Source organism: Bos mutus, chromosome 24 (genome assembly GCF_027580195.1).
Source record: "Bos mutus isolate GX-2022 chromosome 24, NWIPB_WYAK_1.1, whole genome shotgun sequence".
Lineage (NCBI taxonomy): Eukaryota > Metazoa > Chordata > Mammalia > Artiodactyla > Bovidae > Bos > Bos mutus.
The window spans coordinates 25137204-25281382 of NC_091640.1; the positions used below are offsets into that span (position 1 = coordinate 25137204).

General features: G+C 39.4%; 2 protein-coding genes across 6 annotated transcripts; both read right to left on the bottom strand.

Moving 5' to 3' along the window:
• Positions 1–20679: 20679 nt before the first annotated feature.
• RNF138 (ring finger protein 138) lies at positions 20680–60494 on the bottom strand. 4 transcript variants are annotated; one of them, XM_070361605.1, is made up of 8 exons: positions 60306–60438; positions 59571–59754; positions 35396–35561; positions 33541–33656; positions 26925–26981; positions 24146–24257; positions 22440–22547; positions 20680–20889 (listed from the first exon to the last, which is right to left on the bottom strand). In XM_070361605.1, exons 2-8 carry the CDS (start codon positions 59678–59680, stop codon positions 20821–20823), a joined length of 738 nt encoding a protein of 245 aa, XP_070217706.1. In that variant the 5' UTR covers positions 59681–59754; positions 60306–60438; the 3' UTR covers positions 20680–20820. The 4 variants fall into 4 exon arrangements, with proteins under 4 accessions (XP_070217706.1, XP_070217707.1, XP_070217709.1 ...); XM_070361606.1 differs by lacking the exon at positions 22440–22547 and having other exon boundaries at positions 60306–60448; XM_070361608.1 differs by lacking the exons at positions 59571–59754; positions 60306–60438 and adding an exon at positions 54119–54255.
• Positions 60495–82094: 21600 nt separating this feature from the next.
• Positions 82095–129902, bottom strand: RNF125 (ring finger protein 125). Of its 2 annotated transcripts, XM_005901049.3 has the most exons (6): positions 129249–129896; positions 109109–109262; positions 105715–105809; positions 102315–102405; positions 90998–91105; positions 82095–86367 (listed from the first exon to the last, which is right to left on the bottom strand). In XM_005901049.3, the coding sequence occupies exons 1-6, from the start codon at positions 129410–129412 to the stop codon at positions 86281–86283; spliced, it is 699 nt and encodes a 232-aa protein (XP_005901111.1). In that variant the 5' UTR covers positions 129413–129896; the 3' UTR covers positions 82095–86280. The 2 variants fall into 2 exon arrangements, with proteins under 2 accessions (XP_005901111.1, XP_070217613.1); XM_070361512.1 differs by lacking the exon at positions 90998–91105 and having other exon boundaries at positions 129249–129902.
• Positions 129903–144179: the final 14277 nt, after the last annotated feature.

The following is a 144179-nucleotide window of genomic DNA, read 5'->3' on the forward strand; positions in this document are numbered from 1 at the left end:
TGGTGGTTCCTGGAAAGGGTATTCTATTAATAATAATGTAAATATAAACTGATCCCAATGAGGAAGGGAAGGTAGAAATACTTAAAATCAAACTGCATGTTAGAAAGACACCAAAATTTTTTAATGGAATCAGTCTTGTAAATGGGATGTGTGTGCATGTGTGCATGCTCAACTCTCTAAGTCATGTCCAACTCTTTGAGATTCCACAGCCTGTAGCCTGCCAGGCTCCTCTGTCCCTGGGATTCTCCAGGCAAGAATACTGGAGTGTGCTGCTATTTTCTCCTCCAGGGGCTCTTCCCAACCCAGTGATCAAACCTGCATCTCCTGTGTCTCCTGCATTGGCAGGCGGGTTCTTTACCACTGAGCCACCTGGAAAGTCCAGGTTAGTAACTGCTTTCCTTTAAATGCCTTTATATACAGAATAAATAGCAGTGATGGCCTAAACCTGTCAAGGATCATTTTAAGGTTAGTGCACAGGATATCTATAACTCTTGAAAAATTCTGAAGATTAAAAAAATTTTTTTTTGAGATATGTTTTTAAAAAGAGGGAAAAAACAGAGGTTTTATTTGGGGGAGAATGTACAACTTATTCCAGTGGTTCTTAAACTTTGGGTACATGAGAACTGGGCTTCCGTGGTGGCTCAGACGGTAAAGAATCTGCCTGCAATGCAGGAGAACAGGGTTCGATACCTGAGGCCGACAGATTGCTGACCCCATTTGCAGAGTTCTGGACCAAAGGTCTGGGGCACGGCCTATGAATTTTTTTCTAACAGATTCCCAAATGATGCCTATGCCTCCAGTCAGGCACCTCACTCTTGAGACACTCTCTGGTTTAGTGCATGTCTTGCTTTGGCTTCCACAAGTAGATCCTAAGAAAAGGATTCCGTGTAAGTTGTGTAATTGGAGGGACTTGTGTAGGGAAAACAGGCAATGAGTGTTCTAGGAGCTTTTAGCAAAACCTGGCCAGTATGGGATCCCCAGGACTGCCTTGAACAAATAAGGTGAGAAGTGAACTCTCAGATGAATAGATCACACATATCTAGATGGGGAAGGGCACGTATCTAGATGAGGGTAGGGGTGCCCTCTGTTGAGAAGACAGTAAGTATGAAGACTCTATGGTGATAAAACTGGAAGGAAGGAGGCAGGGATCAAACTTTAAAAGAATGACATAGCCTGAGGACATGATATAAACTGATTAGAATCAAATAAGTCCAAGATGGCAGAACAGTCACCTTCCACTAGAACTTGAGCCTCAGTAGATGCTCATCATAATGATCCAGCAAGGTAAATGACACATCCACCAGTGCCGTGACACTTCTGAGACCAACCATCAAAGGCCAAAAAGTGGGAGGTGGCCTAATTCCTGAAAATCCCCAAAATAGTTGGAATAATTCTCCCACTTATTTGCCTATGAAATTAGCCCATAAAAACTAACCATGCCGTATTTCAAGGTCGCTCCCTCCTTCTGAGATGGTCTACACTCTGTCTGTGGAGTGTTTGTCTCTAAATCCACTTATCTATCACTTTGCCTTTCACTGAATTCTTCCTGCAATGAGACATTCAGAAATTGAGCTTCCTTAAGTCCTGAAACTGGATGTGGGATCTCAGAACACCATGGGTTCAAGTCCCAATCTGAGTCACATGGTTTCAGTGGGAATGTGTTTGGCAACTTTGAAGGAACGGAATCTATGACTACAACGCCCTGGTCTCTAGTAAGGAGAGTAGTGTAGGTGCAGCTGGGAAGGCTAAGCAAGAAGGAAACCATGTAGGATTGTAGGCCAACTAAAAACTTACACTCTGTTTCCTTCTTGTGTGAGAACAATGGAAGTTATTGGATGATTTTAACAACAAAGAGATGGGAATACCAGACCACCTGACCTGCCTCTTGAGAAACCTGTATGCACGTCAGGAAGCAACAGTTAGAACTGGACATGGAACAACAGACAGGTTCCAAATAGGAAAAGGAGTACGTCAAGGCTGCATATTGTCACCCTGCTTATTTAACTTATATACAGAGTACATCATGAGAAACCCTGGGCTGCAGGAAGCACAAGCTGGAATCAAGATTGCTGGGAGAAATATCAATAACCTCAGATACGCAGAGGACACCACCCTTATGGCAGAAAGTGAAGAAAAACTAAAGAGCCTCTTGATGAAAGTGAAAGAGGAGAGTGAAAAAACTGACTTAAAGCTCAACATTCAGAAAACTAAGATCATGGTATCCAGTCCCATCACTTCATGGCAAGTAGATGGGGAAACAGTGGAAACAGTGGCTGACTTTACTTTTTTGGGCTCCAAAATCACTGCAGATGGTGATTGCAGCCATGAAATTAATACACTTACTCCTTGGAAGGAAAGTTATAACCAACCTAGATAGCATATTAAAAAGCAGAGACATTACTTTGCCAACAAAGGTCCATCTAGTCAAGGCTATGGTTTTTCCAGTGGTCATGTATGGATGTGAGAGTTGGACTATAAAGAAAGGTGAGTGCTGAAGAATTGATGGTTTTGAACTGTGATGTTGGAGAAGACTCTTGAGAGTCCCTTGGACTGCAAGGAGATCCAACCAGTGCATTTTAAAGATCAGTCCTGGGTGTTCATTGGAAGGACTGATTTTGAAGCTGAAACTCCAATACTTTGGCCACCTGATGCGAAGAGCTGACTCAATGGAAAAGACCCTGATGCCAGGAAAGATTGAGGGCAGGAGGAGAAGGGGACGACAGAGGATGAGATGGCTGGATGGCATCACCGACTTGATGGACATGGGTTTGGGTGGACTCCAGGAGTTGGTGATGGACAGGGAGGCCTAGTGTGCTGCGGTTCATGGGGTCACAAAGAGTTGGACACAACTGAGCAACTGAACTGAACTGAACCAGAAAATGATGAGAATGTACACTAAGTTCGAGGATATACACTAAGGGGAACAAAAGCAGATGCAGGAAGTCTGGTAGCACCCCTCAAGTAGGGGTGAAATCTTTGGGTATTGGGATGACAGTGAATAGGAAGAAATGTAAAGACATTTTAGAGATATTTTGATGTCATTGTTCAGTCACTAAGTCGTGTTCCACTCTTTGCGACCCCATGGACTACAGCACACCAGGCTTTCCTGTCCTTCACTATCTCCCAGAGTTTACTCAAACTCATGTCCATCGATTTAGTGATGCCATCCAACCATCTCATTCTTTGTCACTCCATTCCCTTTTTCCCCTTAATCTTTTGATCAGGGTGTTTTCCAATGAGTCGGTTCTTTGCATCAGGTGGCCAAAGTACTGGACCTGCAGTATCAGTCCTTCCAATGAGTATTCAGGGTTGATTTCCTTTAGGACTGACTGGTTTGATCTCCTTGCTATCCAAGGGACTCTCAAGAGAATTCATCAGCACCACAGTTCAAAAGCATCGTTTGGTGCTCAGCTTCTTTATGGTCCAACTTTCACATGTGTACGTGACTACTGGAAAAATCAGAGCTTTGACTATACAGACCTTTGTTGGCAAAGTGATATCTCTGCTTTTTAGGAAATAAAACAGGATTTGATAAGACTTGTCTATGTAAGGTAAGGAAAGAGAAGTGCCAAGAACGACTCCTAGGCTTTTTTAGCCTAAAGAAGTACTGGAAGCTACTATGATTCTGAGTTTTAGAGCACAGAGAACTAGGAATGAGGAGAAGGTAAGTGTGATCTATCACGAATTTGAGATGCCTGGGAGACCATCAGAGATGCTAAGGAAATAGCTGGATACACAGCTCTGGTACTAGAGGACAGATGCAGATGAAAACTTGAGATTGGTTTACATGAAGATGGTATTTGAAACCTGTATGAATGTGATCACCAATGTACAATGAAGGATGAAAATCCTTGATCAGGGACAAAGAACACTGTGAGAAAGAGGAATGGTTAGGACTGAGCCCTGAAAAATTCTATTCAAATGCCTGGTCAAAGACGATCAACCCACAAGGAGTGTAATCTAAGGAGAACCAGGAAAGTAGAGTGCCATATATATATGCCTAGAAAAACAAATATCTCAATACAGTAAGATAAAACAAGTACTAACTAGCTATGAGACTTCCATCAAGGAAATAAGGGACTTCTCAGCACTAAGGTTCTAGTGACTTCCATCTTTTCTACTGAGGAAACTATTAGGAAGAGTGGTAGAAACAATAGGAGAGATTAAAGCTCAATATACATGAATAAGAGTAAACAGCTGCTTCAGATGAATTCACACCTTTAGGTCTAGATTAATAACATCCCAGAATGATAAAGAGTGAGACAACTCCATGACAACGGTGATAATGACAGCTGTTTGCTGAGCACCTTCCACATTAAAACTTCATATTCAATCTGCAGGTTAACACGAAAATAACATAAAGGACGCCTATCTTCCATGGATCTACTTCTACTGGGGATTGCCTGAACCCAACACACACCCTAGAATACTCTTATCTGACCTCTTCTCTTCCTGCTGGTCACTACAGTTTCTCTCTTCCTTCTTGGCCTAGTGATTTTGAACCGGTCACACATTAACTGACCTATAGTTTTACCTCAGGATTCTGATTTTGGGGCCCAGACTCACAGATAACTCAGGACATACAGACCAGGAGGACCCAGCCTTGTCATGTTCTCAAGGTGGGCTGAGTATCAATCTCTGATAATTATGACAATAATCCCTTTACATTTTTTGATGTTATAAATAATCTTCAAGTAATGATAAGGGTTAAAGAAGAGTAGATATATGTGTAACTGATTCACTTTGCTGTATAGCAGAAACCAACACTGAGAATCAACTATACTCCAATAAAAATTAATTTTAAAAAATAAAGATTAATTTAAAAAAGGCAAGACAAGAGACAAGTAAACCAGGAAGTCCCAGGTTTAGAATAAAAAGGACATAGTCTACAGTGGCTTCATGTGTACATTTCCATCTTTGGATTAAATGATGTAATGGCTCAAACCAACTCAAAATTTGTTATACAATTAACATGACGCCCTTTCCAGTATTATAATTTTCACAAACTTCAGATCTACTTGCCTCTTTATTACCCTATTTTCCGACATCACATAATAAGCAGCAGAGCCGAAAACAGAATTTCCACTTCTATTTATTAATAGACATGTTTGTATTGAAGAACCTCATACTCACGATATCATAGACCTTTATCTGGATCAACTCCTGATTTTTGGTACAAGAAACATTTGTTTAGAACCAGAATGTCCTCTCTAATATCCATGGCCTAAACAAACAATGGCAGAGAAGGCAATGGCAAGCCACTCCAGTACTCTTGCCTAGAAAATCCCATGGATGGAGGAGCCTGGTGGGCTGCATTCCATGGGGTCGCTACGAGTCGGTCGCAACAGAGTGACTTCACTTTCACTTTTCACTTTCACGCAATGGAGAAGGAAATGGCAACCCACTCCAGTGTTCTTGCCTGGAGAATCCCAGGGATGGCAGAGCCTGGTGGGCTGCTGTCTATGGGGTCGCACAGACTCAGACACGACTGAAGCGACTTAGCAGCAGCAGCAAACAAACAATGGAGGAAGAAAAAACTTCTAACTTGACTGAAACAATCACACCTTTCACCAGTGAAGACAATACAACATCTCACATATAGTCCCTCATTAAGCACCCCTAAGAGAACTTATGTTCCAAGGACATAAAAAGTGTACTTTGGAAATTACCAATGAGAATGTTACTTGACAAAATTCTAGAACTGCTGGCTTGTAAGTAATTAGAAAATAGTAATTAGAGGATGTATTGTATATTCAATAAGTCACACCGAACTAAAAATATTTCATATTTTAATGCATTTAATAGACCATGGAAACTTACATTACCATATGTAAAATAGATAGCCAACAGGAATTTGCTGTATGGCTAAGGAAACTCAAATAGAGGCTCTGTATCAACCTAGAGAGGTGGGATGGGGAGGGTGATGGGAGGGAGGTTCAAGAGGGAGGGGATATATGTATACCTATGGCTGATTCATGTAGAGGTTTGACATAAAACAACAAAATTCTGTAAAGCAATTATCCTTCAATTAAAAAATAAATAAAAGAGTTGTTAGCCTCATGAACAAAATGCAAGAGCTGGAGACTAGGATGTTTAGGCATATTTGTAAGCAGTTTAATAACCATACTCAAAGATTATTGTTTATTAGTTGGAGCCTGTCTAAAGCAGTCTTTAGTAGTTTGCTCCTGAGTTAGCCTTGGTCCTAAATAGTAAGGCCAAAGTCTGCTTACCAAATTTGCAAATTAATCTCGGGATGATTAATATGAATGCCAAAATCAAAATTCAAAACATGTGAGTGGCAAAAGGGGCAAAACTAAAAAGGTAAAATCCAATAGTCATAAATATAAGGTCCTAAATTATAAAAAATATTTTATAGGTTATAATTGACATAGACTGCCATCAATGCTCATGCACACCTCGGGAATTTTGATAAAAATGTGGTTTCTAAAACAATGTACATAGTGGTACCAAATTATCCTGCAATGATCAGAAGAAATTTTAAAGCACTGTATTGTGATCAGAGAACCAACAACTGAAAGCATTAACTTTTTTATTTTTGATCAGACTAAAGTACAGAATGATGAAGCTATCTTATGGAAGATAACTTCAATGGGATACCATCATGCCTAACAGTCTGAAAATATTCTGGAAAAGCTCAGTACCTTGGAAAGTATACCTCTCAGCTCCATGATACTAGAATCACAGACTTAATCACTTCTTGCTAAGCCATCATCTCTGCTCAGCTTAATCTCTGTAAACTGCTGGAGTTCTGCAGCTTGTCAAGTCACAAATTATGTTTTTCTTCCCACTAAAAAACATTAACTGCTGTATTTAAAACGAATAACCAACAAGGACCAACTGTATAGCACATGGAACTCTGCTAAATGTTATGTGGCAGCCTGGATGGGAGGGGAGTTTGGGGTAGAACGACTGTATGCATATGTATGGCAGAGTTCCTTCGCTATTCACCTAAAAATGTCCTAACACTGTTAATCGGCTATACCACAACATAAATAAGAAGTTAAAATATATACACAATGGATTATTACTCAGCCATTAAAAAGAATACATTGGAATCAGTTCTAAAGAGGTGGATGAAACTGGAGCCTATTATACAGAGTGAAGTAAGCCAGAAAGAAAAACACCAATACAGTATACTAACACATATATATGGAATTTAGAAAGATGGTAACAATAACCCTGTATACGAGACTGCAAAAGAGACACTGATATATAGAACAGTCTTTTGGACTCTGTGGGAGAGGGAGAGGGTGGATGATTTGGGAGAATGGCATTGAAACATGTATAATATCATGTATGAAATGAGTCGCCAGTCCAGGTTTGATGCACGATACTGGATGCTTGGGGCTGGTGCACTGGGACGACCCAGAGGATGGTATGGGAAGGGAGGAGGGAGGAGGGTTCAGGATGGGGAACACGTGTATACCTGTGGTGGATTTATGTTGATATATGGCAAAACCAGTACAATATTATAAAGTTTAAAAAAAAAAAGTTAAAATAAAAACTTTGTTTAAAAAAAAGAATACACTTTGGTTTATTTTGAAAAAAGTTCAAACATACAGAAAATTTACAAGACTATTACAGTAAGTTCTCATATACCTTTCTTCTATTGTCTTTAGGTGTTAATGTGGTGGTTTAGTCAGTAAGTCATGTCTGACTCTTGTGATCCCATGGACTGTAGCCTGCCAGGCTCCTCTGTTAGGTGTTAATATTTTGTCACATTTATCTATGTGTCTTTCCTTTTAGCCTAACCATTCAAGAGCAAATTGCAACTATGATGACCTAATAGTTCTGATGTATCTTTTAAGAACAAAGACAGTCTCTTACATATCTACTTTACATATTGGTGAAGGGATAAACACAGAGACCAACGGAACAGAACAGAGAACCCCCAAAAAGATCCACACAAGTACACTCAAGTGATTTTTGTTTTTTCCAAAAAACGATGAAAAAGCAAACTCCATGCAGGATTGCAGTCTTTTCAACAAATGGTGCTGAAGCAACTGGACATCCATAAGCAAATTACAAATAAATAAAAAGGAACCCCAGCTTAAACCTCATACTTTACACAACAATTAATGGATTATAGGTTTAAAGGTAAAACAGAAAATTATAAAACTTTCAGAAGAAAACATAGGAAAAAAATTTGTAGGACATAGGGCTAGTAAAGAGTTCTTATGTATGTAGAATAATTCATATAAGAAAAATCAATAAATTGTACTTCATCAAAATTTAAAGGGTCTTCCCTGGTGGCTCAGTGGTAAAGAATCCATCTACCAACCTGGAGACATGGGTCTGATCCCTGGGTCAGGAAGATCCCCTGAGGGGATGGCAACCCACTCCAGTCTTTTTGCCTGGGAAATTCCATGGAAAGAGGAGCCAGGCAGGCTACAGTTCATGGGGGTGGCAAAGAGTCAAACACGACTTAGCAACTAAACAACAACAAAAAAATGTAGAACTTTAAACCTTTTTAAGAAGAAAGAAAGAGAAGCCAAGACTGGGATAAAATATCTGCAAACCTTATATGTGACAAAAGACTTGGACATAGAATATATAAAGAATTTTTTAAACTCAATAGTAGAGAAACAAATAATCCAGTTGGAAAATGGGCAAAAGATATAAACAGAGGTTTCACTAAAGAGGACATACAGATGGTAAATAAACACATTAAAAGATGCAACATCATTAGCCATTAGGAAAACATGAATTAAAACCACAATGAGATATCATCATATACCTATTTGAATGCCTAAAATTAAAAAAAATATATATTCAAAATACCAAATGCTGGTGACGATGTATAGAAACTGAATCCCTCATACATGGTTGGTAAAAAGGTATAGCTGAACTTGGCAGTTTCTCATAAAACTATGTATACACATCCACAATACAACACCAAACTCAGGAAATGTTAAAATATTATATTACCGAATACATGGTCAATATACAGAGTTCACCAGTTGTCCCAGTTACTATTCTTTATAAAGGCAATTTTCCCCATGGTGGATCCATGCGTTCTTAACCATTTAGAAACAAGTGGTCATTATCATGGACACAGGGTACATTTTAAGTTGTATTTTATTTTGTTTTTAGATATTTTCATAACTATACCACAAAAATGAATAATAGGTAAAGGTATTTATAAAAGCTGAAATATTGGGCCAAAGCTTTTCAACTTCTCAGGAGAAAAGAAATAAAAGTAGATTAAAAAGGGCTGAAATGGAGTGCTTACTACATATCAAGCACTGTCTTAATCTTCACCATGACTCTCTGAGGCAGGGCACTGTTATTTCACAGATAGGAAACTGAGATTGTAATTATACAGATTAAATGACTTACCCAAGGTGACAGTTAATATATGATGGGACTTAATTTCAAACCCAAGGTTTTCTCAAGAGTATAGGCTTCTAGGTCATTCATTCACTATTAGACTGGCTTCTTCTGTTTAAAGGGATCATGAGAAAGATTTTCTGAAGCACACTTCAGGCTCTAAAGGTAAATCTTTTAGAGGAAGATGGAAGATCTCTGGGAAGTTAACTGGGTTGTAAAGCAAGGCAAAGTCATTCATTAAAGAGGAAATAAAACTAGAAGAAATAATTATTGAGCACAGAAAGTCAATCAAGTTTTCCTTTAAACTGAATTATTATTAATTTATTTAGTATTTGGGGGAAGTAGATGAACATCTTATCCTTTGGAGTGAAAACTACAAAAGGTAAATTAATGAGCAAATGATCAATAGTAGATTAGACCATAGATTTATAAGAAATCATACTCAAATTAATGTAAGATGTATATATATTTTTAAAAATAGGCACAAATGGGGCATAATTACTTAGTGATATTAAAAATGAGAAAAAAATATGAGGAATCAGGTTAAGAAAATAGAATTGATTAAAAATGCAAAATTCAAACCTGTATTGGTGCAAATGCACACCACAAGACTGAGGGTGGGGGGGTTCACTCAGATGTTCATCCCACCAAGTGAATTAACTTGGAAATCTTCAGGAAATCTTTATTTTACCAAGAAGGAATGAGCTAAAAGTGAGCTATTTTTAAAAAGCATTTGAATATTGATTAACATAACAACGTTCAAATGTTGTAAAAATATTACATTTTCAAGGCAAAACATTATGCCAACACAAGCAAAAAATGGATTTACTGCAAACTTAAATCTGACTAATGTTGAATAAAATACTTGCCTTTTTGAAGAATCCTGAAAGCAACTTTTTGAAGTAAATTTTTAAAAACCACCAGCTAGCACACAAAAATGTAGTTTCCAACAACAAACAAGTCGGTAGACAGAGGACTGATACACTTATGGATGAACAACCAACAGAAAGCCTTCTACTTCAAATATACAAGTTTTTAAAAGAAATTGCATATGATGTTGCTTAAGGATGTTATCTTTGTAGGATGGTAGTTTTAAGGAATAAATTTATGTTAGGAAACAGTACAGTATCTTACTTATACTCCAGATAAGCAACAAGCAATCATAAGTAGAAAGTGTCAGTTCTCCAACAGTACTTTCTATGAATATTTTTGTTAATAAAATCCAACTATGTAAATATTCAGAAAACTAGTGTTTTCTTATATTCAAGATTATATACTATGACAAAAAGTTTTTTTACACCATACTACATTCAATATGGGTTCATTAAATGTTAAGATTGATTTTTAAGGGAGTTTCTACATTTAAGAATGTACCACATTTTTGAAGGGTAAAAGTAGTATTATCATCTCAATTAAATGCAGAGAACCATTTGACAAAATTCAGTACCCATTAATGATAAAAACTCTCAACAAAGTGGGTATAGAGGGAACATACCTTAACAAAATCAAAGACATTTATCACAAACTCACAGCTAACATATTCAACAGTGAAAAGCTGAAAGCTTTTCCTCTACAATTAGGAACAAGCCAAGAATACCCACTCTTCCCACTCGTATTCAACACAGAATTGGAGGGAATTCTCTGGCAGTGCAGTGGTTTAGGACTCTGTACTTTCACTGCTAAGGACACAGGTTCAATCCCTGGTCAGGGGCAAGCTGCACAGTGCAGCCAAAAAGAAACAATATAGTGTTAGAAGTGCTAGCACAGCACTTAAGCAAGAAAGAGAAAAGGTATTCAAGTTGTAAACAAAGAAGTAAAACTGTCACAATTTGCACGACACGATATTACTTACAGAAAACCCTAAAAACTACCAAAAACCTGTTGGAAATACACAAAATCAGTAAACTCGAAGGATACAAAATTAATATATAGAAACATGTGATATTTATATATATTAGTGACAAAGTATCAGAAAGAAATTAAGGAAAATCCCATTTACAATTGTATAGAAACGAACAAAATACTTGGGAATAAGGTTAACCAAGAAGGTAAAAGACTTGCACATTGAACACTGTATGACGAGACTTCCCTGGCAGTCCAATGGTTAAGACTCTGTACTTCCACTGCAGGGGGTGTGGGTTTAATCCCTAGTTGGAGAACTAAGATCCCTCACGTCATGTCATGCTTGTGCAGTATGCCACCCCTCCCCAAAAAAGTGTAAGACATGATTAAAGAAATTAAAGAAGACAGAAATGGAAAGATATTCTGAGGTCATGGGTTGGAAGAATATTGTTAAAGTGTCCAGACTACCTAAGGCAGTTTACAGATTCAATGCAATTCTTTTAAAAATTTCAGTGAGTTTTTAATAGAATTAGAACAAATTCTAAAATTTGTATGGAACCGCAGAGACCCTGAATAGCCAAAGCAATCTTGAGAAAGTAGAACGGAGCTGGAAGGATCATGATTCTTGATTTCAAACTATACTATAAAACTATAGTAATCAAGACAATATGGGATGAGTATAAAAACAGACACACTAATCAATGGAAGTGAACAGAGTACAGAAATAAACCCATACATATATGGACAACTGATTTATGACAAAGAAGCCAAGAACATACAATGGGAGAGAGGTCAGTCTGTTCAATAAATGGTATTGAAAAACTGGGCAGCCATATGCAAAAGAATGAAACTAGACCACTAATCTTACACCATACAAAAAAATTTCACACAAATCGAATTAAAGATTTGAAGATAAGACCTGAAACCATAAAATTCCTAAAAGAAACAGAGGCAGTAACCTCCTTGGCATGTTTTAGCAATTTTTTTTTTTTTAGATCTGACTCCAAAGGCAAAGGAAACAAGCAAAATAAATAAGACTACATCAAACTAAAGGCTTCTTCACAGAAAAGGAAACTAACAACAAAATGACAAGGTAATCTATGGAATGAGAGAAGATAATAACAACTGATATATGATAAGAGGTTAATATCGAAAATATACAAATAACTTATACTACAACAACAAATACAAAGCAAGTATATAAAAAATAGGTAGAGAATCTGAATAGATATTTCCAAAGAAAGATAAACAGATGGCCAAGAGGTACATTAAAGGATGTTCAACATCACTATCAGGAAAATGAAAATTAAAAGTCATAATGAGGTATCATCTCAAAATTGTTAAGACTGGCTATAATCAAAAAGACAAGAAACAACAAGTGTTGGAGAGAAGGTGGAGAAAAGGATATCCCCATAGACTACTGGTGGTAATGTTAAATTGGTGCAGCCACCATGGAAGACAGTTTGGAGGCTCCTCAAAAAGTAACACTGCCATATAATCCAGTTATTCCACTTCTGGGTATTTATCTGAAGAATATGAAAACAAACTAGAAAAGATATATGCACTCCTATATCCATGGAAGCTTTATTTATTTAACCCAAGATATCCAAGTGTCCATCAAGTAAACAGATAAAGAAGATGAGTTACATATACACAATGTACAAAAGATTTCAATGCAATATTGTAGCAATGGAATACTACATGTCCAAAAGACATGACATCTAAAACACAGGTGGACTTTGAGGGTATTTTGTGAAGTGAAACACAAATACCCTATGATTTCACTTATATGTGGAATCTAAAAAAATCATGTGAAACAAAACATATACAAATCATTGGCAGAGAACAGACTAGTGCTCACCAGAAGGCAAGGGAAATGGCAGAGAGGGTGAAATGGGTGAATGAGATCAAGTGCATGGTGATGAATGATAATCAGACTTATGGTGATTAGTTTTGTAGCATATACAAATATCAATTTACAAAACGTTGTATATCTGGAACTTATATGGTGTCATATACCAATCTTACCTCAATAAATATAAAAAGAATGTACCATACTTCTTGCAGACACCAACAAATAGATACTAAAATGTACGTGGAAATGCAAAAGACCTGTAATGAACAAAACAGTTTTGACAAAGAACAAAGTTGGAGGACTTTCTTATGGACTCCAATACTCACCATAAAGTTAACAATTATCAAGACAGTGTAGTACTGGCATAACGACAGACATAGATGTACAGCAAAGAACGCAGAGTCCTAAAATAAATCCTGTTACTATGGTCAACAGATTGTTATCAAAGGTGCCAAGAGAATTTGTTGGTGAAAAGCAAAGTCATGTACTGGCTATCTACATGCAAGAACCATACTTCACGTCATACAATAATCAACTTTAAAGAGATCACAGACTTAAATGGAAGAGCAAAAACAGTAAAACTTAAAAAGAAAACATTAAATAAAAAATCTGACACCCTGGGTTAGGCAAAGATTTCTTATATAAGACACCAAAGACACAGAACCATGAAAGGAAGAAAAAAACGATCAAACTGAACTCACCAAAATTCAAAATTTTTTACTTCACACCATTAAGAAAATGTAAAGAATGTGCTAAAACAATTTTAACTTACAAAACAAAACATGTTCTCTATCAAAAGGGTGGTACGTGAACCCCTGGGAAGGGGAAATGGTTTCTGAACATGAACACCTCCAAGGGTCTATAAGATCAAAAATATTTTCATAAAAACACTGACATTTTTAATTGCCTTAGTGTGTTGTTCGCAGTGTTAGTGCCTTATATGAATCAAGGCAGTGGCACCAAACACACTAGTTTTTACATCATGTGTTCATGATGGGATTACATGGACTTCCCTGGTGGCTCAGACAGTAAAGAATCTGCCTGCAATGCAGCAGACCCAGGTTTGATCCCTAGGTATGGAAGAGCCCCTGCAGAAGGGAATGGCTACCCATTCCAGTATTCTTGCCTGGAGATTCTCAAGGACAGAGGTGCCTAATTGGCTACAGTCCATGGGGTCACAAAGAGTCAGACATGACTGAGCTACTAACACCCAAGTGCAGAGTCTTTGATTACGTAAGATATTAAGAGAGATCTGTAAAGATGCCAAACAACGCCACTCCTCTCAATGAAACATTTCTTAAGTTATTTTCCATTAAAAATATTAACGTTAATGTAATGAGCTTAATATTCTATCTGGAAACAGAAAACTGTTGGTGTAAAGTAATGCTAAACAAACATTCATGAACTTTTCAAAAAGGTCAGAAAAACAATTTAAAACCTTAAAGGTTAGGGATTTCCTTGGCAGTCCAGTGACTTAAGACATCACCTTTCAATGCAGGGGTTATGGGATCCCTGGTCAGGGAGCCTAAGATGCCTCGTGGCCAAAAAACCAAAACATAAAACAGGAGCAATATTGCAACAAATTCAATAAAGACTTTAAAAACGGTCCACATCAAAAAAACTTACCAAAAACAAGAGGGGGTGGGGTCTTAAAGAGACAACCGAATAACCTAGGCAATCATATAAAAGCTATTCATCTGCTAATATTACAAATATTGTACTTTTTTCTTCTCAACAGGATGACAATCAGCTGATTATTCTTTATAAAGATTATTTTTAAAGATATTTTTTATATAAAATTTCTTTTTCTGGATAATTTGTAATTCTTGGAGACAAAGACAACCCTCAGAATGGGAGAAAATAATAGCAAATGACATAACTGACAGAGGATTAATTTCCAAAATATATAAGCAGCTGATACAACTCAATACTAGAAAAACAAACAACCCAATCAAAAAGTGGGGAAAAGACCTAAACAGACCTTTCTCCAAAGACATACAAATGACTAACAAACACATGAAAAGATGCTCAACATAGTTCATTCAGTTCAATTCAGCCGCTCAGTCGTGTCCGATTTTTGCAACCCCATGAATCGCAGCACGCCAGGCCTCCCCGTCCATCACCAACTCCCAGACTTCATACAAACTCACGTCCGAGTCAGTGATGCCATCCAGCCATCTCATCCTCTGTCGTCCCCTTCTCCTCCTGCCCCCAATCCCTCCCAGCATCAGAGTCTTTTCCAATGAGTCAACTCTTCACATGAGGTGGCCAAAGTACTGGAGTTTCAGCTTTAGCATCATTCCTTCCAATGAACACCCAGGACTGATCTCCTTTAGAATGGACTGGTTGGATCTCCTTGCAGTCCAAGGGACTCTCAAGAGTCTTCTCCAAAACCACAGTTCAAAAGCATCAATTCTTCGGCGATCAGCCTTCACAGTCCAACTCTCACATCCATACATGACCACTGGAAAAACCATAGCCTTGACTAGATGGACCTTTGTTGACAAAGTAATGTCTCTGCTTTTTAATATGCTATCTAGGTTGGTCATAACTTTCCTTCAAAGGAGTAAGCGTCTTTTAATTTCATGGCTGCAGTCACCATCTGCAGTGATTTTGGAGCCCCAAAAAATAAAGTCTGACACTGTTTCCACTGTTTCCCCATCTATTTCCCATGAACTGATGGGACCGGATGCCATGATCTTAATTTTCTGAATGTTGAGCTTTAAGTTAGCTTTTTCACTCTCCTCTTTCACTTTCATCAAGAGGCTTTTTAATTCCTCTTAACTTTCTGCCATAAGGGTGGTGTCATCTGCATATCTGAGGTTATTGATATTTCTCCCAGCAATCTTGATTCCAGCTTGTGCTTCTTCCAGCCCAGTGTTTCTCATGATGTACTCTGCATAGAAGTTAAATAAGCAGGGTGACAACATACAGCCTTGACGTACTCCTTTTCCTATTTGGAACCAGTCTGTTGTTCCATGTCCAGTTCTGTTGTTTCCTGACCTGCATATAGGTTTCTCAAGAGGCAGGTCAGGTGGTCTGGTATTCTCATTTCTTTCAGAATTTTCCACAGTTTATTGTGATCCACACAGTCAAAGGCTTTGGCATAGTCAATAAAGCAGAAATAGATGTTTTTCTGGAACTCTCTTGCTTTTTCGATGATCCAGCTCATTAGAGAAATGCAAATCAAAACTACAATGAGACACCACCTCACACCAGTCAGAATGGTCATCATCAAAAAGTCTACAAAGAATAAGTGCTGGAGAGGGTGTGGAGAAAAGGGAATGCTCTTGCACTGTTGGTGGGAATGTAAATTGATACAGCCACTATGGAAAATGGTATGGAGATTCCTTAAAAAACTAGAAATAAAACCATCATATGACCCACCAATCCCACTCCTAGGCATATACCCTGAGGAAACCAAAATTGGAAAAGACACACATATCCCATTGTTCACTGCAGCACTATTTATGATAGCTAGAACATGGAAGCAACCTACATGTCTGTCGACAGATGAATGGATAAAGAAGTTGTGGTACATACACATAATGGAATATTACTCAGCCATAAAAAGGGACACCTTTGAGTCAGTTCTAATGAGGTGGATGAACCTAGAACCTATTACACAGAGTGAAGTGAGTCAGAAAGAGAAAAATAAATATTGTATTCTAATGCATATATACGGAATTTAGAAAAACGGTACTGAAGAATTTACTTACAGGGCAGCAGTGGAGAAACAGAGAATAGACTTGTGGACGTGGGGAGAGGGGAGGAGAGGGTGAGATGCATGGGGAGAGTACCATGGAAACTCACATTACCATAGGTAAGATAGATAGCCAACAGGAATTTTCTATATGGCTAAGGAAACTCAAAACAGGGGCTCTGTGTCAACCTAAAGGGGTGGGATGAGGACGGAGATGGGAGGAAAGTTCAAAAGGGAGGGGATATATATATATACCTATGGCTGATTCATGTTGAGGTTTAACAGAAAACAACAAAATTCTGTAAAGCAATTATTCTTCAATAAAAAAATAAATAAATCTTTAAAAAATTGCAAAAAAAAAAAAAAAAATCAAGATTTTCCAAACAAAATTGTATAGAAATTGAAGAGATCTTCCAGATGTAAACATAACTGTTAAATTTGTACTGAATACACAGTAAAGACAACAGGCTCTACTTCAAAAACTCTGCATATTAACTCCTCATCTCCACAGTGCATAGGTCAGAGGCTACACAATTTGTTCCAAACCACAGGAAGGGTATCAACTTGCAGAACCATCAAAACCAGGCTATGTAGTCCAAGAAGCTAGGCTTGGTTGTTTTAAGAGCTTTTAGTACCCCATGAAGATACATTTACTCCCTTCTTCTGTATCAACTGCAGCAGCCCTTTTTAAGCTTCTACTGGTAGTGTTACACACTACTGCCGGAAAATACAGTCCTGACATATTTATTAAAATCTTGTTCCTAACAAAATGCCCTTGAAAACAGTATGAGAAAGGTCAGTTTCTTACCTGGTTTCAGTGGAGAACCATTTAGTTATACTCTTCACCTGTTTTCCAGTTATTACAAGAGGAATTCCAGTCAGTTTTCAGGTTTTATCTAGACTCGGAACCACTAGGAGTCAACATACATGAAAAAAGAACCACTTGTAATTCACTTAATTTTCACACACAAATATTTAAAAGCAGCTTTAGAAGCAACTTTTTAGCTTTACTGTTTTGGAAAAGAGACAAGTTATTATAGACAGCTGCAGACTAAAAACTGATCTACAAATTTCAAAACACTATTGAACAAAAGTTAATAACTATTAATCAAAAAGATATAATCTTTACTGAGTGCTTCCACCTGTAAGAGTATAAAAACAGGGAAAACAATTTGTGATTTTAGTGTTGAGTTGGCAATCAAACAAGAGGACTTATGGGATTCTCTGTATCCTTTTAATCTCTTGATAAAACTCATTTCTATTCCCCATCTTCTTCAGAACTATACTGCCTAACTAGAAAATTACATTGTAAACTAAGTGGTATCACAGAATGAGTTTTTAATTCATATTACTATTAGTTTTATACTATATGTATTCACATGTATTCTAGGCCACACCTTTTCTACAAATATCACCACCTCCAGAGAGGGTTTATTCTTTGAGTAGCAGCCCTAAAGGGGTTCCTATTAAGTTATGATTCACTGAAGATTGTAATACTCACTAAGCATGCAACAGGTATATGACATTGTGCTTGGCAATACATTCTTATAACCCTGATACCTTATTTAAGGGTAACTTTTCCATTTAAAAATGTCTGTTAACCAGTTAACTAGCTTTCTGCCTGGTTGCTATTAAATTGCAGGGCTTGAAAACCCTGCTGTGTGAACAGTTGATAAAATAGTTTTATAAGTTGATTAACATTTGAAATAAAGATAAAATAGGTTTGTAAAGTTATTCCCAACATACAGCATCAGCATGTGGTAGCTTTCTCCTATCCACGTTTTTAAATGCAAAATAATGGGTTATCTCCCACGTGTCTTCCTGGGTGAGTTATGAGATTTAAATGCTTTCATGTTTGCCTCTAGACAAAATTTTAATTAGACACACAAGTAGGAGAAAACCATGTTTAATTGAAAAATAAAGCAATGTATCTCAAATAAGACTCTGCTTAACAACATAAACTTTTGAGGCCTGTTAAGTGGTACTGTGAAATTTAGGTGTAAAGCATCAACAGTTTCCTCCCTATTCCTAAACCACTGATCAAAGGACGGGAGGTTTTCAACAAGTATTTCCATATTGAGGAGTTCCCAGGTAACAGCAAGTAAAAGTTGGTATTTTCCTTATGAAAAAACTTTTATGAAAGACACCAAAACAATAAAATGATATTTAACTAATCCACAAACTTCAAAACAGTTTCATCAAGATGATCTCTACAATTTTCCTTTAAAGAAGTTCTCAAATCTCAGAATGGTTTTACTTGACATACTGGAAGTACTAAGTTCTGAAACAAAGTACTAAAGTTATTGCTTTAAACTGGAAAAATCTATGGTCAAAAGTGTTTTAAAAAGGGTTCATTAAACAGCTATTCTTATAATTACACTCATGTAACTGTGGAGAAACGTTCAACCACATAGTAAACATCACTCTTTAGGGTGACAGAAACAAGGCGTATGTTAAGATGTATGGTTTTTTTGGTGATTGCTATTACTACCCATAAATAAAGTCATTACTGTTTGAAAAAGGTTTTTACAAAACTCCGTTTCAAAATTAACATTTTTATTAAATCAAGTTAAAAAAACATTCACTGTAGAAAAGTCAACAAGGGTTTTAACAAAACCAAAATATACCTTTTTATACAACATATGTATATATTAGCAGCAAACTACTTCTGAGATTTTATGTTCTTTTAGTTATTTATTTTAAAGAAAGCATAAACAATTATATTAGTATGGAATGTCAGCTAATCCACTCTTCAGCTTTATTCTGTGATTTGGGCCTTCTAGTACAAGTTATTTTATGATTTTTATTAATGAATACGAAGAATGAACTCAATTTTGACTAAAATGTAGTGAAATAGAGTGGCTGGTAGGATCCATCTCACTACTATAGTCCCGCATTATCTTTCAGATAACAAATGAGCACCATATAAACATGTAATTGTGTAGGTGTGTAAACTCAATTTTTAAGGTGTCATAGTAGCCAAGTAGACAACTTAGCATTTGACTGTTACTTTAAAAATTTGGTAACATACAAAATTTTAATCAACTCAGATGAACACATCAACCCCATATTATTAGTTTCTTTTAAAAATCTTAATAGAAATTCTGCGTATAACCAGACAAATTGCATGCTTATATGTGTATATACACATACAAAAGTGCATGTATATATACATACACATCTTTAGCTTTGAACAAATTTCTAAACTGAGATGAAGTCAAACCTCTCATTTAAATATATAGAGAGAATGTAATATCACCAACTGCAAGTTTCTAATACAAGTTTCATTGTAGCTAACCAGCAATTCTGTTACTAAAAATTCTGAGGCCAAAGAGCTGTAATTCAGCTTACTGTACTTTAGGCTTACATATTAGTCAGCCAAACAAACAAGATTTGACATTACCAACTTGTCCACCAAAGAAATCAATTTTTCTCTAGATATTTCCTTCTAACAGCAAAAAGGAAATACCTATACAATGAGCTTTTGCTTTTTGAAGAGTTAAAATTATTAAAGAAATCTCACTAGTCTTCAAAAATACTAAACATTATATAAATACAATTTCCTTATAGTTGAATTCTTCAGCTAGAATCTGTATTTAAAAAAGTTTCCTTTGGATTGTTTCATTTAGCACTTCAAGTCTCCATTTGCAACTCAAATAACTGGCTCAGTTTTGTTAGTTTATATTAATCACATCATTCAGAATTTGCACGGTGTTACCTGTGTACAATAATGTCAATGGGAGGAACTGCACCAAATTTCAAAAGCAAGGAAAATTCAAGAATATGTAATGCAAAAAAGGTAAGTACATTAGGGATTCTCTTTTCACCATTAATGAAGTATAATCCTTTTAATGTTTATAAAGATAATGTCCTAAGCTTTATCTTTTAACTTATCAAAAGAATTAAGTTTTTACATGGCCCACCTTTATTTTTCAATTAAAAAACTAAAACAATAGACTGAATTACTTTTATTAATATACACATCAAGTTATTGAAATGGTGACTTCCTGTAGTTTTCTCCTTAAAGATGGCACTTGCAGGTACAAAGATGCAGAGGTGTCTACAGCCTTCAAATGTTTACTTGAAAAGATTCTTCAACCGCAGTTTGATACTGGGTTTCCTCATCTAGCTGAAGATTCTAAAAATGTAACATTAACATGTCAATAGGAAAAACATATTCAATTACTCAATACTTTGCCCAATACATTACACATCTTGATACACATTACATATACTTGAAACTGTTTATAACATAAACTTTAAGAACTAAAATTTAAAAATTCAGTTATAACTATTTATAAATAACTAATAAACAAGAGAGGATCAGCACAGAATGAAATTTGAGAGTTACAATGCCTGATGCTAACCTGAATTAACAGCATCTTAATCATAATATAAAGATTACAACTAAAGTCCACTCAATCTGATTATACTATTACTTCTTAACTTAAACAATTCTATTTCTTTTCAATTATGGTCCATGGATGCTTTAAAATAGGCCTCCTCTTTTACAATCTCAAATAATTAAAATTAAATGTTCTTCTGTGGCAAGGTAAAACAATCTGACAATCAGATCAAAAGTGGTTCACAAAATATATTTTTGTTTTTCCAAACGTAATTCTCCAGATGCAGTAACCTTTCTTACATTGAGAATTCAGAATAATCTATAATTACACCATAAAAATGCTAAAATTATCAGACTACACCTGAATTCTACATATAGTTGACTATTTTTATACAGTATCGCTAAAAAGTACAAATTACACAAAATAAAAATATATATCAAGAATAATGTAATTTCAACACTGGAGGGGCAGAGGAAATGTAAATTCTGTTCCTGCCAATCTCAGAAATGCCCATGCCTGTGCTCACCTAAACATGAAAACAAGTATGTACCATTTCTTATCAGGCTGAATCTTAATAAGACTTTTAATTCACTGAAGATGAATAAAATGCAAATTCATAATTAATAAAAGTCATCTAATTTTTTTAAACTATCAAGACACATTTTGGAAGTAAAAAATTAAATTCATTCTTTGCTCTGGAGATCCATTTTTATATAACTTCCCTCACGTATTCTGTTAAAGCAGTGAACTAAGGCCAGAATCTGCTATTCAGCCTGGCTTTACCCTGGGTCAGGAAGATCCCCTAGAGAAGGGACCCACTTCACTAGTCTTGCCTGGACAATTGCATAGACAGAGGAGTCTGGTGGGCTACAGTCCATGGGGTTGCAGAGTCGGACACAACTGAGTGACTAACACTCTCACTTTCATTACTTAATAAATAAGCTCTGCATTTTTAAAAAGAATGTCTTTCACATGTAGATATTATGAGTTTATAAGCTACTTACACTACACAAGAAATACATCCTCTAGCTGTCATACCAACTTTACTTTTCTAGCATGTATAATTTTTCTTAAATCTAGATAATATTCATATAAATCAGCATCTTGTTAATCCAGGGGTTTGCTCATCCTCTATTAATAACCTCTCTAGTATAGGAGGTGGACAATAAATTCACCACTTAAACAAACCAAAGTTCACCTATGTTATTATAAAATCAACAGAACTTGCTCTTTATCAATCCAACATGATACAGTATTTCACCTCAAAACTCATCCAGACTGAAAGGTTAATGTGACTTCAATATTTAAAAAGTATTTTCTTAATATTGAAAAATTCACTTACCACAAATTCTCCATAATCAAACTGATGTCTTTGATTTAGATGACTAACAAAATTTCTAGTAACCTGGCTAGGATCTCCCCAAGGAAGAGACACACAAATAGGACACGTCTATAAGAAACAGAATATTTCAAATAAAAAATAATGAAAATAACTCAACATTATTATTGAAAGTATTAAAACAACATGTTACCAAAAAATTTTATATGAAGCACTTCTAAGGGCCAAATTTCATGACTAGATTATTTCTAGACCAAATTACCTTAGATAAATTATACTAATCTGACACAACACAATAAAAAGAGAGATATTATATATTCTATTACTTAAATCTGATTATTCTACTTTTTAACAAAAACACCACATCCAGCCTTAACCAACTGTAATGACAATTATCATTAATCAGTATGTAATCTCTGTTCAAGGGGCTCTCAAAGCAAGAACACTTAAGTAGTTTGCCATTCCCACCATGGACCACATTTTGTCAGAACTCACCACCATGACCAATCTGTCTTGGGTGGCCCTGTACCGCATGGCTCATGATTTCATTGAGTTACACAAGGCTGTGATCCATGTGATCATTTTGGTTAGCTTTCTGTGATTGTGGTTTAAGAAATGCAAAAAGGCAAAATGGTTATCTAAGGAGGCCTTACAAACAGCTGAGAAAAGAAGAAAAGCAAAAAGCAATGGAGAAAGGGAAAAATATACCCAACTGAATGAAGAGTTCCAAGGAACAACAAACAGACGTAAGAAAACTTTCTTAGGTGAACAATGCAAAGAAACAGAGGAAAACAATAGAATGGGAAAGACTAGAGATTTCTTCAAGAAAATAAGAGATACCAAGGTAACATTTCATACAAAGATGGGCACAATCAAGGACAGAAAAGGCAAGGACCTAACAGAAGCAGAAGAGATTAAGAAGACGTGGCAAGAATACTCAGAATTGTACAAAAAAGATCTTAATGATCTGGATAACCATTATGGAATGGTCACTCACCTAAAGTGACCCTATGGACTGTATCCTGCCAGGCTCCTCTACCCATGGGACTCTCTAGGCAAGAATACTGGAGTAGGCTGCCATTTCCTTCTCCAGGGGAATCTTCCTGACCTAGGGATCAAACCCACGTCTCTAACGTCTCCTGCATTGGTAGGCGGGTTCTTTACCACTAGAACCACCATTCTGCAAAGATACAATTTACAAAGCTACCCCTCAGTAATGAGTCCTCAGTTCACCTTTCCTTACTTTGCTCTTTTCCTTACTTTGCTCTTCTCTTACTTTACCCTCACAATAAGCCTCTCTCTTCTTATAAGTTAGTTACTGGGATTTTTTTTAAATAAGATTTTTTTGTTTTGATGTGGACAATTTTTAGTCTTTACTGAATTTATTACAATATGCTTCTGTTTTATGTTTTGGTTTCTTGGCCATAAGGTATGTGGGATCTCAGAGACCCCAGACCAGGGATCGAACCCCTACCCACCTCACACTGGAAGGTGAGTCTTAACCACTGGACTGCCAGGGAAGTTTCTAGTTACTAGAATTTTAAGTATCTCATTTTGCTTCATAGTTATCAATCTTTTGATGACAAAATATACCTTACTGATAATGTCCCATCCAAATTTAAATTAACCACTGTCCCTTGTACACACGAAGGGAAATAAATAGAACAGCATTCCTTAAACAGAAGACTGTCGTAAACACACATACTTACCACAGGAACTATCTGAAATAGGTGATTACTGTTACAATGATCCAGTAAACGCTGTCTGGTAAAATTTGATTCTTGACACAAGGGACACTTAAAAGTAGGATGCCCAGAAGAACTAAAAAACAATTTTAAAGTAAGCATACTGAATTTGAAATTGTAATGTAAGAATGATGTACTCCTATTTTTTGATCAATTATTATTTCTTTCTTTAAAAGTTACAATTATTAAACTAAATCTTTGATCAAATCAAAGATTCTCTCATTTTTTGAAAACTATGTTTTCAATAAATAACCTACAAGAGATATTCCCAAACAATCTCAGTTTACAGTTCTCTTATTGTCTAGGAAACTTTTTCATGGTGCCTCTAAAATAGGCCTTAACAAAAAGAAAAACAAACCCAGTTGTCCCATTTATTAAGGAGATCTGAACAACTTAATTCAGTCATTAATGTAACCAGTATATATCACTGTATATCCCTTGAAAATTTTAAATATTCCATGGTGTCCCAGTATGGAAACACCATATCTAGGAAATTAAAATTTTTTAAAGACTTCCATAAATATGGTATATAACTTTAATTTATCCTAGTTTCTAAGAATATACACACAAAATTCACAGAAAAATGAAAACATCAATTATCAGAATGATCAACATTTCAAAATATTTTGAGGATCATACATCAATACCTTTTAATCCCTTAATTTCAGCAAGGGACAGTTCAATATCGACAACTTTGCATAAATTATGCATGGAAGAAACCTGACCACAGTGACACAGAAAAGCTAACTACTTCCAATTTAATTGGATCCGTAAAGCAACTGATGCCTTTCTAAACTGCTAAATACCAGCATTATGTCTCAAGACTTAACAATTTAAAATTTTTAATTTAAAAATCCATCATTGGAGAAATGTCTGTTTAGTTCTTTGGCCCATTTTTTGATTGGGTCATTTATTTTTCTGGAATTGAGCTGCAGGAGTTGCTTTTATATTTTTGAGATTAATTCTTTGTCAGTTTCTTCATTTGCTATTATTTTCTCCCATTCTGAAGGCTGTCTTTTCACCTTGCCTATAGTTTCCTTCATAGTGCAAAAGCTTAAATTAGGTCCCATTTGTTTATTTTTGCTTTTATTTACATTACTCTGGGAGGTGGGTCATAGAGGATCCTGTTATGGTTTACGTCAGAGTGTTTTGCCTATGTTTTCCTCTAGGAGTTTTATGGTTTCTGGTCTTACATTTTGATCTTCAATCCATTTTGAGTTTATTTTTGTATATGGTGTTAGAAAGTATTCTAGTTTCATTCTTTTATAAGTGGTTGACCAGTTTTCCCAGCACCACTTGTTAAAGAGACTGTCTTTTCTCCATTGTATATTCTTGCTTCCTTTGTCAAATATAAGGTGTCCATAGATGTGTGGATTTATTTCTGGGCTTTCTATTTTGTTCCACTGATCTATATTTCTGTCTTTGTGCCAGTACCATACTGGTCTTGATGGCTGTAGCTTTGTAGTATAGCCTGAAGTCAGGCAGGTTGATTTCTCCAGTTCCATTCTTCTTTCTCAAGACTGCTTTGGCTATTCGAGGTTTTTTTGTATTTCCATACAAAGTGTGAAATTATTTGTCCTAGTTCTCTGAAAAATACCGTTGGTAGCTTGATAGGGACTGCATTGAGTCTATAGATTGCTTTGGGTAGTATACTCATTTTCACTATATTGATTCTTTCAATTCATGAACATGGTAGATTTCTCCATCTATTTGTGTCATCTTTGATTTCTTTCATCAGTGTTTAATAGTTTTCTATACATAGGTCTTTTGTTTCTTTAGGTAGCTTTACTTCTAAGTATTTTATTCTTTTTGGTGCAATGGTGAATGGAATTGTTTCCTTAATTTCTCTTTCTGTTTTCTCATTGTTAGTGTATAGGAATACAACGGGTTTCTGTGTTAATTTTGTATCCTGCAACTTTACTACATTCATTGATTAGCTCTAGTAATTTTCTGGTGGAGTCTTTAGGGTTTTCTACGTAGAGGATCATGTCATCTGCAAACAGTGAGAGTTTTACTTCTTTTCCTATCTGGATTCCTTTTATTTCTTTTTCTTCTCTGATTGCTGTGGCTAAAACTTCCAAAACTATGTTGAATAGTAGTGGTGAGAGTGGGCATCCTTGTCTTGTTCCTGACTTTAGGGGAATTGATTTCGACAAACAGATAAGAAAGCTGTGGTACATATATACAGTAGAATATTACTCAGCTATTAAAAAGAATGCATTTGAATCAGTTCTAATGAGGTGGATGAAACTGGAGCCTATTATACAGAGCGAAACACCAATACAGTATATTAACGCATATATATGGAATTTAGAAAGATGGTAACGATGATCCTATATGCGAGACAGCAAAAGAGACACAGATATAAAGAGATTTTTGGACTCTGTGGGAGAAGGCAAGGGTGGGATGATTTGAGAGAATAGCATTTAAACATGTATATTATCATATGTGAAACAGATTGCCAGTCTAGGTTTGACGCATGAAACAGGGTGCTCAGGGCTGGTGCACTGGGATGACCCTGAGGGACAGAATGGGGAGGGAGGTGGGAGGGGGGTTCAGGATGGGGACACATGTGATTCATGTGAATGTATGGCAAAAACTACCACAGTGTTGTAGAGTAATTAGCCTCCAACTAAAATAAATAATTTTTTAATTAAAATAAAAATAAATTAAAAAATAAAAATCCATCAGTACAAAGTGATAGGTATTATTTACTAAAGTAATAGAAATTTCCAAAGCTTACCCTGTATTCTCTTGGTAAGTTTCTATGTTATCAGATGCAGATGTTTCACTCCTGTTACTAAAGAATAATTGGTGGGGGGTGGGGGAGGGAAGACAAGTTAATACCTCAAGTAATAAAGCACGATACAGATTCATTACGTGCTAATGAAGACAACTAGTCTGAATTTGTTTGAAAAGCCTGAACTTCAAATAGTTTGAACTATGATATAATTATGGCATTAATTATTTTTTAAATAAATTCTGGTAAGAAGACTGCTTATGATGTCCTTATCATATCCTCTAAAACTTAACTTAGATATAGTTACAAAAGTATAGAGAATACAGAATTCTGCAGAATTATATTAAATCCACAGCATGAATATTTCCCCAGGTCCTTTAGACTTTCAAATTAAGAGACTCTACCTCTACCTGGACTAGTAAGTTTTTGAATGCTGGGGCAGGATCAAGAATTTGTGAACTTTCTGGCTTGTAACTAGCACATAGCTTAGGGTTGCAGCATACAAAATGGAGCAGGTTAAGAAAATATTTGAATGTTCACTGTTTATATTTTCCAAAAAGGAACTAGGCTTTCTGACATTTAACATAGAGAATAACTTGATGTCCTCACTCGGACCCCATGCCAGTGTCATGTGTCACTTGCAGTATTAGAGAAAATCCTGAGAAAGGTGGGCATGCTATGGGGATTGTCACCTATGCATTACAGAATTTCATCAATGTAGTCAATTTTATAAAAACAAGACCTTTCAATAGCAGAAACATTAAAATAAAAATGAGATAGGCAGTGGACCAAAAAACTGTACCACACAAGAGCTTTGCTTACATCTGAGTATGAGTTAAAGAGTTGTAAAGCTTAGAAAACTGATTATTCATTTTTCTTTTAACAGAATGACAAGCAATACTGTATCATCTACCTAACAGATGTTCTCCAATGACAGTCATTTCCCTTCTGGGAAAATACTGTTGTTGTGTCTCCACACATATTCTCCACAAGGAAGCTTCCCTGATTTCAGAAGCTTTTTAGAAGACTACTAACCATTATTTTGTATCTTTTTAGCAGTTATTAATCTGTTTCTGCAGCTAAAGGTAGAAACTAAAAACTGCTTTTAAAATAAATTTAAACTATGGAGATTACATTCATTAAAAGGATGTTATGACTTTAGCAAAAACAGGATGTCACTTGTTTTTTTAAGTCTCATATCTATACTTGGTAACAGATTTTTAAACTGTTTTCAAATCTTCCAAATAAATATAATCATTGGGTTTTGAACATACCCTTATAAAACATTATAAAAACTTCCAAATGGTTTGTAAGAACTATAACATCAAAAAAGATAAAAATTTCAACAAAAGCCCTTCTGAGATTTATCAAACAGGATTTAAAAATACAGGAATCTCAACCTATGACATATTTCTTCCATTTGGATCTGTTATTTTGTGTGTTGTAGCTATCTTTTTCAGCCATGATAGTCATCAAGACCAAGTATCAATAATCTAAAGATTTGGATCTAAATCCAAATCTTTAAATTATTGTCACTGTATTAAATCAAGATTTTAAGAAATTTTAGAAATCAGAGTCAGCAATATTGTTTTCAATAAAAACAGTATTAAAACTTTAAGAATGAAAATATTTTATACCATTAAACAAAGCAAACATTTTTTAATTGGTGGAAAATTGCTTAAAAATTTTGTGATGGTTTCTGCTGTGCAAACTTCTCTTTAAAGTACCTTTTTCATCTTAAGCATTTGCATGTTTTATAAAATAAAGTATCAATCAGTACTATAAAATACATGCTTAACCTTAAACACACATATACTGGGAGTATATTCTCAATTTTTTTCACTGGTAGGATACGCATCACAAAACTTCCAATTTGAAGCACTTTAATATCAAAGTTAATGCCCTTTTAAAATGCTTTTCCCCTCTACCTCCTCTTACAGTTTCTCTACTTTCCATTATTACTTAGTTATCATCATCGTTCTAGCCCTTCCTGACTATATCATGCCTACACTACTACTGGTTGCCTACTCATATATTCTAGAAACGTACAAATGAGCTCAACAACAGAATATCTATTACTGGAAACCATATATCAATTTTTAAAAAACAATCATTTTATCTGATACAGAAAAACCATTCAATAAAATTCAACCTCCATAAATGGAAACAAAAGCAAAAAACCCTCTGATCACCCACAATGCTTTTAAAAATACAATGCCTAAACTTAAATAGCAGACTATCTGGGAATGGAGCCAGACACATATACTTTTATAATCACATTAAAGATTCTAATTTGAGTAAGAACTATTCAATGGAGAAATCTTAAAATTCAGGATGACAGAAACCACAGAACAGATGAAGAATATCTATGTTAAAAAACTATAGTAGTTCATTAAGTAGTAAACTATACTTAATAATAAAATTTTAGACACATTCCCACTAAAATCAAGAATTTTTAAAAGGTACCTGTTATTTAATACTGATAAAGATCCTATTTAATGCAATAAATCAAGTATGAAATAAAGCAGTAAGAAACAAAATTGCACTGACAAACTAAATAAGTTTCTATGTAATAAATCCAAAAGAATACACAGGAAAATTATTTAGAACTATTACAACTAGTCACCAAGGTTTCTAAATACAAAATTACATAAAAATCCTTAATATTCCTATTCACTAGTAATAGCCATTTAGATTACAAAACAAGAAAAAAAGATCTATTTGTACAGCAACAAAAACTAAAGGCTTTCCTAGCAACTAACATTTTCACTGTCACTACTACTAGGAAAAGATGTGTGTGTGTGTGCGCTCAGTTGTGTCTAACTCTTTGCCATCCCTCAAGGACTCCAGCCCACCAGGCTCCTCTGTCCATGGGATTCTCCAGGAAAGAACACTGGAGTGGGTTGACATTTCCTTCTCCAGGGGGTCTTCCCAACACAGGCATTGAACCCATGTCTCTTGAGTCTCCTGCACTGGCAGGCAGGTTCTTTACCACTAGCACGACCTGGGAAGCCAGGAAACGATATACTAGAACATATTCATGTGTGCTCTAAATTGACTTCTTTTAGTGCATTTTTTTAAATGGAGAGACAAACAGATGGGAAACGGTGGGAAAAATAAGTATCATATGATGCCAGTTCTCTCCAAATTAATATACAATTTCAGTAAATTCAAACAATGCTGCCAATTAAAATCTCTACAGAGATTTTTTGGAAGCTCAAAAGTCTGATCCTAAAATTCATGTGGAATAGCAAAGAGCTAAAAATAAGAGAAACAATTTAATAAGTACAATAAGGAGAACTTTCCCTAGCTGATCTGATATTAAAACCTATTGTTGAAGCCACAATAATTAATGTAACATGGTTCTTGAGGAATAAATGAAGCAACACAACAGAACAGAGATGTATAGGACCAAAATGGCATCAGAAATCAGTGGGAGTGCAATGGGTAAGCCTCGCCCTGGGAAAACCACCTTCGTGATCATGGTATCTCCCCTGCCAGGTAAGTATAAGACACTGATGTATAGATCAGTCTTATGGACTCTGTGGGAGAGGGAGAGGGTGGGGAGATTTGGGAGAATAGCAATGAAACATGTATAATATCATGTATGAAACGAGTCGCCAGTCCAGGTTCGATGCACGATACTGGATGCTTGGGGATGGTGCACTGGGACGACCCAGAGGGAGGGTATGAGGAGGGAGGAGGGAGGAGGGTTCAGGATGGGGAACACAGGTATACCTGTGGTAGATTCATTTCGATATTTGGCAAAACTAATACAATATTGTAAAGTTTAAAAATAAAATAAAATAAAATAAATAAATAAATAAAATATGTGGTACCTAGCAGACGCACAGTGAAAAAAAAAAGAAAGAAATCAGTGGGAAACAATGGACTCCTCAATGAATGGTACTAGGACAAATGGTTATCACCTGGGGAAAACTTTTCCTACCTCACATTATACATCCAAAACAAATGCACAGGATATAAACATCATGAATAAGACTAGGAAGCCCATTCTATTAATACTAGATTAAAAAAAGACAGACAAGTAAACAAGAAAGACTTCAGAGTAACTAACACTTGGTCTAAGTTTTCTAAGAGAAGAAAAAGTCCACTAGCTGACAAAGTGTATGGGTTAGAATGGTGGCGAAAGTGTGGAGGTGAGGCAATGACGATGATTATGATGATGATGATAATTTAAAACTAATATTTAGGAAACTCTCTGGAGGTCCAGTGGTTAGGGGGCCTCCCTTGTGGCTCAGTTGGTAAAGAATCTGTCTGCAATGTGGGAAACCTGGGTTTGATTCCTGGGTTGGGAAGATCCCCTGGAGAAGGGAAAGGATACCCACTCCAGTATTCTGGCCTGGAGAATTCCAGGGACTAAGCCCATGGGGTCGCAGAGCGTCAGACACGACTGAGAAACTTTCAAAACTAGTGGTTAGGACTCTGGGACTTTCACTGCTGAGACTGCAGGTTCAATCCCTGGTCAAGGAACTAAGATTCCACAAGCTGCGTGGTGTGACCAAAACAGAAAACAAGAAAGAAAAAAAAAAAAGCTTAACATTCATTGTTTTACTTGTATTGACCTATTTATTGACTCCCAATCCAATAAGGTGTTTAGTAGTATCATCACTACCCCTTTCTCTTTCAACCAAATGAGAAAACTGAGGTATACTTTCTTGCCAAACTCATACAATTAGTAAAGGAAAGAGTCTGGTACCCAGGCAGTCTGGTTCCAAGCCTTCATATTTAACAACTAAGTTATTCTGTTTCTCAAGAATGGAAAGGATATGGTGGGAATAATTCAACATAGCTAAGGCATATGATGCAGTAATGAGTAACCAAGAAGGACAAAGACTAAAAAAGAAATGTGAGTGCAAATAAGAAAGGGCTTTAGAATAAGGGATTTTGTCTTATTAAGCTAGTTGCTGAATTAGATCATTGAACTCCTTGAGAATTTTGATATTCTCTCTCCAGAAAAATGCACACATAGTACATACACACACAATGGCAGTTTAGGTAGTTCACGGAATTCAGGATGAGGAACACTGCTATGGGGCATGGGAAGTCATTGACAAGGTACAGAGGGAAGCTACAAAGAGAAAAAGGTCAGAGCTACACTTCTGAAATACACTTTGACAACAGCATGCAGAACAGACTAGTGGAGGACCACCAAGTAAAAGAATACTCTGTTGTTCAAGCGAGAGATGATGGAGACTTGATGGGGAAGAGACAGTAGGGCAGAAGAAGAATACAGATAAAGAATACTGCTATTACCTATGACCAGCGGGATCTGGGGAATAAGAGGGAAGAAGGCAAGTCTCATGAGAAGAAAACTGAGTTATTTAACAAGTAATGACTACCCAAATCATACACTAGGAACTTTGCTAAGAGACAGAGACATGATTGTTGAACAAGACAAAGATAATCCCTGCACTTAAGAATAATCTACTGAGTTAATAAAAAATTGTTGAGTAATTCCAATACAGCAGAAGTATAACTTAAAAAAAAAAAAAATCAGAAGGAATGAACCTAAGGGGATAAAAAGAAAAAAAATCACAAAATAGGAGTGACCAATTTCATCCAATGACACTGAGCCAAGTAAAATGAAAAGACTAGTAATCTAAAAAACAAGTAACCAAAAAATTATTAAAAACCTTTACCAGAACAGTTTTAACTAAGGAGTTGAGAAGAAGCTTTATTATACTATGAGCGCTTAAGAGTGGTTAAATAACTGAAAATTAGCAACATGTAAAATGAAATGCTACTAAAATAAAATCTTAAAGACTTTGCTTAACATATCGTCTCCTGGGAGTCTTTCTATAAAACTGCCAATACTGCCTTTCTTTACACAATTGTGTGTGCTTGCTGTTGATTTTTTAAAAAATTAAACATCTCATTTAGAGATACACGCATGGGTGATAATACCATAAAGAAAACAAAAGAATGAATAACCCGAAAAAGAGGATAGTGGTTATCTCTGGGAGTATGGGGTTCAAATGAGTTCAAATGAGTTCAAGGAGACTCTAAGGGGCTGGAAAATGCTATATAATTTTTGATTTGGGTTAGTGAATAACCAGGGATTTGCTTTGCAACTAACTTTTAAACCACACGTGTGCATTCTGGCCATTCTTATGCATAAATACATTTCATAAAAATGTTTAATATACATAAACCTGATACAATAAGATACATATCAAACCAAAACCTAGCTTTAAAAGAATTGAGACTAACATAGAACTAATAATAGTACCAAGTCTCACTTTTACATGACATGTTTTACCAAAATAAAGATTTCAAACAACTAGTAAAAAGATTCTAGTTTGCAAACACATTACTGAAAAGGGATTTCCTCTAGTTTTCAAGTAATTTCAGCTGCAAAAGACAACACCTTCAATTCACAAATCTGTTTTTCACTCAGACATGTAAATTTTCTTAAAATAATTTTTACTTAAGCTTAAGATGAGCACAAAGTCAATTTCCCAGATTCAATTTAACATGTGTCAAACTTATGAAGACAGGCAATTTAAAAACATAAACACACATAAATAAAACAAAAAATATCTTACATAGCCTCCCCCAAATTTTCATTTTAACTATAAAAATAAATATTGCTTACCTGTTTCCTACTGAATCTTGAGAGATCTGAAAGTTTGGAATGATAGAAGAAACACCATATTCATCTTGATACTTCTTACAAGATTTGTAATGATGTCTCATGCGATAGAATTTAATCTGTAAATTATTGATTAAAAAAGCAATGTGACTTTCAAAAGAACAAACATTATATGATGCCATTTATATAAGGCAGAAGAGAATTCAGAGATATAATGTAGAACATAGGTTACTAGATGGGGTGGGGAAGATGGAAGGGCAGGGGAACAGCAAGTTACAAGTTAACAGGTACAGATTTTCTGTTTGGGATGATGAAAAAATTCTGGAAATAGATAGTGGTGACTGTTACACAATGCAGTGAATGTACTTAATACCACTGTACTGTACACTTAAAAATGGTGTGTTTTCTACATTACCATTCATAATACTGCACTAATTGTTCACTTGATGCCTCATTAAATTGTGTATATATGTGTGTACATATATATAATACATATATATCATATACATATCATGTTTTCTTAGCAAATGGAAGTATATGTAGATGTTTATTATATAAAAAATAAGGTTTACCATGATCTTTCACTTATTAAAAAAAAACTAAGAAAAGGCTATTTTACATTATGCATTTTCACCATATTAAAAAAAAATTTAAAAATCTTTAACGTATTGTGACTTTTAGTTTAAAAGAGAATTCATTAAGATTTGAGACACTGCCAACAAGAGGAAAAAAATAAGACAAAAACAGGTAAGTAAATAATCCATTTAAACAAGAGATTTTTTTTTTAAGTAAATTAACTCTAAAAATAAGTTTCTGTCCATTAGATGCAGAGAAAATGTAGATGAGTCCAACAGTCCATAAACAAAATTAATAAATAATTTTATACTTCTAAAAATACTATTAATAGACACAAAATAATATTAAAAGTATTAAGAAGTTGCCTCATGGCACTAGGCATATTTTTCTTTCTTTAACTACTGTAACCTGGCAGAGTTAGAAAATGCTTTAAAAAACCAAGTTCCCAAATTAACACTTGGAACATTTTTCAGTTTCTCTCTAAGGAGCAGAGCCAGAAATCTCAAGTATATTTTCCAACTTCACTTCATTGCCTTGTCAGTTAACACCTCCCTCAAAGAGATGGAAAATCAGGTATGTCTTGTGTGAATGCATAAAACAGCAATTGGTTTTGCTCAAAGACTTTATTTGCTGTTTGAGAAAGTGGCTGTGATAAATCTATAAATAAACCAATATACTCAAAGCCTAACTACCTCTCACCATTTCACTCCGTCTCCAAAAGACAAAATAAAATCCAGATTGGAGAATTAATGTCGGTTATTTGCCAATACCTGATTTTTCCCATCTGTTCCTTAAAAAGTAAGGAGTTTTCTGCCAAATACTTAGTGATTTTTTTAGATAAACACATAAATATCCAAGGAGAGTGGGCAGTTAGAGAGTTCCCCTTGACTACATAATCCATTTGGCCCATTTCTACAGGCAAAATGACAGTAATAATGCTACCAGAAAAACTACTTACGAGCTCAAAGTGTACCAGAAACGGGGTTTAAGGGAGTTAAATGGCAGTTTGTTCATTCAGTTCATTTAGTAGGTAAATCAAGAGTGATTACTTTGAAAAAATGCCATGCTAAACATTATGGCAAATTCAAGGACATATCTTCTGGTCTCTGTTCTCAGTAAGTTTATTATCTAGAAAGATCTACAGCCATAACTTTTCTGGCCTTTTTTACCCTGTTCCCAACCTAAATAATTTTTCTTCAGAACAGTACACACCAAGATAATTCAATCAGAAATCTCAAAACAGAAGTTTGACTTTCAAAGAACTACATCACATTTACTCTACCTGTTTTGCACAGCATCTGCAGCTACCAGAAAATTTCCTCATGATATTTTCAAGGTCTAAGGCCCGTTCAGGACATGCTCTCTCTCTTCTAGTCACATTTCCACGACAGAGGGGACAATGTATTCCGCTTTCTCTCATTGCAGTCAGGAAACACTTTCTACAAAAACTAAACCAAACATATGTGACACGTTACTATAGGAAAAAGTACTCTTTTCATTTTGATGATTAAAGACAGCAGTTATGAATACGTAATAATGCTAGGGTATTTGTATGTGAATAAACCTAGAATTTTTAAAACTATATATTAATTTCTCAGTATAAAACTAGTGTCTGGACTAGATGGGAATATAAAAGAAACTACACATAAGTCTTTTAACTTTTAACATAATACAGGAAAAATCAGAGAAAGCATGGTACAAAAGAATGACTGAATCCTATCCTGTGTTGCTTAGCAGCTGTGTGATTTTTAGGCGACACACTTAATCACAATGGGTCTCCATTTCCTTCCCTAACAAAATAAGAGAATGGACCACACATGAGCTTTTGTCTCAAACTGATATACTTCAAGATGTTGTTCTACATGATATGAATATGTCTCCTACAGAAACTTTTTCAGAAACTGAAGTATTCAAAGCTATTAAGGTTTCTCTGCTACAGAAACCAAATGATGCCCAAACTTTTGTGGTCAGGATATATGAAAATTCCCACAATATGCAATGGAACATGATTTGAGAAATACTTGAGAATCCATCCAGTTCTAAATATATAAAACCAACATTCTAATTGCAACCAAATTCACCAAAATCTTCTCCCCTAACCTAAACAAATACCAAAGCTGAACCTCTTGCTTTTAGAAAAAACAGATAAAAATCACAGCCATCTCTATCTGGGGTCCAGAATCATTTAATCCAAACCCCTATAAATACAAATACAAATCTTTCACATCTATACTATCAAAAGTTGAGAGATAAAAGTATGATAACATATCACTCTGAGTTTCTCAACTATGTAGCATTGAACAAGTGACTCTTCTTTAAAATCAGTTTCCTCACACATACAATAATGTTTCTATGTATACTTGGCAGGCTTGTTCAGAGGATTAAGACAGGTCATGCAGTCTTATTACATGTATAAAAACACTTACTACAGTATTTTTGACAGTCAGGAAAGTGCTCAATAAATATAAGGTAACATCACTAAGGTAGCACAGAAGAGATCACAATACATTAAAACATTAAAAATACTCATCATAAACAAGAGTCAAAGAAATGCAAAACAAACTAGATGGGAGATTTTTTTTTCAGTTGTCAAAACACTAGTTTTTAAAAATAATAATAATACGCAGACATAAAGGAGAGAAAAATTTATAAGTGCTCTGTATTTCTAAACTGCAACTTGTAAATAAATAACAAAATCCTTACTGAAGGTGTTCCAAAACTCTTAATGACATTTTCAGCTTTAAAAACCATCATCTTTAAGTTTAATTGTTTAAATTAAAAACTGAAATTTTACATTTTTTGGTAAATTTTTAGTACAACATATTTTAATTCTTTATTTCAATGTTTGCATTCTTTAATCAGAGGGACGGTTAAAAAGAAAAAAGGAGAGGAAGAGTCAGACAAAAAAAAGCTCATAAGACTAACTGGAACAATAGTCTAGACCATGATACAGTCTACATTAAGGGAGAGGTAGGAAGGAGGAATAGAGGATCACTATTTTAGAAACACAGTTATCAGTGTCTATGATCCTGTATGAAGGGAATGTCCTAAGTTAAAAAATAAAATATGACTTTTTGACAATTACTTGTGGGAGAATGAAAAAGAAAAGCATTTCTGATTTTGAAGACTGAGTAAAAAGTAACTGTATTAACCAAGTTAAGAAACACTGGAAGAGACGAGTGAGTAAAAGGTGACAGTATTAACCAAGTTGAGAAATACTGGAAAAGTTGGTTTGACAGAAAAGTACAAATTTAAAACACCTACAAAAACCTCAATGCACAATATCCAGTAAACAAGTAGAAAGATGGATATGAAAATTAGGGGGAATATTTGGAGAGCAGACAAGATGAGACAAACACTAAAGAAACAATCTAGAGAAATAAAAACATTTAAAGGAAGGTTCAAAGAACCAGAAGAACTAAGAGTAAATAATGTTATAGAAGCTGAGTCTAGTAAACTAACAAAAAGAAATAGTAATTAAAGAGATAAAGGTAAAGCCATCACCAAACTATTAAGCTTAACATTTCTCTTTAAATAAAAATTGAAACTGCCAGGCTTCCCTAGTGGCTCAGTGCTAAAGAATCCACCTGCCAATGTGGGAGACACAGGTTCCATCCTGATCCAAGAAGATCCCACCTGCCACAGAGCAACTAAGCCCATGTGCCACAACTACTAAGCCTGTGTTCTGGAGCCCAGGAGCCACAACTACTGAGCCCATGTGCCGCAACTAAAGAGTCAATGTGCAGCAACTACCAAAGAACAGACATGGCTTCTCACGCTTCACCAGAGAAGCCACAGCAATGAGAAGCCTGCACACCGCAACTGGAGAGTAGCTCCCACTCACCACAATTAGGAAAAAAGTGCCCTCACAGCAACAAAGCCCCAATACAGCCATCAATAGATACACATAAAAAATTATTGTTTTGAAAAATTGAAACTAAGTTCGTATCAACAAAATTCATTACAAAAAAGATAACCATGCATAAAATTGATGGAGCATGAGTGAACAAAATGAAGCAGGTTAGAATAACTATCAGCAAGTAAATTAGTCAATATGCTGGCTAACTTAACAATTAACTACAAATAAAATATAAACACAGAATATTAAAAGATTTTTTGAAACCTGATGTACAAACAAAAGTTGTATGGGGGGAGTAAATAAAATAAAGCACAATTTCAAAGTACACTTATTCAATATCTAAAATAGTATCAATCTGATGACACTACATACCCACCAGAGTGACCAAAATGAAAAAAGTGGAAAATACCAAGTGTTGAGGATGATGTGAAACCAACCTAAATTTGCATTCGATGTTATAAAAGTATAAACTGATATGAATATTTTGAAGATTAATACAACCATTTGGCAGAATCTAATATAGACCAGTGGGCTTCCCCCATGGCTCAACAGTAAAGAATCTGCCTGCCATGCAGGAACCTCAAGAGATTAGAGTTTAATCCCTACATCAGGAAGATCCCCTGGAGAAGGGGATGGCAACCTACTCCAGTATTCTTGCCTGGAGAATCTCATGGACAGAGAAGCCCGGTGGGCAGTCCATGGGATTGCAAAGAGTCAGACACGACTGAATCAACTTAGCACACACAATTACAGACCAGTAATTTCACTCCAAAGTATATACCCAACTGACTTGCATATATGATCAGAAGAAATGTCCTGGGAAGTTCACTGCCACACTATATGTAACAGCCAACAACACAAATGTCCATCAACAGAATAATGCATAAGCATTATAGCATATCCACAAAATGGAAACTCTAATATACTGCAATGAGAATGAATTCAGATGAACAATGTTGAGCTTTGGAAGCCAGATATGAAAGACTACAAAGTGCATGATTCTACTCTTATAAAGATCAAAGAGCAGGTAAGACTACTGTTAAAAGTCAAAACCACTGTGTCCTGAAGAAATGGGATATACAGCTCAGAGAAGTGAGGAGTTTCTAAAGTGCTGGTGATGGAGTCCTGGAGTTTAGTTGTTTGACATGGGTGTTGAATACACAGATGTGCTCTGTATGAAAAAAATTCACTGAGCTGGAATTAAATTTTCTCAATTAGGAGTAAAAACAGGGGTAAATATGTTTAAACTTATAAAAATAACTAAATTATCTTCTAACAGGACCTAAAATAAAACAAACCAAAAGCCTATCTGGGCTCTCTACTGTATACTCAACTGAGCATATCTATCTTTCCAACCAGGATCGAACCCAGGTCTCCTGCATTGCAAGCAGATGATTTACCACTGAGCCACCAGGGAACCAAATGGATACAAAAACAATATGCTGTCTACAAGAGACCCACCTCAAACCTAGGGACACATACAGACAAAATGAGGGGCTGGAAAAAGATATTGGAGACCAAAAAAAAGTAGGAACAGCAATACTCAGATAAAGTAGACTTTAAAGACTATGACAAGAGACAAAGAAGGACACTACACAATGATCAAGGAATCAACCCAAGAATATAATATAATAATTATAAACATATATGCACCCAACATAGGAGCACCTCAATATGTAAGGCAAATGCTAACAAGTATGAAAGGGGAAATTAACAGTAGCATAGTAATAGTGGGGGACTTTAATACTCCACTTACACCTATGGATAAAACAACCAACAGAAAATTAGCAAGGAAACACAAGCTCTAAATGATACAATGGACCAATTAGATCTAGTTGATATCTACAGGGCATTTCATCCAAAAACAGTGGATTTCACCTTTCTCTCAAGTGAACACGGATCATTCTCCAGGAGAGATCACATCCTGCGCCACAAATCTAGCCACGGTAAATTTTAAAAATGAAATGATTTCAAGCATCTTTCCTGATCACAACGTTGTAAGATTAGATATCAACTACAGAAAGGAAAAAAAAAAAAAAAAACTACAAAAAACACAAACATATGGAGGCTAAACAATACGCTCCTGAATAACCGACTGATCACAGAAGAAATCAAAAAGGAAATCAAAATATGCACAGAAACAAATGAAAACGAAAACACACAACACCACCTATGGGATTCAGTAAAAGCAGTGCTAAAAGGGAAGTTCACAGCAATACAAGCTTACCTCAGGAAACAAGAGAAACATCAAATAAGCAACCTAACTTCAAATGTAAAGCAACTAGAAAAGGAAGAAAAGAAGAACCCCAAAGTTAATGGAAAGAAATCATAAAAATAAGAGCAGAAGTAAATGAAAAAGAAACAAAAGAGACTATAGCAAAGATCAACAAAACTAAAAGCTGACTCTTGAGAAGATACATAAAATAGACAAACTGTTAGCCAGACTCATCAGGGAAAAAAGGAGAAGAATCAAATCAATAAAGTTAGAAATAAAAATGGAGAAATCACAACAGACAACACAAACACAAAAGATCATAAGAGACTATTATGAGCAACTATATGCCAAAAAATGGGCAACTTGGAAAAAATGGACAAATTCTTATAAAACTATAACCTTCCAAAACTGAGCCAGAAAGAAACAGAAAATCTAAACAGACCAATCACAAGCACGGACATCAAAACTGTAATCAAAAATCTTCCAACAAACAAAAGTCCAGGACCAAATGGGATTACAAGTGAATTCTATCAAAAATTTAGAGAAACGCTAACACCTATTCTAATCAAACTCTTCCAGAAAACTGCAGAGAAAGGCAAACTCCCAAACTCATTCTATGAGGCCACCATCATCTTGATACCAAAACCAGACAAAGATTTGTAACGAATGCCACGAAAAAAGAAAACTACAGGCCATTATCATTGATGAACAAAGATGCAAAAATCCTCAACAAAATTCTAGCAAACAGAATCCAGCAACATATTAAAAAGATCATACATCATGACCAAGAGAGCCTTATTCCAGGGATGCAAGAATTCTTCAATATTCACAAATCAATCAATGTGATACAACGTATTAACAAATTGAAAAATAAAAACCATATGATTAACTCAATAGATGCAGAGAAAGCCTTTGACAAAATTCAACACCCATTTATAATAAAAACTCTCCAGAAGGCAGGCATAGAAGGAACATGGTGGTGGTTTACTCATTAAGTCGTGTCCAACTCTTGTGATCCCATGGACTGTAGCCTGCCAGGCTCCTCTGTCCATGGGGTTCTCCAGGCAAGAATACTGGAATGGGTCGCCATTTTCTCCTCCACATGATCTTCCCAACCCAGGAATGAAACCCAGGTCTCCTGCACTGCAGGCAGATTCTTTACCAACTGAGCTATGAGGGAAGCCTCCACCTCGATATAATAAAACCCAGAGCAAACATTATCCTCAATGGCAAAAAATTGAAAGCATTTTCTCTAAATTTAGGAACAAGACAAGGGAGCCCACGCTCACCACTACTATTCAACATAGTTTTAGAAGTCCTAGCCACAGCAATCGGAGAAGAAAAAGAAATAAAAGGAATCCAGAGTGGAATAGAAGCAGCAAAACTCTCAGTGTTTGCAGAGGACATGATCCTCTACAGAGAAAACCTTAGAGATACCACCAAAAAATTACTAGAGCTAATCAATAAATATACTAAAATTACAGGATATAAAATTAATACACAGAAATGCCTCACATTCCTATACACTAACAATAAAAAAATAGAGATATTAAGAAAACAATCCCATTTACAATTGCAATGAAAAGAATAAAATATTTATGAATAAATCTACCTAAAGAAACAAAAGACCTCTATATCAGATCAGATCAGATCAGAGATCAGTCACTCAGTCGTGTCCGACTCTTTGCGACCCCATGAATCGCAGCACGCCAGGCCTCCCTGTCCATCACCAACTCCCAGAGTTCACTGAGACTCACCTCCATCGAGTCAGTGATGCCATCCAGCCATCTCATCCTCTGTCGTTCCCTTCTCCTCTTGCCCCCAATCCCTCCCAGCATCAGAGACTTTTCCAATGAGTCAACTCTTCGCATGAGGTGGCCAAAGTACTGGAGTTTCAGCTTTAGCATCATTCCTTCCAAAGAAATCCCAGGACTGATCTCCTTCAGAATGGACTGGTTGGATCTCCTTGCAGTCCAAGGGACTCTCAACAGTCTTCTCCAACACCACAGTTCAAAAGCATCAATTCTTTGGTGCTCAGCTTACTTCACAGTCCAACTCTCACATCCATACATGACCACAGGAAAAACCATAGCCTTGACCAAACGAATCTTTGTTGGCAAAGTAATGTCTCTGCTTTTGAATATGCTCTCTAGGTTGGTCATAACTTTCCTTCCAAGGAGTAAGCGTCTTTTAATTTCATGGCTGCAGTCACCACCTATAGTGATTTTGGAGCCCAGAAAAATAGTCTGACACTGTTTCCACTGTTTCCCCATCTATTTCCCATGAACTGATGGGACCGGATGCCATGATCTTCGTTTTCTGTATGTTGAGCTTTAAGCCAACTTTTTCACTTTCCACTTTCACTTTCATCAAGAGGCTTTTTAGTTCCTCTTCACTTCCTGCCATAAGGGTGGTGTCATCTGCATATCTGACGTTATTGATATTTCTCCTGGCAATCTTGATTCCAGCTTGTGTTTCTTCCAGTCCAGTGTTTCTCATTTTGTACTCGGCATATAAGTTAAATAAACAGGGTGACAATATACAGCCATGACCAACTCATTTTCCTATTTGGAACCAGTCTGTTGTTCCACGTCCAGTTCTAATTGTTGCTTCCTGACCTGCATACAAATTTCTCAAGAGGCAGATCAGGTGGTCTGGAATTCCCATCTCTTTCAGAATTTTCCACAGTTTCTTGTGATCCATACAGCCAAAGGCTTTGGCATAGTCAATAAAGCAGAAATAGATGTTTTTTCCGGAACTCTCTTGCTTTTTCCATGATCCAGCAGATGTTGACAATTTGATCTCTGGTTCCTCTGCCTTTTCTAAAACCAGCTTGAACATCAGGAAGTTCACGGTTCAGGTATTGCTGAAGCATGGCTTGGAGAATTTTGAGCATTACTTTACTAGCGTGTGAGATGAGCGCAATTGTGTGGTAGTTTGAGCATTCTTTGGCATTGCCTTTCTTTGGGATTGGAATGAAAACTGACCTTTTCCAGTCCTGTGGCCACTGCTGAGTTTTCCAAATTTGCTGGCATATTGAGTGCAGCACTTTCACAGCATCATCTTTCAGGATTTGGAATAGCTCAACTGGAATTCCATCACCTCCACTAGCTTTGTTCGTAGTGATGCTTTCTAAGGCCCACTTGACTTCACATTCCAGGATGTCTGGCTCTAGGCCAGTGATCACACCACCGTGATTATCTGGGTCGTGAAGATCTTTTTTGTACAGTTCTTCTGTGTATTCTTGCCATCTCTTCTTAATATCTTCTGCTTCTGTTAGGTCCATACCATTTCTGTCCTTTATCGAGCCCATCTTTGCATTAAATGTTCCTTTGGTATCTCTGATTTTCTTGAAGAGATACCTAGTCTTTCCCATTCTGTTGTTTTCCTCTATTTCTTTGCATTGGTCACTGAAGAAGGCTTTCTTATCTCTTCTTGCTATTCTTTGGAACTCTGTATTCAGATGTTTATATCTTTCCTTTTCTCCTTTGCTTTTCGCTTCTCTTCTTTTCACAGCTATTTGTAAGGCCTCCCCAGACAGCCATTTTGCTTTTTTGCATTTCTTTTCCATGGGGATGGTCTTGATCCCTGTCTCCTGTACAATGTCACAAACCTCATTCCATGGTTCATCAGGCACTCTATCTATCAGATCTAGGCCCTTAAATCTATTTCTCACTTCCACTGTATAATCATAAGGGATTTGATTTAGGTCATACCTGAATGGTCTAGTGGTTTTCCCTACTTTCTTCAATTTCAGTCTGAATTTGGCAATAAGGAGTTCATGATTTGAGCCACTCAGCTCCCGGTCTTGTTTTTGCTGACTGTATAGACCTTCTCCATCTTTGGCTGCACAGAATATAATCAGTCTGATTTCGGTGTTGACCATCTGGTGATGTCCATGTATAGAGTCTTCTCTTGTGTTTTTGGAAGAGGGTGTTTGTTATGATCAGTGCATTTTCTTGGCAAAACTCTATTAGTATTTGCCCTGCTTCATTCTGTATTTCAAGGCCAAATGTGCCTGTTACTCCAGGTGTTTCTTGACTTCCTACTTTTGCATTCCAGTCCCCTCTAATGAAAAGGACATCTTTTTTGGGTGTTAGTTCTAAAAGGTCTTGTAGGTCTTCACAGAACCGTTCAACTTCAGCTTCTTCAGCATTACTGGTTGAGACATAGACTTGGATTACTGTGATATTGAATGGTTTGCCTTGGAAACGAACAGAGATCATTCTGTCGTTTTTGAGATTGCATCCAAGTACTGCATTTCGGACTCTTCTGTTGACCATGATGGCCACTCCATTTCTTCTGAGGGATTCCTGCCCGCAGTAGGAGATATAATGGTCATCTGAGTTAAATTCACCCATTCCAGTCCATTTCAGTTCGCTGATTCCTAGAATGTCGACATTCACTCTTGCCATCTCTTGTTTGACCACTTCCAATTTGCCTTGATTCATGGCCCTGACATTCCAGGTTCCTATGCAATATTGCTCTTTACAGCATCGGACCTTGCTTCTATTACCAGTCACATCCACAGCTGGGTATTGTTTTTGCTTTGGCTCCATCCCTTCATTCTTTCTGGAGTTATTTCTCCACTGATCTCCAGTAACATATTGGGCACCTACTGACCTGGGGAGTTTCTCTTTCAGTATCCTATCATTTTGCCTTTTCATACTGTTCATGGGGTTCTCAAGGCAAGAATACTGAAGTGGTTTGCCATTCCCGACCTAATTAATCTTAAGAGCTTTGGCACGGCAAAGGAAACTATTAGCAAGGTGAAAATGCAGCATTCCAAATGGGAGAAAATAATAGCAAATGAAACACCCAACAAAGAATTAATCTCCAAAGTATACAAGCAGCTCATGCAGCTCAACACCAGAAAAACGAACCCCATCAAAAAAGTGGGCCAAAGAACTAAAGACATTTCTCCAAAGAAGACATACAGATGGCTAATAAACACATGAAAAGATGCTTAACATCAATCATTATTAGAGAAATGCAAATGAAAACCACAATGAGGTATCATCTCACAACAGTCAGAAAGGCCGCCATCAAAAGTCTACGAACAATAAATGCTGGAGAGAAGGCAACCCTCTTACACTGTTGTTGGGAATGCAAACTGGTATAGCCACTATGGAGAACAGTGTGGAGATTCCTTAAAAAACTGGAAATAGAACTTCTATACAACCCAGCAATCCCACTGCTGGGCATACACACCGAGGAAACCAGAACCAAAACACAAATGTACCCCAATGTTCATTGAGCACTTATAAACAGTTCATTGAGCCGTTTACAACAGCTAAGACATGGAAGCAACCTAGATATCCGTGGGCAGATGAATGGCTAAGCGGGTACATATACACAATGGAATATTACTCAGCTATAAAAAGGAATGCATTTGAATCAGTTTTAATAAAGTGGATGAAACTGGATCCTATTGTACAGAGTGAAGTAAGTCAGAAAGAGAAATACCAATACAGCATATTAATGCATATATATGGAATTTAGAAAGATGGTAACAACGATCCTATATACAAGGCAGCAAAAGAGACAGATGTAACGAACAGACTTTTGGACTTTGGGATAGGCAAGGGTGGAATGATTTGAGAGAATATTACTGAAACATGCATATTACCATATGTAAAAGAGATGACCAAGGCAAGTTCAATGCATGAAGCAGGGTACTCAAAGCCGGTGCTCTGGGGCAACCTAGAGGAATGTGGTGGAGAGGAAGTAGGAGGGGGATTCCGGATAGCGGGGGGTCAAATGTGCACCTGTGGCTGATTCATGTCAATATGTGGCAAAAACCACAATACTGTAAGGTAATTATCCTCAGTCATGTCTGACTCTTTGTGACACCATGGACTGCAGCACGCCAAGCCTCCCTGTCTATCACCATCACCCAGAGCTTGCTCAAACTCATGTCCATCGAGTTGGTGATGCCATCCAACCATCTCATTCTCCGTCGTCCCCTTCTCCTCCTCCTTCAATTTCTCCCAGTACCAGGGTCTTTTCCAATGAGTCAGTTCTTTGCATGAAGTGGCCAAAGTAGTAGAGTTTCAGCTTCAACATCAGTCCTTCCAATGAATATTCAGGACTGACTTCCTTTAAGATGGACTACTTTGATCTCCTTGCAGTCCAAGGGACTCTCAAGAGTCTTCTCCAACACCACAAGTCAAAAGCATCAATTCTTTGGTGCTCGGCTTTCTTTATAGTTCAACTGTCACATCCACACATGCTGCTACTGCTGCTAAGTCACTTCAGTCATGCCCAACTCTGTGCAACCCCATAGACGGCAGCCCACCAGGCTCCCCCGTCCCTGAGATTCTCCAGGCAAGAACACTGGAGTGGGTTGCCATTTCCTTCTCCAATGCATAAAAGTGAAAGTGAAGTCGCTCAGTCGTGTCCGACTCTTAGCAACCCCCTGGACTGCAGACCACCAGGGTCCATCCGCACATGGCTACTGGAAAAACCATAGATTTGACTATACAGACCTTTGTCACCTAAGTAATATCTGATTTTTAATATGCTGTGTAGGTTGGTCATAGCTTTTCTTCCAAGGAGCACACATCTTATCATTTCATGGCTGCAGTCACCATCTGCAGTGATTTTGGAGACCAAAAAAATAAAGTCTATCACTGTTTCCATTGTTTCCCCATCTATTTCGCATGAACTGATGGGACTGGATGTCATGATATTAGTTTTTTGAATGTTGAGCTTTAAGCCAACTCTTTTACTCTCCTCCTTCGTTTTCATCAAGAGGTTTTTTAGTTCCTCTTCACTTTCTGCCATAAGGGTGGTGTCATCTGCATATCTGAGGTTATTGATATTTCTCCCAGCAATTTTGATTCCAGCTTGTGCTTCATCCAGCTCGGCATTTCGCATAATGTACTCTGGATATAAGTTAAATAAGCAGGGTAACAATACACAGCCTTGATGTACCCCTTTCCCAATTTGGAATCAGTCTGATGTTCCATGTCTGGTTCTAACTGTTGCTTCTTGACCTGCATATAGATTTCTAAGGAGGCAGGTAAGGTGGTCTGGTATTCCCATCTCTTTCAGAATTTTCCACAGTTTGTTGTGATCCACACAATCAAAAGCTTTGGCATACTCAATAAAGGAGACGTTTTTCTGGAACTCACTTGCTTATTTTATGATCCAACGGATACTGGCAATTTGACCTCTGGTTCCTCTGCCTTTTCTAAATCCAGCTTGAACATCTGACAGTTCATGGTTCATGTATTGTTGAAGCCTGGCTAGGAGAATTTTGAGCATTACTCTGCTAGCGTGTGAGATGAGTACAATTGTGTGTTAGTTTGAACACTCTTTGGCATTGCCTTTCTTTGGGATTGGAATAAAAACTGACCTTTTCCAATCCTGTGGCCACTGCTGAGTTTTCCATATGTGCTGGCATATTGAGTGCAGCACTTTCACAGCATCATCTTTTAGGATTTCAAATAGCTCAACTGGAATTCCTTCACCTCCACTAGCTTTGTTCATAGTGATGCTTCCTAAGGCCCACTTGACTTCCTAAGGCCCAGTGAAAACTGGTTCCATTTAAAAGGATGAAAAATTCGAGGTCTGTCAATTCTTCCCAACAATTGTCAGCTCTCATCTACAATTATGTTGGTGGCTGCAAAAAAGTTCGTGATTATTTCTTTTTTCCAACTGAAATGACCTTCTTTCTTATCATGCTATCTGAATTGTACTGTCTGATATTAATATTTCTATACCAGCATTCTTTGGGATAACACACAAATACACTCAGAAAAGTTAGCACTTTTACTCTCTGACTCAGTTCTGGTAAAATTACACATGCATTCCTAGAAATGACTGCACTATGCAAAGTCATCCAGTAAAAATCAAAGAGTTTATGGGAAAAATGGGACTGGGGCAAAACTCAAATGTGAACATCTGAAAGAATACTCTATGTAAAGTTTTAATTTAGTCTGAAAAAAGTACACACTACTCATTACAATAACCATGAAAGAGTATTTTAGCTTTATTTATATTTTATATTCCCTAAGGGAAATGCTGTAAGCAAGTATGAATACAATTTTTATGTACACTATGCTACGGGAAGGGAAAGAATATATGTTCAGATTTGCTTATGTATATGTAAAACTTCTGAAAAGATACCAAAGAAATAGTGATATATACTGGGGAACTGTGGGGCAGAGGTGGATACAACAAGTGACAATAGGAATAAGATTTGGGGAAGTTCTCTGCTGGCCTAGTGGTTGGGATTTCAAGCCTTCATTTCTGTGGCCTGGGTTCAATTCCTGGTCAAGAAACTGAGATCATGCAAACTGTGTGGCTTGGCCTAAAAAACCCTAAGTCAAATCTTAGTAACTATGCACAGCTATCCTTTAAATAGACACTAAAACTACTTCTTAAAGACCGGTAAAAATATATCTTAGAAAGCAAAACTGATTTACAAAGGTGCAAAAACAGCTTAATGAAGGAAAGATAGACTTTTTAATAAATGATGCTAGAGCAACTGGAAATCCATAGACCAAAAAAATAAACTCCACTCAAACTGCCCCTTTATATAAAGTTAATTCAAAACAGATCACAGACTGTAGTAAAGTGGGTTATGGCCATCCAAAGATATAGTCACTTCCTAATTCCCAGGAGAAGATAGTATCACCTTATATTATAAGAGATCTGATTACCATTAAGGCTTGGGGATGAAGAAATTAGCTGAGATTATCCAAGTGGGTCCCAAATGCTACAAGTCTTTGTAAAAGAGGCAGAAGGAGATCTGACACAAACACACAGAAGAAAAGCCATACTGAGATGGAGGCCAAGACTGGAGTGATGTGGCCCCCAGCTTCTCAAGGCCCTGCCAACACCTTGACTTTGGCCAACTCAAATTGATTTCAAACTTCTATCCTACAGAACTGTGAAAAAATTCATTTCTGTTTTAAAGTCACCAAGTTTGTAGTAATTTGTCATAGCAGTCCTAGGAGACCAATTCACAGAGCAAAATGTAAAACATAAACCTTTCAGAAAAAGGTAGAAAATATTTAGAATACAGAGCTAGACAGAGTTCTTAGACTTAATGTTGAAAACACATTTCACAAGAGGAAAAATTGATAAAGTGGACATTATAGAAATCCTAAATGTTTGCTGTGCAAAGACTGTTAAAAAGACAAAAAGAGAATCCAAAGACTGGGGGAAAAAATTGTAAATCATGTATCTAACAAAGGAGTAGTATCTAGAATACATAAAGAAGTCTCAAAGCTGAAAAGGAAAAAGCAAATAATCTAATTTAAAAACATAGGCAAAAGAAACTGAACAGACATGATGCTAATTTTACCTGAGAAGATACAGATACTAAACAAGCACATGAAAAGATGTTTAACATCATTAGCCATTAGTAAAATGTAAATTAAAGTCATCAGATATCACTGCACACACTGAAATGGCTTAAATTTTTAAAAATTGACAACATGAAATGCTGGTGAGGATACAAAGAAACTGGATCACTCATACATTGCTGGTGGAAATGTTAAATGGTACAGATACCGTAGGAAATGATCTGGCATTTTCTTAAAAGATAAAACATGCAACCACCATATGATCCACTAATTGTGTTCTTGGGCATTTATCCTAGAGGAATGAAAGTTTATGTTCACACAAAAATCTGTACATGATTATTTATAGCAGCTCTATTTGAAATACTCAAAAACTGACTATTCCAGATTGCCTTCAGTGGATCAATGTTTAATCAAAATGCAGTACATCCATACCATGTATGCATGCATATTCACCAATAAGAGGAAATAATGGTAACACACAAAAACCTGAATCTCTAGAGAATTGTGCTGAGGGGAAAAAAGAAATCCCCAAAAGTTATAAATTGTTTGATTCCATTTATATAACATTACATAACATTCTCTGGTAATAGCTCTATTGAAATATGAGGATGAGATGGCTGGATATGGCATCACCAATGCAATGGACATGAACTTGAGCAAACTTGGGGAGATGATAAAGGATAGGGAGGCCTGGTGTGCTGCAGTCCATGGGGTCACAAAGAGTCAGACACAACCGGGCGACTGAACAACAGCAACTATTGGATAAAACTCACATACCATACACCATTCACCCATTTAAAGCGTACATTTCAGTGAGCTTTTATTTTTTTATTGTATTTTACAGAGTTGCACAATATTTAAGATTCTTGAAATGACAAAATTATGGAAACAGAGAGCATGAGAACATTAGTGCTTGCCAAGGGTGAAGGAGGGACAGAGTGGAATCAAGAGGAAAGTGGGTGTGACTGTACAAGAAATACAGGAAAAATCTTTGTGGTGATGGAAATGTTTTTTATCTTTATCAATGAGATATCCTGGTTTTATTTACAAGACATTATGATTAAGGGAAACTGGGTCAGGGTACACAATTTGTATATTATTTCTTACAACTACATGTGAATCTACAATAATCTCAAAATAAATAACTTATCCATATATTATAATGAATATTCACCTAATAATATGCTTTAAGTACTTACTACATAACAGACACTAGGGACACATCAGGGAACAAAAGTGATGAAAATCCCTACCTTGATGGGACTTACAGCATAGGTACTGGCACCAAGTTTGTGTGTGTGTATATACTATATCTCAAAACAGTTAACAAGTCATATGATACTGTGCTAAAAATTAGCAAAAGTTACTAATGAAAGTGAAAAATCCCCAAAGAATCAAATTAGAAGAATTCAAATATACTAAAGAGATTTTACCAAAAATAGAAAAGGAATACCCTCTAAGAAATACTAAGGTCAACTAAATAAGATAGGCAAATTAATAATGATTCAAAACCATGTATCTGGGAGAATGGCATTAAAACATGCATAATATCACATAAGAAATGAATCGCCAGTCCAGGTTTGATGCAGGATACAGGAAGCTTAGGGCTGGTGCACTGGGATGACCCAGAGGGATGGTATGGGGAGGGAGGTGGGAGGGGGGTTCAGGATGGGGAACATGTGTATACCTGTGGCGGATGCATGCTGCTGTATGGCAAAGCCAATACAATATTGTAAAGTAAAAATAAAAATAAATAAATAAAATTTCTAAAAGTTTAAACAAAAAAACCCATATATCTTAGTAGATTCCAAGTAAGTCTGAAAATGGACAATTTTCTTTAGAAGATTCAACAAACAAAAAAATGGACAGCATTATAACTTAGATAAAAGGAATCAAGTATCTCAAATCTGAATGTATAATAAGATACAGTAATCTACCAAAACAAACAAAAGGCAGGAAAATAATGTAAAATAAGTAATAAATTACAATGGGTTATTACTGAATCAGTCATAGAAATGACCACAAATGTACATAAAGCACATTCTGAACAATAAAATTATAAATTAGGATATAAATATTTAATATGGAAAAATGCATATAGCTTGCTAGCAACTAAAAAAAAACATTTTAAAGTGACTTCTAGACACCATTATGAACTGTATTAAACTAACAAAATACTGGTTTACAAAAAAAGCTGGCAAAATACAGATATACTTTAATAGTATTAATGGCATTGTGTAAGCCCAGGTTTGTAGAAAGCAACATGACATCTATACAAACAGCAGAAACTATTTTTTGAGCATTTAACATGTGCTAGGCAGGGTTCCAGAAACTTTATCTTAACATACATTATCTTAAGTTCTTAATAATAAATAAACGTTTAAAAGTTCCTTTATTTTACAGATAAGGAAACGAAGACTTTACAAAAAATAAGTAAACAGGGCTTCCCTGGTGGTTCAATGGCTAAGACTGAGCTCCCAAGGCAGAGGCCCGGTTCAAGCCCTGGTCAGGGAACTAGATCCCACTTGCCACAACTAACAGTTTGCATGCCACAACAAAAAGATCCCACATGTTGCAATGAGGACCCAGCGCAGCCAAACAAATAAATACCTTTATAAATAAACCTGTAAGAGACTAAGGCAAGGTGTTTCTTTATTGAAAAACAAGGCCCTGAATTTTCCCTCACCCCAAAATACTCTATATACAAACACAGTCCTCCACAAATTAACACCTACATGTCACTTAAACCTCAGCAACAATTTCACTTCCTCAAGAAAGGTCTTTGACTACTGAACCATCCACTCACCAACCCACCTAGATCTGCTCCCCTTCTTATGCTTGCTCTTTCAACCTGTAGGTTTGTAACTACACATTTATCTGAGTGTTTATTTGAACTAAAATGTGTCTCATCAATGCCAATTCTGAGGGCAGGGATCATATCTAACTGTACACCACTGTATGACCAGCACTGTAACACAGAGCTGGGCACGTAGTTGTTGCTCAGCCATAAGTCATGTCTGACTCTTTGTGACCCCATGGACTGCAGCACGCCAGGTTCCTTTGTCCTCCACTATCTCCCAGAGTTTGCTCAAATTCATGTCCATTGAATCAGTGATACTATGTAACCATCTCATTCTCTGCCACCCACTTCTCCTTTTGCCTTCAATCTAGTAGGCATTGAATGCTAACCTACCTTAACCTAATCCAAAAATTTACTTAACCCAAAATACAATCCACAGTCCTCAAATCAAAACCATGAGCACCTTTCATGTACAAAATACTTCAATATAGCTATAATCATTCTTGTGTGACACAGCTGACAAATTCCCTTGTATTTACCCTCTGACCCAGCAACTCCACTTGTGAGAATTATCTTACAGGAAAAACTCTCACATGTGAAATGGTATTCATACAAGTTTAATCACTGTGGCACTATCTGTAACAGCAAAAAGACTGGAAACAACCTACATGTCCATCAGGTAAGAGATTAGCTAAATAAATAATGATACATCAAAAACAGAATACTAGAACACTCAGTATGTTCCATTGGGGTCAGGAATTTCTGTCTGGTTTGTTGAACCCCTAGAGCCCTAGAATATACAATAGTACTGTCAGCACATCATGGACACTCAGTGTTGGCTGAATGAATTAATGAAAACTCTACAACCAGAAAAAAAAGAGAAAAAAAGAAGACCCTTTATGTACTGATATAGAATAACCTCCGATACACCAAAACATGAAAATAGCAATGTACAAAAGAGTGCATATAGTATGCACTCTGGAAGAATATATAAGGTAACAGTGACTGTGGGAGACAATCATATTATTTCCTTTTGTACCTTTAAAATTGTGAATTACAATATTCTCCATTCACAATAATACCTTCGGTATTAAACATATGGACCAACACACTAGAAATAAGATTCCTTCTTGTTTACAAAAATAATCTAGCTTTTCATGTTAGATGCTATAGGTACTAAATTAAAAATATTTTTATATTTTGATGGGTTTTGAAAACTATAAAATATACATACAAGATTATTACTATCATTCACAAACATTACCTCATTTGGTCCATGCAATAACACTGAGAAACAGGCTGCTTTTACCCCTGTTTTATGGAGAGGAAAACAGACTAAAAGGAGATAAATCACTTGACCAAGTGATACAGCTAGTAAGCTGTGGGCTCCAAACACAAATCCATTCATATAATTATTCAGTATGTAAAAGTAGACCTGGGTTGCTGCCTTTTAAGAGCTTCCAGTCTAACTGGAGAAAATGGCATCCATCAAATCAACTGACTCCAAAAATATTATGATTATAAACTGTGATGGGTGGTACACAAAGGAAGTTATTCAGGTCTTTTATCTCCATTTTACTGTTTCTGCCTCTGTACCACCATGCACATTTCTTCAGATACAAAACTGCTTATTCCTCATCTCCCTTTCACTAGTCTATCTGAATTTGCTAGACAAAGTTTATTTCAAAACAAACTAGAATGAGACGGAAAAAAGGTACAAGTCAAGATTACTAGAACTATGTTGATATATCAAAGGAGCCTGCATCTTTAGGATAGTGAAACAATTTAAAAGGTTATCTTTAAATTTCTCCTACCTTTAAGCAAATGCCAGATGAATTTTCCTTATCCATTCTCCAAACAACAGGTTGATCAGACACTGGAAGAGAAAAGCAACTTTCCCATCCATCAAGCTCCTGCTTCACTATTAATTTTAAATTGTGTATCTTTTCTCTTCCTAGCGTATAATCAAAATCATTTCCCAAAATAACTTAAAACTTTCAAAAATCAGATATTTCAAGGTAGTCTTCAAGACTAAATCAAATCAATCTTCTGTTATATAATTAAATAGCATAGTTTTTTAATGATACCACTTTATAAATATTTTTCAAAAACATTTAGATAAAGTCTCAAAAACTTTAAGAAAAAGATGGCCTAGAGCAGCATTTATTAAATCAGCAAGAAACCATATGAGCCTGGCTTTCAGAATTATAATTAGTATACAGAAAAGAAGAAATTTAAAAATATGTAATACGAGCATGAATGCCCAAACAGGATACCTATAAAGTTGCTCAAATTATAAGAAACATTAAGTGAAAATTCAGGGACTGGATAATCCAAAGCAGGTCAACAAAGAATCATAAACACACACACAAAAATCATACAAATCTGTGCTTAATGAGAAGTGGAAGCTGATCTATATCAGCTCATTTTAAAAGATGCTTCCTGGGACTTCCCTGGTCACCCAGTGGTTAAGACTCTATGCTCCCAGTTTAAGGGAGCACAGGTTGGATTCTTGGCCAGGGAACTAAGGTCCTGCATGCAGCCTGGTGCCACAAAAATAAGTAAATAAAAGATGCTTCTTACATATATGCACCAAAGCAAATGGATTAGACTTCCATTTTTAAGAGTCTGGCAAGGCATTAACTTGTCATATGTAATTTTCACAGTTATAGAGCTTAGATCTAACAGCATACAAAGTTATTTCCTTAACCATTCAAAATAGACAAAGGTTTGGTTCACTACTGTACCGCACAGGGAGCTTAGCTTGGTGCTCTGTGGTGACCTAGATGGGTGGGATAGGTGTATGCGGAGACTGTGGGGGGCGGTGTGGGGAGGGGGCAGGTTCCAAGAGGGAGAGGAAATGTGTACATACAGTTGCTTTCCCTTTGTTGTACAGCAAAAATCAGTACAACATTGGAAGGCCACTATACCCCAATAAAAAACAAAAAACACCTGAATTCCTACACTAAAAAAAAAAAAAAAAAAATCACTCAGTAAAAGCCAAAGTTCTTACAATGTTCTGTAAAGCCCTGCTCATAGTACTTAACACTTTCTAACAAACTGTATGACTTATTTGTCATGTTGTCTATTGCCTACCTTCCCAACTAGAATGTAAGTTCAGCAAAGAGAAAAATTTTGTTTTGTTTCTGCCTGGTACATAGTAAGTATTAAATAAAGATTTTTGAATGAATGGGGGAAAAAAGGGAGGTTTGGTTCAAAGAGCCTTTGAAGATTACAAAGGATAAAACCAAGAGAGATAAATACTTTACCATTATGCCAGTCTGTACTTTCTGAAACATATCTGCTCAACTTTAATATTGTTAATTCATCTTTGTGTGTTTTTCAAAATATCTGACCACTCTAAGGCATCTGACACTCCTGACTACTTTTTCCTTAAAATTCTTCTTGGTTGCTTGTCACACTCTATCCTCATTTTTCTTCCTATTCTGTCTAATCCTCCTTAGGCTGCACTTTTTCTCAACTCCACATTTAAACATGTGTTCTCCAGCACTTTGTTCCGTCTCAATCTCTGCTATCTTTCAATTTATATACATCCCCCAGTGGCTTCATCCGTAGTCATAGCTTTAGTTCCATGCATTCCAGATCTTTGTACATACACTTAACTACTGGACAATCATCAAATCTTACACAATCTCCTTAAAATGTCAGGAACCTTTTCTCTCCAGTCCCTCTACTGTTACCTTGGTTCAAGTTCTAATCATTTCTCTGACAGAGCAATGATGATCTCTTCACTAATTCCACCAGTACCAAGCTAGACCAGGCTAGTAACTATAAGTATTCTAAAATTTAAATGTGACCATACTGCTCCCCTGACAAAATTATTCAGTAGATCTTTATGGTTTTCAGCAAGAAATTCAAATTGGCTTACACTATAAATTCCTGCCAACATCTCTAAGCTCCATCTCACTACTCTCATCTTTGGCTCCAACCAAACTTTATAACCTGGAAACAGTCATCTCTGGTAACCCCTCCCCTTGCTGTACACCTAATCAGGGTATTCCCCAACAAACCTTGAATACCAATTCTGACCTAAACTATTACTTCATGCAGGAACTCTCTCCTCTACTCATAGGTTAATTTAGATACCTGCTTTCAAAGCTCACATAAAATTTCCTCAATTCCATACCATTCATATTCAGATACAGATCTTCTCCATTAAACTGTGAACATTCTCCAGAGAAACAGCACTTTGTATTCTCTGTACCTGACACCCAGAAGGCATCCAACAACAGCTGTTTGAAGGAATGTTACTCTTGCGTTAGTCACTCGGTCATGTCTGACTCTTTTGAGACCCCATGGACTGTAGCTTGCCAGGCTCCTCTGTTCATGAATTCTCCAGGCAAGAATACTGGAGTGGGTAGCCACTCCCTTCTCCAGGGGATCTTCCCAACCCAAGGATGGAACCCCGGTCTCCTGCATTGCAGGCGGATTCTTTACCATCTGAGCCACCAGGGGATGAATGAGGATTAAATGGGAATCTATTTTTTTGGTAAAGTTATTCCAGTGATAATGAATCTGCTCCTTTTACCAGAATAGGCAAATCCTTCACTGCCGTTGAAATGGCATAGGGGCTCAAAGCTCTCATCACCTCATCTCTCACTGCTGCTGCTGCTGTGAAGTCACTTCAGTCATGTCTGACTCTGTGTGATCCCACAAACAGCAGCCTACCAGGTTCCCCTGTCCCTGGGATTCTCCAGGCAAGAATACTGGAGTGGATTGCCATTTCCTTCTCCAATGCATGAAAGTGAAAAGTCAAAGTGAAGTCGCTCAGTCATGTCCGACTCTTAGCGACCTCATGGACTGAAGCCTACCAGGCTCCTCCATCCATGGGATTTTCCAAGCAAGAGTACTGGAGTGGGGTGCCATTGCCTTCTCCGCATCTCTCACTACTCATGAACAAAAAATTCCTTTTGTAGCTAAATATAAATTTGTTTGAGGCCCAGGTTTGTTCTCTGTGAAAGGGGAAGAGCAAATGACATTCTAAACTAGGTTTTTACAATACAATTTTATTTCCCCACTAAACTCCTTCTAATAATACCCTGTTCTACCATTATCACCCTTTCCAAAGAAAATGTTTTCTCCTTCCACCTTAATTTATTGTTTAGTCAGAACCTTAGGGCAACTGTGTATGTGTCTGATGGAGGACAGTGTGGGTAAAGGAGAGGATGGAGGATAAGTAGAACGTGTCCATTTCTCTTACCAAAATCTAGTCCCTATTTTATTTCCACATCCCAGCCCAAAGAAGATGATTTGAGAAAAACCCTCAACAAATCATCTCCACACTCATTTCCACAGCCTTTAGGTCAAGCCAAACTACAGTCTGATTTAACAAAATGTCTCACAGGGAAGTGAACCAGAGCAAACTGCATGGAATTTTGAGGGGAATGGAGAAGGCAATGGCACCCCACTCCAGTACTCTTGCCTGGGAAATCCCATGGACGCAGGAGCCTGGTGGGCTGCAGTCCATGGGGTCGCTAAGAGTTGCACACGACTGAGTGACTTCACTTTGACTTTTCACTTCCATGCATTGGAGAAGGAAATGGCAACCCACTCCAGTGTTCTTGCCTGGAGAATCCCAGGAACGGGGGAGCCTGGTGGGTTGGGGGTCGCACAGAGTGGGACACGACTGAAGCGACAGCAGCAGCAGCAGCAGAGATTACCATGAGCTCCATGAGGTCAGTGACCCAATGGATACTAGAAATGATTCTGTCCAAAAAAGACCTACTGCCTTACTTTGCCCTCCTTCCCTCCCTTTCTTCTATCCACTGCCAGCCCAAGCGCAGGCAAGCAACCAAGTTAAACACTTGTAGATTAAAAGCCAAAAGGCATACACTGTGTCCTAAACATTTCAAGATATTCTTTTAACTACCTGCATTTGTTGCACCAAATAATAAAGGAATAAAGACTGTCATTCATCTCCCATAAGCGGAAAAACTGTAACTGGTGTAACTTCTATCAAGAAAAGTCACATATTCTTGGGCTCATACAAGCACTACAGAAGAGTAAGGAAGACAACAGATTTGGAATCAGAGTGAGAAGAGTGGGTATCAAGAAACAGCTGTAAGGAAATTTGAGACTAACCCCAAATTCAACAACCCATTCTTCACAAAATTATAGAACCCAGTGGAAAGAGAAATCGATTTAGAAAATGGTTCGATTCCTTTCAGCAATTTACAAGCACACAGAACTTTCAAGTCTGGGTGTATTTTTTTCAAAACGAGATTTCCAAGCCTCACCTGCCAGAAATTCTTTTCTAAGTTTGGAATGGAGCCTGGGAATTGGTGTGTTTATTTAAAATGTTCCCCCAGAGACCCCGACCGGCAGTCAGGTTTGTCAGAAGTGCTATATACCTTTACAAGAAGGGCTCCTTCTAATTCTTACTGACATCCTAGCAGCCTCTATTAATTATCGAAGTGCTTCCTTTAAATATGCTAAATCGAACAGCACCAAGCCACCTCAACCAGCCAACCCCTCGCTGTGCTCCATCACCCTCCCTACGGTTACAGCCTTCATTTCAGTTCATTCCTCACAAGGGCGGTCTTTCTCATTTCCATCGTTGTAGCAATCAAGTAATAAGCAGAATGGTAAAACAAAGGGAAACTATCACTTCAATACCCGGAAATCCTGTCAGTTCTAACATATGAGGGAAGCCGATCCATTCTAGAGCATTCCAACCTGCACTGAATTTTGAACCAATTAAAACACTCTCAAGGGTGGTCTGTGAAGAGGGACTGAAAGGCTAAGTTAGATAAGAGCTCTAAATCTGGAACGATGGGCGGCCAAGATCCTGAAAGGAAAAGGGAGACCTGAGAGCCGGGGTGGGGGGTGGGGTCGCGGCGAGCGGGCACCTCAGGCCGGTTTTGACACTCGACACCCCAGCCTTCACTCGGGTTGCTAGGAAACAAAAAAGGCTCCACGTTCTCTGCAGTTCCTCCCCGGCCCTCAGCAGAGGGCAGGGGCCTCGAGGAGAGAGGACGCCATGGGGACTGGCCTGGGCACTGCCCCGGGGGCGCGACGACGAGGGAGCCCCGGGGCCAGACGGCTCGGGCTCAGGGGGACGGGCGCAGTGATCGGAGGCAGGGCGGCCCGGCCTCCGATTGACCGGGAATGGGCCCTCAGCGCCGAGCTGCGGAGAGGGGAGGCCGCGGCGGGCTCGGCTCCCACCAGGCTGCGTCCCAGGGTCCAGGGCGGGGTGCGGGGCCTAAAACCAGCCGGCTCCGCGCGGGGGAGGGGGCGTCTACTCACACGTGCTGACAGGCCGCAGTCCGCACGGGCGTTTTGAGCACCTCCTGACAGACGGGGCAGTAGAAATCATCTTCGGTGTAGGACGTGGCCGCGGAGAGCTCCTCGGCCATGGTGGGGGACGAAGGATGAAGGCGATGGCGGCGGCAGCGGCCGGGGTGGCGGTGGCGGCCAGGGGCCCGACTCCCTGCGCGAACCCGAAGGGGGCGGGGAATCGCGTCAGGAAGCTGCTCGCGCCAGGAAGGAGGCGGGGCCCCGGGGGGCGGGGCCCAGGAGGGGCGGGGCCGAGCGCGGAGACTCTACAGCGGCCGCACTCGCCGGGCTAGGCTCGTGCCCTGGGGCGCTGCTCCCATAGGGGCAGGACTGGAAGGCGGTGCCTAGCGGGAGGCGGTGGCCGAGAGCCCGACGATTGGCTTCACTGTCGCTTCCGCTCGAGCCAGGAGCCTCCCCTCTCACCTGGGAAGGGCGTTCTTAGCCCTTCCCCCGCCCAGGGCCACACCCTCACCTGGCTCCGCAGGGCTCCGCGGCCCCGCCCTCAGCCCTCTGCTGCGCTTCTAGCCTCCCTTTCCCCGGGCTTTTAGGCTCCTTTCTCCACTCGCTCCCCGAAATCCCCCCTCCCACCCGCGCGGCCGTCGGTCTCCGGGCGGCAACCTACCCAGTACCTCGGCTCCCCGCCCCACACCTCCCTGCACCCGCCTCACGCCCCGCCCCCCGCTCTCAGGTAGCATAGACTCTCACTTAAAAGCCCCAGAGCCCCGAGGCTAGTGAACCCACTTCCCGGGCGAGTGTTCGCAGAGAAGCCCGGCGCCGTAGTCGGGCTTCTTGTCCAGCCGTTGCCGCCTTCGCAGCCGAGGCCGGGAGGGGAGAGGCGGGCGGAATACGTGGTGCACATCGGCCCGAAACGGGGCCGGGCCCGAGGCTCATGGTGCACTGGGATCCCGCCGCCCTCTCCAGCTGCTCTCCCGGGTCATCGCTCTGCCCGAGCGAGCGGGGAGCCTGGGGTGTAGGAGAGGCGGGAATGTGGCCTCCACAGCAACCGGCGCTTGTAGCCCGCAGCAGCTTGTGACATCACCAGCTGGGTGATCACCTTTACCCCAGCCTCCCTCCAGCAAGGATCCCGTCTCTCGGAACTCCTATCAAATATATTGGTGTTTGCAGGAATTTTTCCATTAAAAAGAATAGCCTTGCCTAATAGTGTTAAAGAGTTAGTCCTTGTCAGAATGTTTTGATCTTGCCAAGATGTGTTCTGTAATAATCCGTTATGGGATTTTAAACCTTTGGAGAAAAAAAATTATAGATAAGCCTCCTTGAGAGGCTTTAGACTTCATCTTTAGACCGTAACACAGTGAGTTACAGTCACAAATACAGTTTTCCACCAACACCATTGTTTTGTTGTTTGATAGGTTCGAAGAAAAATGAGGTAGAAGCATGGATCTAGGCGTTTTACCATAATCAACTAAATTTTTTTTAATGAGCCGTTAATTCCCAGATATATCCACACAATTGATAAGTGAATAAGATGAAGTCACAATTACATGAACAGAGCTAAATAAATATAGAACATCATAAAGCATCCTCAATTCACTTGTTTCATTACCATGCTTTGTTAAAGCTTTCCACTATGGGCTAAATGAATCATTACTAGGAGCCATTGAAAGGCTTAGTTAATTCAATTCTGTCATTTATTGTCTACATTGTTCTTGGCACTGTGATAAATGTCATGCAGGTGTCATCAGCTTTTTAAAAATATTTATTTGTCCTGGGCCTTAGTTGTGGCACTTGAGGTTTTGGATGTTGGGCATGTTGTTCAGTCGGCCAGTTGTGTCCAACTCTTCGCAGCACTGTGGACTGCACGGAGCAAGCCAGGCCTCCCTGTGCCTCACCATCTCCCAGAATTTGCCCAAGTTCATGTCCATTGCATCAATAACACCATCCAGACATATCCTCTGACACCCTTGTCTCCTGCCTTCAGTCTTTCCCAGCATCAGGGTCTTTTCCAATGAGTCAGGTGTTTGCGTCAGATGACCAAAGTATTGGAGCTTCAGTTTCAGCATGAGTCCTTCCAATGAACATTCAGGGTTGACTGGTTTGATCTCCTTGCTGTCCAAGAAACTCTCAAGAGTCTTCTCTAGCACCACAGTTTAAAACCATCAATTCTCAGCATTCTGCCTTCTTTACAGACCAGCTCTCACAACCATAAATGACTGCTGGAAGACCATAGCCATGACTATATGGACCTTTGTCAGCATGGTTATCAAGAGGTTCTTTAGTTCTTCTTCACTTTCTTCCATTAGAGTGGTTATCATCTGGGCATGGGGGATCTTTAGTTGCAGCATATGGGATCTAGTTCCCTGGGGCTTCCCAGATGGTATTAGTGGTAAAGAACTTGCCTCCCAGTGCAGGAGACATAAGAGACATGCGTTGGATCCCTGGGTCAGGAAGATCCCCTAGAGGAAGGCATGGCAACCCACTGATCAGGGATCAAACTTCGCCTCCTTGCAATGAGTCCAGGTGGTCCAGTCTTAGCCACTGGACCACTGGGGAAGTTATAGGTATCATGACCTTTGCTCTCAATTCATTTATACTTTTGGTTGTCTATCAAAATGATAGAACAAAAAAATATTTGCCAAAGTATGAATCTTAAATTTTTCATTAACAGTGACTATGATGCAGAAGATGAATAATTGGATTTGTACAGACTTGAAATGGGTCTTAATGTACATCTTTAAACAACAATTCCTAGAATAATACTGAATTATGTGTCCAGTAAGCAGCAAATTCCCTCCACCACCAATCTACAGTGTTTGGCATTATTTTCTTCCTTTCATCCATAGCAAAAACAGTAGAAGTGGAAGCAGACAGGCTAATTTTATCTTCAGATTTCTTCGGAGGAGGAAAAGCACCTGATGGGAGAGATATCTAATAACAATAGTCCCCAAGTGCTTTTTAAATTCTCTCATAAAATGGTTCTTGGGTTCCAAATTTCACATTTTTGATACTGTATTCCCAATCATATTTTACTTATTTTGATCACTTTAGGAAGCAAAATGCTTTTTCTACTTAGTAAATGTTTCCCTTTACTCATTGAGAATTGTTAATTAGAACATTAATTTTGTGACTTTTATTTCATTCTTTCTCAGTAATGGCAGCCTTCCTCAATGCACTAATCCAAACACATTTGTATTGCTTTTCATATACTCTCTGACTCAGGTAAGTCATTTGGCTTACATGTATGTGTATAGTTGGCCATATGTGGAAATCCATCAAGAGTGTGGGTATAAGAAAACTGTAGTCATCTTTTGAGAGTTAAGCTTAGAAAAATAAACCATAAATGCCAAAATACATAACCTTCTGTCTTGGCAGCTTTTTATATGAAAAGCTACTTGATATTTTTATGGCAATGTCACAGATTTACTCAAGATCCATTCAGCTGTGTAAATAAAATGTCCTCAGGTTTGGGGAACAGTAGGGGGAAAACTCTAAATGTTAGACCAATTTATAAACTTAGTCCGTTGAAATAATTTAAACATTTCCTCAGCCCCTCTCTCTCAGTCAGCTATCCTCAAAATGACATGTGGGAAGATAAAAAGAAAGACAAAGGGTAGTTGGCATGAACTTGAGACACTACTCTGGAATCTTGGTCCTAAGAGCTACAAAGTCTCCTTAAATTCTCGCTGGACTTTTCTACAGAAGAGGATCATTTTGACTGTTCTCTGAGATGAAAGTCTTGGGCGTTCTGTTGCTGGTAACATGCTGGTGAGGGCTACTCTGGCCTGTCCTAGCTGGGTCATGGCCCGGTCCTGTGCCCTGGTTGATTTCATCTCACCAATGCTGTAGAACCTTCTAGATCTCTGCCACTGTCATCTTCTGGTTTCTTGATCCTCAATGCAGCAGGTCCCTCATGTTCTCAAGACAACTATACTCCACTGCATCTCCGGGGTCCCTCCCCTCTGTCTCTGGGAGGAAGACTCATTGTATGTCATTGGATTTGCCTGAAGTGCTGACCCATAGGTTGGTTCTGCCCAGCCTATGAGGCAATGTGCTTTCAGCTCCCCAGCCCTCAGCTGTCCTCTCAACCTATCTAACACATCTTTCTTCTCTCTTTTCGAACTAGAAGTCTGTCCGTGAAAATCAATCAATCTAAGAAAGAAATGGAAATTTTTATTCAAGCTAAATTTGAGAATTATAACCTGGGAACAGCTTCTCAATAAGCCCTGAGATATACAATTGACTATTACTCAGCCATAAACAAGGAACAAAAATTGGGTCATTTGTAGAGATGTGGATGGACCTGGAGTCTGTCACACAGAGTGAAGTAAGTCAGAAAAAGAAAAGCAAATTTCGTATATTAATTCATGTATGTGGAATTTAGAAAAATGGTAATGATGAACATCATTCCAGGGCAGGAATCGAGATACAGACACAGAGAACCAATGTGTGGACATGGCAGGGGAGGTAGGGGGAGGGCAGGATGAATTGGGAGATTAGATTGGACTTAAATGCACTACCATGGGCTTCCCAGGTGGCTCAGTGGTAAAGAATCCACCTGCCAATGCAGTAGACACAGGTTGGATCCCTAGGTCCAGAAGATCCCCTGGAAGAGGAAATGGAAACCCACTCCAGTATTCTTGCCAAGAAAATTCAATGGACAGAGGAGCCTTCTGGGTTACAGTCTATAGGATTGCAAAGAGTCAGACGTGACTGAGCAACTGAGGGCACACACGGATACACTGTGCCGTGCTGTGCTGAATCACTCAGTCATGTCTGACTCTTTGCAACCCCATGGACTGCAGCCCGCCAGGTTCCTCTGTCCATGGGGATTCTCCAAGCAAGAATAATAGAGTGGGTTGTCATGCCCTCCTTCAAGGGAATCTTCTCAACTCAGGGATCAAACCCAGGTCTCCTGCAAAGCAGGCAGATTCTTTACTGTCTGAGCCACCAGGGAAACCCAGCGAGTACACTACCAGGTGTAGAATAGCTAGCTAGTGGGAACTTGCCATATCACACAGGGAGCTCAGCTCCGTGCTCTGTGATCACCTATGGGGGTGGAATGGAGAGGCCGGAGGTGGGAGAGGGAGGAGATATACATATGCATATAGCTAATTCACTTTGTTGTACAGCAGAAACTAGTGTGACATTGTAAAGCAATTATACCTCAATAAACAAATTAGTAAATAAAATAAAGAAAGCTCTGAGAACTGTTCCACCTGTTAGAAATTAAGGCACAGTTATATGAGTTTTCTGAGACAGAGGGCAGTACATCAAAGGATGTGATATTAACATTTTACATAACCCAGATCTAAGCATCCTCGTGGTGGGTCATGTGAGCCCTTACAAGATCAAGGAGGAATGTTGTCTTTTAAAGAGTTGTCTTGATGATGCTAAGAGAATGTTGCTTTTTATGGTTGAACAGGTGTTTCCTGCTAATGGGGGAACTTTTGTTGATGCATGATGCAAATACACAATGCACAGTGGGAGGAGAGAGGAGGCCAAAGGGCAAAGAAAACTTTTTTATGTTTAAATTTTTGTATTGCCAAAAAATATGAATTATATTTCACAATCCCCTGGACTGGAAAGAAAGGACCTTTCCCCTGCCATTTATGGCTGATGGGCCGACTGGGGTGCTCCCATATGTAAAGCTCTTCAGTCAAGTCTACTAGGCCAGGAATTAACATACTAAAGGGGGAAACAAATATATTTAGAAAATTAATTTCTCTCTTGATAAAGCCTAGCTTTGTCTTATTACAAAATCTTCAAAGCTCGTTTTGTGGTAAAAGTAATTGCCTTGGAAGAGGTGAGTGGGGAAGCTGGGAGATGGAATAGGAGGGAGGCTCACTTTTCGCTATCTACCCTTTAGTATCTATTTAAATTGGTATCATGTGGAGTCATGATGTTCAGCTGATTGGCACCAGCGCAGCTCTACGAGTCCTTTCCAGCCTGGCCCATTCTGACTGGTCACTAGTCTGTCCTGAAGGGGCATTTGATTCCAGTTGTTAAATATTTTCAATATTACTCCTGACGATGTACATAAATAACCTATTCACTGAAGGCATATAATATTTTTAAGCTTTTTTTTTAAGTAAAGTTCTTTTCATTCCTGTTGAATTAATACTAATCAGCAGTGGCTACACGACTGGAAAAGGTTAGTTTTCATTCCAATCCCAAAGAAAGGCAATGCCAAAGAGTGCTCTCACACTCTAGCAAAGTAATGCTCAAAATTCTCCAAGCCAAGCTTCAGCAATACGTGAACCGTGAACTTCCAGATGTTCAAGCTGGATTTAGAAAACACAGGGGAACCAGAGATCAAATTACCAACACCCACTAGATCATCGCAAAAGCAAGAGAGTTCCAGAAAAACATCTACTTCTGCTTTATTCACTACACCAAAGCCTTTGACTGTGGATCACAACAAACTGTGGAAAAGTCTTCAAGAGACAGAAATACCACCTTACCTGCCCCCTGAGAAATCTGTATGCAGCTCAAGAAGCAACAGTTAGAACTGGGCATGGAACAGACTGGTTCCAAATTGGGAAAGGAGTACATCAAGGCTGTATATTGTCACCCTGCTTATTTAGCATATATGCAAAGTACATCACTTGAAATGCCAGACTGGATGAAGCACAAGCTGGAAGCAAGATTTCTGGAAGAAATATGAATAACCTCAGATATGCAGATGACACCACCCTTATGGCAGAAGGCAAAGAACTAAAAGGCCTCTTGATGAAAGTGGAAGAAGAGAGTGAAAAAGTTGGCTTAAAACTCAACATTCAGAAAATGAAGATCATGGTATCCGGTCCTATCACTTCATGGCAAATAAATGGGGAAACAATGGAAACAGTGAGAGACTATTTTTTTTTGGCTCCAAAATCCCTGCAGATGGTGACTGCAGCCATGAAATTAAAAGATGCTTGCTCCTTGGAAGAAAAGCTATGAGCAACCTAGACAGTATATTAAAAAGAAGAGACGTTACTTTGCCGACAAAGGTCAGTTTATTCAAAGCTATGGTTTTTCCAGTAGTCGTGTATGGATGTAAGAGTTGGACTGTGAAGAAAGCTGAGTGCCAAAGAATTGATGCTTTTGAACTGTGGTGTTGGAAAATACTCTTGAGAGTCCCTTGGTCTGAAAGAAGATCTAACCAGTTAAACCTAAAGGAAATCAGTCCTGAGTATTCATTGGAAGGACTGATGCTGAAGCTGAAATTCCAATACTTTGGCCACCTGATGCAAAGAACTGACTCATTGGGTAAGACCGTGATGTTGCGAAAGATTGAAGGCAGGAGGAGAAGGGGCCGTCAGAGGATGAGATGGTTGGATGGCATCACCAACTCGATGGACACGAGTCTGAGCAAGCTTTAGGAGTTGGTGATGGACAGGGAAGCCTGGCATGCTGCAGTCCACGGGATCACAAAGAGTCGGACACAACTGAGTGACTGCATTGAATTAATACTTATTACTTCTTTTTCCCACTTCACTGCAATATTTGCGCACGCATGTGCACTCATGCGCACACGCGCGCACACACACAGACACACACACACACACACACACAGAAGGATGCCTCAGGCTGGGGTATGAGAGTCAGGGGTACTGGCAGCAGCAGTCCTGGAAGGTGCCCCCTAGCATAGGTCTTCCGAATTTACCTGTTTAGTCTACCACAGTTTGGAACAGTTAAATTTCAAGTCCTCATAAATGCCATTATAAATATGCATTTCGATGCTATTTACCTGAATTTAACTTCATATCAGCAGTGTTTCTATACACTATTGTGTGTGTGTGTGTACTTAGTCACCCAGTTGTATCTGACTGTTTGCGAATGGACTGTAGCCCGCCAGGCCCCTCTGTCCATAGGGATTGTCCAGGCAAGAATACGGAGTGGATAGCCACTCCCTTCTCCAAGGAATCTTCCCAACCCAGGTTTCTCACATTGCAGGCAGATTCTTTACCATCTTAGTCACCAGGAAGCCCATATACCTCAAGTCCCTTCATGAATATGCCTGAATCCTTACCTTAAAACATCCCCAGTTTAGCTGTTTAGAGGGACACTACTGTGGGAAAGATCCCCTGTGTTCTCCCTTGGAGCAAATAATAAACTCTTTCTTCCCTATCTTTGGCTTGGTTGTGTCTATTGGCTCAGTACCCACCAAGAGGTGAACTCAGTTTTCAGATAACATGAATGCACTTAATGGAGAGTGACAAGAATATAGGGATCTCAATTCCATATTCTTGAAGGGTGACAGTCACAAGTTGGGACTATACATACAATCAATTGTAATGTGAAGGCTATAGAGCTGTCATTTTAAATAACAGTCCTATTAGTAGCCCCATTGGGCCTATATATATTGTGAAATAAAGGCTCCATGTTGCAACTGATTAACATAGAGGTATGTATAGTCCCAACTTGTGACTGTCACACTTTCAAGAATACGGAATTGAGATCCCTATATTCTAGTCACTCTCCATTAAGTGCATTCATGTTATCTGAAAACTGAGTTCATCTCTTGGTGGGTATTGAGCCAAAAGACACAATCAAGCCAAAGATGGGGAGGAGAAAGAGTTTATTAGTGTCAGCAAGTAGGGAGAACACAGGGGATCTTTCCCATCCTAGTGGCCCTCTAAACAGCCAAACTGGGGAAGATTTAAGCTAAGGGTACATTCATATTCATGAAGGGGCTTGAGCAGAGGAGAGTTCAGCCTAGAATTCAGGCAAAGGTTGACAGAGTCCAAGATTTAGTTGATTGAAGTCAGGAAAGTCAGCCTTACATTTCCATCCTGCACTTGGTTGGGGGCCTTGATTATTGTCACACTGAAAGATACATCTTTATGTATATCCCATGAGGAGTAACTAGGACTCCACTTTATCACTGTACTTTTCTCTGTTCCTGCATTCCGTTGTTCCCTTAAGATCATTACTGAGACCTGTCCAAGGGCAATCATTGTGGCCAGACCCAGATTATAAAATATCTTAGGCCAAAATGGCTTAAGTCAAGAAAGCCATTCCTGGTTCTCTTTCTCTGGGGACTCCCTTATTTATCTGCTTACATTAACTTGGAAGGTATGTTAACAGGAACTAACAACCAGCCACCTCCTTCCTTCCCCAAGCAGAGGAAGCCAATCCACAGAGGGCAAAGAGGCAGCAAAACAGACATTCTGAATGCAGCTCATTTGTCCCACTGGATAAGCTATGCTGTCCTCAGAGGCAGAGCCATAGATTAAACCAGAAATGGCAATAAATGTCAACAAATCAACTCACATTCCAAATTTTCTTTGATGTTGTTTTACTGATGTTTGAGAAAAAGATACAAATTTGGAGAAAAAGATACCTGTCCCTGTCCTTCCTTCTAAACCACCTTCTCCCTTCCTCCTCTTTCGTTTGCTTCACACATTTATCTTCTGGGCATTGTTCCGGAGAAGGCAATGGCACCCCACTCCAGTACTTTGCCTGGAAAATCCCATGGATGGAGGAGCCTGGTAGGCTGCAGTCCATGGGGTCGCTAAGAGTCGGACACGAATGAGCGACTTCACTTTCACTTTTCACTTTCATGCATTGGAGAAGGAAATGGCAACCCACTCCAGTGTTCTTGCCTGGAGAATTCCAGGGACGGAGGAGCCTGGTGGCTGCCGTCTATGGGATTGCACAGAGTCGGACACGACTGAAGTGATTTAGCAGCAGCAGGGCATTGTTCTGTCCTGGGCTCACAGCCAGGACAAAGGCAACTTTTACAAAAAGACTAGTTCCAGTATAAAATTGAAGTCAAAAGCTTGACAACAGATTTTAAAAGCAAACAAAGGCTAATTTTTAAGGTATAGAAGAAACCTCCAGAACATAAATACTCTCTGTTCATAAAGTTAATGATTCCAGTCATTTCCCCTTCACACACATATATTTGTACTTCCTCAAAAGGAGATCCTGGGAGTAGGAAATAGCAACCCACTCCAGTATTCTTGCCTGGAAAATCCCATGAACAGAGGAGCCTGGCGGGCTACAATACAGTCCTTGGGGTTGCAAAGAGTAGGTCATGACTGAGCATCAGAGCACACGCACTAAAGGATACAATCCAAAGCCCCTTCCAGGTAGGCTTCTAGAGGCAATGTCATAAGTCTACTCTTTCTCCAGTGCATTATCTCTTACTTCTTCCTTTAGTTGAGTTTTAATCTAGTTCAGTTTTTTGTTTGTTTGGCTGGCTACATCCTGTGGCTTGTGGGATCTTAGTTCCCTGACCAAGGATTGAACCCGTGTCCTTGGCAATGAGAGCACAGAGCCCCAACCACTGGACTGCCAGGGAATCCCCCTGGGTCAGTTTTCATATCTCATCATCCTGCTGTCTTTTTTAAAAATAATTTTTTTTTTTAAATTTTTGACCATACTCCACAGCATGTGGGAATCTTAGGTCCCACACCAGGGATCCAACCTGCGCCCCCTGCACTGGAAAGTGGAGACTTAACCACTGGACCACCAAGGAAATCCTCAACCTGCAGTCTTAGACTAAGTCATAAATGTAATCCCTATCCACCACCCCTTAAGTACCACAATGCAGAACAAATACAACTACAACAAGAACTTCCATTTAGAACGTGGAGAGAGGAGAAGAAACCATAGACTATGCAGTGTCTGCTGTTGTACAGAGTTAATGAAGCAAAGCAGGGAACCACTGAGTCCCGTGAGCATCGTTTGGTTGACTTGACAGTGGTGAGGACCCTATTGTCAATGAATTGGACTCTCTGATACTGCTGGCTGAGATCATTACTGTTGTCAGGGGAACACCTTAAAGGACCTTAGAGTAGACTCTCCTGTATGAGAAGGGAGGGGTCTATTTCATTTGCAATTACATTTTGTCAAAAGTATTGGATGTAAAAATGAGACTCTTCTTGATGAGACGAAGGGATAGTTCGGGAGTTTGGGATCGACATGTGCACACTGCTGTATGTAAAATGCATAACCAACAAGGACCTACTGTATAGCACAGGGAACTCTTCTCAATGTTATCTGGCATCCTGGAGGGGAGGGAAGTTTGGGGGAGAATGGATACATGTCTAGGTATGGCTGAGTCCCTTTGCTGTCCACTTGAAACTGTCACAACATTGTTAATTGACTATACTCCAATACAAAATAAAAAGTTAAGGGGATTCCCTGGTAGTACAATGGCCTGGACTCTAAGCTCCCAAAGCAGGGGGCCTGGGTTCAATCCCTGGTTGGGGAGCATGGATCCTGTATGCTGCAACTAAGACTTTGCACAGCCAAATAATTTTAAGTTAAAAAAATATATAAGACCCTTCTTGAGACCTAGGAATTAGGATATTCTGCCCGGTTGATTTTATTTATTTATTTTTAAAAATCAACTTTATTGAGGTATTATTTAAATACAATAAAATGCATCTAATTTGATCATCTTTGATGAATTTTCATAAATTTTGCCCCATTGATTTTAATGAACCACAGGCCTATTATACAGGTTAGGTAAGTTTCTGCTGGTGCTACAGTTCTGATAAAACTTTAGTCTTCTGTTTATCAGTTTCATTTTCGGGGAACTTCCTGAAAGTAAACACCAAAAAAATGTGTCAGGTCACAGGCTGCTAAATTAGAGACAAGTCTGGGTGGCCTCATAGATTTCCTATTTGTTAGCAGCAACTCTGAGGATAACACATATACAGGGCACTGTTTGACAAACTGTCTCAGAGTGAATGAAAAAACAGACTGGGCTCACAGAAAACTCTTCTCTATCTTTTATTTATTTATTTAAAAAAATTTTTTTTTTCTCTATCTTTTAGAACTGAGGTCCTCAGCCTGTTAGAAATGGATGCAGAGCAGGAAGTGAGCAGTGAGCAAACAATTGAAGCTTCATCTGCCATTCCCCATCGCTCCCCATTGCTCCCATTACTGCCTGAACCATCTCCAGCCCCACCATGAAAAAATTGCCAAAAAGGTTGGGGACCGCTGTTCTAGAATATCACCCTGCCCCCACACTGAATTCCAGTCCAGTGTACTTTGCCATGCCCCTCCCCACATCCTGTTTGTCAGGAGGGGAGCCAGTGTGGGGCCCTGTGGTGTAGCCCAGGGAGTCAGGTACCCCAGATCTGCCATTAATCCCTCCCCAGTGGCCAAGATCTCACACTTTCTCAGTCAACATTTTAGTCTTATACAGAGAAAGGGAAGTGAATCAGGGAACTTGACTTCTTCACTTCAGTCTAGCAAATGATTCCTTTCTTCTTCCTTTTAAAATTTTTTATTTATTTATTTGGCTGGCTCCAATCATTCTGGGGGCTTCCCTGGTGGCTCAGTGGTGAAGAATCTGCAAAGCAGGAGATGCGGGTTCAACCTGTGGGTGGGGAAGATCCCCTGGAGGAGGAAATGGCAACGCACCCCAGTATTCTTGCTTGGGAAATTCCATGGACAGAGCATGGGCTATATATAGTCCCTGGGGTTACAAAAGAGTCGGCAGGATTCGGGGTCCACCTGCTTTTATCCAAACTGAAGTTACCATCCTCCACACTGAGTTGGGGCAAGGGGGGCGGGGATGGGTCTTAGTTTCTGAGAAGTGTATCAGATTGCTCTGCACACCCTGCCTCGTCACTTGGCCTTTCCTTTGTTTCTGTATTCCCTCATTTCCTTGATGGGTAACTGTCTGAGCCTGCCCTTTGGGACTCAAAGAAGGTCTAAGAAGCTGAAGCCTTTTTCTTACGAACAAGAAATGAGGGGATACAGAAAGACCGTACCTGGGAGGGCCATAGGATCCAGCTCAGTTTCAGCAGCTCAGTCATGTCCGACTCTTTGCTACCCCATGGACTGTAGCCCACCAGGCTCCTCTGCCCATGGGATTTTCCAGGTCAGAATACTGGAGTGGGTTGCTATTTCCTTTTCTATGGGATCTTCCTGACCCAGGAATCCAGGAACCCAACCTGCTTCTCCTGCACTGGCAGGCGGATTCTTTACCACTGAGCCACCTGGGAAGCTCACACCAGTTTCAATAGTACCCATAATGAAAACAAGAACTACCTTCTTTTCCCAAACATCCCATCAAAAATCCTATAAAGAAGTGATATTAACTTAGACTGGCGACTCAAATCAGTAAATCTAAGAGAACATACACCCGATGCAAATGCGGAAAAAACAAGTAAACAAAGCTGTGTACTCTAAGTTTCACCTTAAGTCTGGAGAGAGATCTGTGGGTGAAAAAAATAGTAACAGGGAGGAGCATTGTTCAGTCTCTATATTTAAACCTTTTATTTTGGATGCTCAAGGGCTTCACCAGTGACATGACAGTTCTTTCCTAAATTTCAGCAATGATTATAATTTCCCAAACTGGGTGTCATAAAACTATATATTTGGTATATAAATTGGCATTTGGTTTACCCACATACCAATTTTGTTTGTTTGTTTATTGTGGTAAAAAAAATGTAACATAAAATTTTCCATTTTAACCATTTTTAACTGTGTGGTGCAGTAATGGTAACTCTATGTACCTTGTTATGCAACAGGTCTCCAGAACTTTTTCATCTTGCAAAACTGAAATTTTATATCCATTGAACAACTCCTATTTTCCCCTTTCCTCTGCCCCCTAACAACCACCATCCTATTTTCTAAGAGTTTGACTATAAATAAAATAATAATTAAAAAAAATCTTTATTACAAATTTTTGGCTGCATTGTGCAGCTTGCAGGATCTTAGTTCCTCAATCAGGGATCAAACTCATGCCCCCTGCAGGGGAAGGGAGGAGTCCTAACTACTGGACCACCAGAGAATTCCCCTAAAGTAGTTTTTGCTTTTGTTTTAATATTTATGTATTTATACGGCTGTGTTGGGTCTTAGTTGCGGCACGTGGGATCTCTGATCTTCACTGAGGCATGCAAACTCTTAGCTGTGGTATGTGGGAACTACTTCACTGACCAGGGATTGAACCTGGCCCCCTGTGTTGGGAATGAGGAGCCTTAGCCACTGAACCATTGGGGAAGTCTCCACTAAGGTAATTTTAAAACCAAAACACCTCAAGACTGAATTTTCTGGAAAACACACTCTTGAAATACTGTCAAAGGATAGTATGGTTTCACAATAAGACTTTGATCTTCTTGCATGTGTTATTAAGAATGTGTCAAGGGGACAAGGTGTAATACATTTAGAGGCATATGAAAATATAGTAGATATTAGATCTAAATATTTCCTTTGTTTTATCTGATTACCTAGGTTTTGTTTAGTCGCCTAGGTTAACTTTACAGCAAATTAATATATTGTATAATCGGGAGCAAGTTAAACTCAGCAACTATAATATATAATGTACAGTTGTCCTTCAGAATTAGCAAGATATGAATGAAGGTGACATAATACTGCTTGTCGTTCAGGAGCGGTATTTCTGGACTGAATGGCTGCTTTAGAATTCTCTCTAGAAGAAAAGCGGTCTAGTAGTTTGGCCCAATTGACAAATGTATCTCTAAAGAGAAGAGCTGCATCTGGCCTGAAGACCTTCTTCATTAAGAACATCTTGCTTATGCTTCTCAAACTATAATTTGTTCACTAATTTATCATCAGATATTTGAAAAGTGTTAGTTGCTCTCTCGTTTCTGACTCTACGTGATGTCATCGACTGCAGCCCACCAGGCTCCCCTGCCCGTGAAATTCTTCAGGCAAGAATACTGGAGTGGATAGCCATTCCCTTCTCCAGGGGTTCTTCCCAATTCATGGATCGAACCTGGGTCCCCCACACTGCAGGCAGGTTCTTTACCATCTGAGCCACCAGGGAAGCCCCTCATCAGATATGTATTAAGTGCCTATAGATCCATGGCACTGTGCTAAGTTCTGGGGAAATAGTAATGAGTAAATTCAACATAAAGTTGCTCTTGTTATCGTAATTTTGCCCCCTCTCCCTGCCACAAAGACTTTACTAGAGAAAAAAATATATACTGAGGAGCTAACAAGAGTATTCTGATCATTTGCAGCCACTCATTTTTCCACTCAACAAACAAGCTGTTACGGTCTGATTTTGTGCTCCCTCAAATGCCTATGTTGAAACCCCTAAGCTCCAATGTAATGGTTTGGAGACAGGGTCTTTAGGAGGTAATGAGGGTAAGATGAGGTACCCTCATGATGGGATTAGTACCCTTATAAGACACACCAGAATGCTTGATCACTTGCTCCCTCTCTATGCCATGTGAGGACACAGTGGGAATGTGACTGTCTGTAAGCCAGGAAGAGAGCCCTCACCAGAAACTAAACTCTAAAGATCCTTGATGATAGAATTTCTGTCTCCAGAATTGTGAGAAAATAAATTTCTGCTTAAGCCGCACAGTGTATGGTGTTATGATGTGACAGCCCTAGCAAATTAACACATGTGTATTAAGCTGAAGGACTGATGCTGAGGCTCTAATACTTTGGACACTGATTCGAAGAACTGACACATCAGAAAAGACCCTGATGCTGGGAAAGGTTGAAGGCAGGAGGAGAAGGGGACGACAGAGGACGAGATGGTTGGATGGCATCACCGACTCGATGGACAAGAGTTTGAGAAATCTCTGGGAAATGGTGAAGGACAGGGAAGCCTGGTGTGCTGCAGGCCATGGGGTTGCAAAGAGTCAGACATGACTGAGCGACTGAACAAGGACTACTGAGCTTATAGTAAGGCCCTGTGACTGTAACCCTCACCCTTAAGGAACTCCCAATCTCATGAGTATCAGAAATATAAACAAAGGAATACACTATGGTAGCTGTAGCAATTGGAGGTGTGGTCTAGAGATAGTGTGGTCTAGTGATATAAAGGGTGGTGTGATCGACTCTGCTTGGATGGCTCAAAGAGGACGTCTTCTCAGAGAAATTACGAAATTTATTACAAGTGGAGGTAAGGTGCCACTACCAGGTTGCTCTGGAGTGTGTACATTATGCCACCACCACCACAATGCGCCAGTTCCTCCACATCTTCTCTGCATGGGGGACCATCAGTTGAGAAATTTTAATAGACCGATTCACAAAATATTTACTGAGAGCTTACATTGTATCAGACATTGCGTTAGGATGGAAAACATCATTATAGAGTTCAAATGAATGTTTTTAATGACTATATTTGCACATGTTTTATATCTGGGCTTTATTATTTATTTCTCTTGATTCTTAGTTCAGTTCAGTTCAGTCTCTCAGTCAAGTCTGACTCTTTGTGACCCCAAGGACTGCAGCACGCCAGGCCTCCCTGTCCATATTTCTGTTATTGCGTACTTATTGTTATGGGCTGAATGTTTGTGGCCCCAGTGAAATGGAGTATTTCCTGCCATATCAATAAACAAGGATGTCACAGCCACCAGCGATTCCAATTGTGAATTTCTGAGCCTGAAGGAGTCCAGGAAAAACAATGTCTGCTATCTGGCAGCCATCAGCCACTCCCCACGGTTAGCACTGGCCCCAGATTGCTGAGATGCATATAAAAGGAATGATTTCAGTAAGACCAGACTGTTGGATCTTTCTATACACAGAAAAATGCTAAATTCCTTAACTTGAAATATCTGGTTTTCCTTAATTAACTGTAACCTTTTGATATTCAGACCACCTGCCCCATGTTGCAAACTTCTATGTAACCTGACTCCCCCACTCCCAACAGTTCTCTCAGGGTCACTTGAGATCCTATCTCTGGGGTTTGAAGTCCTAAAAATTCCCACCAAACAAAACAACACTCAACTTCTAGGTTGTGACTATTTTTTTAGTCTGCACTCCCAAAATTCGTGTTGCAGTCCTAACCCTGCATGTGATGGTACTTGATCTTCCCAGCCTCCAGAACTGTAAGAAATAGATGTCTGTTATTTAAGCCACCCAGCCTATATGGTTAGTGGCTTCCCTGGTGGCTCAGATGGTAAAGAATCAGCCTGTAATGTAGGAGGCTTGGGTTCGATCCCTGGGTTGGGAAGATCCCCTGGAGAAGGAAATGGCAACCCACTCTGGTATTCTTGCCTGGAGAATTCCATGGGCAGAGAATCCTGATGGGCTACAGTCCATGGGGTCTCAAAAGAGTCAGACACAACTAAAGTGACTTAGCGCACACGCGCACACACACACACACACACACACACATACACATATACCTGATGGGCTACACAATCCATGGGGTCTCAAGAGTCAGACACAACTAAAGTGACTTAGCGCACACGCACACACGCACACACACACACACACACCTGATGGGCTACAGTCCACGGGGTCTCAAGAGTCAGACACAACTAAAGTGACTTAGCGCGCACACACACGCACACGCACACACACACACACACCTGATGGGCTACAGTCCACGGGGTCTTAAAAGAGTCAGACACAACTAAAGTGACTTAGCGCGCACGCACACACACACACACACACACACACACACGCACGCACACATACCTGATGGGCTACAGTCCACAGGGTCTCAAAAGAGTCAGACACAACTAAAGTGACTTAGCATGCACACACACACACATGTATTTTTTCCATTATGGTCTATTATAGGATATTGAATATAGTTCCCTGTGCTATACAGTCGGACCTTGTTGTTTTTGTATTTTATATGTAATAGTTTGTTGATCCCAAACTCCAAATATGCTTCCCCCACCTCATCTCCCCTTTGGCAAACTTAAGTTTGTTTTCTACATCTGTGAGTCTGTTTTCTAAATAAGTTCTTTTGTATCGTGTTTTAGATTTCACATAAGTGATAATCATATGGTATAAGTGATATCAGGTATAAGTGATATCACATATAAGTGATATCATTTTTCTTTTTCTCTGATTTACTTCATTTAGTACGATAATCTCTAGGTTCATCCATGTTGCTGCAAATGGCATTCTTTCATTCTTTTTTTAACAGCCTATGGTATTTTCTGATAGTCAGTTAACCTGACCAAGACACTTATCTACTGAGGTATTTTTACAAACTAACTTACACTTCTGCTTAGTTTCATAAAGACTTAGCCAGATTACAGGGTTTTAATGTTTTTATCACTCTTATGAACTTTATGTGATAAAAACATTATGTTTTTACATGTCTTTTTATTATCAATAACTATGATAGTATAGACAGCAGAAATATCTACCGAGTACTTACCATGAGCCACTGTTTTGGATGTTGTCTTAAGATGTACGTTAAGATGTTGGTAAGTTAGTGCAGTGTACCTGCACTCAAATAATTTATATTCTGGAGAAGGAACACACTCAAAAAAAGAAAAAAGAAAGAAAGAAAATAAACATATACACCAATTTCAAATTCTAACAGCAGTTAAGAAGAAACTATTGAAGGACAGGCTCTATCAAGGACAGAACAGGCTCTCATCTTGGAAGCAGGACTCTGTCTCGGGCCGGACTGTGGACTTTGACCTGTATGCCCAGTATCTATGGAAACGACAAACCAACTGGAAAACCTGGCCCCTGGAAGGAAGAGCCCCAGGGCTCTCCGTTGCCTAAAAGAATACCCTAATTATCTGTGTAACCGAATAGAATCATACATTCTACTATGCTTATTGGGGTATGACCAGAGGCCTATTGATAATTGTCCACTATTAACTACCTAGGCTTAAGGCATATGAATCACGGGTTAACTTTGATTGTATCTTTCTTTTTCCTTTGTTCAGACTAGTTTCAGGGAAACTTATACACTTAGGGTATATAAGGTTTTCACAAAAAACTGCTCGGGGTCCTTGGCTAAGAGGAGACCCTGTCTTGGGCCCGCTGGTGTAATAAACTGCACTCCACTATCTGCATTGTTCTGAGTGAGTTTGTTTCCCGGAACACGTGGCTACCACACTGTAATAGGATATAGACAAAAGAGGGAAATGACTTTGGCTAGAATTATGAGGAAAATCCTTTTTAAGAAGATGACAATTGAGCTGGGAGTTTAATGACTAGAAGGCAGCCATGTCAAATCCTGGAAAGGGCTTTTCAAAGAGAAGGAATAGGAAGTGCTGAGGTGCAGGAACCACTAATCCTGGTTTGCTTAATTAACTCCAAGACCAGCGTAGCTGAAATGTAGGGATTAAGGAAGTGAGTATAGATGAAATTGGAGAAATAGGCAGGGACCAGATCATGAGGGACTTTGGAAAGGGAATGGAAAGCCATTTAGATTTTATTCAAGTAACAGTGAGAAGCCCTTGGAGCATTTTTAGCTGTGGGTAGAGAGAGGGGCGTGATTAGATTTATGTTTTTGAAGATCTGTCTGTTCTTTGGATAATGGTCCAACCATGTAAGTGGAGAGAAGCTAATTATTTACTACAGGGATCCAGGAAAGATATAATAGTTTAGACTACAATTCTAATAATCATAGAGATGGTGAGAAATGGATAGATTTGAATACATTTTGATGACTTGCTGATGAATCCATCAGAATTTCAGACTTTCTAATTCTGTACATCTGGGGAGAGCCGAGAAAAGTGCTATTATACCAAGTAACCCAGGTGGTTCTGATGAATGTTTACCAGAAGTACACTGGGAAAATACAGTGTAAAGGACTGAGAATACACTTGGTGTTTCTTTCAATGAACAAGAAAAATGATTTTTTAAAAAATTAATTATTGTCATATGTTTGAGAAATGAACAGACTTTTCATTTGGTAAACTGATTCCAAATTTTGAGGAAAGTTAATGAAAAAAACTGCCATGGCAAAAATGAATATCACTTCATGTTTCTAAAAGACCAGTCTCATTTTGACTTGCCATCCCCTCTTTTTCAGATATTTTAAAAATCTTTGCCCTGTAGACCGCAGCTTCTCTTATCAACTTTTCTTGGCTAGTACCTCCGTGGTTGGCGTTATTATATACTAAAATCCAGTTCTTTTCTACTTGAAATCCCCCCTTTCCAATGTCTTGAAATTGTTGTTGTTGTTCAGTTGCTAAGGCCTGTCTGACTCTTTGCAACCCTGTGGACTGCAGCGCCAGCCTCTTGTGTCCTTCACTGTCTTCCAGAGTTTGCTCAGATTCATGTCTATTGAGTTGGTGGCGCTGTCTAACCATCTCATCCTCTGCTGCCCCCTTCTCCTTTTGCCTCCAATCTTGTCCAGCATCAGGGTCTTATCCAATGAGTTGATTCATCAGGTGGCCAAAGTATTGGAGCTTCAGCATCAGTCTCTCCAGTGAATTTTCAGGGTTGATTTCCTTTAGGATTGACTAGTTTGATCTCCTTGCTGTCCAAGGGGGTGGCCATGACTTGCTGGAGCAAATGAGATGAGTGGAAATGACCTGTGTAATACGCTGTCCCGTCCCTTGTGGGGAGGGGTGGCTGGGGAGGCACATGGTGATATACAAGTACCATGAGATCAAAGCAAGCTGAATTCTGAGGCTGGAGAACTGCCAAGATTCAGTTCTTGCCAAGGTTAAGAACTGCCAAGATTCAACTGCCAAGGTCAGTAGACTTTGGGTGAAGACTGAGACTGGGGGTTCTTTGTAATCAAAGCATGGAAGCATGACCTAATCTATCTTGACCAATTTCTATTTCAACTTCATTGTGCCTTTCTTTTTGACTGCACCATGCAGGATCTTAGTTCCCTAACCAGGGATCAAATCCATGTCCTCTGCAGTGGAAACAGAAGTCTTAACCACTGAACTGCCAGGGAAGTCCGCATTTTAAATGGCTGCTTTGGGACAATAATTTTCCCTCATCAAGACCCATGCATGGCCTTCTCTGAAGCCTGCAGAATTAAGATATCAGATGTTCTAAACATAAGGTAAAAACTTAATATTTCTTAGGTTTGGGATCTCAGACATAGGTGTGTCCCTCTGTCACAGTGAAAAGGAAAAAAGAGGAATGAGTTTTACTTTCTTTTCTTCCCCGAGAACAAAAAAGATAAGGAGAACAGTGAGCAGACTTGGTCACTCCTAGTTTTTACTTTAACTGTTCCTAATCTGTATAGTCTGTAACTAAATTTGCTTTGCTCAAAATTAACCTACTATGTAAATTACATCCTGCACCTATCACTCCCTAACTCTGCATGAGCTACATTCTGTGCCTATTATTAACTCTATGCTAATTACATCCTGTACCTGGTGCTTACCTTTACCACAGACCACCCTTTGTAGTTTTCTTTTTCCATTTCAGAAAAAAAGGCCATGGTACAATAAACCAGGACAAATGGACTCAATGACTGGGCTACCGGACTGCCAGGCCCAATTACCAGGCTACCTGACGCTAACTATGACTGTTCTGAAACAAAGCAAGAAGAATGCAAGATCTTTATTACTCTGAGCCCTAAGACTATGAGACCCAAGTTATATAAAGTCTCTCGGTTCCCCTAGCAGGGGATTGGATGGGGGAGTGGGGGAGGGCAAGTTCCTGAGGCACTAGCCTGCTGTTTTCCCCTCAGGCTGGCTGAGGATTGAAGCCATTCTATTTCCTCTAAACTCTGTTGCCATATTCTTTATTCAGCTTCAGTGTACAGACAAAGCCGATATTTTCACATTAACACCTCTATTTTACCTTATTTACTTCAATAACTATAACCTAAGTGATAAAGGTTAAGTCTTCCCAAACCATTCTGGGTTCCCAATATCTTTCAGGATGTCACTCAGAAGACAGAGGTCATGCCCTTAAGACCTGTGTTCTGGCCTGTGCCTCTTGTGAAGAATCCAAAAAACTTTCCTATGTTTTAGCATATTCTGAACTGGAGCTATGGCCACCCAAAGCTTAATGTGTATTTAGCAGGGAGGAGGATACACAACATTCATCTTCATCTGGCTTTTTAAATTTCAGTGGAGCCCCTTGGAAGCAGAACCAATAATAAATTCCCATGGTGCTTAGCATTACTTTGACTTAAACCAGGGTTTCTCAACCTCACTACTACTGACATTTTGGGCAGGGAAATTCTTGTTGTGAGGGATTGTCCTGTGTATCGTGGAACTCTGAGTAGCATCCGTGGTCTTGACCCACATCCTGGGCAATAGCACATCCCCGTTATGACAACGCCAAATGCCTTTAGACGTTGTCAAATGTTCTGAGAGGCACAATTGCCTCTGACCAGGAACTACTGGCCTAAACGAAGGTGTATTTCTGTGATAGATATTGTTGAATGATGACAATTTAAAAATATCAGGTTTAAAAGCATGAAAAGGGTATTAAATGTAAAACATTATCAAGATTCCTTTCAAGAACAGACACAGTAGAGGGCTTTCCTGGTGGCTCAGTGGTAAAGAATCTGCTTGCCCATGCAGGAGACATAGGTTCAATCCCTGATCAAGGAAGATCCCACAAACAGTGGAACAACAAAACTCGTGTGCAACTATTAAGCTTGTGCTCTAGAGCCCGTGCGCTAAAGGAAGCCACCACAATGAGAAGCAGCCTGTGCACTGCAACCAGACCCATGGACTGTAGCCCACCAGCCTCTTCTGTCCATGAGATTTTCCAGGCAAGAACACTGGAGTAGGTTGCCATTTCCTTCTCCAGAGAATCTTCCCAATCCAGGTCTCTTGCCCTGCAGGAGACTCTTTACCAACTGAGCTATCAGAGAAGCTCATAGAGTAGCTTGGCTCCCCATAACTAGAGAAAAGTCCTTGAAGCAAATGAAGACCCAGCATAACCAAAAAAAGAAAACATACACTGTAGATATTTTAATGAAAGCAATGGTCCTGCCATTCTTTATTTCTCACAATAATACATATTTACAGAAGAAAAAGAATTGTACGTTTTAAATTCTGATCATTATACAGATTTTTTGCAGTTGAATAAAAGGATGACTCTCTTAGTGACCTTTAAAAGTAACTTCAATGCTAATCAAAGGTACTAATTATATGTTAAACACGTTTAATAACCGTTGTTAAGCTCACTTGAAAACACAAGACATTTAGCACCCAGTAAAAGTAATAAAGCATTATCATTTGAGCTAAGACCTTTTAAGACATCTGACTTAGAAGTATCTTCATCATAGATGCACAGTCCAATTTCTCAACATACATTTTAGAAACTTGGGAGAAAAAAAACGTTAAAGGAAAATCTCCATAGCTTTTTTAAGAATCATATGTGAATCAGCTTTTTCCCTCAAAAGGCCTTGAAACATTGGCATCTTGAGGTGCTATTAAAAAAAAAAAGAACAAGATTTTTGTTATTAATCAAAAGCTTCAAATACTGGTTTTCATTTTTTAAAACAATGTATTATAAATTTTTTTTAATAAAAGGTTAAAGGCACAGTGAAACAATGACTAAGAGTTGCACTTCACTATTTTAGAACTCGAAATAATGCAAAAGACAAAATAATTTCGGCGGCCAGCACCTCATTTGTCCTGTAGGGGGCAAACTTGGAAGATAGTGAAGGACAGGGAAGCCTGGAGAGCTGCACTCCACCGGGTGTCAGAGTCAGACCTAACCCAGCGGCTGAACAAGGGGGTAAATTTATCGTAAGAGGAGCCAAGAGACAGGAGCAGAATTGCTGTACTGAGGTTTAACAGTGGCAGGTGACTTAAAGCTTTACTCACAATACAGTTTTTAAGTTTGGAAGTTTTTTCATGTTTTACAGATTTAAGGATACCTTTGTATTGCTCAGAATTAACCAAAATTTATTTTCTGGTTAGTAAGTACTAATACTCAGAAATATATTCTTTTATTTTTCAGGGACGAGATTTTTCAGTCTAATGATCATCTCTGGGAAGTTCCTCTCCTTTTGTCTTTGTTGCCCAATAGGTTTTGCTTTATTGGATGACCCGTCCAAACTGCAGGAAGAGAGGTCGTGAAACCTCAAATCTGTTGTCAGTTGTTAGCAGCTGTGAAAAGCAAGCTTGAAGCCAGTATCTAAAACAGGAGGAAGTGACTTCCCTGGCAGTGGCTAAGACTCTGTGCTCTCAATGCAGAGGGCCCAGGTTTGATCCTTGGTCAGGGAACTAGATCCCATATTCTGCTACTAAGAGTTCAAATGTTGCAACTAGAGAGTCTGTGTGCTGCCGCTAAGACCCAGTGCAGCCAAATAAGTTAAAAGAAAAGGAGCAACAGGGAGGAAACAGGCCTGTAGATTTCATCCAGGTTTATGCTTTTCTCATCATCCTGTTGTGGATGGCAGAACAGTAAACAAGGTTTTGAGGAAGTAATGGAAAATTTACCACAGAAAATTTAGGGGAACATGACTATGACTACATTTATACATAAGGAACAAAGAAGTTTATAAACAATTACAATAAAGAAACTAACTATAATAAAATAATGTTTTATCCTTAGGAGTTGAAATCACTAGTCTTTATAACTTCTTTGCTTGGATGGAAATATTCCATATCCAGACTTGTTAAAGAGCCAAATATGAAAAATGGAACCAGCAAAGGAGTGGTGGCAAGCACTAAGCATACAGTTACTTGAAGAACTAAAGACTAGGTGGAGGGTAGAAGGGAGAGAGTATTGTAAATTACACCAATATATTCTGAATTTTGTTTTTTTTTGGCTGTGCCATGTGGCTTATGGGATTTGAGTTTCCCAAACAGGAATTGAACAAGGGTTCCTGGCAGTGGAAGCACAGAATCCTAAGCACTGGACCACCAGGGAATTGCCTGAAAACGCTGATATCGTACAACTTTATTTATTTATTTTTTAGTACAACTTTAAAAACTAGGCGATTGGGGAGAACAAATGAAAAACATTTTTAATTGTTCCAGCTATCATAATGGTGGTGGTTTATTAGTGCTGTTATTCTGAGACTGCTGCATTTGTAAGGCGGTTGAAGAAAACAAATAATTGTGGGATATTCCTATGTCCTTGAAAATCTGGACTCCCAGTACAGAAAAATAAAAGACACAACTGTAATAGAAAGGATTAGGCAAAAACCTTGCAGTACTTAATTTGATTTGGAAATATCAAAATAACTCATGAAGTGTTCTATCTTAGAGAAAAAAGGTATTCTTAGCTCTCTCCTAGAAGCAATAACCAATCTAGCCACAACAAATCTGACAGTCCCAAATATGGTTTTGAAGCACGATTTCTCACTGAAAGGAACCAGGCTTCTTAAGAGAAATGGCTGATTCCAGATCTGGTGCAGAAAACATACAAGTTGAGCCTGGAATATCTTGTCACAGGAGACTACAAGGAAGTCATTAAAGACTGCTAGAGTAGTGTCGAAAGGACTCAGAGTCAACTTGATAAGGCTCCCCATGACCAAAAACAGGACAATTTGAGCTTTAATAGGGCAATAGTCAAAATGGATTAAAGTCCATCAAGTATGTTTGAATCCATGAGTTCACTACACTGAAAAAAGTGATGTACAGAAGATGATAGAAAACAAGTTTATAAGCCTGAAAATTGATAAATCAAGGAAAAGATTCAAGTATTTTTCTTTTCCTCTATGAACTTGACCACTGGTTAACCAAACAGTAGACAGGGGGAACATCTCTTTATATATAAAAATGTTCCAACTAATAAATGAAAAAGAAACGACAGAAACTCTAACCCACAACAAATCAGTGGATCTAGGCATATCCATTTCAGCTGACATCAGAAAAAGAGCGAACCAGACATTCTCTGCCCTCTGTTGAAATAATACACCATGATCTATATAGTCTGGTCAAAGGTTGAACCTGAGTCTGGTCAAACCTCTGGATCCATGTATCATATCCAGATGACAGAAGAACATGCTGAATTGAGCCATGAGTATGCTATTAACAAAATACAGATAGTTGGGTATGTATAAGACCAGGTTCTTCAACAGATAAATTTTAAGGGAAAGAAAGAAGGGGGAACCCATAGATTAAAAAGAGACATTAAGAGATATAGCTAACAAAGCAATTTTAAGTGAGTAAGATTAAAAGCTAGTATTGAGATACAGACTTGGGGATAAACTAAGAAATACAAGGAAGTGAGTACTGTTAAAATCAATGTAGTGGTTACTTCTGTGGGGCTGGGGAAGAGAGTTGTTAACTTTGACAGGACACACAGAGGACATCCAAAGTGACTGGCAGAGTTCCAAAAGACTGTTTCTTTACAATAATGAAATAAGCTATACATCTTCTATTTGGTTTTCAGTATTTGTTTAATTTTTCTAAAAGATAAAATAAAACAAAAAAAAAAAATCAAAGCCCTTAGGATTTTCCACTAAAAATTATGGATGGGAATACTTCTACTGTAAATCTCAGCTGATGGTTCTTAAGAAGTTGCCTATATTATAGAAATTTTTCTAAATAATAAGCTACAAATATTTGAAAAATATAATATTAAATTCTAATATGTGCATAGTTATAAAAAGTCAAAGCACTAAGTATACATTCCTAACATGAAATTACAGTATTGTTACAGTATTATGTTATACATTTGGTTAAATGATCGTTGTTGACTTGCAAAATTTTCCTTTCCTACTCCCATACAAGGTTATTGGTGTGATTCTATTAGTTGTTAGAACATGAGCACTGGAACAGATCTCACATTTCCTTGAGTATCCACACTTTGTTTCACTCTCCATAGAACAAAGATTAGTTATCTTGTCCAATCATAAGAGTAGTTATTAGTATGTAACATTACACACAACGTCATCTGATTTGCAAATAAAGATCCTTCACCCACATACTCAGCCTTATATTCTCTTTCATGTATTAATGGCAGATGGAGAATTTTTTGCTGTTAAGTGTCTAAGAAACTCAAGAACGTAAAACAGACCTAAGTCATCAGTGAAAGCAGTTTTAAAATGCGATACAACAATAGACATGGACGAACATATAATGTGTTGTACATTTTTATGCCCATCAGACATTGACAGCTTTCCTACGATTTTTCAAGCAGCATCTTAAAAAAAAAATGGTGCAATTGTACAGTCTCCTTCTCTTTTCTTTTAATACAGTTATGCAGTATTCGAGTGATTCACGTATTCCAGAAGTGACCGGTCTAAGACCCTTTGGATAAGAGCTTCCTCAATTATATTGAAATCCTACAGTAAAGAAAAAAAATTAGAAACATACAGTCAGACATGACAGTTTTCAGCAACTCGAGGATGAATGTTAAGACAATGCCTCAAAAAAAAAAAAAAAAAAAGACAATGCCTCACTTTGCCAAGTAAAGCCCTGAATTCAATCCCCAAGTTTCCATACACACACACAAAAAACTCATAGAACCCAGGACTTTTGCTTTGGGGCTTGTGCATTTTCTATTTCATTTTCACTATCAATTAACTAGCTATCATTATTAATAAAAGTCTTGATCTGGAATTTAAAGTTTTTTATCTGATCTAACTATAATAGTTTTTAGCCAGTTATTACAAATCCGCGTCAGAGTGCTATGCTCTACATAAACATGTAATATGGAGTGAAGTTAAGACACTCCCATAGGATTCACCATTCCCAGTAGTACTACTGAATATCTAGTTCTGAAAAAAAAAACGTTGGAAACAAAACACTCTTTCTCCTTGCTTCCTTATGGTCAAAACTGAATTCAAAACTTTAGGTCAGCACATTCTGTAAATAAAACAAAAACTAAGAGCCCTATCTTCTGCAACCCGTCTCCTCTTCACCAATAAACTAAGAAAATAAAATCTTTATTGGACGTTCACTCTAAAACATAAAAGCAAATAAATAAAACCCACAAGACAGTCATAAAACAGAGCAGAGCACAATATTTGGACTTAATGCCAGGTTGCTGTTCAGCAGGTAAGTCATGTCTGACTCTTTGCAACCCCATGGACGACAGCATGCCCGGCTTTCCTGTCCTTCACTATCTCCTGGAGTCTGCTCAAACTCATGTCCATTGAGTTGGTGATGCCATCCAACCATTTCATCCTCTGTCGCCCTTTCTCCTCCTGCCTTCCATCTTTCCCAGCATCAGGGTCTTTTTCAATGCCAGGTTGTTCTAAGTCAATTTATTAACCTTTGAGCATCAGATACTTCATAGCTAAGTAAGGATAATCATACAATATGCATTTCACAGAAGTTGCTACCAGGAACGAAATGAGACAACTTGCATAAAATGCCTAGCACAGTACTTGGTAGTTGAGGAAACAAAAAAATCAAAACAAAGAACACTGTTTTGACTTCACTTCCACATCTAAGAATGTGATTTTGAGGGGGTGGAGAGTATTCTCACCAAAGTGACCTCTTCCTGGCCAGCCCCAGGTCATAATGTGAATGATCTTGAAGAGAATGGACTGAACAATGAAGAGTCAGAACAGGTACGGAATCAACCTGGCTTTTAGAATATCTCATGGAGCTACGATAAATAGAGGAACCCCTACGCGTTATGAAAAATGACGACACGTGGCTCTCTTGAGGGCTTGTGTGACTTCGTGGCCAGAAAAGACATTATTTGAGAGATGGAGGAGAGATTATGAAGCCTCTGTGGTGTGGTCTGTTCATTCTTCAAGTGGTCCTAATATTTCCATTTACTCTCTCCCCATCTCTAGTTTGCCTAACATCCACGCCCAACCTGAGTAAATCTCTTGACATGCATCATCTCATTTAATCCCCACGAGAGCACTTGGAAACAGTATGTACTTTGCTTAGTCCTCACTTTAACAAATGAACAAACAGAGGCTCCAAAGTTAAATACCTTGCCCAAGGTCACAAGTTGTGACAGGACTGTTACTGAAACCCAGATTCCTTGTGTTGAATCTGGATTATCATCCGGGGCACACCAGAATGCATGGAGACAATTTCCAAATGATACCCTTCAACAATTATTCAATTCCATTTAAATTGCATAAAAAGAAAATAGTTAAAATCATGTGAAAATTATATATAAATTCAAATTTAACTCTTAACATTTCAGGTATTTAGATAGACGTAACAATAAAATGTACCATTTAAGAACATGGCTATGAATGTCCCCATGATAAGCAATCCCCTTTGCTGAAAGGGACTCATGGGACAATGGATCACTCTCACAGGAAAATGCATGGACCAAAGCAGAACAATAGCTATGCTAAATGCAAAAAAGCAAAATGGCTGTCTGGGGAGGCCTTACAAATAGCTGTGAAAAGAAGAGATGCAAAAAGCAAAGGAGAAAAGGAAAGACATAAGCATCTGAATTCAGTGTTCCAAAGAATAACAAGGAGAGATAAGAAAGCTTTCCTAAGTGATCAATGCAAAGAAATAGAGGAAAACAACAGAATGGGAAAGACTAGAGATCTCTTCAAGAAAATTGAGATACCAAGGGAACATTTCATGCAAAGATGGGCTCAATAAAGGACAGAAATGGTATGGACCTAACAGAAGCAGAAAATATTAAGAGGTGGCAAGAACACACAGAAGAACTGTACAAAAAAGATCTTCACAACCCAGATAATCATGATGGTGTGATCACTGACCTAGAGCCAAACATCTGGAATGTGAAGTCAAGTGGGCCTTAGAAAGCATCACTACGAACAAAGCTTGTGGAGGTGATGGAATTCCAGTGGAGCTTTTTCAAATCCTGAAAGATGATGCTGTGAAAGTGCTGCACTCAATATGCCAGCAAATTTGGAAAACTCAGCAGTGGCCACAGGACTGGAAAAGGTCAGTTTTCATTCCAATCCCAAAGAAAGGCAATGTCAAAGAATGCTCAAACTACTGCACAATTGCACTCATCTCACACGCTAGTAAAGTAATGCTCAAAATCCTCCAAGCCAGGCTTCAGCAATATGTGAACTGCGAACTTCCAGATGTTCAAGCTGGTTTTAGAAAAGGCAGAGGAACCAGAGATCAAATTGCCAACATCCACTGGATCATTGAAAAAGCAAGAGAGTTCCAGAAAAACATCTATTTCTGCTTTATTGACTATGCCAAAGCCTCTGACTGTGTGGATCACAATAAACTGTGGAAAATTCTGAAAGAGATGGGAATACCAGACCACCTGACCTGCCTCTTGAGAAACCTATATGCAGGTCAGGAAGCAACAGTTAGAACTGGACACGGAACAACAGACTGGTTCCAAATAGGAAAAGGAATACGTCAAGGCTGTATATTGCCACCCTGCTTATTTAACTTATATGCAGAGTATATCATGAGAAACGCTGGGCTGGAAGAAGCACAAGCTGGAATCAAGATTGCCGGAAGAAGTATCAATAACCTTAGATATGCAGATGACACCATCCTTATGGCAGAAAGTGAAGAGGAACTCAAAAGCCTCTTAATGAAAGTGAAAGAGGAGAGTGAAAAAGTTGGCTTAAAGCTCAACATTCAGAAAACAAAGATCATGGCATCTGGTCCCATCAGTTCATGGGAAATAGATGGGGTAACAGTGTCAGACTTTATTTGGGGGGGGGCTCCAAAATCATTGCAGATGGTGACTGCAGCCATGAAATTAAAAGACGCTTACTCCTTGGAAGGAAAGTTATGACCAACCTAGATAGCATGTTCAAAAGCAGAGACAGTACTTTGCCAACAAAGGTTCGTCTAGTCAAGGCTATGGTTTTTCCTGTGGTCATGTATGGATGTGAGAGTTGGACTGTGAAGAAGGCTGAGCGCCGAAGAATTGATGCTTTTGAACTGTGGTGTTGGAGAAGACTGTTGAGAGTCCCTTGGACTGCAAGGAGATCCAACCAGTCCATTCTGAAGGAGATCAGCCCTGGGATTTCTTTGGAAGGAATGATGCTAAAGCTGAAACTCCAGTACTTTGGCCAGCTCATGCAAAGGGTTGACTCATTGGAAAAGACTCTGATGCTGGGAGGGATTGGGGGCAGGAGGAGAAGGGGACGACAGAGGATGAGATGGCTGGATGGCATCACCGACTCGATGGACGTGAGTCTCAGTGAACTCCGGGAGTTGGTGATGGACAGGGAGGCCTGGGGTGCTGCGATTCATGGGGTCGCAGAGTCGGACACGACTGTGTGAACTGAACTGAACCTTTAGCTTGTTTTATCATTTCTGATAATGGGAAATTGAGTCATAAGTATCAGAACTATTCATACTGTATCAAATTTTCTTTCATCTTAAGAAAAATTCTGACTATAATGAGAATGGCTATGAGTTGGCCATTATTGATAGGTAGCTGATCAGTACACAGAGGTTCATTATATAATTCTGTCTACTTCTGTATATATCTAAAATTTGTTCATAATCATTTAAGTTGAAAACATTAAATAAACATGAGTTTTGTATTTTATAAAATTTAAATTAAAAATAGAGCCCGTGTGTCTCACTACATTGATATTGTATCTGTTATTGGCCATTCAATGTATTATAAAATGAGTGCAAATTCTCTGAGCCATTTCATTACTGATATGATCTTCTCTCAGTTAATGTTTTTAACTTCATAAAAATTATAACTATTTAGTGGGAGGCATTAAAGTAGAAATTAACTGGAAAGTGAAATCTGGGTCTTTATACAATGGCTGATTATTTATATCAAAAAGAAAATGATTTTGTCTAAAGCAGGTAACTACTCTTAAAGTAGTTATATAAAATATACATATTTATAATATATATGTTTATAAAACACTGTTTTTATGTTTCCTCCTTAATACTAATACTTAACACTGCAGCTATATATGCATTTTTCCTCTATAATCTTATAGTAAGACTTCTTATATTAAGAAAGGTAAGCTTAATACAGCATAAAAATATAATGTAGAAGTAAGAAAATATACTTACTAAGAAATCATCATAAAACAAAGTGTGACTGACTTGCAAATGTCTTATTAAGCTGCCATTGAAGCTGCTTCGATTCTCATTAGGTACTAAACGGCAAAGCGGACAGAACTGGAAATAAACAATATCAAGAGTTCAAGAAAGAATTTTAAATAATCATTTAAAATGATTATTTAATGTCAGAGATAAAAAATTAAATAACCATTCAACAAAGTTAATTTTAATTTTATGAATCTATTGGCCATACCTTGGTTTTGTTTTAGAATTATATAAATATTAAAGCAATATAAACAAATAAAATTGCACTTCTTTCTTCATATACATTTCTTGTATATAAAGAGTATAACTATTTGTTTTATACTTACCACTTTATTATTTAAATAATATTACAGTCAGGAGGTGTGCCATAATTTAGTTACCTACCTCTTGCAATACTAAAGTTCTTAGGTATGTGGATATGTTGCTATTACAAATTACATTATCTACATTGCTATTGTTATTACAAATTATATTATCTATAATTATATATCAAATTACATTTTTGAGGGGATTATTTTATTAAGATAAATGACTATAAGTGGAGCTTAGAAGGCCAAAGTTATGAACATTCATGGTTCATAATATATACTATATATGATACATGCTTATAGTTTTATATTACCACCAGCAATATAGATTATAATACACCAGCATCAGATATTAGTATTTACACATATTTCCTAATTTAATAGCCATGAATGGCCATCTACAAAACCTTCTCATTTTGAAATATTTATAAAGCTCAAAAGAAACGGGAAAATAATGCAGAGAGGTACCGTGTCACCATCACCCAGCTTCCCCAAAATGTTACTTCTTACATAACTATGGCACATTGTCAAAACCAGGAAATTGGCAATTAACTAGACAACATCCGACTTAGATTTCACCAGTTTTTGCATGAATTCATTTTCTGGGGTGTGTATATATATTCTATGAAATTTTATCACACATATAGTCATATAACTACCAACACAATCAAGAAACAGAACTGCTCTCTCACTACAAAAAACTCCCTTGTACTGTCCCTTAACTTCTTCTCTCCTGAACCCTGGCAACCATGGATTTGTTCTCTAGATCGGTCTTTTTTTTTTCTCTTTGCCTCACTGCCTGGCATGCAGGGGTCTTAGCTCTCTACCAGTATCCAGAGTGCACCCTTTGCAGTAAGCTGAGTCTTAACCACTGGACCCCTAGAAAAGTCCCACAAATGGATACTACTCTTATCACCTAAGCAGATACTTGCAATACAGCATAGCAAGTGCTATAATCAAGATCTGAACAGACAACTGTTCAAGACTGATAAGGGAATCATTACTTTTTTTTCTGAGAAGTCAGGAAAGGATTCAGCCAAGTTGCATGCAGCTGGTGACAGTCTTGAAGAACGAGTCAGCCATAGCAGAGGAGAAGCACCACAGGCAGGGAAAGCAAAGTGGAAAAAGGCAGGAAACCCTAAAAAGACCAGGCCTGCTTAGGCAACGGGAAAATGCTCAGTGAAGCTGGAGACAGGGCATGTTGTGGGCAGCCGCGGGAGGAGAGTTTGGAACAGTAAGTTGAAACCAGTACTAATCAACATACACTCTTCTGAGCAGCTCATGTGATTTCTGTTTGCCCCATATCGAGTCAGAGGAACAGAGATGACTAAGCCTTGGTCCCATGATTAAGGAGCTTTGAGCCCAGTGGACAGGAAATCTACAGAAAACCTGGAATTTCAAGCAAAGTAGTTTTTGTCTTCAGTCTGATGTTAAAAGAGAACTAGTGGAGGCGTCAGACTTCAGGTGTATAGACAATTTAGTTGTGTGACTGAAGAGACTTTCACCAGAAAGACACTACAAAACAATGGGTGACAGTCTATACTACTTCAAAAATTTCTTCTGTTTCTTGAATTGGGGAATTTGACACAAGGAAGGAGAGGGTAAGAATAGGAAAGGGAAAGAAATGGTAAAGTGAGAGACTGATGATCATGACCTAAGTACCTAAGTGTTCACCTACACTCTCCCTAAGGTTGTTCTTGTTTAGTTGCTCGCTTGTGTCTGACTCTTTGCAACCCCATGGACTGCAGCACTCCAGGCTTCCCTGTCCTTCACCATCACTTGGAGCTTGCTCAAACTCATGTCCATTGAGTTGGTGATACCATCCAACCATCTCATCTTCTGTCATCCCCTTCTCCTTCTGCCTTCAATCTTTCCCAGCATCAGAGTCTTTTCTAATGAGTCAGCTCTTCGCATCAGGTAATCCAAGTATTGGAGCTCCAGCTTCAGCATCAGTCCTTCCAATGAATATTCAGAACTGATTTTCTTTAGAATGGACTGGTTGGATCTCCTTGCAGTCCAAGGGACTCTAAAGAGTCTTCTCCAACACCACAGTTCAAAAGCATCCATCCTTCGTTGCTCAGCCTTCTTTATGGACCAACTCTCACATCCATACATGACTGCTGGAAAAACCATAGCTTTGACTGTACAGACCTTTGTTGGCAAAGCAATCTCTCTGCTTTTTAATATGCTATCTAGATTTGTCAGTTTGTCTTCCAAGGAGCAAACGTCTCTTAATTTGATGGCCGCAGTCACCATCTACAGTGATTTTGGAGCCCAAGAAAATAGAGTCTATCACTGTTTCCCCATCTATTTACCATGAAGTGATAGAACTGGATGCCATGATCTTCATTTTCTGAATGTTGAGTTTTAAGCCAACGTTTTCACTCTCTTCTTTCACTTTCATCAAGAGGCTCTTTAGTTCCTCTTCGCTTTCTGCCATAAGGGTGGTCATATGCATATCTGAGATGATTGATATTTCTTCCGGCAATCTTGATTCCAGCTTGTGCTTCATCCAGTCTCAGATTTCTCATAATGTACTCTGCATATAAGTTAAATAACCAGGGTGACAATATACAGCCTTGACGTACTCCTTGCCCAATTTGGAACCAGTCTGTAGTTCCATGTCCAGTTCTAACTGTTGCTTCTTGACCTGCATACAGATTTCTCAGGAGGCAGGTAAGGTGGTCTGCTATTCCCACCTCTTGAAGAATTTTCCACAGTTTGTTGTGATCCATACAGTCAAAGGCTTTGGTGTAGTGAATAAAGCAGAAGTAGATGTTTTTCTGGAACTCTTTTGCTTTTCCGATGGTCCAGTGGATGTTGGCAATTTGATCTCTGGTTCCTCTGCCTTTTCTAAATCCAGCTTGAACATCTGGAAGTTCACGGTTCATGTACTGCCTTGGAGAATTTTGAGCATTACTTTGCTATCATATTAAGTGAATACAATCGTGTGGTAGTTTGAGCATTCTTTGACATTGCCTTTCTTTGGGATTGGAATGAAAACTGTGGCCACTGCTGAGTTTTCCAAATTTGCTGGCATACTGATTGCAGCACTTCCACAGCATGATCTTTTGGGATTTGAAATAGCTCAGCTGAATACAATCACCTCCACTAGCTTTGTTTGTAGTGATGCTTCCTAAGGCCCACTTGACTTCGCATTCCAGGATGTCTGGCTCTAGGTGAGTGATTACACCATCGTGGTTATCTGGGTCATGAAGATCTTTGTATAGTTCTTCTGTGTATTCTTGCCACCTCTTCTTAATATCTTCTGCTTCTAGTAGGTCCATACCATTTCTGTCCTTTACTGCGCCCATCTTTGCATGAAATATTCCCTGGGTATCTCTAATTTTCTTGAAGAGATCTCTAGTCTTTCCAATCTATTGTTTTCCTCTATTTCTTTGCATTGATTGCTGAGGAAGGCTTTCTTATCTCTCCTTGCTATTCTTCGGAACTCTGCATTCATATGGGTATATCTTTCCTTTTCTCTCTTGCCTTTCACTTCTCTTCTTTTCTCTTGTAAGGCCTCCTTACAAGAGAGGAGGCTACTTGTAAGGCCTCGTCAGACAACCATTGCCAATTTCCTAACGTCAGGTCATCCTTTACTATCTCTCTTTACTCAGATATGCTCCCAGACCATACCACTATTAATAACCAACAATTTTACAGCATACATCAAAAGATACTGGCCTCAAAAAAACAGATTCATAGAGAAAAACTTACTGGTTACTAGTGGGGAGAAGGAAGTGGGGAGGAGCAACATAGAGGTAGGGGATTAAGAGATACAAACTATTATGTATCAAATAAGCTACAAGGATATATTGTATAACACAGGGAATATAGCTAATATTTTATAATAACTATAAATGGGTATAACCTTTACAAGTTGTGAATCACTATATTGTATACCTATAATTGTAACTTATATAACATTGTACACCAACTATACTTGAATTAAAAAAAAAAACAGATGTTGGCCTCATCTCAGTATGGACTTGATCTGATGGTGAACGCAATGGGTAAATAACAGCCACCATATTAGAAGCTACCACCAACTTCAGTCCTTTGGAACATCTGTTACAATGGATATCCAGCTCTGTCTGTGGTTCAGATTAATCCCCACAGCAGCTCAGTCAATTGAAGAACACTTTTTATACAATGGTAAATACCATTTGGGGAAGAAGTTAAAGATAACTGAATCCAACACCAAAAGAAAAGAGTCATGCAATGAAAATAATTATGGGCAAATCTTCAACCAAAATTAAGGTACAAGATTGAACACCTAATAATAGGAGTTTGGAAGCAAATCTAATGAAGATTTTCTTCCTTCCAAAACATTTATGCATGTACGTTCCCACTGCTCCATCAAGCTACAGATATTCTGAATGCCCACAGTAGTAAATTGCTGTGGGGATTAGGGCTCAGCTTTTGTCAATGTAGTTTTTAATTTCAAACCAAATGAAGTCCTGTCCCTTCTCACAAGGAATGAATCTCAGGATCAAGGCAGAAAATAAAACTACCTTTGAACCTGGGCGGATGGAACTATGATTTTTACAATATCCTGTTTTTCATATCTCTATATCCTACTATAGCTAGGTTCTCCACCAAGAGCTGGACATGCAATGTTGAACAAAGAAATTATTAATAAATTCTATGGCTTCATGAAGCTATTAATTTGGAGGGAGAGACAGACACAAAATAAACGCACAACATACAACTGTGATAAATGAGAAAAAAAGCAAGAGCTGAAAATAATTTTGGTGTCAGAGAACTGAGATTTAAGGTGAGTTCTGAAGGATAAATAAGAACCAACCACTGAAAGAAAACACTGGACAAAGAGGATAGCCAGAAAGTGGGGTTCTTGCTGAAATATCTTCCCTTAATATGATAAAATACTAAATTTCTCTCGAGTGGTCTCATAATTCAATCTGAAGCATGCTGTATCATTTGCCTCTTTTAAGTCTAATATTCCATAGGTATACTTTCAAAAAAATGCAGAATATAGTTAATTACTGTATCATGAAAAGGACTTGTTGAAACTTCTTGATGTTCTTAACCTACTACCCTAGTTTGCTTGAGCAACTCAGAAACAAAGGATTAGTTGCTTGTGGTTTGATTTTTGAATTATCTAATTCTATCTGGAAGGCAGAATCCTTTGCCCAAATCTCTAACTATCTTGAGACTACTTATATCTGCTAAGTCAGATGACATCACTGACCTTATCTGCAGGCAAACCTAGCAATTCAGTCCTTTAAAGCAGTAATTCCTCCTTAAATGCTACATTCCATGCCAATCCAGAGGCAGTCTTGGACTCAACCCTCCTTGTCCAAGGACTTCCTTGGGGTATTTTCACATATGTGTCCCCATTAGTGCTGCCTCAGTGCTGCCACAGGATCTGCCTCCAGCCTTTTCATAACCACAGGTTTAATCTGACTTCTAGTGGCAAAGTGAAAGTCACTCAGTTGTGTCCGACTCTTTGTGACCCCATGTACCATAACCCACAATGCTCCTCCAAGCAAGAATACCTGAGTTGGTTGCCATTCCATTCTCCAGGGGATTTTGCCGATCCAGCAATAGAACCTTCATGTCCCAACTGCAAGCAGATTCTTTACTGTCTGAGCCACTGGGGATTGGGGCTTATCTTAACCTTGTACACTCAAGCATGAAACACTAACAGAGGAAACCTGAAGATCTTCTGTTCCAGTAACCACTTTTACACAGCCCTAGTGTTTTACAGAACCATGACTTTTCTGAACAATCTGCTCCTGCCTTAAGCCAAGGCAGCATCCTTCCCAGCTTGGGTTCCCCAACTGTGAGAGTACGCAGCTTCCTCTAGGAAATCTGCTCTAGCCTTGATTTGATATGGCTGCAAACATCACCCAGTACCCAAGCATCACCACCTGATTCTTTTACTACCCTGCAGTGCGAGATACCTGGGTTCAGTCCCTGGGTTGGGAAGATCCCCTGGAGAAGGGAATGGCTACTCACTCCAGTATTCTGGCCTGGAGAATTTCATGGACTGTATAGTCCATGGGGACACAAAGAGTTAGACATGATTGAGCAACTTTCACTTAGGCTTTTTAACTACTAAATTCCACAGGCAATCTGATCCCATGATTCCTGATTATTTCTGTCCTTACGGCAGTTTTCTTCAGTGACTTCTATGACCTCTAAATAATAGAAGACCCAGCTTCCACGGGCCACCTTCAATCTGATGGCCAAACTGAGCAGCACATGGACGGGATTTCTGCTGGAGTAGGTATACAGTACCAATGGATAGACAAGTAAGGTGCCTGCCCCGAATGGATGCTATAGTGCTGCCCACGGTCAAGAATGCCTAGCGTTCCTCCAGTCAGACCAGCACCTGGGCACTACTAGTCATGGCTCAGGCTGCGTTGATGATATCTCCTTCATAGGGTTGCTGGGAGAAGTTAAAGAGGCACTCAGTCAGTTCTGTTCAGTTGCTCAGTCATGTCTGACTCTTTGTGACCCCAAGGACTGCAGAATGCCAGGCTTCCTTGTCCTTCACCAACTCCCAGAGCGTATTCATGTCCATCGAGTCGGTGATGCCATCCAACCATCTCATCTGCTGTCGTCCCCTTCTCCTCCTGCCTTCAATCCTTCCCAGCATCAGGGTCTTACCAAAGAGACAGTTCTTCACATCAGATAGCCAAAGTATTGAAGCTTTAGCTTCAACATCAGTCCTTCCAATGAATATTCAGAACTGATTTCCTTTAGAATGGACTGGTTGGATCTCCTTGCAGGCCAAGGGACTCTCAAGAGTCTTCTCCAACACCACAGTTCAAAAGCATCAATTGTTTGGTCTCAGCTTTCTTTATAGTCCAACTCTCACATCCATACATGACTACCGGAAAAACCATAGTCTTGACTAGACGGACCTTTGTTGGCAAAGTAATGTCTCTGCTTTTTAATATACTGTCTAGGTTGGTCACAGCTTTTCTTCCAAGGAGCAAGTGTCTTTTAATTTCATGGCTTCAGTCAACATCTGCAGTGATTTTGGAGCCCCCTAAAATAAAGACTACCACTGTTTCCATTGTCTCCCCATCCATTTGCCATGAAGTGATGGGACCGGATGCCATGATCTTCATTTTCTGAATGTTGAGTTTTAAGCCAACTTTTTCACTCACCTCTTTCACTTTCTTTAGTTCCTCTTCGCCTTCTGCCATAAGGGTGGTGTCATCTGAGTATCTGAGGTTATTGATATTTCTCCCAGCAATCATGATTCCAGCTTGTGCTTCTTCCAGCTCGGCATTTCACATAATATACTCTGCATATAAGTTAAATAACCAGGGTGACAATATACAGCCTTGACGTACTCCTTGCCCAATTTGGAACCAGTCTGTAGTTCCATGTCCAGTTCTAACTGTTGCTTCTTGACCTGCATACAGATTTCTCAGGAGGCAGGTAAGGTGGTCTGCTATTCCCACCTCTTGAAGAATTTTCCACAGTTTGTTGTGATCCATACAGTCAAAGGCTTTGGTGTAGTGAATAAAGCAGAAGTAGATGTTTTTCTGGAACTCTCTTGCTTTTCTTGATGATCCAGTGGATGTTGGCAATTTGACCTCTGGCTCCTCTGCCTTTTCTAAAGCCAGCTTGAACATTTGGAAGTTTACGGTTCATGTACTGCCTTGGAGAATTTTGAGCATTACTTTGCTAGTGTGTGAGATGAGTACAGTTGTGTGGTAGTTTGAGCGTTCTTTGGCATTGCCTTTTTTTGGGATTGGAATGAAAACTGACCTTTTCCGGTCCTGTGGCCACTGCTGAGTTTTCCAAATTTGCTGGCACACTGAGTGCAGCACTTTCATAGTATCATGTTTTAAGATTTGAAATAGCTTAACTGGAATTCCATCACCTCCACAAGCTTTGTTCATAGTGATGCTTCCTAAGAACCACTTGACTTCACATTCCAGGATGTCTGGCTCCAGGTGAGTGATCATACCATCATGGTTATCTGGGTCATGAACATCTTTTTTTGTATAGTTCTTCTGTGTATTCTTGCCACCTCTTCTTAATATCTTCTGCTTCTGGTAGGTTCATACCTTTTCTGTCCTTTATCGTGCTCATCTTTGAATGCAATATTCCCTTGGTATGTCCAATTTTCTTGAAGAGTCTTTCCCATTCTATTGTTTTCCTCTATTTCTCTGCATTGATCACTGAGGAAGGTTTTCTTATCTCTCCTTGGTGTTCTTTGGAACTCTGCATTCATATGGGTATATCTTTCCTTTTCACCCTTGCCTTTCACTTCTCTTCTTTTCTCAGCTTTCTGTAAGGCCTCCTGAGACAACCATTTTGCCTTTTTGCATTTTTTTTTCCTTGGGGATGGTCTTGATCACTGCCTTCTGTACAATGTCACGAACTTCCATCCACAGTTCTTCAGGTGCTGTGTCTATCAGATCTAATCCTGTGAATCTACTGTCACTTGCACTGTATAATCATAAGGGATTTGATTTAGGTCATACTTGAAGGGTCTAGTGGTTTTCCCTACTTTCTTCAATTTCAGTCTGAATTTTACAATAAGGAGTTCATGATCTGAGCCACAGTCAGCTCCTGGTCTTTTTTTTTTTTGACTGTACAGAGCTTCTCCATCTTCGGCTGCAAAGAAGACAATCAATCTGATTCTGGTATTGACCATCTGGTGATGTCCATGTGTAGAGTCTTCTCTTGTGTTGATGGAGAGTGTGTTTGCTATGACCAGTGCATTCTCTTAGCAAAACCCTGTTAGCCTTTTCCCTGCTTCATTTTGTGCTCCAAGGCCAAATTTGCCTGTTACTCCAGGTATCTCTTGACTTCCTACTTTTGCATTCCAGTCCCCTATAATGAAAAGGACATCTTTTTTGGGTGTTAGTTCATAGAACCGTTCAACTTCAGCTTCTTCAGCATTACTAGTTGGGGCATAGACTTGGACTACTGTGATATTGAATGGTTTGCCTTGGAAACAAACAGATCATTTTGTTGTTTTTGAGCTTGCATACAATTACTGCATTTTGGACTCTTTTGTTCACTATGAGGGCTATTTTTTCTAAGAGATTCTTGCCCACAGTAGTAGATATAATGATCATCTGAGTTAAATTTCACTGAGTTCAAGAGGCACCCAGAATTCAGTATATCGGGAATTCCCCTGCAGTCCAGTGGTTATGACTTGGCACTTTCACTGCAGGGGCCCGGGTTTGTTCCCTGGTTGGAGAACTAAGATCCCTAAGCTGTGCACGTGACCAAAACAAACCAAAAGACAAACCAAGAAAACGCAGTATGTGGTAGTCATTATTATGCCATCTTAATGTTTTCTTTCTTCTTTTTTAAATATTTACTTATTTATTTGGCTGTACCAGCTCTTAGTTGTGGCATGTGGGACCTAGTTCCCTGACTAGGGATTGAATGCAGGCCCCCTACATTGGGAGCTCGGAGTCTTAGCCACTGGACCACCAGGGAAGTCCCCCAGTGCTTTCTTCAAGCTTCGTCTAGGAAGGTACCCCAGGGACCAATCGTAAAACACCTCCTTAGCTCAGTTCATCCAAGGGCAACTTAAACAGGAAAAGCCCATGACAATCTCCCCTGTTCCCCCAACACATATCAAGCTCCTAGCTAGCCATTCCAAGAATCAAACCTCTGGACTATTAGGGTGAATAAAAAAAGACCTTTGACTGTGCTATGGGGCTTTTCTCTTGAACTTGCTAGTATAGGACCGGTGTTTATGCCCCAGAGCTAGACACTGGGCTTCAAACTGTAGCTCTGCTTACTTACCAGCTGTAAGACTTACCTTGTAAGACTTAACCTCTCTGAGTCTGAGTTTACCGTTGGTAAAATGGAAATAATAATCATCTCTATCTCATAGTATTGTTGTAAGTGCTATGTATCAATCATCTAATAAACTTACATTTAACCTCATCCACCTTCCAAAAGGATTTTTTAAAAAAAAAAAAAAACCTTTAAAACTCAAATTAAAAAAAACCCAAACTTTTACATATATGAAACACACACACACACACACATACATATTTTAGTTCTGTTTAGAACCAAAATAAAATCCAAAATAATCTTCAAGGTATCATTTTACATCTGTTAATTTAAAAATAAATGTAACCCAATTTTGGCCAGGTTAAGGTGAAAGCAGTTTACTCATCAATTGCTGACACAAATATAAACTGACTCTAACTTTTTAGAATACGTTTTGAGTGTTAATTAAAGCTTGCACTCTTGGGCCCAAAAATATCAATCTATGGAATTTCCTCTTAAGAAAAAAATGACATAGAAAGAGAAGTTTAAACGTACAAGAATGTGAATGCAAATCCTAAAAACTGGCAGCAATTCAAATGTTAAAAACTAGTAAAATGGCCAAGTAAATGATGATGATCCATCACTACCCTGCCTTACCTCTCAACTATACAAAAATGAAAATTATAAGAGCCACATTGCAAAGCAGAACTAAAGTGCCAGGTTGAAAAGAAAAAAGGCAGCATTCACAATAGATCAAGGAAATGATAAGCAATATGCATTTTAATCTGTGAGCCTATTGATGAATATTCAGACTCTGAAATAAAATAATGAACTGATTAATAAAGGTGAATGACTTTCTACTTTTCATGTCTAGTGTATTATTGCCTTGATAACCATATTTGCATTATTAAAAAATGTTTCTCACTTAGGATGTGAGCACAGTTAGCATAGTAACATTAAATCTTAACTATGCATTTTAGATCTGCTTAGTTGATTATGCCCATGATTATCTGTAAGAGACAATGTTGTCTAATTTCATAAATGAAAGAGTAATTGCACACTGGTAATTCTTGTCAGTTTCAACTAGACACTTTCACATGGTGTTTATAGTCATAGAATCACTGTAACCTTGACACAAATTATCCTTTATGATATATCCATAAATAGAAGCCCATAAATGGATTTTCTAATGTGTATCAAATTTAGATACTGCAGAAATATATAGTAACATAATTTCTCACCACAGGTCTCCTTTCTGATCTGTGATGATTAATGCAATGATCCAGCAAACCATCTTCATCCAATTCCTTCTGACAAAAAGGACATACACACCTGGAAATTGCACAGAACACAGATATTCCTGAAATTACTGATAATTAGACAGCAGTCACTTAGCTAGAGATAAAAAACAGAATGTAGGTGGATCTAGTTTCTAGTGCTCATTCTTTCGATTTCATATTCATTTTCCTATCCTGATAATAATCTTGGTGCCTAAATTTTTTCTCATGAGCAATGCAAATGTGTAACCTCACAGGGGCAGGACAGAGACACAGTTATAGTGTGCCTGAAGCACTTTATTTTCTTTGGAAGAAAAGTATACTCTTAGCACTCCATTAACGAGACACAGAGGATCATACCACCCAGCTGTATCTATGTCACTTTTTCTGTCTCTTTTACTTCTTTTTCTAATTCAGGTAACATCTGAATTGGGTGTTACTTGTTCTCCAACCAGAATATCTGACGACACTGGCAAATATAACCACAGATGTCAACTCACAGTTTTAGCATCCAGTGAAGAATGAAAAACAACTCACACTACCTTGTTACATCTTTCTGTGCACCTAGGAGTACCTGTCCTACGCATCTGTGTTGTCCAGTGGAGCAGCTATTAGGTATGTGTCTACCGGGCACTTGAAACACAGTCAGTCCAAACTGAGATATGCTAGAAGTTTAAAATACACTCTGAAGTTTGCAGGCTTTATATATAAAACGTCTCAATAATTTATATATTGATTACATGTTCAAAGGAGAAAAATTTTTAACCAGTTGAATAACATACATGAAAAATTAATTTCATTTGTTTTTACTTTTTGAATATTGCTTCTAGAGAATTTTAAATTACATGTGTTCTGTATTATATTTCCACTGCATAGTGCTGCCTTAAATTCTTAGGGACTATACGGAGGCTTGGAATTTTTCACTCATTTTCCATTATAGATATAACTTCTTGTTCCCCAAGACATGTATTCTGGATAGTTTCCTTGCATAAGAACTTAAAAAATTTGAATCATGTTATAAGTTCTATAAAGCAAAGATTTCTATATTAAATGCAAAGATTAATATATCTTGTAAGACTGATTAATCAACAACCCTTCTCATTTTGGTTATTTTAACTCTTTGTTATTGAATTCTAACTAGCAGGATAAATTAGTATGCATATGCTTTAAAATTTTCATATCAACTTTCCAATCAAACCACATGGTTCTTCAACTCGTTTGTTAGCCTTCCTTCCTACTGGTCCCTGGGGCCAGTCTAACAGAATCCAAACTCTTCTCACAATTTATAGGAGTATGGAATAAATATAATCCTATAATAAAAGGTGCATTTGCAAAGTAATCTCTAGAAAAACATCTAGACTTCTGGACTAGGAAATTTAAGATATATTTGAGTAGTATTTCTTTTTAAAAAAATTTTTGGCTGCATCGCACAGCTTATAGGATTTTAGCTCCCCAGCCAGGGATCAAACCTGAGCCCTTGGCAGTGAAAGTGTAGAGTCCTAACCACTAGAGTGCTCGGGCATTCCCCTTTTTTATCTTTAAAAAAAATGTTTTTTATTGAAGTAGAGTTGATTTACACTGTCATGTTAGTTTCAGGCATATAGCACAATAATTCAGTTGTATATACATGTATATACATTCTTTTTCAGATTCTTTTCCTTGATAGATTATTACAAAATATTAAGCATTTTGTTCTGTGCTCAAGTGAAGAGGAACTAAAAAGCCTCTTGATGAAAGTGAAAGAGGAGAGTGGAAAAGTTGGCTTAAAGCTCAACATTCAGAAAACGAAGATCATGGCATCCGGTCCCATCGCTTCATGGGAAATAGATGGGGAAACAGTGGAAACAGTGTCAGACTATTTTTTTGGGCTCCAAAATCACTGCAGATGGTGACTGCAGCCATGAAATTAAAAGACGCTTACTCCTTGGAAGGAAAGTTATGACCAACCTAGACAGCATATTAAAAAGCAGAGGTCCATCTAGTCAAGGCTATGGTTTTTCCAGTGGTCATGTATGGATGTGAGAGTTGGACTGTGAAGAAAGCTGAGCGCTGAAGAACTGATGCTTTTGAACTGTTGTGTTGGAGAAGACTCTTGAGAGTCCCTTGGACTGCAAGGAGATCCAACCAGTCCACCCTGAAGGAGATCAGTCCTGGGTGTTCATTGAAAGGACTGATGCTAAAGCTGAAACTCCAATACTTTGGCTACCTCATGCAAAAAGTTGACTCATTGGAAAAGACCCTGATGCTTGGAGGGATTGGGGGCAGAAGGGGATGACAGAGGATGAGATGGCTGGATGGCATCACTGTCTCGATGGACATGAGTTTGAGTGAACTCTGGGAATTGGTGATGGACAGGGAGGCCTGGCGTGTTGCAATTCATGGGGTTGCAAAGAGTTGGACATGACTGAGCGACTGAACTGAACTGATACATATAATTTCTTAAAATAAGCATAATTAACATTATCTTCAGGAGAGGAAAAGAAATTATACTGAATACCTCTACTAGATAGCTGAATTCATAGGAAGACTTAATGGTTTCAAAGCCATTATCTCTTCAGTAGTACACAAAGCATTTCTCTATTTCTTCGGCAGAGGCAAACGTCAAACTTTGTAATTCCTCTGCCATTCAGAATAGTTGTTGTTCAGTTGCTAAGTTATGTCCAACTCTTTGCAACCCTCTGAACTGCAGCACGCCAGGCTCCCCCATCCTCCACTATCTCCTGGAGTTTTAATGACCTAGATTTGTTTCCTTCTTTTTTTTTTTAAGAAAAAATATCAATATCCTCCATTACACCTACTCGCTGTCTCCATCCTTCCTCCAGCCCCATATAAGATTACCCAGCAAACAGGTTGTAGGATTCAGAATGCCTGCCCCACGCGTGTTCTTTCATGTTAGAATATATACTGAGATGTCACTTTGTCCCTTCTAAAGAGTAAGCAGGAAAATGAGAGGGAACGAGCTGGGAGACTGAGTAGTGGTGATGGAAAACTAAAGACAATAATCTCATAACCATCATCTGCTTCAGGACTCTTAGTCACAACACAGAACCTAGCAGAAACTGAACAGTTCTGCTTTCTATTTCTGGATCTTCCTCCATATAAACTTGTCTGAGGAAGCTTCCCCAATCTCTCCAGTGTCCAGTTGGTTCTCCCCAAAGTTTTTAAAGCAGACAGAGCAAAAATTCTTTTGCAATTACTGCTATTAGTCATTGAAAACAAATGATTACTAATAAGAGGTATTATGATTAGGAGCCAAAACAACCATATACATATTTTCATAATAAAAGTGTTACGCTTTCCAGCCCGTTAAATTCTTTACAAGCATGTCAAATTTAGCATTAAACCAAAGTGTATAGAAGCAAACCTCGTTGTCGTCTCTCCAAGCTCTTGCAGTGGCCCGTACTTATCTATGTACTTCTGGCATGTTCTTGTGTGTGCCCTCATTTCACTGAGGCAAACCTATATGAAAGCAGATCAAAATAAGCTCACTGTTGAAAAGAGGCTCACTTCAGTCAATGAAGTCTTTTGTGACCCAACTTCACTGCTTTCTTATTTCAAATAAGGTCATAATGTGGGGTCAGTTGATTAAAAGGATGCAGTCAAGGTAATAGTTCAATCAATTTAAGGCATTATCAAGAATAACACTAATTTAAAATTTCTTTATAGTCAGAAGATCCGGGAGCTGAATTCTTGAATTTGGTTCTTTTAGAAAGCATATGTTTTTCAAAGTGAAAAAATGTATATTACATCAAATTTACTTTTTTTGGATGCTATTACCTAAATTAGTGATGGGAAGAAGGAAGAAAGAAAAAGAGCAAAAGGAAGGAAAGGGGGAAAAAAGTAAAAAGAGAGAAAAAAAAACAGAGAGAGATAAAAAGAATAAATAGATGGATTTTACAGATATCCGGAGTAAGTAAAAAGAAATCCTGTGCTTCAGGGAAAGATATAAATACCATGGCTTTATAATACATCCAGTAGCATTACATGAATTCACAATACACAGTATACTTAATGGCCCCATTAAGAGCAAATATAAAGGACAGCTCTTGCAGTCCATTTTTATGAAGGCAGAATAAAGAACCCTTGTCCTTCCAGATATACATTCAGAGATCCTAACCATGAGGGATCTGTTGCTGCATAGCACATATTCTACTAAATGTGTCATTAGAAACTCTGATAAGATCTTGTGCTAAAGGAAGCTTTGTTAGGGTTGTGGTAAGGTGGCCGACCCACCCTGCTTCATTTTGCCCAAGCTACGGAAGTTCAACCTCAAACATGAAATCTACCATCTCAAGGAAGCAGTCGTAACTGCTTCACAAAAGACAAAAATAAAAGCAAATGGAAACGTTAACAACAAATCCTTGCTTTATCCATCTAAAAAGATGTAAAAGCTAGGACAGATGTAGGCAGCTGTCTTAAAACAGACTGCTTTACAACATTTAACATCCAACTTTGCACATCAGTGCTCTCTCCTCTCCCTGTGACTTTCGTTAAGTCTCTTTCTTCTTTATAGTCCTTGATCAACATTCCTCATATAAATGTGGGGACTGTTTCCTGACAAGTGAATTGATAAATTCATAGGGTGTCTACCCCAGACACAAAACTGAAATCGGTTGTCAGTGGTGGCAGGAGTATAAGCCACTGTGCTTGCATTAAAGGTGTTTATATTCTAATAGAGGAAAAACAAACGAACAAAGGATGTGAAGACAAGTAGATAGGAAACCATTCAATATTGGGGACTGGGATACTCATGGAATGGACATCTGGCCAGGACTTACAGGAAGCAGAGTTGAGAATGCCTAATATTCCAGCAAGAAGAGACAGATACAAAGAAATCTCCCAAAGGAAAGAGCAAAATACTTGTGAATAATCAGAAATAGGGAGTGAAAAAAGGAAGCAGATTCTGACCCAGGATAATAGAGAGAATGCTCTTGTTTCTGACAGATACCAAAGAACTGGGTAACAGAATAATATGCTGAGTTTGATTTTTTGCATGTTGAATTTTAAACAATGGCAAAATATCAAAATAAAAATAAGCAATACTGATTACTAAGAATGTGAAAAGCTATTGATTTTGAGCTATTGATTTTAGCATTCATTTCCACAGTGCTAAAATGAATCCCATCCAGTAACGCTAGTGGTAAAGAACCTGCCTGCCAATGCAGGAGATGAAAGGGATGCAATTCAATCCCTGGGTCAGAAAGATTCCCTGGAGAAGGGAATGGCACCCCACTCCACTATTCTTGCCTGTAAAATCCCATGGACAGAGGAGCCTGGTGGGCTACCGTCGATGGGGTTGCAAGAGGCCGACACGACTGAGCATACAGTGCTAAAAGCCACTTGTGGTTTGTCTTTAATCTTTACAACCACCCTGTAACACGAACGTTATCTTTTCCCTCAATTTACAAAGACTCAAACAAAAACAGATTAATAGTTTGCCCCAAATCACAAACAGTAAGTGAGAGAATTAGTGCTCAACCCTAAGATGTCTGACTCCAAAGACCATGCATAGATTCCGTAGTCACACAGCCATGAACAGATTTAGGTCTTACATAAATATTCAAAAAATGCACTTGGGCATTTACTATGTTCCAGCCACTATTCAAAGCTCTTGATACACAACCCAATAAAACAGACACAATCCTTACCCTCATGAAATCTGGTGGGGATAATGGATAATGGACATTAAACTTAAGTCACAAAAGCACAATTACAAATGGTGATAAGTGCTATAAAGGGAAAGCACAGAGTGCTAAGAGAAAGTGTTTAAGAGATTATAACTTAGATGAACAAGCAAGAAAGGTTCTCTAAGAAATTGAGATCTTCAGTATATGATCGCCCTTTTGATCTCTAGACAGGTAATATCTAGATATAGTCCCCTTAGCAGTTCAAATGTAATGTATGTAAAACTTAAAACTTAACTCTGTAGATTCTTCTCTAAATTTACTCCCCATATTAGCATTTTCACCTACTCATCTCAGAAACTTGGGAGGCATCTTTGACACCTCACTCTTATGCACCCCCCACATCCAGCTTCTTACCAATTTTCTTCAATCCCTCTCTTAAGTACACCCTGAAACAACCTCTTATTCCATACCTAATGCTTTTACCCTAACCCAGCTTCCTAACCACTTATCCTAAAGGCCACTAAACTGACTCCACCAATTCTGCTTTTGCCCCCTCCAAACCATTCTCCATGCACATGCCTGAGTCAGAGCTTAAAAATATAAACCTGATCAAAAGCTTACACTTTTTCTATGACACCCTATGGCATCTAAGATAAAATCTAGAACCTTTGACACAGCTTCTAAGACCTCACATGATCTAACCAGACTAGTATAGTATCAACGGAGCAAAACAGTAACAGGGAGGCAGCAGCCAACAGAGATAACTACTGCAAAGCCCAGAGCAGCGGAGATGGAATTACGCCACTGGGCTTGAAAATAAAGCTATGCACTGGGCGGGCTACAGTAACATAATAGAGGCCACATAATAAGGGGTGAGGGGAGTAATGGGAAGGGAGGAAATGGAGGTGGTCGATGAAAGCATTTGAGAAATTAGGTGATGGTGGGCATCAGGTGACGGCTCTCCTGCAGTCCATACTTATGAAACTGGAGGACAGGAAGAGGAGAGACTGAGACAATACACTCTGAAATCTGAGTAGGATAAGGTCAAAGGCAGAGGTGAAATGACTAGCTGTCTAACAATTTTCTCAGCGGTCTAAGCTGGTAACTATGAGCAAAGGCAGGGTGACATACCAGAGTGTCACATTCGGTGCAATTCCGGAACTCGGATTTCATTCTCTTGGCGACATCAGCTGCTGGAACTCCTTCGGAAGGAAGATAGGCCCGGCAGTAAGGACAGGTCCACTTATTGTTCTTTAGACTGGTAGCGATGCAAGAACGGCAGAATCTACAGGACACAAATCAAGAACACGTCACTCTCCTTGACAGGAATTAAGGAGCCGCCACTGGGAGTTCATGTGTGGAAACTGTATTTTAATGACACCTCGGATACTAAGAGCAGTTCTGCCAAGTGGAAGCTCCATCTACACTATTATAAAATAGATAACAGATGAGAACCTATTGAACAGCTCTGGGAACTCTACTCAGCACTCTGTAGTGACCTAAATGGGAAAGAAATCCAAAAAAGAGGGGATACATGCATACAGATAGCTGATTCACTCTGCTGTATAGCAGAAACTAACATAACATTGTCAATCAACTATACTCTAATAAAAATTAATTATTAGAAAAAAAAAAGAGAGAGCTCCATTTGCATCCTACACTTGCTGGAGAGTCTCTTTATCTTCCCTGTGGGTCACAGGTTCTCACCACATGTGCTAGACACACAACAGGTGACAGGCAAGGTGGTCAAACAGCCTTCTTATAAACAGAATTCAAACTATAACTCAAATATCACTCAGCCACAAAAAAGAATGAAATAATGCCATCTGCAGCAACATGGATAGATCTAGAGGTAATCCTACTAAGTCAGACAGAGAAAGACAAATATCATATGATACCATTTATATGTGGAATCTAAAAAAAATGATACAGATAACTCATTTACAAAGCAGACTCACAGACATAGAAAACAAATTTGTGGTTACCAAAGGGGAAAGGGAGAGGGAGGGGCAAATTAGGAGCTTGGGATTAACAGATAAAAACTACTACACACAAAATAGATAAGCAACAAGGATCTATTGTATAGCACAGGGAATTATATTCAATATCTTATAATAACCTATTGATATAATAGAAAATAATCTGAAAAAGAATCTATATATCTGTATGTATCTATGTACAAATGAATCACTTTGCCTACACTTGCCTACACTTTGCCTACACCTGCCATTTCCTTCTTCAGAAGTGAAAGTTGCTCAGTCGTGTCCAACTCTTTGCGACCCCATGGACTATACAGTCCATGGAATTCTCGAAACCAGAATACTGGAGTGAGTAGCCTTTCCCTTCTCCAGGGGATCTTCCCAACTCAGGATCGAATCCAGGTCTCCTGCATTGCAGGTGGATTCTTTACCAGCGGAGCCACAAGGGAAGCCCACTGAAACTAACACAACATTATAAATCAACTACATTAAAAAAAAAAAAAACCCTATAACTCAAAGGATATCTAACATCATTTTCTTTTCTTTAATCTTGCTAAGTCGCTTCAGTCGTGTCCGACTCTGTGTGACCCCATAGACGGCAGCCCATGAGGCTGCCCCGTCCCTGGGATTCTCCAGGCAAGAACACTGGAGTGGGTTGCCATTTCCTTCTTCAATGCATGAAAGTGAAAAGTGAAAGTGAAGTCGCTCAGTCCTGTCCGACTCTTAGAGACCCCATGGACTGCAGCCCACCAGGCTCCTTCATCCATGGGATTTTCCAGTCAAGAGTGCTGGAGTGGGGTGCCATTGCCTTCTCCATTCTTTAATCTTATTTTACCTTAAAATTTGTGTGTCAGGGGAGAGGGGTAATAGATCTTTGTTTTGTGGGTTTTTGTGTGTTAGATAAGGAACTAACAAGTTGAAGTGGTAAAAATACCAGACACATTATAAGTGTTCATAATTTTAAACTCATCCTCAGATATAGACAATTACCTAATCAAAATTACCACTATTAGGAATGTCCTCCATGTCAAGAAATACATTCTCTGGTTTTCTCAAAGATAATCTTGACAAAATATTAACATAATGAACAGAATTCACACATAATCTTGACCTATTTATGGGAACTGTTGACGATTAAGTGCACACAGAGTAAAAGTGAGCATTTCAATAGGTTATACACATTAGCATGATTTGATAGCTCTTAACTCAGTGTGTAATATCTACTTGGGAATATTAATATACGGCAGAAGTTAAGCTCTTCAAGGTTTAAGTAAACTATACATACTGAAAAGTTCATGTATCATAGGTACACAATTCAAGGAAATTTCACAAACAAAATTCGCAAATATATTAGCCATTGTGTGCATGTGTTTAGTCGTGTCCCACTCTGCGACCCCATGGACTGTAGCCCACAAAGTTCCTCTGTCCATGGGATTTCCCAGGCAAGGATGCTGGAGTTGGCTGCCATTTCCTTCTCCAGGAGATCTTCCTGATCCAGAGAGCAAACCCACATCTCCTGTATTGGCAGGTGGATTCTGTGCCACCTGGGAAGTCCCATTATTAGTCATTGTGATTAGCCATTACTGATTCTTGAAAGTATTCTCTTCTCCCTCTGTGATAAAACCCTAACATACACGCAGAGGATACTTATGTCTGCACTGTTCCCAAGGCATTTGCTTGATGCTTTTCCAGTGGTCATGTATGGATGTGAGAGTTGGACTATAAAGAAAGCTGAGGGCCAAAGAATTGATGCCACTGAACTGTGGTGTTGGAGAAGACTGTTGAGAGTCCCTTGGACTGCAAGGAGATCCAACCAGTCCATTCTGAAGGAGATCAGTCCTGGGTGTTCATTGGAAGGACTGAGTTGAAGGTGAAACTCCAATAGTTTAGCCACCTCATGGGAAGAGTTGACTCACTGGAAAAGACTCTGATGCTGGGAGGGATTGGGGGCAGGAGAGGAAGGGGACGACAGAGGATGAGATGGTTGGATGGCATCACCAACTCGATGGACATGGGTTTGGGTGGACTCCGGGGGTTGGTGATGGACAGGGAGGCCTGGTGTGCTGCAGTCCACGGGGTCACAAAGAGTCGGACATGACTGAGCGACTGAAGTGAACTGAACTGAACTACGCCTGCCCAGCACCCATTTCCCCTTACTCTTACCACAGCATCCTGATTTTGCTCTGCAGGACCCACCCCTCTTATATGAGATACAAACTGGTGGGACCCCAATCCAGGTGCCCACAATCCCTTGCTGAAGGCAGAGCACCTGATGTCGACCAGACTAAGTGAGTAAACCGTCTCCCTGGGAGACGCGTGCTAAACAGTGACACACGAGCTGATTCAGCAATAACTTGATGGGACTGCCCTGTTCTTTATATACAACCCTGGATCTGCCTGGGCTCCTACCCTTTTCTTCTTTTTGTTACTAATGTTGTTTGGAAACTTTATGTTTTGATATAATTTCAAACAAAATTTTTTTTAAACGCTGTGCCCTGAGGCATGCAAGCTGTTAGTTCCCCAACCAGGGATTGAACCGGTGACTCCCGCATTGGGAGCATGGAGTATAACCACTGGACCGCCAAGGAAGTCCCCATAATTTCAAATTTGATACACTGCTTTTTATTTACAAAGTTTGTAACAGACCTTAACTCATTTAACCTTAACAACCCCCTAAGAAAGATCATTATTTCGTTTACAGATGAGCAAACTGTGGTACATACTGGTTGTTACTTCTATAAAGTCACAGCTACAGAAAGTGCCTGAACTTGGTTAGTCTTAAGCTGGGTTTTCTTTTTCTTTTTTCTATTAAGTGGCAGTGTTCAGTGCTATAGAATTTTATTATTTTCTGTTGACCAATCGTGGTATGATGGTATTAAATGAATAATAGTTACATAATCACAGCAGAGTACATCATGAGAAACGCTGGGCTGGAAGAAGCACAAGCTGGAATAAAGATTGCCGGGAGAAATATCAATAACTTCAGATATGCAGATGACACCACCCTTATGGCAGAAAGTGAAGAGGAATGAAAAAGCCTCTTGATGAAAGTTAAAGTGGAGAGTGAAAAAGTTGGCTTAAAGCTCAACATTCAGAAAACGAAGATCATGGCATCTGGTCCCATCACTTCATGGCAAATAGATGGGGAAACAGTGGAAACAGTGTCAGACTTTATTTTTCTGGGCTCCAAAATCACTGCAGATGGTGACTGCAGCCATGAAATTAAAAGACGCTTACTCCTTGGAAGGAAAGTTATGACCAACCTAGATAGCATATTCAAAAGCAGAGACATTACTTTGCCAACAAAGGTCCATCTAGTCAAAGCTATGGTTTTTCCAGTGGTCATATATGGATGTGAGAGTTGGACTGTGAAGAAGGCTGAGCGCCAAAGAATTGATGCTTTTGAACTGTGGTGTTGGAGAAGACTCTTGAGAGTCCCTTGGACTGCAAGGAGATCCAACCAGTCCATTCTGAAGGAGATCAGCCCTGGGATTTCTTTGGAAGGAATGATGCTAAAGCTGAAACTCCAGTACTCTGGCCACCTCATGCAAAGAGTTGAGTCATTGAAAAGCCTCTGATGCTGGGAGGGATTGGGGGCAGGAGGAGAAGGGGACGACAGAGGATGAGATGGCTGGATGGAATCACTGACTCGATGTACGTGAGTCTCCCGGACTTGGTGAACTCTGGGAGTTGGTGATGGACAGGGAGGCCTGGCATGCTGTGATTCATGGGGTTGCAAAGAGTCGGACACGACTGAGCGACTGAACTGAATCACAACAGTAAAAGATGTTTAGGTGTTTATCAGTTTTCACAACCAACACTCAGACAAAAAAAATAAAAGATCATTACAATTGGGAGCCATAAGGGAAACATGGTTAACTTAACAATATAAAATAATTACATACAATTTGGGAAGTAGAATGATGTGGTAAGTGAAGTGCATACATGCACAAGTTTTCATCCACACTGCCAGTCTATGTCTTTTGGTTGGTGCATTTAATTAATTTACCTTTAAGGTAATTACTGATTTGTATGATCCTATTACCATTTTCTCGATAGTTTTGGTTTTATTTTTTGTAGGTATCTTCCTTGGTTTTCTGACTCAAAAATTCAGTAACCTGTCTTTGCACAGCCACAGCTGCCCTTCTTGGAAAGAGCAATACTTTCGTAATCAAAAGATCTAAGTCCTCTGCTGTCTTTTACTTCTGTCTGCCTCAGGTGATTAACTGTAAGTTCTATGGCACAATGTTCTTAGCTTTTCCTTGTGTCCCTAAGGATTGGTTCTCAAAGTGTAAGAGTATTACAAACAACAGTTCAAATGCTCAACTCATAATTAACATTTCTAATGAACACTTAAGGTTCTGGCAGGAATTCTTTGTCTACATGATTTAGGAGCAAACAGGTAACACTGTGTTTCTTGTCAACTAAAAGTCATCCTCTCTTTGCTCACACTGATTTGAGTTTTGCACAAACAGAATACAAACAGAAGATGAATACTGGTGCCAAGCTCCATGGTGGGCACTGGTCACATTACCTCACTTCACTCTTGGAGTAATGCTAAATGCTCCTCTTTCTCTCTACCCTGACTGATGGCAAATTGAGGTTCAGAGAGGTGTTAACAACTTGCTGAGGTCACACAGCTGTGAAGACAGTAGTGAGTTGTTTTTTGGGTGTCTTTTGCCAGTAGCACAGCTTGTGGGATCTTAGTTCCCTGACCCGGGATTGAACCAGAGCCCCTGGCAGTGAAAAGGCAGAGTCCTAACCACCAAACCGCCAGGGAATTCCTAAGATAGTAATGCTTTTTATCCTCAAGCAGTTTTGGGAGAGGCTCAAAGTCTGTAGTCTTTTTAAAGACCCTTGGGCTTCCCAGGTGGCACTAGTGGTAAAGAACCCGCCTGCCACCGCAGGAGATATAAGAGATGTGGGTTCAATCCTTGGGTCATCCCCTGGAGAAGGAAATGGCAACTCACTCCAGTATTCTGACCTGGAGAATCCCATGGACAGAGGAGCCTGGTGGGTTACAGTCCAGTCAGACACGACTGAAGCGACTTAGCACGCGTGACAAGTAGAAGCAGCAAAGCTATGAGATCACTGATTGCTGTACCTGCATAAGCCGGGTGGGCGTTCAGTTCAGTTAAGTTCAGTCGCTCAGTCGTGTCCGACTCTTTGCGACCCCATGAATTGCAGCACGCCAGGCCTCCCTGTCTATTATCAACTCCGGGAGTTCACTCAGACTCACGTCCATCGAGTCAGTGGTGCCATTCAGCCATCTCATCCTCTGTCGTCCCCTTCTCCTCCTGCCCCCAATCCCTCCCAGCATCAGAGGCTTTTCCAATGACTCAACTCTTTGCATGAGGTGGCCAGAGTACTGGAGTTTCAGCTTTAGTATCATTCCTTCCAAAGAAATCCCAGGGCTGATCTCCTTCAGAGTGGACTGGCTGGATCTCCTTGCAGTCCAAGGGACTCTCAGGAGTCTTCTCCAACACCACAGTTCAAAAGCATCAATTCTTCGGTGCTCAGCCTTCTTCACAGTCCAACTCTCACATCCATATATGACCACTGGAAAAACCATAGCCTTGACTAAATGGACCTTTTTTGGCAAAGTAATGTCTCTGCTTTTTAATATGTTATCTAGGTTGGTCATAACTTTCCTTCCAAGGAGTAAGCATCTTTTAATTTCATGGCTGCAGTCACCATCTGCAGTGATTTTGGAGCCCAGAAAAATAAAGTCTGACACTGTTTCCACTGTTTCCTCATCTATTTGCCATGAAGTGATGGGACCAGATGCCATGATCTTCGTTTTCTGAATGTTGAGCTTTAAGCCAACTTTTTCACTCTCCTCTTTCACTTTCATCAAGAGGCTTTTTAGTTCCTCTTCACTTTCTGCCATAAGGGTGGTGTCATCTGCATATCTGAGGTTATTGATATTTCTCCTCACATTACCTAGAGTATATTTCTGCTGTTATTTTGTAAATACTTAGTACATGTTTTTGTAACTATAATCAATAACCACAATAATGGAAATTCCTAGTAGATATTCATGAAAAGGAGCACATTTGAGGTATGTTTAAAACCAAGTCTCTCCCTATAACCCATTCAAGTCTGTACAGTGGTGTTACTTGTGGCATGAAACTCTCACATGAGCCTGATACAGATGCTGTTGCATTATATGAGGATATTAGCAGCAAATCTGGTAGATGAGTCAATTAACTGTACTCCTTTTAATAGAAGTGTTTATCAAGTGGAGAAAACACATCAAGATCAAGGTGTTTTAGAACAGATTGAATTTACTGATTATGAGTACATAAAAACCACAACATTGTCACCATGCAAACGCGCTGGATGCTGCTGCAGCTCAAGTCTCACTTTCTGGGCTGCAGAAGCAAGACTGCAGAACTGCTGAGTTCAAAAAATCTGAGGGGAACATTCTCTCCTTAAAGGTGTAGCTATCAAATTCAATTCATGAGTGCTGGAGTTTCTACCATCCCTACCCTGGTATCTTGGCATGAAAAGTATACAAGTGATTGGGACTTCCCTGCTGGTCCAGTGGTTAAGAATCTGCCGACCAATGCAAAGGACACAGGTTCAACCCCTGCTTGGGGAACTAAGATCCCACATGCCACAGAACAACAAAGCCCATACTACAGAGCCTGCGAGTCACAACTAGTGTCCCTGCTTGCAACAAAAGATCCCACACGACACAACAAATGTCCCTCATACTGCAACAAAGACCCAACCAAGCCAAATATAGAAATGCTTGCAAAAAGTATACAATGATCAAACATTTTCTGAAGGGCCTAATCAGAAACCACAGAGGGTTATTCAGCTTTATGTAATATATACTACATAACAGGGAATACAGACAGAAAGTGTTAGTCACTCAGTCGTGTCCCACTCTTTGCGACCCCATGGACTTGCCAGGCTCCTTTATCCATAGGATTTTCCAAGCAAGAATACTGGAGTGGGTTGCCATTTCCTTCTCCAGGGGATCTTCCTGACCCAGGGATCAACCCTGGATCTTTCTCATTGCAGGCAGACTCTTTACCATCTGAGCCACCAGGGAATAAAGACAAGATAACTCAAAACTAAAATGTCTCAGAAAGTGAAGTGTAGAACTGTATACACACAGTGAAAGCTTCCTGCAGGCTTGTAGGTGTATAAGAACATCTGGGGTAAGGAAAATAAGGACATTTATTTACCCGTTGAAAAGATGGCAACTGGAAAGAAAAGGTGTGTGGTAGAAGAAGGGTATTTTCATTGTCAAATTTTAAGTGTGAACCACATCAACTTATTACCAACATTAACAAACAATTCTTTTAAAAAGTAAATCATCTGCAACCGCTTGGGATCAATGGTCTGGTAATGTCTGATAACTTGAAACTTGCAGGTACCCCTTGACTCTGCAATACCAAGCCCATGTATTCCCTCAAAAGGAATTTTTTAAAATGTCCATTTGTACAAGAATATTCAGAAGGAATGTTTTCATAATAGCCCCAAACTGGAAATAACCCAGGTATATATCAATAAAAAAGTGAATAAACAACCTGTGGCACAATCATACAATGAAATTCTACACAGCAATACAAAAAGAACAAATTTCTCATACAAGCAATAATATGGATGAAATTCAAAGACACACTGAGTGAGGAAACCAGACACTAGTGACCATATTTCACTTTAGATGAAGTTCTTAAACAGGTAAAACTGATCTATGATAGAAAAAAAAATGTTTCAACAATGACTGTCTACAAGGGTACAAGGACAGGAATGGCTGGGCAGGGGCAGGAGAGAACTATATGGGGGCAATGAGACTATTTTATATTTTAATAGAGGTTTGGGCTAAACATAGGTTTAAGGGCAAATGTTATACCTAGAATGGATGCATTTCACTATGTGTAATTTACTTTAAAAAATCCCATGATTAATATAATGCATGCTCATATGAGAAGGGGTAGAGTGTGCTAATGTCTGTAACCCATTCTGAAATGCATTAAAAAAAATCAGATGGATTGATGGATAAGTATGTGATAGAAAGATAAAAAGATAAGTACAAACATGGCAAAATGAACAACTGAATACAGATAGTGGATCTATGTATAGTCACTGTACAATTCTTTCAAATTAGCTGTATGCTTGACATTTTTCATAATAAAATGTTAGGGGAAATTAATCATCTTACTATGATGATTTACTTAAATTACTTATTTAAATTTTTTTTACTTCTGAGAAAATTTAGTTGGAAAATTAAGAAGGGAAATGTTCAGAGGATGAGAGGTCTGAATTTTTTTTTGAATTTTTTTTTTAACAGAATGTGATTTGAAGAGAAAAATATTTTTTAAAAGCACTGAAATTCAGGGTGAGGAAAATATTAGCTTGCATTTATGATTATTCAAATAAATTTAAAGAGCGGGAACAATTGGAAAGATAATAAAAGGCTAAAGTGAGAAAATACAAACTGTAAAAAAAAAAAAGAATTTGTATGGCTTTCAGCAAGAACAGTTATTCTATGGTTTATAATGAAGACTTTACAAAGCCTGCAAAAATCTCCCCAGACTCAACCACATAAGCACAGACTCACTAACGAAATTTTTAATAACAGCTTATGATTGCCAGACAGTGTTTGACATGCCAGGAGTGAAACCATGGCAGTGCCTGAGGTCCCTACTCTCAGAGTTACAGGATGAAGAGAGAGGAAATAAGCAGGTAAACAAAAGGACGGGCAAAGGATGAATGCTCTGAGAAGAAGAAAACAGTTGGCAATAAAAATAGAGCGGGTGGGGCAGAGGGAGCAGTAAGATGGGTGGTCCCTGGGATGACATTTGAAGACACCAGACTTCAGAAGACCCGGGAATGGTTTTCCAAGCTGAACACAGAAGGTACAAAAAATAGGGACCGTTTTGCTGAGATACAGAAAGCCAGTGTGGCTGCAATGCAGGGGGCCCAGGGTCTACCTGTGTAGGATAGAGACCATAAAGCCAGAGCTAAGAGTGATAGGCAGGCATTGGAGGGTTTTAAGTGGGAGTTATATGACCTGATCTACATTACAGAGATCACTGGGGTTCCTCTATGAAGAATGGATTAGAGGTATGAGAGCCATAGCTCAGAGTTCAGCATTAAGTCCACCATAAGAGTTGGTTCAAGAGAGAGTGGTGGGGCTTTCCTGGTGGCTCAGTGGTAAAGAATCCACCTGCCAGTGCAGGAGACACGGGTTCAGTCCCTGATCCAGGAAGAGTCCATATGCCGCAGAGCAACTAAGGCCGAAGTGCCACAACCACTGAGACTGTGCTTAAGAGCCTGGGAGCTGCAACTATTGAGCCCGTGTGCCGCAACTACTAACGTCCGTGCGCCCTAGAGCCTGTGCTGTGCAACAAGAGAAGCCACTGCAATGAGAAGCCCGAGCACCGCAACTAGAGACTTGCACCTATTCATCACAACTAGAGAAAAGTCCACACAGCAACGAAGACTCCAGCAGAGCCAAAAATAAATAAACACAATTATTTAAAAAAGAGAGAGGGTGTGGCTCAGACCAGCAAAGTAGACAGTGTAAGCGGATAGACAGATTTAGGATTGATTTGGAAAGCAGAGGCAAAGGGTTTAGGATTGACCAAATGACAATAAATATATGCCCCGTTACTAAGTGAGAGAAGTCAAATACAAAAGACTATTTACTGTATGATTCCAGAACTCAGTGACAGAAAGCAGATGGTGTTACGCGGGGCGTGGATTGACTGCAAAAGATTCGAAGGGTTTTTTTTTTTCTGATGTTGTTCGGTCTTTTCACTTAGTCTTTTTTTTTTGTAATTGAAATATAGTTGATTTACATTGCTGTGTTAGCTTCAGGTGTACAGCAAAGTGATTCAGTCATACCTATATATTTATATATTTTATATATATATATTCTTTTTCAGATTCTTTTCCATTATATTACAAGATACTGAATACTGTTCCTTGTCATACTGTAGATCCTTGTGGTTTGTCTATTTTATATATAGCAGTGTGTACCTGTTCAAGGGAAGTTTTAAGGTAAAGGAACTAACTGTCCTAGATCTTGTTTGACGTGGTGGTTATAAAATTGTATACAATTATGTACTGTATTACCTCAATAAAGCTGAAAAACAGAACCCCACAAAACAAAAAATGCCTCAGTAATAACACTGCATGAAAACCACAAAAATACACACTGCATAGAACCATTCAGAGTCCTGTAAGCGTCCCTCCCACACAGCCCCAGGCACTGAGTAGTAGCTACTCAGTAAATGGTCAGCAGATTGAAACAACTGAATTGGTTATGAGGAATGCACCCAAGGAGAATTTTCAGGGAAGGGGCCAATGTTCTCGCTAATAACTATTTTACCCCTTCTGGGAAAACCCATGAAGTGAAAATGAACACAAGCCCCAGGAAGTAAGGAATTTCCACGTCTGTCCTCCTCCTCCATAAGACTATGATGACTCACGACAGACATGATCAGAATGAGGAGAATGTAGGTGAAAGCTGAGGATGGATGTCAACAGCCCTTTTTTAAAGGTTGAGTTAATGTTTTCAAAAATTCTGAATGAGTTGTCATTGCTTCTCTCTCTCTCTCTCTCTTTTTTTGCCACCCCTTGCGGCACACGGGATCTTAGTTCCTGGATCAAGGATGGGACCTGTGCCTCCTGCAGCAGAAGCGTGGAGTTTAACCACTGGACCGCCAGGGAAGTCCCAAGTTGTCATTGCTTTAAAATCAGATTTCACACATGAAATCAAAGTTCTGGCTTCTCTTGAAAAGCTAAGTCTCCTGCAGCTCTGGACTCGGTTCCCAAGTGGCCACATGGGTTGGTGCCTGTTTCTGTAGGCGTCCACCCTCCTCTCTCACTCACACCACTTGCCTCCCCTCTGTTGAGCTTGCAGCTCCTGATGACATCAATCATGACTCTAAGAACTTTAAAACCAGCTGGAAACTTAATCAACCCACCCCCATTATATATTTTATTAACCCCTTTGCTAATCTGTTTCTCTAATTTAAGTGATTAGTAATAAAACTCAAACAACAGAAAAGTTGGCAAAGTATTGGAGGAAAATGGGGAAAGGGTTGCTGAGGACCTTGGGTAATTAAAGTTATGTCCACTGTCTTAGGAGCGAAAACTGCACCCTTAGTAGAAGCAAGGATGCGTTAGGGACTCCATGGGGCCCAGGGCTAGACAGGCAGAATAAGGGGCCAGAGGTGATCCCCAAATGCAGTTTTGGAAGAAGCCCTTGGCAACATGTGGTTGGTCTAACATTTTCTTTATGCTCTCAGCACTGGGGTGCTTCACTGTGGGAAGGCCAATATGAAGCTGAACAAAAAATCTTCGGTCCCTTGGGGAACATATAAATAGAATAAGGGGAGTTTCTATTGTTATTCAAAGGGAGGATGAAGGCTTCCCTGGTGGCTCAGTGGAAAACAATCTGCCTGCCAATGCACATGTGGGTTGATCCCTAGATCAGGAAAATCCCCTGGAGAAGGAAATGGCAACCCACTCTAGTATTCTTGCCTGGGAAATCCCATGGACAGAGGAGCCCAGTGGGCTATAGTCCATGGGGTCACAAAAGAGTTGGACATGACTTAGCAACTAAACAACAACTCCAATATAAGGCAATAAACACACACACAACCAGTCTCCCTTCTACCACTGATGAATGGATCAACCTGGACAGGCCCAAGTGCTGTTCTTCTCAGAGCACAGGCCCCCAGCCACTGTCCCTTGAAATTACCTTCAATGTTTTTATGTAGTCAATGAGGTTACTCCATCCTGGAAATCATTTAGCCTCCAAAAATTGACTGCCTTCAGAACATTGAATCTACACTCCATTATGTGTTGATTTTTATATTTAACCCCCCTAAGGAAAATTTTACTTCCTTTCACCTACAATCTTAGAGGGGTGCCTCTCTATAATGCTCAAACACTGTCCTCAACTTGTTGCATCTTACTGTCAGTTAAATAGGATTATTTGGGGCTGAACTTCTCAAACTCGAAAATGGATAAAAATCATGTGGGCCTCTTGTGAAAATGCAGATTGAGATTCAGCAGACCTGAGCTGGGGGCTGAGATTCTGTAGTGCTGCCGGTCCTAGGACCAGTGTTATTCACTCAGTCGTGTCCGACTCTTTGTGACCCCGTGGACTGTAGCCCACCAGGATCCACTGTCCATGGAATTCTCCAGGCAAGAATACTGGAGTGGGTAGCCATTCCCTTCTCCAGGGAATCTTCCTGACCCAGGGATCAAAACCCAGGACCAGTGGTCACATTCTATGGAGAATCTCGTGCAGCATAAAAACTCAATCTGCATCATTATTTAAGTTCTGTTTGTTGGAAAATGTGTAATTTAATAGATCACTAATATTTATCATGCCTATGACAACACTAATGTTGCTAGGTAAACTCCGTGCAGCCCAACCATCAAATGAGGTAAATTTCAGGCCAGCTTAATCACATCTTTCTAAAATTCTCAGTAATATAGGCACAAACGAATAAACCTATAAAAGCAAGGGAGTTCAATAACTATCATGGGACTCCTATCTATGACTCAAACTCCATAGCATCAGTTGGCTGGCACTTGAAGTGGTTGTCCAAAGTGGTGCTCACAGAAGTATTTGAATTTTGTCTTAGAGTCACTCATTAATTCAAAATACTTAACATTTGCTAAGCTTGGGAACTTAAAGCAGTGGCAATGTAGAAAGTGGCATTACTTTATTAGAACAACGGCTCTCAAGAGTTATGGGTCTAGATGGTACAAGACTCCAATCATCAAATTCTACCCCCCCGACCCTCACTTTTTTTGGTCACTTTGCTCAGCATATGGGATCTTAGTTCCCCAACCAGGGATCAAACCCAAGGCCTTTGCATTGGAAGCACAGAGTCTTAACCACTGGTTGCCAGAGCATTCCCAATCATCATATTTTGAGTGATGCTTACTTACCCAAGTACATTAGAAGGAGGAGGCATTCTATACACATTTGTTTTAGCATTAGGGGCCTTAAAAGGCTCATGTTTAAACTGCAAAGTTTCATCTTAAAATCAAATCACAGGTCAAGAAGCACATGAAAGGATGCTCAAGATTGCTTGAACATCAGGGAAATGCAGATGAAAATCATGCTATCACCTCACACCTATCACAATGGCATCACCAAAAAGCACAAATAACAAATGTTGGTGAGGATGTGGAGAAAAAGGAAGCCTCATACACTGTTGGTGGGAATGTAGATTGGTGCAGGCACTGTGGAAAACAGTAGGGAAGCTTCTCAAAAAATTAAAAATAGAGTTACCATACGATCTAGTAATTCCACTCTTGGGTATATATCTGAAAAAAATGAAAACACAAATTCAAAAAGATACATACAACCCCAATGTTCATATCAGCATTATCTACAATAGTCAAGATATGGAAGCAAACTAAGTGTTCATCAATAGATGAATGGATGTAGAAGATGAATGAAATACTGCTAAGTTGCTTCAGTCGTGTCCAACTCTGTGCAACCCCATGGACTGCAGCCCACCAGGTTCCTCCACCCATGGGATTTTCCAGGCAAGAGTACTGGAGTGGGGTGCCATTGTCTTCTCAGGAATGAAATACTACTCAGCCATAAAAAAGAAAGGAATATTTATAGCACCATGGGTGGACTTAGAGGGCATTATGCTAAGTGAAATCAGTCAGAGGAAGACAAATACTGTATGATACAGCTTACATCTGGAACCTAAAAGTTACAGCTAGAGAATAAAAAAGCAGACTCACAGATACAGAAAACAAACTAGTGCTTACTACTGGAGAGAAGGAAGGGGGAGGGGCAATTTAGGATTAGGGGATTAAGAGGTACAAACTGTTAGGTATAAAACAAGCTACAAAGATGTATTATACAACATGGGGCATATAGCCAATATTTTATAATAACTATAAATGGAGTATCAGTTCAGTTCAGTCGCTCAGTCGTGTCCGACTCCTTGTGACCCCATGAATCCCAGCACGCCAGGCCTCCCTGTCCATCACCAACTCCCAGAGTTCACTCAGACTCACGTCCATCGAGTCAGTGATGCCATCCAGCCATCTCATCCTCTGTCATCCCCTTCTCCTCCTGCCCCCAATCCCTCCCAGCATCAGAGACTTTTCCAATGAGTCAACTCTTCACATGAGGTGGCCAAAGTACTGGAGTTTCAGCTTTAGCATCATTCCTTCCAAAGAAATCCCAGGGCTGATCTCCTTCAGAATGGACTGGTTGGATCTCCTTGCAGTCCAAGGGACTCTCAAGAGTCTTCTCCAACACCACAGTTCAAAAGCATCAATTCTTCAGCACTCAGCCTTCTTCACGGTCCAACTCTCATATCCATACATGACCACTGGAAAAACCACAGCCTTGACTAGACGGACCTCTGTTGGCAAAATAAAGTCTCTGCTTTTCAATATGCTATCTACGTTGGTCATAACTTTTCTTCCAAAGAGTAAGCGTCTTTTAATTTCATGGCTGCAGTCACCATCTGCAGTGATTTTGGAGCCCAAAAAATAAAGTCTGACACTGTTTCCACTGTTTCCCCATCTATTTCCCATGAAGTGTCCTTTAAAAATTATGAATGACTATATCATACATCTGTAACACATAATATTGTACAGCAACTACAGTTCAATTAAAAAAAATCAAATCACAGGTCAAATATTACATCAGTGATAATCTGCAATCACATGGAAAACTTCCACGACCTCCCAGCACTTCAATTTAACCACCTGTATCTGTGCCCATTTAATATTCTACATCCTCTTATACTGATGAACTGTCCATTCCTCTACCTAAAGCCAGCTCCCCCATTGAAAATCATAGCTCTGCAATTCTCTCTTCTCTACTGTGAATCAAAATTTCCCTCACTATTGGTTCATTTCCATCAGCACACAAAACATTCCATTATTTTTTTTAAAAGAAGATGTTCTTGATCCCCCATCTTTTTCCAGTGATTGCTCCAATCCCTCTCCTCCCTTTGCCTCCCAACTCCATGAAAGGGCTTTTGATACTCCCCATCTCTCACTTGCTTCTCTGATCCCTTGAGAACCCACTCCAATTAGTTTTGGAGCCCACATCCCACTTAAACTACTCTTCACAAGGCCACCCATAGCCTCCACATTTAGTAAACCCAGTGGTCAATTCCCAGCCTTCATGCACTTGCCTTTTAAAGCAGCATGGAATACGTGGGTCCCTCTTCCCTGAAAAATACTTCTTTTCTAAAATAATTTTTAGTGATTTAAAAAAATATTTATTTCTTTGGCCACATGGAGTCATAGTTGCCGGCATGTGGGATCTTTGTCGTGGCACATGGATTCTCTAGTTGGGGCGCACAGGCTCAGGAGTTGCCCTGGACAGGCTTTTAGTTGCTCTGCAGCATGTGGGGTCTTAGTTATCCGACCAGGGATCCAATGGGTACCTCCTGCAGTGAAAGCACCAAGTCTTAAACTCTGGATGATCAGGGAAGTCTAAAAGGTACAAACTTTGAGCTACAAAATAAGTAAGTCATAGGAGAGAATATAGAACATGGTGACTATAGTTAATGATGCTGGATTGCTGAAAGATACCAAGAGAGTAGATCTTAAAAGTTAATCATCATGAGAAAGACAAATTTTGTTAAGCATATATTCTGACAGATGTTAGACTTTGTGTGGTGATCAATTTGCAGTATTTACAAAAATCAAATCATCATGTTATATACCTGAAACTAATGTTACATAGCAATTATGCTGTGCTGCGTGCTATGCTTAGTCACTCAGTCATGTCCGACTCTTTTCGACACCATTGTTGACAGGCTCCTCTGTCCTCCGCTATCTCCTGGATAGTTTGCTCTAATTCATGTCCATTGAGTTGCTGATGCCATCCAACCATCTCATCCTCTGTCGCCCCCTTCTCTCCCTGCCCTCAATCTTTCCCAGCATTAGGGTCTTTTCCAATGAGTCGGTTCTTCACATCAGGTGGCCAAACTATTGGAGCTTCAGTATTCAGCATCAGTCCTTCCAATGGATATTGAGGACTTATTTCCTTTAGGATGGACTGGTTTGATCTCCTTGCAGTCCAAGGAAATCTCAAGTATTCTCCAACACCACAGTTCAAAAGCATCTTGTATTTATTTACTTATTTGCCTGCACCAGGTCTTAGTTACAGCATACAAAATCTTAAATTTACAGCATGCAAACTCTTAGTTGGGGTATTAGTTCCCCTACCAGGGATCGAACTTGGATCCCTTGCTTTGGGAGCTCAGAGTCTTAGCCACTGGACCACCAGGGAAGTCCCAGGACACTTTTTAGATGTCTGCCTATGAGACTACTATACATTCAACAGGCCTAATCATGAGGTCATTAACTTCCTCCTGAGCCCCCTTCATCTATCTTCCACTTTTGTCTCCCTCTGTATCTACCATATCAAATTTCTCTGAATATTTCTTTTAAATGTTAAATCAGATTCCCTTTTAGTTTCACATATACAGTTTCCACTCATCTCTTTCCCCAGCTCACTGACAGCAGAAGATGAGGCAGAGGTAGGAAGTCTCAGCCTCCAAATCTATTTTTACAACTGATAGGGCCATACAAATGGCGTCAGAACATTAAAATGGAACTTCTTAAAGCCCACCAAAGGAAGAAAGAAGTAAGCTAAGAGTAAGACTATCTGGAACATCTTGGAAATGTCACAGATTTATCTTCTTGTGGCCCAGTTTGATTCCGAAAGAAATCCGGAGATGAGAAAACCCATAACTGGGTTTTTGCTTGCTTTATGGAATGACTTTGAGGGAAACAGAAACTATGTTTTGACACCTGAAACTAACACAACATTGTAAATCAACTATACTCCAATTAAAAAAACCAACTATGTTTTGAGTATTACGGGCTACTTTTACATTTTTAATACTTGTAGAAATTTCATGACTCATCTCATTTTACAAACGAAGAAACTAAGATTCAAAAAGATTAAGCAGAGTGCTGATTACACAGCTGTTCACTGCAGATAGAACTTCAAATTCTGCTTTCTATCAAGCTCACTCTTTCACTCCATCACAGTAGATACATACATATTCATTCAAGGCATTGTTGCCATATTATATTTGCTCAACTTGAAACTGGTTTATAAACCGAAATTAGCATAAACAACCTAGTTTAATAAGTTTGGAAATTAGCTTAAGTCTGGGATAATATAGCAGTTTCATTTCATTTCCTCATTTTCCAATTTAAGTTCAATGGAAGAGAGTAATTCATTTAGGAAGTACAAATGGTGTTAGGCGGACTCACCATCTCCAGAGCAGAAGGGACTCTAGTTAACACTGACAAAGTGGAAGAGGCCCAAGTACATTTGCCACAAGTAGGAATATGGAAATTGCACCCACAGCCAGAACAATGGACATAGCTTTGTCAAAACAAAGAACAATAAAGTGAGGGAAGGCGATTTGTCCAGCCCTTGTGCTACTTCATGGCTTTTTTTTTTCCAGTTGCTGGTTTCCTATTCACTTTAACAAAGAAAAAGATTAAACACAGGATTTAACATTTCACAAGTTTTTATTACCCTTTAGCAGAAGCAAAACACTGCACATACTAAGCTGCAGCATTCAAAAATCCGAACTAGGGGAAACCATCAGATAACAATCTCCAATAGCAATGCTGCCCGGTTCAGTCCTACAAAAGAAAGTTGTCCAGACTCGGTGTCCACGGTGTGTGTTCCCAGCAACCGAAAAGCTTTAACTCTGGTACAGACTAGGGATCGAACCCGCGTCTCTAAGGTTTTCTGCATTGGCAGGCAGGTTCTTTACCGCTGAGCTATACAGACTAAATGTAATTATCCTGAGGGTTATTACTGCTCTGAACTAATCAATATATTTCATACAGGACACAATAACATCTTGGCTTCTATCTTGACCTCGGGGGAATTATGTCAATGTGGACGGCCAGGAAACTACATCAGGTATCAGACAGGAGGTAAATTAGCCTTGAATTTAAAGTACAAAGCTGAAACGACAGGCCCTGAAAATACAGCCACAAAATAATGCCCAGGGGCACTCTTGCTTTGAACACTGTGTGGAGGGCAGATTTTTCTCCTGGCTCTCTGCTGGGCTTTTCGGAGTTGAAAACTGTTTCTCAGATGCTAGGCTATAGGTGTCAAGGACCATCTAAGTCCTTTTAAAGACGTTTTGTGCACTTGCATTCATAATTTATGACACTTCTTTTTTCCCCGGTAAGCCAAAAAAGCACTTACTGCCTCGGAGCTTCATCAAACTAGTCGGTGATCCAAAGAAGACATTAAATGGGTTTTCACTCAGGCTCTATGAAATCTCCTGCCCCGCCCGCCCCCCGCCAATCTTACCCACACGCCCAGTCACAAACCCAATGCATCCACCGGAAGAAAGCTTTTTAAACGAACAGAACACAAACTCACAGACCCAACCCCCAACTACTAGTTACTCGGGCACACGTTAAGGAGGTGCCAATTTTATACAGGGATTTTGTTTTTAAACTCTTCCTAGAAACGACCACAGCTGTGCGCTCCCAGAGCGTTTTCGTTACAAAGCGTGTATGTGGTTTTTAAGACAGTTATTTTTATCCCTACTTCCTACCGTGTGAAGGGGCGGTGCGCAACGCAGGTAGTCAGCAACCTCCGTCACTCGAGTGACTGGGCTTTAAAAGGCTGCATTCACAGGCTTGGGGGTAATATTCAAGCCCCAGACCCCACCCTGGCGGCTGGTTAAACTCTAAAGGCCACAGAAAGTCACTTGGACGATCCAATCTGACGGTTCTTTGAGAGACCTGACACTTTGCACAGATCCTTGCCTGCTCAACAGACCAGCCTCGGCAGGCGTTCTGGACCACACGTGCACAGAGCGAGCAAAACAAAACCAACCCCGGCTCCCGGCGGAGAGGGAAGCGCCGCACGATTAACCGAGGGGAGCGGCCACTGCGATCAGCCGAGCCCCCGCCTGGGGTCCCGGCGCGTGCCGCTCCTCCAGCCCTGCGCACCCTCCTCTGCTCGCCAGCCCTGGATCCACATCCCGGGGCTGTGCACCTGGGCTGCCGGAGGAGGTGTCTCTCGGGGGCGCTGCAAGACCCGCCGGTTGGTGTTTCTCCCCTCCCTGAAATCCTGTGTCACTTTCCGACTGGGCACTTTCCCAGTGGTCCGCCCTCGACGGGTCCAGGTCTCTCCTCGCATCAGTCTCCTCCAAGTGCTGTCATCTCAATTCCCCATCCTCACTGCTCCTCTAGCATCACCCACCCACCGCCACCCCCGACCCAGGGCGGGGGGGCGCAAACCCAGCTCCCCTGGCACTTACACGTGGCCACAGCGGGTCCGAACAGGGTGGTGCAACACCTCCAGGCACACAGAACAGTCGAAAGACGTGACGGGCAGCTCGGGGTCCCCCCGGCGCTCCAAGGCCCGCGGGGTGGCCGAGGCGGGCGCGGATTTCCCGCTATCGCTGCTCAGCACGGAGCCCATCCCTGCGCCTCCTGCCCCAGACGGTCGCCAAGAGCTCGGTGCCTGCGGCCGGCTTGTTTTGTTGTCCTGCGGTGGAGGAAGGAAGTCCCGGCCCAGCTGCGATCGCCGCCTCCCCGCGCGCACAGCCTGCGCAGCCGAGGAGCAGCCTCGGTCGCGGCGCCCAGCCTGGGTCTAGGGCAGGCCGAGTGCGCGGCCGCGTTCGGAGTGAACCTCCCTCCACTCGCTGCCCGAGTGTAGGCTGGGAGGCGGCGGCGGCGGGGCGCACGGTGCACGCCAGCCGTCCCCCGGCCCTGGAGGATTGAAATCTGACACCTCAACTGCAGAGCCGAGGACCTGGGCTGGCGGTGAACAGCGGCGGCAATCGCACGACTCCTCCTTCCGAACCACTAGAGCGAGTGTATGAAAGTGCGGGCGTGGTCTTGCCTGAACGCAATCGGAGAACACCCACTTGTAAGGTGATGGTCCTCTCGGTCTTGCAATGTGATGATTACTGCTGTAGTCACAGAGAGGATCTACGAGCGTCTCCTAAGAAAGTGCTAATCACTACTTCCGTCATCTAATCAACACTCCATAAATGGAGAGGTAGCAAGCAGTAGTGGGAAGAGTTCTTGGAGCTGAATTGAGTCCCAACTCTAGGAAAGGGATTCCAGCGCTAAATTCTAGGAGCGTCCCCTCCCCCAACACCGCAACCGCCCCTCCTCCCCAACCTCTGCTGCCCGCTCCCCGCCCAGTTTCCTCACTTTAGGATCGCCTGCTGTTGTTTGTACTCCCTCTCCATCCTCTTTTGAATATTTATGAACAAATACATCAGTTATTAATTCACGCATTTAATAAAACTTATTCAGTGCCCACTGCGTGACAGACTCCGTTTTGGTGATGGGGACACAGTTTCCAACAAGCAAACAAAAATCCCAGTTCTCACAGAACTTACTTAAAAAACATTTTGGGGGAAGATAATCATAGATTCAGGGCTTCCCAGGTGGCGCATTTGCTAAAGAATCCTCCTGCCAATGTAGGAGAGGCAAGAGATGCCGGGTTCCATCCCTGGGTCGGGAAGATCCCCTGGAGTAGGAAATAGCAACCCACTCCAGTATTTTTGGCTGGAAAAATCCCATGGACAGAGAAGCCAGGTGAGCTACAGTGCATAGGATTGCAAAGAGTCGGACACAACTAAGCACCCACGCAACAGCAACAATTATAGATTCATATTCTTATTATTAAAAGAGAATCCATAGTAATACATAGTATGCATATGCAATACACACATACAATAATAAACAATAATCTTATACACTTCATCCAGTTTTGCCCATATTTTACTTTTAATGAGACGATATAAGGAGTCAACAAATAAATAAATAAATGAACTTGTTCATTTCAGATAATAAGAGTCAAGAGGAAGATAGAACTGGGAATGAAGATTGGGGCAGTGAGCATAAGGTCAGGGAAAACTTTTTGGTTTCGGTGATATTTGAGTAGAGTCATGAATAATGAAAAGGAGTCAAACACTCCAAGATTTAGGGAGAAATTTGCTAAGCTCTGGGAATGGTGAACCAGGCAAGAACAACAACAACCCGCCCAGAAAGAAGGGTGTGGAGCTGGAGCATGGGGGGCTAGGAGTGTAAATAGGATGAGATGAGATGGGAGTCAGGCCTAATCATACTCAATCTTTCAGGCCAGGACCGAGAATCCGGGTTTTATTCCAGGTGCCACGTTTGAGTACTCTGACTCCTGTGTGGTTTGGAAAAGACAAAAGCAAAATAAGAATGGAAGCAGAGAAACCAGTTAGGAGGCTACTGAATGAGTCCAAGTGAGGATAATAGTGGCAGAACCAGGGGCTTCTCTGGGTAGTAGGTGAGAGATGGACAGGTTTGGGATATATTTTGACAGAAACCTAAAAGGGCTTGCTGAGAAAAATGGATACAGGAGTGAAGGAAAGATAACTATTGTTTTCTGTAAAAGAAAAAAACCCTCCTTTGATTCCCACATGCCCCTCAGCTCCTGTCCTGTCTTGTTGACCAGATTCTCTGCTTTTTTATGTCTTTGTTTCTTAGTTACCTCCTAATGCAGTTCAACCTGGGTTCTGAACTGACCGCCGCTCTACCGTCATCTGTCTGAAAACTACTTCATTACCAAGGTCACCAGTGGGTAGCCTTTATGTGGCTCATTTTAGTCCCTTTCTTGCTTCACCTCTCACCCATATTTGTCAGTGTTGGCTTCCGCCTCCTTGGAGAAACATGTTTTGGCTTTCTTCTCTCTTTCTGGCTGTTCTCTCTCAGTCTTCTCTGGCCTCCCCTGCTCCATGGAAAACCTAAGTGCTGGAGATGGTAGGATTCTGTCTTGGGATCTTCCCCCTTCTGATCATATTTGGCAAAACTAATATAATTATGTAAAGTTTAAAAATAAAAAAAAATAAAAAAAAAGAATCTAAAAAATCACATCCATTCTGCTACCATCTAGGTGGCAAAGTCTTTATCTTTACTCTAGGCACTTATATGTCCAACTGCTTATGCGACATAATCAGCCCATTGCTTCAGACAGCTTCAGCTCAATGTGGACAGTAACGCACTCACCTCCAGCTGTTTATTCCTCTCTTAGTAAATGGCACCACAATCTACCTAGTAGCTCAGTCCAGATACCTGGGAGCCACCTTTAATTGCTTCCTCTTCTTCATTTACATTGAATCAATCCCAATCATGATTCTGCTTCCAGTAAATCTCTCAATAGTTATTGAATTCTTTCCTTTTTTTCTCTATTCCCATGGCTAGTCACCACCTACTTTAAATCATTGTATTCTCTTGTGTGACCTGATGCAGTAGTCGCTATATGTTCCGGGCTTCCCTGATGGCTCAGATGGTAAAGAATCCGCCTGTGATACAAGAGACTTGGGTTCGATCCCTGGGCTGGGATCCCCTGGAGAAGTGGATCCACCTGCATCCCCTATTGCCACTGTCCAATCTCTTATCCACATCGCAATTAAAGTGACCTTCTGGAAAGCAAGTATCTTATGTCACCCCATGCTCAAAAGACTTATATGGCTCTCCATAACCCTTAGGATTACATTTCAAATCCTTAGCATGATCTTCAAAGCTCTCCATGATCTTACTCCTTCAGTAACTATAATCAGTAGAATACCTCTGCAACAGGGAATAGAAATTCAACAGAAGGCGCCTTAATCAATAAAGATATTTATTATCTAATATGTAAATCAGTCCACAGAAAAGCAGTTCCAGAGCTGGCTCAGCAGTTGAAAGATGTCTTCAAGGTCTCAGCCCTTTGCCATCCCGTGTCAGTAGTGTCTTCCTCATGCTGAAAGATGGCAGGAAGTGCTCCAATAACCGCATCTACACACAACAATCTCTAAAAACAGAAAGGAAAGATAGAGTTTCCTTCTTCTAGCTCCTTCTCCTTTTAAGTGGGAAGAAAACATTTCCCAGGTGCCTTCTGTAGACTTCCCCTTATATCTTATTGGTTCAAACTGGGCCCCATGACCATTCTTAAACCAGTCACTAGCAGAGGACCATGAGGGTATTCTAACTGGCTTAAACTCATAATATACTCCATAGGGCTTGGCACTTCAGTTATCTGAGCAATACAGTTAGGGGATCCTTATCAGGAAAGAAGATGAAGAAATTGGGTCGGCCCACAATAGGGCCTCCCAAAATAACCATTTTGGCTCCCATCTCCTTTCACTCTCTCCCTTATTCTGTATGGTCCTAAATTTCTGTACTTCTTTCCGTTCCTTGACTGGGATGGTCAGAAAGCTGTTTCTGATCTCAGGGACTTTATACATGACTTTTTGCTCTGTTTGAACACTTTCTACCAACACACATTACTTTCAACTCCCTCTAATTCAAACCTCACATCTTAGTTTGGTGACTGTAATTCAATACTAATATCACAAGGTAGATATTATTTGTCCCATTTTATAGGCTCTTAGAATTTAACTTAGCAAAGGGTACACAGAAATTATGTGGCAGATTAATATTTTAATCCTAGATCTTTTATTTGTGCTTTTCACTAAGGCACTTATGTAGAGATGAGAAACACTGAGAATCTTAGAAAAGAATAAGACAAACATTAGATAAATTAAGGCAGGAAACTGGGACCTGGGAGGATAGATGACAATTAAACAGCTGATACTATTTATAAGGTTCTTAATAAACATAAAATGGACAGTAATGATGATGATGGAATTAGGCAGAGAATAAATTTATAATCTAGACTCTAGGCCCTGAAAGGGATCAGAAGCATACATTACTAAAAAGAAATTTGACAGCCCTATAATCAACATCTCTGGTATCAAGAAGTCTGAGAATCTTTTAGTAAACCTAAAATGAGAATACAATTGCCAGGAAAAATACATGATTTACTTATCTATTTTTTTGTAGGAGTGATGAAAAGAAATGAACTTACAATTTCAAGTGGTGTTGATATGAGAAAGACATGTCTATACTCATTTTTTTGGTAAAATTTTTGTTATAGATTTTATTTATTTGATATTGGAGTATAGGCAATTAACAATGTTGTTGTGATAGTTTTAGGTGGACAGCAAAGGGACTCAACCATACATATACATGTATCCATTCTCTTCCAAACTCCTCTCCCATCCAAGCTGCCACGTAACACTGAACAGAGATCCCTGTACTATATGGTAGGTCCTTGTTGGTTATCCACTTTAAACACAGCAGTGTGTGACATGTATATATTCTTTGCAGTTTGTTGTTAGTACCAAAAACTTAGAAACATAAATGTCCATAATAGGAAAATATTTTCAGAAAGTATGGTACATTTACTTAACAATTAACAAACAGATAAAACAACATTTAAAAATGTGGACCTTGCTATTTTTAGGCCTGCTTGCAGTATTTAATTTAAAAAATGCATGTAGGTGAAATGACATGGATGTTTATTACAGTATTATTTGTAATAGCAAAATACAGGAAATACTTTGAAAGTTCACCAATAAATGACGAGTAAATACACTATCGTACATTTTACAATGGAATACTATGCAGTCATGAAGAACAACAACAGGACTTCCCTGGTGGTCCAGAGGTTAGGACTTGGTGCTTTCACTGTGATGACCAATCCTTGGTTGGGGAACTAAGATCCTACAAGTAGCATGGTGTGACCAAAAAAGAAAAGAAAAATAGAAGGAAAAGCACTTCTATAACGCTCCTCAAAGGAAGCACTCCAACATGTATTACTGTGTGAAAAAGACTTTAGGAGCACCATTATATGTACTGAATACTATCATTTATCTATTTCAAATGTCTTTAGGCATACACACACACACACATACATATGCACACATATGTGGACTGATATAAACATATCGATTTTTTAAAATATACACAAGAAATGAATAAGTGTGGATGCCTTGAGAGAGGGAACTAATTACTGAGGAATTGGAATGGAAAGAGATAATTTTACTGCATGATCTATTGTTTTGATATATTGAACTGCAATAGGTAAAAATTAATCATTTTAACATACAAATATCCTTAAACTCAACAATTCAAATCCTTGAACCAACATGTGGACAAATGTGCACAAGAAAGCACAAACAGAAATGTTCCCTGAAGCATTGTCCATAATATCAAAAGATGCAGGCACAAAATTTCCATGGGGAATGATGGAATATTATGATACATACATACTGTGGAAGGCAATGCAGTAATAAGGAGACAAAGCAAAATTTTTTAGCCTATAACTATGTATCAGGTATTAATCTAAGTGATTTGTGTATGTTACCTAATTTAATCTTCATAATAACACAACAACATAAGTGACTTATTTTATCATCCTGATTTTCTGCAGAAATAGAGGTACAAAAGGCTAAAAACTTGCATCAGATCACACTGATGGCAAAAAGCAGAGCATAGAGTCCAATCCAGGAAATCTGACTCTCAGTACCTATGAACTTAACCACTATACCATACTGGCGTTCCGTAGGATAACATGAAGGCATCTCTAAGACACTGTTAACTACACAAGGATATTACTGGGACAAGGCATGGTCCTTACTACTTCTTATGGAGAAAAAGCATTATATATTTCTCACTAGGGGAAGGTGGAGAAGGCAATGGCAACCCACTCTAGTACTCTTGCCTGGCAAATCCCATGGACAGAGGAGCCTGGTAGGCTGCAGTCCATGGGGTCGCTAGGAGTCAGATACGACTGAGCGACTTCACTTTCACTTTTCACTTTCATGCATTGGAGAAGGAAATGGCAACCCACTCCAGTGTTCTTGCCTGGAGAATCCCAGGGATTGGGGAGCCTGGTGGGCTGCCGCCTCTGGGGTCACACAGAGTCAGACATGACTGAAGTGACTTAGCAGCAGCAGCAGCAGCAGGGGAAGGCAGTACAGGACATGTTCAAGATCCTAGATTTTTCTCTTGCTAACTGAGTGATCTTGGCAAGTCACTTCTTTGGTTTTCATTTCCTCATCTGGAAAACACAGATAATGTTTACTTGTAGAACTGTTCTAAGAGGTGGAATTCAATGACATTGAAACTCTTGCTCATTGCCTGGAAGGTACTGTGAATAAATGTTAGTTGTCTCCGGCTTCATTTATCCAGCAAACATCCAAGGAGAGTCTACCATGTGTCTAGGTCCTCACGAGACACTGAGGACACAATCAGGAGCAAGACTCAGTGGAGTGGGAGCTACTGTTTTTGTCTGTCAAGCATCTCCTCACCTCGTTCAGTGACAGTACCACATCCTCTTCCTTTGGAGGAACTGACTTTTCTTCATCTCATGTGACTTTGGTGGGGCCACCAGTCATGTGTCTACTTTGCAGCCCTCAGTGCCCTCTCTTGGCCTGAGCAGGAGTTCCTGTGACTGGGATCTGCAGCCTCTCTGGTGTCTGTCCTTCCTAAGTGTAGTGGACAAACCTCCCTTTTATCTCCTAGCCATCTTACCAATGCTTCCTTTTTCACTTGACTCATTTATTCAGAGTTGAGTTTTGTGGCTTGCAGCCAAACTCACTCACACATTCATCCTGTGTTCTGAAGGCATGTCATGGTCAAGTAGGTTAAGTTGGACAGAAAAAGAACATTACATTTATAATTCAATATAAGACCAATCTATTCAGAGAAAGAGCATTACTGGTGATGACTTAAAAGAGCATTCCAAATAGAGGGAATCTGAAATGAAAGAAAGATGGACAGAACAGTCCAGATAGACAATCTAGTGGACACAGATAAGAAGGTGAGAAGTGGCATGCTCTGTCCTTTGTTGCTGCAATTTTAAGCACACAGCAGATGTTAAAGAGAGAAAAACCCAGAGACCTACGCAAAGGTGGTATCATGAAAGCTGTATTTGACAGGTGAAAAAAATTTCCATTTGCTTCTGTGCCTTAGTGGAGCCAATTAAGAATTTAGGTAGAACAGCGACATGGCCATACCATGATTTTGACGAGTCACTCTGTCCATGTCAAGGGTTCTCAAACTTTATGTATCATCAGAATTACCTGAGGAGTTTATTCAAATAGCCTCATTCCAAGACATCTCAAGTCAGGGAACCAGGAGTAAGTTATGGAAGCTGTGTTTTTAACAGTCCCCCAACGGTTCTAATGCAGGGCTCGATGGACCATTCATTCCTTGTGAAATGTGGTTCCGCATAATGGGCAAGCAGTAGAACCTTCGGGTTACTGTGACAACAACAGAGGCGTCAGTTTCCAGGAAGGAGTTACTTATATGCATCCCTAATATAATCTGTTCATCACCTTGACTGTGCCTCCTCAATACTGGATGAGAGTACACTGGTTAATACCTTGGCACCGAAACATATATATCTCTGTATTTACAAAGACAGTTTACAAATTCCTAACTATAAACCTATCAAGAGTAATAAAGATTCTTAGTGTTCAACAGAAATATGAGCATCTGATATGCGATCCTGCATGGTGTTAGCACACCTCCACAATCTGGTGTCATTTGATGATAAAATAGATACTATTCCCCTTTTAAAGGGAGAAGAACATTATTAAAAATGAAGCTCTGCTGAATGAAAGACTTATGAGTTCCCTCCAGGTGAGGACCCGAATCTTTGGCTCTGGTTTCAGCATAATTAGGTTTTTCATACTGGGAATATTGTCCTCAGTTTTCCTGCTAAGCAATCACATTGCTGTTTGTTGCTAGGTTTCCCAAGTAGCATGTTAGGGGCAGCTGTCCCCATGCCATTCTAACCGTGGCCATTTTCTGCGATCACAGTCACATTACGGCCTATCCTCAAAACATGCTGTTTGACTCCAGGAATAACTTGGTGAAATATTTCTATAATTTTCAGTGGGCAGCACAACTGGCTAACAGTTGGAGCAAATCCACATTTGAAGTGTTCTACCTCAATGAACATGAAATCATGGTATGCCTAGAGTGGGAAAGGACCCTAGAGGCTATCTGACCCTGTTCTCTCATTTTGCAGGTTAGTAAACTGATTTCCACTGAAGTGAAAGCAGTCACACTGCATTCTTCAGCATTTCAAATGGACATATTTAAAGGAAAAATTAAGTCATTAAGTACCTGGAAAGCACTGGCCAACCCAATACAGGTGACATAATCTATTTTGGGAGGCAAGATCACACGTGATGAAGAGATAAGTGACAATAAATGATTTAAATAGTAGTTTAAAACAAAAATAGAAACACTATTAAGAAAGTAGTCTATGATTAATTGCACACAAATACAAGATCTTTTTGTGATTTTGTGCAACACTAACCATCATATAAATAGTTTACTGTTGGACGTTCTTCTACTACCTACACGACTAGCCATCTTTTATCACAGCACAATATCAATGCTTCAGGGTTTAATTCCAAAAATTGTCATTGCTTTCTGTGCTTCCGGTATAAGCAAATATTGGATTGGCCAAAAAGATCATTTGGTTTTTCCTTAAGATGTTACAGAAAACCCTAACAAACGTTTTGACCAACACAATACTATAGCTAAATTATATCTTTTCATCTGGGGAAGGCAAAATATAGTTTGCTGTTATGTATGAGTATATATAAATGTGCTTCCACTATGGAAGTCTTTAAGCTGGTAGATAATAAAAATAACAACAGATACTATTTTATTGATTACTATGGATCATGCACAATGTTTAATGCCAAGTATTGATAGATATGAGCTTTCCTGATAGCTCAGTTGGTAAAGAATCTCCCTGCAATGCAGGAGACCCCGGTTCGATTCCTGGGTTGGGAAGATCCGCTGGAGAAGGGATAGGCTAACCATTTCAGTATACTTGGGCTTTCCTTGTGGCTCAGCTGGTAAAGAATCTGCCTGCAAAGCAGGAGACCTGGGTTCAATCTCTGGGTTGGGAAGATCCCCTGGAGAAGGGAAAGGCTACCCACTCCAGTATTTTGGCCTAGAGAATTCCATGGACTGTATAGTCCATGGACTTTCACTTTCATTGATACATATAAGAATGTGTGTGTTAGTATTAAAACAAAAAGTCATGTATATATTCATATACATTGCTGTTGTTTAGTCCTTAAGTTGTGTGTGACTCTTTTGCAACCCCACTGACTTCAGCTCATCAGGCTCCTCTGTCCATGGGATTCTCCAGGCAAGAATACTGGAATAGGTTGCCATTTCCTTCTCCAAGGGATCTTCCTGACTCAGGGATTATACCAAGGTCTGCTGTGTCTCCTGCATTGGCAGGTGGATTCTTTACCACTGGGCCCCCAGGGAAGTCCATATTCCTATATATACATATACATTTATACACACGTGTGTGTATTGTTGAATGTTTACAATGACACATTTCTTTTGGATCCCCTTTTACAAATTTAGACTAAGAGGGCAGTTTGCCCAAAGTTGAACAATCCCCACGTGGCAGAGCCAGAATTTGGCACCACCTAGTTTAGCCTCCTAAATCTATGTTTCTGGCCACTGTACAAGTACATATGTCCACAGTACCATTTTTCCCCATTATACCATCAGATACATAGGTAGGACTGACTCTGTTCTGTTTATGCTGCTTATTTCTTCTAATGTGTTAAAAGGTTAGCACTCTGAGTTCCCAAATCCAGAAAATAATACAGGATATGGTGAAAACAAGTAGACTTGATTTTTTGAAGGCATAACATAGGTTATTCAAAGTATTTTATAGTATTAAAGATGTCCCTAGAATAAAGCATATGTACACTTTATTACTCCCATTTCATTCAATACAAATGGAAAACTCAAGCATACAAAAAGGCCTAAAATACCACTTATTTCTAGGCTTTGTTGTTTAATCGCTAAGCCATGTCCAACTCTTTGTGATCCCATGGACTGCAGCTTGCTAGGCTCCTCTTTCCATAGAATTTCCCAGGCAAGAATATTGGAGTGGGTTGCCATTCCCTTCTCCAGGGGATCTTCCCCACCCAGTGATGGAACCTGTGTCTCCTGGGTTGGCAGGCAGGTTCTTTACCACTGAGCCACTTAGAAAGCCCATTCCTGGGTTATGCTGTCACAATTTGGAAGGTAAGTCAGTTGAAAAACATACACACATAGAAATTAAGGGAGAGGTTAAATTCCAATGGTCTGGAGTGGCACCCACAGCAAGTATATGGATTTTATGCAGAAATTTCTGCGGAAATCAATGGAAAGAGCTCTTGCTCTGTGCCTCAAAAAACAGGCACTTTCTCCTTTTAAAAAATAGCATACCCGCGTTCCCATTACCTGTGGTGGATTCATTTCGATATTTGGCAAAACTAATACAATATTGTAAAGTTTAAAAATAAAATAAAATAAAATAAAAATAGCATAGCAGTGAGGGTTGTGGTGTCATTTTTTGACAGTATATCCAGATCCATGTTAGTTGCGACATGCAAAAGAGCCATGGTGTCCTCAGGTGTTGAAGTAAACAACCACCGCCTATAAGAAAGCGCTGAAATAAAGACGTTGTGTTCGGTGTCTGTGTTCCTCTTTCCCCTCCTCTGTTTGTTTTTGGTCTTCTGACCTTTTGTACAAGCAACAAGAAAAGTGGGACAGTGTGGAGAGACACAGTCCACCTGGGAAGTAGGTGCATGCCCTTGGGCCAGGGTGACAACGCGCTGTGAAGTAACTCTCCAGATGCCATAATAAATATACAGAGCTTTTATCCCAGCTGGTGCCCGACCAAGTTAGGTGAGGTGCTGGCTGGGTGGAATCACTCTGTGTCCCTTTATGATGAGCAGCGGCTGTTGAAAAAAAAAATGCTGTGGATCAGTGGACACTGGAGTATGTTTATTAATTTTAAGACTGCAGTTGGGATTACTGACAGTGCAGCAGTTCTCCAACTTCAGTAGAAGTCTACCAACATAATGTCTTCACTGGGAAAGGAAAGTTTATTAAAAACACAAGATCTAAGATTTGTATAAAAGATCATACTAAGAGAATGTTAAGTACGTGCCATCATTTTTTGTAGTGTAGGTATAAAATATACCGCTAATGAATTGTATTGGCCTATTTACTTCTTTTCTTGGTCTGAATATAAAATTGGCTTCCCTTCCAATATATTAAACCAGTTACTATTAAAATGTCAACAAGGGTCTTGTAAGCAGTTTTTTTTTGTAGTAAGTAATTTTGTGATCAGAAACACATCAATCATATGATATCGCTTATATGTGGAATTTTAAAAAATGGTACAAATGAACCTTTTTATAGAACAGAAGTAGGTCACAGATGTAGAAAACAAACCTATGGTTACCAAGATGGGAAGGAGGAGGGAGGGATAAATTGGGAGACTGAGATTGACATATACACACTACTATATATAAAATAGACAACTAATAAAAACCTACTATACAGAGAACTCTACTCAACACTCTGAACTGACCTGTATGGGAATAGAATCTGAAAAAGAGTGGATACATGTATAACTGGTTCACTGTGCTGTACAGCAGAAACTAACACAACATTGTAAATTAACTATACTCCAATAAAAATTAACTTTAAAAAGAAACACATCAATATGGTTTGTTGATTTTTTAGATTAATTTTTAAATTTACATGTCAGTCTAATCAAAGATGATTCCAGTCAAAAAAACAACTCTAAGTTTGCCTTATATTTACCCTTTGTATTTACAATTGTTAACCATAATACATTAGCACGCTCAAAAGATTTAATGGAAATACTGCTGTATTAGATTGGCTTCAGCGAATCATCTGGAACCCTATTGCCAAATGAGAATGAATAGCCAAAGGTTAGTCAAAAACTGAAGTTACCAACAGTGATGGTAGAGTAGCAGTGACACAAAAGGGAAGTAAACTTTAAATGGAAAATTTTTAGGTTAGGGCTTTCCTGGTGGCATAGCTCAGGTGGTAGTGAATCTGCCTGCAATGAGGGAGACCCGGGTTCGATCCCAGTGTTGGGAAGATCCCCTGAAGAAGGGAATGGCAACCCACTCCAGTATCCTTCCCTGGAGAATTCCATGGACAGAGGGGCCTGGCCAGTACAGTCCATGGGGTCGCAAAGAGTCAGACACAGACACACTATATAAAATTAATATTAATTATGAGCTAACTCTATCCTCAACATAAAACTTATAGGAATCAAAACTACACACAAACTGTAAACTGAAACACGGTGCCCCTGGCCTAACTCAGAAATAATGACCTTCTTTATGGAAGGGCAGTGGCTTCTTCCTAGCTTGTCTTAGTGTCAGAGTGAATAGAGAAAAGTCAGACGATTCCGTGTCAGCAGCTGCAAAGGCAAGAGAAGGATCTGTGTTTCCTTCACGCTCAGGCTCTGAGAGTCCTCCTTCAGGAAACAGTGGAAAAATCGATGCCAGATGGCTCTCAAGGAGACGCTGCTAATGCTTCTGCTATTGTCAACTCCCCTGTGGAAATGTTCCCATACAGCAGGGCAAGGTTGCAGACTTCATATCTTATCAACCACTGACCTCCAAGGTAGAGGTGTGGTCTCACCCACAGGTCCTAGCAAAGACCGTTTCTCCCAGTGCCAGTGAGTTATGACTTGGTTTTCAGACAAGCAACAGAAATCTCCTCCCTTTTCCACCTTTGTGTTGAAATAGTATTTTAATCAGTTACAGAGAATTCATAAATAACATTAGATACCACTTATAGGGCACTTATAAGCGACAGATTTTTATCTTCTTGGGCTCCAAAATCACTATGGACGGTGACTGCTTGCTCCTTGTCAGGAAAACTATAATAATGTATTGAAAAGCAGAGATATCACTTTACTGACAAAGGCCCATATTGTCAAAGCTATGGTTTTTGTAGTAATCATGTACAGATGCAAGAGTTGGACCATAAAAAAGGCTGAGAACTGAAGAATTGATGCTTTTGAATTATGGTGCTGGAGAAGACCCTTGAGAGTCACTTGAACTGCAAGGATACCAAATCAGTCAATCCTAAAGGAAATCAACCCTGAATATTTGGAAAGACTGATGCTGAAACTGAAGCTCAATACTTTGGCCACCTGATACAAAGAGCCAACTCATTTGAAAAGACTCTGATGCTAGGAAAGATTGAGGGCAGGAGGAGAAGAGGGCAACAGAGAATGAGATGGTTGGATGGCATCACTGACTCAATGGACATGAGCTTCAGCAAACTCTGGTAGATAGTGAAGGACAGGAAACCCAGCACACTGCAGTCCATGGGTTGCAAAGAGTCGGACACAACTCAGAGACTGAATAACAACAAAAATAAGGCACTTATCATGTGCTGTTAAAGTGTGAAGTGCATTACACAGGTTAACTCATTTCACCCTTAACTCTTAAACCAGTATTATTACCTCCATTTGAAGTTAAATAACTGGCATATAGCCATGACGCTTGTAAGTGGTAGAGCTGGAATGTAGCCACGGGTCTGGATGACAATGAAGTTTCAGTTTTAATTGCTGCTCTGTTTTCTATTCTAAAGAAAAGAATTTAAAAGAATGACTTCATAAATAATCCCATAACCCTGGTAAAACTGCTTTCATTTCCTTGTATTCCCTTTCATTATTCATAGGAATATTACTGGGAACTTCTTTTTCCATTTATTGTTCCCTCCCCCTACTCTGTCCTTCCAATTTAGCAAGAATAACCGCTTTCCTAGAAATGACCTTGCACTCAACACCTCGCTCCCAGCCACCTGCCACTGTTTGTTAGTACAGGATGGCTACCTGACCCAAGCTGGGCTGAGAAGTCTATTTTGCACACATTTCGAAATTCGGGCAGAGAGATTTCAAAATATAGATAAGGGAAGCAGAAGGGAGGGAGGGAGGAGGGAGAGAGGGAAGGAAAAATGAATCAATTTATCTCTGCATTGGCGGTAAGTTGTAAAATTCTGAAGCTACGTGCCATTATTTTCTTCATCGTGGACTGCAAAATAGAGAGCCTTTAGTGATAAGAAAAAGGCAAAAGCATTGGAGATGGAGAATGAGGAAGAACTTGGACTCTCTACAGTGCTTCAGGCTTTAATTTATTCCAGTGGGGACTCAGTCCTTGGATTCTGGGACATGTCCTGATTGTCCAGAAAGTTCTTTCTTTTGTATAAGATAGCTAAAGTTTGTTCTTGTCACTTGCAACCAAAAGAGTCTGAACTATTAAGAATACTTTATAAAAAATAAATGCTTTTCTAATAATAAAAAAATAAAAGTTTCCCAATAATGTGTCTGATAAGAACATTGATAGATCTGAAGAAGAGGCAGTGTGAGTGAAGGCTGGAGACGCCTCTGCTGTCAGCTGCAGGCAAAGGCAGTTCAACTCACACCTACCAGCAAGGAGGGCGTACTGGCTTCTGTAGCTACGAGCCCAGTGGAAACGCAGGCTTCTGGGCCGACC

Bases quoted from the DNA above. Each gene is read 5' to 3' on its own strand.
- RNF138 (XM_070361605.1), bottom strand. From the start codon at position 59,680: ATGGCCGAGGAGCTCTCCGCGGCCACGTCCTACACCGAAGATGATTTC. The intron at 33,657-35,395 runs GTAGAGTAAATG...AATAATTTACAG, and splicing joins GCAGATGCTGTGCAAAACAG to ATTAAATTCTATCGCATGAG. The intron at 24,258-26,924 runs GTAAGCTTTGGA...ATTGTTTTTTAG, and splicing joins ACTTACCAAGAGAATACAGG to TTCTTCTGGGCATCCTACTT.
- RNF125 (XM_005901049.3), bottom strand. From the start codon at position 129,412: ATGGGCTCCGTGCTGAGCAGCGATAGCGGGAAATCCGCGCCCGCCTCG. The intron at 102,406-105,714 runs GTTTGCTTCTAT...TGCAATTTCCAG, and splicing joins CTTGGAGAGACGACAACGAG to GTGTGTATGTCCTTTTTGTC. The intron at 91,106-102,314 runs GTGAGAAATTAT...GTTTATTTCCAG, and splicing joins GATCAGAAAGGAGACCTGTG to TTCTGTCCGCTTTGCCGTTT.